This window comes from Mesoplodon densirostris, chromosome 6 (genome assembly GCF_025265405.1).
Source record: "Mesoplodon densirostris isolate mMesDen1 chromosome 6, mMesDen1 primary haplotype, whole genome shotgun sequence".
NCBI classification, from domain to species: Eukaryota; Metazoa; Chordata; class Mammalia; order Artiodactyla; family Ziphiidae; genus Mesoplodon; species Mesoplodon densirostris.
This window is the reverse complement of record NC_082666.1, coordinates 36573063-36717241: the sequence shown is the minus strand read 5'-3', so window position 1 is coordinate 36717241 and position 144179 is coordinate 36573063. Positions and strand designations below refer to the sequence as shown.

The 144179-nt window shown below is 37.6% G+C and overlaps 3 protein-coding genes across 3 annotated transcripts in view; 1 reads left to right on the top strand and 2 right to left on the bottom strand.

The window, feature by feature from the left end:
* The first annotated feature begins 32715 nt into the window (after positions 1–32715).
* Positions 32716–108920, top strand: SHOC1 (shortage in chiasmata 1). Its single transcript, XM_060101787.1, has 27 exons — positions 32716–32760; positions 35492–35615; positions 39552–39639; positions 47231–47415; positions 54479–54644; positions 54848–54959; positions 56109–56259; positions 57221–57322; positions 58402–58510; positions 60484–60578; positions 61314–61556; positions 62592–63005; positions 66394–66513; positions 67492–67668; positions 72646–72750; positions 76307–76485; positions 86222–86294; positions 86617–86683; positions 88350–88528; positions 90185–90302; positions 91716–91827; positions 93098–93219; positions 97327–97420; positions 101356–101487; positions 103976–104125; positions 104786–105749; positions 108820–108920. Exons 1-27 carry the CDS (start codon positions 32716–32718, stop codon positions 108918–108920), a joined length of 4527 nt encoding a protein of 1508 aa, XP_059957770.1.
* A 5684-nt stretch (positions 108921–114604) lies between these two features.
* GNG10 (G protein subunit gamma 10) lies at positions 114605–121502 on the bottom strand. Its single transcript, XM_060101297.1, has 3 exons — positions 121361–121502; positions 116594–116725; positions 114605–115565 (listed from the first exon to the last, which is right to left on the bottom strand). The coding sequence occupies exons 1-2, from the start codon at positions 121439–121441 to the stop codon at positions 116600–116602; spliced, it is 207 nt and encodes a 68-aa protein (XP_059957280.1). The 5' UTR covers positions 121442–121502; the 3' UTR covers positions 114605–115565; positions 116594–116599.
* Positions 121503–130170: 8668 nt separating this feature from the next.
* The window catches only part of DNAJC25 (DnaJ heat shock protein family (Hsp40) member C25), a 17221-nt gene continuing 3212 nt past the window's right edge, over positions 130171–144179 (bottom strand). The window contains exons 2-4 of the mRNA XM_060101296.1: positions 134171–134323; positions 131908–132378; positions 130171–130535 (exon numbers count right to left, since the gene is read on the bottom strand). Coding sequence (XP_059957279.1) covers positions 130413–130535; positions 131908–132378; positions 134171–134323 — 747 coding nt within the window. The 3' untranslated portion in view covers positions 130171–130412. The remainder of the gene's footprint in view (positions 130536–131907; positions 132379–134170; positions 134324–144179) is intronic.

The following is a 144179-nucleotide window of genomic DNA, read 5'->3' as shown; positions in this document are numbered from 1 at the left end:
CACTGAGCCTGCGCGTCCAGAGCCTGTGCTCCGCAATGGGAGAGGCCACAACAGTGAGAGGCCCACATACTGCAAAAAAAAAAAAAAAAAAAGAGTCATGTACCACAGTGTTCATTGCAGCTCTATTTACAATAGCCAGGACATGGAAGCAACCTAAGTGTCCATCGACAGATGAATGGATAAAGAAGATGTGGCACATATATACAATGGAATATTACTCAGCCATAAAAAGAAACGAAACTGAGTTATTTGTAGTGGATGGACGTAGAGACTGTCATACAGAGTGAAGTAAGTCAGAAAGAAAAAAGTACTATAGGCTATCACATATATATGGAATCTAAAAAAAAAAAAAGAAGACGCGGACATAGAGAATGGACTTGAGGACACGGGGAGTGGGAAGGGTAAGCTGGGACGAAGTGAGAGAGTGGCATGGACATATATACACTACCAAATGTAAAACAGATAGCTAGTGGGAAGCAGCCACATAGCACAGGGAGATCAGCTCGGTGTTTTGTGACCACCTAAAGGGGTGGGATAGGGAGAGTGGGAGGGAGACACAAGAGGGAGGAGATATGGTGATACATGTATATGTATAGCTGATTCACTTTGTTATACAGCAGAAACTAACACACCATTGTAAAGCAATTATACTCCAATAAAGATGTTAAAAATGTTTAAATATATATATATATATATATATATGTAAAAATATTTATTTATTTCATTTATTTGGCTGTGTCAGGTCTTAGTTGCTCACACAGGATCTCCATTGCAGCATGCGGGATCTTCTTGTTGTGATGTATGTGCTTCTCTAGTTGCAGCGTGTGGGCTTCTCTCTAGTTGTGGCGCATGGGCTCAGTAGTTGCGGCACGTGGGCTCTCTAGTTGTGGTGCTCGGGCTCTAGAGTACACAGGCTTAGTAGTTGTGACGCGCAGGCTTAGTTGCCCCGTGGCATGTGGGATCTTAGTTCCCCAACCAGGGATCAAACCTACGTCCCCTGCCTCAGAGGGCAGATTCTCAACCACTGGACCACCAGGGAAGTCCCTGCTTATTTATATTTTGAAATAATTGATTTGGATCTTTTCCTTTTGTGGATGTACATATGAAATTTTACCAGCCAAAATACTATTTCAAAGATAAACAAATCTCAGTTCCTTATAAGCAGAAGCTAAAAAGAAAGTCATCTTGAGAGTGTCTGAAGGTCATTCTGAAGCATATAAACTTTTTAAAGGGCTATCAGATATAGTTATGCTCAAGGTGGTCTAGTATTAATGTCATTAATATTAATCCTCCATAGACAGTAAAAACTAATTGTGATTTTTAATAGGAGCTCCAACTCAGTCGTACTAAAAAATCTTTATGCTGGTTCAATGTCAGCTTTGTGATCACTTTTGAGCCCTGAAATGGAAAAGTCTAAAGAAATGTGCTGCTCCAGTTGGAGCTTATTACCAAGTCCCTAGAGCTGCTGATATTTTTATCATTCAAGCAGTTTTCAGTGTTATAATGGTAATTACAACCTTTGGGTCCCACACAGTGTATTTCCAAGGAGTGCAGTAAAGCGGAACCAGTATTTATCTCTAGGATATCACTGATTCTCTGTTACTAGCTCCTTTGTTTCTGAAGTCCCCAGCAAACTTGTTTCATTCTGACAGGGTGTGAATAACAAAGGCTGTTCCAAAATTATAAGTGACGATTTGAAATTAAGTTGCTTCTCACTGGAACAAGTCTATCTAGTATGTTCTGTGGCAGGCTATGCTCTGGAGAGGAGAAATGAAAGAGAGAACATCCTGAAGGGTAAAAGGATGTGCTCCCCTGAAAGGGGAACTGAATGACACAGTGACCATCCAGGCCACACACATTAAACCTGGTTAGGTATATGCGTATGCCACCTGGTTTTCACTTACAATAAAAAAAAAAAAAGAAGACATATAGAGTATATTGCTTGCTTAAACATTGACTAAATTAACGAAGACCAAAACTTATTATACTCCCCAACCAAAGAAGGAATATTTGTATACTCATGAGGGGTTTACTTTCGATATGAGGAAAGAATTGCATCATGTGATCATACATAGAATACATGACCTTTAAGCCTGTGAAATTATTTTTATCATTATAGCAGCAGCATGACTCATAAAGTTACATGTTTCTCTTTTTGCTTCTTTTTTTACTGTTTAGGTCTCAGCTTAAATATTACCTCTTCAGTGAGGCCTGCTTAGACCATCAAGTCTAAAGTCACTTGGTTTTAATTTTCTGCCAAGTACTTATTATATCTGATTTTTTAAACTTATCACTTTACCTCTATACTTTTGGTCTCCCCCACTTTAGAATGAAAGCACTATTTCGTGAATGCAGGAACCCTGTCTGTCTACTGCTACAGCCTCAACACCTAAAATTAAGCTCGACATGCCATAAATATTTATTGACTAGAAGAATGAATTAATGGATATGCATGGCTGAGTTGCTTTGCTGTGTACCTGAACCTATCACAACATTGTTAATAGGCTATACTCCAATATAAAATAAAAAGTTAATAAAAACAAACAATAAATAAAAGTAATCAGTTAACCTTAAAAAACAAAAGAAAGAATTAATAAATGAGCATTGAAAAATTAGCAAACTTCCCATTTTACTATGTAAACCTAACACAATCCTCACACCAAAACCAGAATTAGCACATATAGAAATACTGGCCAGAACAAATTTATTAATGAAAATAGGTGTGAAAATTCTAAATAAAACACTAGAATAACAAAACTGCAAATTAACAGAATTTAATACCACCATGACCAAGTTGGGTTTCTCTCAAGGTTTTGGTACTTTTTTTACTTTAAAAAAGTATTATCAAAGTAAACAAAGATGTGATTTAATTCTTCATAATAGGATAGAAGCACAGAAAATTAAAAGTGAATGTCTTTTGTAAATTCTTACTACCAAATCTCATCCCACTTTCTATGTTTGCTCCATTACCCCTACCCCTCGACTTCCCAACTTCGTCCAGATACACTGATATTGCCAAGGTTAATAACATTTTATCCCTTTCATTTATCATAAATAATACTTCTATGCTCTGTGGCAAAAGGGAAGATTGGTTCAACACAAAATCAGAGTGCTAGACAGTGGTCAGATCATTCAGGGCATAAATAACTTTTAGTCTAAATTTTAATATAGATCTGAAAGTTCTAGTCAATGTTGCAAGATGAAAAATAGATATAAAAGGTATAACTCTGAAAAAGGATCAGAGAAATTTAAAATCATTTGTTAAAACTACATGTGAAGGTACAAATCACATACTTAGTAGTTCAATCATATTTATGTTATCAAAATCTTCTAACCTTATTTATTTTCTGTCTACTTAATGTTACCAACTGGTAGTGTTGCGTGAAAATTCCTGATACACTTTTTGTTTCTTTCCATTTCATTTTGTATTTCTAATAGTCTTTATTTACGCATTTTGTACAGTTACATAGAACATGAAGTTCTAATGATCCCATTTGAATACAAAAATGTCTTGCATTTATTATTTAACAATGGAGATATTTTTGTCTCATTTACTTCAATTTTTAATCTACTACATAGTGTTCTAGTATATGCGTGACTCATACTTTATTTTAACCAGTCACCCATCAATCAAGGGCATATATTGGACCTTTGCCCTTGCTGTTCTGTTTGCCTGAAATGTTCTACTCTCAGTTATCTGTGTGATTGACTCACTTCCTTCAGACTTCTGGTCAAATGCCATTTTACTAAGGATGCATTTTCTGGCTGCTGCCCACTTAGATAGTGTGCATGTGCACACATATGTGAGCACACACATACACACACACTGTTATTCTTTAGTTCCTTTTTCAAACATACATATACACACAGTAGAAACACTTTTATCCAATGAAGTCAAGACTATCAGTGGTGGTTTAATCAAAAAAGTAATAAAATAGGAAATAATAAAAACTTATATATTTTTGAACATATTTTAACAATTTAATTTTAACTTAAAATCTTTTCTCTGGGTATGAGTTTATTTATTAGCGTTTTATGTTGCTTTTCTTTTTTTTTTTTTTTTTTTTTTTTTTTTGCGGTATGCGGGCCTCTCACTGTTGTGGCCTCCCCCATTGCGGAGCACAGGCTCCGGACGCGCAGGCTCCGGACGCGCAGGCTCAGCGGCCATGGCTCACGGGCCCAGCCGCTCCGCGGCACATGGGATCCTCCCAGACCGGGGCACGAACCCGTATCCCCTGCATCGGCAGGCGGACTCTCAACCACTTGCGCCACCAGGGAGGCCCTATGTTGCTTTTCTTGAATAAACTACATACAAAGTGCATTTTCCATGCTTTTCATTTAAAGCAAGCCTGTAATTTTTAAAACGTTATTTATGCCTCAGTAAATGAAGTGAAGACTTAAATAATTTTGAAGCAATCTCATCACAAAATCCTTCTTGATATTTCAGTTTCCCCCCAATGATTTTTAGTTGTTTCTCCCACAGCTAATTTGATAGCTTTTTTTTTTAAAGAAGTCAACTTTATCAAGTCTTTCCAAAGCATTCACATAAGTGATGTCTTCTTTTGCACTCAGTTTTTAATTAGTTTATATAACATTTAATTTAATTACTTAAATATATTAATACCCACAATTGGCATAAAAAGGCTTAAAATAAATACAACTGACTTTTGGTAAGCATGAAACTCATCTGGTAGAAGCCGTCATGTGGATGCCATAGGTATTCATTGTGTGTTTTACAAGAAGAGTGAAGAGTGTTGGTTAATCTTATGAGTCAGTTAAGTGGCTATTTGGTTAAGAAAGCATCTATTTTGAGTGGAGGTATGTGTTTATGTGTGTATATGTTAGTATACGCAGAGAAACTTTCTGGTTGAAAATTCAAGAAATTGCTAACAATAGTTGCCTCTGAGGAGGATGACTGGAGTAAGATTTGGGAGAGGGAATGACATCTCATTGTACTGTTTGAATTTTTTGCCACATGCATATATGACTTTTCCCATTAAAAATACTTCGAGAAATTATCTGTGTTTGTCACATTTCAGACTACTGTTTTTGCTTGTTAGGCATTCCTTCTACCTCTTCTGGCGAAAGATCCTGAATCTCTTGCCTCTGGCCCAGGTGAGGCAAATCAGAGTACCATCCCCTGTGGACAGTGATTGGTAGAGGGAAGAGCACATGACCAAGGCCAATAATGACTAGGCTAATCAGGTTCTTCCTGGTGTTTTTTTCTTAACCGAAGCATCTTTCTGGTGAAGAAGCTGTAAGAAGAGAGTTCTGTTCCCACTTAGGAGGTAGAAAGCCTCAAAAGACCATTACTCCCGTTCTAACTACACAAAAAAGCCAGATAATAGACAAAATCTTAATTTTTCTGAGTCTATCACAGAGCTCAAGTCATAAGGCAATGAAGTAAACTGAATTCCAAAGAGTGACAAGCTACTCCAAAGAGAGATGGAACTCACAAACTCTCTCACCTGTGGAAGATCATGGGAGAAAAAGGTTACCAAAATAAAAACAGGTAAGAAGAAACTGGCTAAAATGTTAACAAATTCTTGAGGGCCAAGTGTGATCTAGTATCATTTTGAAATGACTAGAATCCCCAGACACAAGAAAAGTTTGCACTCACTAGCAAACTCTATTCCTCGGCCTCCACTGGGTACTCACAAGAAAGACTGGGGGCAGGATAGGAAAGTTGTGAGAGGCTCCCCACAGGAGGTACAGGCATGAAGAAAGTGATCAGCTGCTACTGGGGGTCAGGCACAAAATCCCACCCAATTTCCCAGACCCTTCTCTCAAAGGAAACAAAAGCCTTAAGCCACTGGGCAGGGACAGCAAAATTTTACTCCCAGAGCCAGGCAAAATTCTGTGGCCTGTGGGATAGGAGTAGAAGCAAAACCAATCTAGCACCAAGTAACAAGTAATATCCATCTACTATTGGTAGCAGGGGGCAAGAGTGTGGCGAGAGACCCCATCTGTGGCGCAAGTATACAGGAATTGCTGACTCGCACAGAAACGAAGACCCAACACAGCCAAAAATAAATAAATAAATAAAAATTAAAACAAACAAACAAACAACTTTTAGAAGCCAATTTAGATATTCTTGTTTTAAAGAGTCTTTTTGGTGGCCCTCCCCATTTCCTGATTCAGGGGACTCCTCCTCTCCTGGCCGTTCTGCTCACGCAGAACCCAGTCTCCTATCTTCCCCCACATTCCCTCTTTTTCCTCTCCCATTACAATCAACTGTTCTCTCATGTCCTACTGCCACTCCATCTTCTCCAGATAAACAAATTCCTCTCTTTGACTGAGGTAACAAGGCTGGTCCTGTTAGCCTGGCCTTCAACTGACACACATGCTTTTTGGGTCCCATCTTCTACTCTAAGCAGTTTTGAGGCATTTTTCCCTCCTTAAGTTTCCTCTCTTAGAAATTTGGGTGCCAGTTGTTAGTTGAATATTTTCCCCACCTTATTACAAACTTTCCCCAGGGTTAGAGGTGGGCTTGGAACAAACAGGATAGACTTGCTTTCCTCATCCATGCCAGCTCAGCTACCAGACTGATTCTTCCCCTCTGTGCTTGCTCTACTGTGAACTATGGAGAAGAGGGAGGAAAGGGAAGGAATAGTTGCGGTAGGGCTGTTAAGAAAGGCACTCAGGGGAAGTCAGTGATTGTGACTTGAGAAAGAAAAAACTAAAACTACAAAAAAGAACAGAAAGTACGGTGCTCCCCCTGCTGCATGCGACCCCCTTTCTTTCCCTCTCACTTCTTTCTCATGCAGGATTTGTGGTCCTGAAATCTGGAATCTGGTGCCCTTGGGTTCGGGTGGGTTCTAGTCTGATCCTTACTTTCATTAAAATGTTGATATTTTGTTCATCATGACTTTTTTCATATTAATTTTTTAAATAACAACTTTATTAAAACATAATTCACATACCATAAAATTCATCCTTTTAAAGTGTACAATTCAGGGCCTCCCTGGTGGCGCAGTGGTTAAGAGTCCGCCTGCCGATGCAGGGGATACGGGTTCGTGCCCCGGTCTGGGAGGATCCCATATGCCGCGGAGCGGCTGGGCCCGTGAGCCATGGCCGCTGGGCCTGCGCATCCGGAGCCTGTGCTCCGCAACGGGAGAGGCCACAACAGTGAGAGGCCCGCATACCGCAAAAAGAAAAAAAAAAAAAAAAAAAAAAAAAAAAAAGTGTACAATTCAGTGGTTTTTCAGTATATTTACATTTGTGTAACCATCATCACTATCTAATTTTAGAACATGTTCACCACCCAAAGCATTCATTTTAATTTTTAAAATATTACTTCGAATATTATTTATCTTGATTACTGAGTTTTTTGACCCCCTCCATAAATTCTGCCCAAGATGACCAAGGAAAGCACTTCATTCATCTGACCCTAGTCTTGGCCCTGCTAGGCTCCACTGATAGATGAAATTTGGGGCGTCTCTTATCTTTAGTGACTCTACTGGACAAAGGTACTCGTCAGCGTAGCAGGCAAAGGTAAAAGCATCTGTTGAGGAAGGAAATGGGAATCATGTTCACTGATTGCTTGCTCTGGGCCATGCGTTTAGTATATGCATGCTACTTAATTTTTATAACTATGCACAGTAGTCATTACTGTACTATTTTACAGATGGGGAAGCTGAGACTCAGAGAGTTTGAGAAACTTGCCCAGGGTCACACAGTTAAAGATGGAGCCAAGATTTTCAGAGAGATCTATTTGATTCTAGATTATGAGTTCTCTCCCGTTGTTCTTCTTTTTAATCAGTAAGCAGAATAAACATGAGATCAAAGAAGGCAGAAAGGAAATAAGAGATAAATTCAAGGGGTTCAGAAAATTATTTTCTGTAAGGTCTGTTTTGGGAAGGCAAAAAGGGTGGGTTAGTTCCTATTTCTTCTAAGAAATAGGTTTCCTAAGCACAGAGCTTCATAATTTGGGAAGACCAATGTTTGTCTTCTTAGGACAAAGGTTGATGCAGAAAAATGCTTTCTACATCACCTGATATTTTTAGTCCATTATCCATTATGAATGTGTATTTCACAAGTCTTATAAAGGTCATGATTGTTTATCTTCCTGTTTTCATTGAAACTCATGTAGCATGTTTATTATTTCCCCAAGTCCCACATTATGTTGTAGTAGATCTTCATCTTTTTCTAATTAATTTCATAAAGAATGCTTATTTAGTTCAGATGCTATGTTCATGGTTGTACAGATGGAGCTAAATAAAGATAGACCCACCTACAAAAGGTTAAAGTCTTAAATGGGTGGTTCAGAGAACCTCAAGCTGGCAAAAAATACGATCATAATGCCGTTTCACATTGAGCAGGATTCTAACCCTTTCTGGGTCTTAGATTCCTCTTCTCTAAAATAAGAGAGGACTGGACCAGAGGAGTATTTCTCAATTAGAGGAAAAAACAGTAACGTCCAAGTTATCTAAGGAGCACTGAACCACTCTCTCATCCCCACACTCTCAATCAAGGTCTAATATTCTGTTAGCTATTACCCCTTCCCCCATTATCCTAAATGAGAACCACTAGCTAGCGTATCTCTGATCTAAACATTCTTCGGGTCTACAAATTTCTAGGACAGAGGTGAATAAAATATTAATACTGTATATAAACAAAGAGGCTGGTATGTAGCCTCAGAGATGTGGCTCAGACTCAGGGATGCTAAGAGGGTGAACACACAAAACCTCAGGGTGGGAAACTCCCTTGGTGGTCCAGTGGTTAAGAATCCGCCTTCCAATGCAGGGGATGCGGGTCTGATCCCTGGTCAGGGAACTAAGATCCCACATGCAATGGGGCAACTAAGCCCGCGTGCCGCAACTACTGAGCCCACAAGCCACAACTAGAGAGAAGCCCATGTGCTGCAAATAAGAGCCTGCGCACCGCAACGAAAGATCCCGCGTGCTGCAACTAAGACCCGACGCAACCAAATAAATAAATAAATAAATAAATATTAAAAGAAAAACCCTCAAGGTGAACATTCTTGGGTATACCCTTTTCACCTGAGTTCCAAGAGAGCACGTTGAAGGCCATGCCCAGGGCATAACTGTGTTGGAATCTCACTGCCCACTTGTGTCTTAGGCGTGACTAACCCAAAGGGCGGGGACTGAAGGTCTTCTTTTATTCATATTCAACCTGCTCTGAGCCAGCACTCAGTGTATCTTCCCGGTACCTGGCGACAATGGAAACAGGATAAGCAGATCAGACAGAAAAACTGCATAATGGTGACTTGGTGTTCCTTCTTGTAGGGTCTTACTGTTACATAGGACCTACAGCACACACATACTAACCATACATACACACGTGTCATAAACATGTGTACACTGGTCTATATGCCAACACAGTAGAGCTCCATCCAGTACATATATTCTGTCCTGATACACACACACACACACACACACACACACACACACACTACATCCAATCCCACACCTCTAAATATCCTGTCACGTACATCCAACATACTTTGTCCCTACCACTTTACCCTATACCGTACACTTGGCTACCACCAACCATTTTCCTGTACACACACAAACATGCTCACAATCAGTCCATTCACACTTTTTCCTCTTTTATGTTACACAATTAGGGGCCCACACCATACTCACCTCCACCCACATATAGACCTTAACCACATATACATCTACAACCTTTGCTCTACCATCCTATCCACATCACATACTTGGTTTCCACCAATCATCCTTATTTTTGCGTGCACACACACACACACACACAGCCTCTACTCAGCCTTCACATCTGACACACACGTCCCAAGCCATCCCATACTCCCTATCCTGGCCCCAGGGACATCACATGGCTTGCCCCCGCTCTCCTTTAACTCTTTCTCTCCCTCCTCCTGACCCCCGTGCCCGCCAGCACCAGAGGCACTGCTCAGATATGCACAGTAACTCTACCCCAAATATCCTGTCCTTTCCCTCACACATTACAACATTAAAAGAATTGGGAGATAAATAAGGATTCCAGGGTTATTGGGGGGAATGGTTATGCTTACTACACCTACAGATACTTTTTTCTTCCATGTTGAGGGACTAGCTTGGGATTCCATTAGTGACTGTAATTTTGGGTAACACATAACATTTCCCCCATGGACATATAGTCAGTTACCACACATTTTCAATTATTACACTGTGGTCTTTTTGAAAAAGGCCAAGGAAAGCCTGGCCACATTATAGACACAGAAACACATAAATTAAAGATAAACTGAAAAATTAAGGGCTTTTTACTTTCTATTGACAGGAACTACTTCCTTATCTTTATGCCCTACAAGATCTGAAACCAAAAGTAGTTGGCACATCATTAATATGTGCATGCAACTGTTATACCTGCTAGGTCTCAGAAGAGGATTCAGTAACATAGGCAACTTTCAAGCTTGAAAAAAAAAGTGTGTGTGGAGAGAGTGCATTAGCATCCTTGAATCTTAGGGTTAGAAGTAGTCTAATAATTAATTCTCACTGCAGTCCAGAAATTCTGTCTGTGGCAGCAGCTCCTTACCAGGTGAGAACTCGGCTTCCTCCTGAACAGCTGAGCAGCTCTTGACTTCTCAACACTACTACTTTGACCTCTGATAGTAGGGAACTTTGGGCCGTGTTGAAGTAAAAACAATTTTCCTAAATGTTAACGCTGTTGGCCATAGTCCTCCCCTCTGGAATAAAAGAGAACGCTCTGTTCCATCTAATCTAGCAAACAGTCTGCAGGGAATTTATTCTTTAACTCATTCAACAAATATTTATTGAACTCCACTGGGTGCCATGCACTATAGTAGCATGGGGAACTATGCTGGGGAAATAATGGTGAGAAAATGAGTCACCATCTCTGTTGTAAAATCTAATAAGCGTGACTTCTCTGGGAGTACTTGGCAATGAAATTGCGAAAGAGAACCTGAATAAATATAAAGAATTAGTAATGTGACTTGGGAAAGATAGGTGATTGTTCAATTAAACAGGATTCTCCACAAGAGGCTTGTTCTGGAGTGACACAGAGACAATAATACCATTCCTCTAGGTATGCTTCTGTCAAGCAAGGGAGGAAGTATGTGAGGAATCTTAAGAGGAGGTAATTTGACATTCCTTGAGAAGTGAGCAGTCTGAAGAGTTATTTGAAATATTTTCTAAGGGAAAGTGTTAGAAACCCAAGTATCACCAGCAGAAAAATTTAGATGCGCAAAGAGATAGCTGTAGGCATAAGACAAATTAAGACGGGAAAAACATAGGGAGACAAAAGAAAAAGAGATTGGGCAAAAAGGAAGGATGAGGATCAAAAGGAAGGATGCAGAGAGATCAAGAGGGAAAGATGGAGAGAGACCTCAGTGATATCAGTTTTAAAAGTCATGTGACCTTGTTTTAAGATTTATCACTTCCTGCCTCTGAATGCAAAATGAAGCTAATAGCCAGTCCTTAAATAACCTCACCTCTCTGGTGAGTATAATAATTGGACTTATGGGCCACATCAGATAAAAATCAGGATTTCCTGCAGCTAATCCAAACTGACGTGGAACTGTTTGAGGTTTGGATTCTACTTGATACAAGTGGTGATATTCCTCTCTTATGAAAAATGGAATTAACAACTTTCTGATTTGAATGAAATACTGCCAGGAAAATCATCTGAGAATAACTGAGAAATTATTCCCGTGACTACTCCTATTAATAACCATTGCCCTCAGTGAAAGTTAAAGGGATAAAAAATTTCCTTTGACTTTCCTCTCCTGTATTTAGTAGTAAGGCACTTCTGATTAAATTATAAAGAATCATATTTTATTCTTGTCAGTTTTTTAAGGATTCTGCCAAGAAGAGGATTAAAATTAAGAGCTAATTTTATTTTTACTGCAACGCCATCATCAGAATAGGTGAGCAGGACTCCCCTTTATCCACATTCACACATGCTCAGCCATGCCAACCATTTCCAACTTCATGTGCTCTCACTCTTCCATGGTGTGGCCCATGATGTCCTTCTGTTTGGAATGCCTTTTCTCCTTTGCCTGCTTGGCTAATTGCTTCTCATCTTTTAAAGGATGAGTTCAAGCATCACCTCCCTAGAAATATTTCCTAATCACTCAGTTGAATTAAGGAATATAGATGTCCTACTTGGGCTCCTGGATGTAGTAACAAAGTCTCTCTTTCCTCTACTAGACAGAGTATTAAGGCAGGAACTGATTATTGTTCATCACTAAATCCTCAATAATTAATATAGGACGTGGAACATTGTGGGTGCTCAGTAAATGTTTATATAAAAGGAGGAGAGGGAAGAAGAGAAGAGAGGAAGAAGAAAGGGAAGGAGATAGGAATAGATTATAAAATCTCATCCTATGGAATGGCTTTTATAGTATAGTACCTGAAAAGAGTAGGTGACCTTTAAAAGACTCTTGTAGTCTTAGCATTCTAGCCCGTCTTTTCATTGACAGGTTTTCACCTATCTGAATTCTGTGCGATGACCTATGATTCAAAGAGAAGACAGATGACCATTTGGCAGAGCTGCCCTGAAGATAGTCAAGTACACTGATGAACGTCATCCTGTGAGTTCAAGGAAATCTTCAAGTTTCTGATGAATGTTCAAGTGCACTTTGTGATGATATTGATAACCAGTGTGTTATAATGAAAAAAGAATTTGTTGATTAGTTTCAAGCAATAGAAGATAAATTTTAAATACGTAATGAAGTAGTTGAGGCTGAGAGAACAATTATCCATCAGAGGAATAAAGCACAACTTTATCTGAGTGAATCTGGAATATAATAAACTTCTGAGGAGTAGTTTCAACCAGAGGCCAAAGACATGCTACCTAAGAGCTCATCAGCATTTCTCAGCCTCTGCTTCTTTTTAGCACATACTATGTTAGCAGATGTACTCTAAAGGGGAGGTTGACACATCTGTACATTAGTGCATATTAGTGCATTTTGACTCCCAGAGAAATAGTAAAGTTATTTTTTACCAAGAGTTTTGGGAGCCTTTCTTCTAATAAATATGGCTGCACACTGTCCCTAAGTGATTCCTTAATTATAGAAAAATATAAAATTCCCAACAAGGACCCAGAGTCACACTGTCATTTCCTGCTCTGTCATAAGACTAGGTAATTTTTTTCTGGATTCCATTTCTGGAGATTGAGATGAAATTCAGAGTTGTAACGTGGGTTTTCAATACCACTGAAATATCTTTAAAATCAATGCATTAATATGCCAAAAACTTAAAAGCCCTTTGGAGGAGAAAACACTATGAAAAGAAATACTCAGGGACCACCCCCTCCATCCAAGTTCATGCACAGTTACATGCCTTTGATGTATCAGAGTAAGGAAGAAATGTGAATGTCTCGGACTGACCTCTCTCCTAAACATACTACATGTTTGCATCTCCAAACTTCCTACTTTACATTTATACTGGAATAGCCCATCAAACTGTGAATTTAAAAAACTAAAATCTCACTTCCTAATTCCTGTTCCTAAAAATATTTCCCCTTTTCTGACTTACTTCTATCAATGGTGTCCCTGAAGAAATGCTCAAAGAGGATGTTTCCCAGGTGAAGCAAAGGCCTAGTGAACAAGGACCTACCTGGTCTAGAAGCTTCTGAGATGCAAGTAGAGAGGGAGACAATAATGAAACTGAGAGTTAACTGATGGAGTAAGGCCCATGAGGAGGTGGAGAGGGATAAAATTCACAGCACAGGTAGCTTCGGCTTTAGATTAGCTTTTGTTCAGAGGATTAGCTTTGGACCAGGGGAAGGAGGAAAGGATGTGAACAGATGAAGGTAATTTTGCATACTGGAGATGAGGAACAGAACCTTAAGTAATTACTCTTTAATACTTTCTATTTTCTCTGTAAGGTATCAAATGAGGTCATCTTGTAAGAGTGAAGAAATAGGGTGGGACACAGAAGCAGTAGAGGTTTGAAAAGAATAGAGAAGTCTGAAATAACTGGTATGGGGAAACAGAAAAGAGAGCTGACCAGTGACGTGTCAAGGAAGTCCCAGCTGTTTTTCCATGTAGGTTAGGTAAAAGGTTAAGGGGACAAAAGAAAAGACACTTCTGTCAACACAATAATTGATCTGAAGGGCTAAGAATTTACATTGGATAGGAAAGAGACAAATAGACTGGAAGAAAATGGAAGAATCAAGTACTAGGAGGTCTTGTTAGGACCAAAGAGGTCTAGAAGGAGCAAGGCGTGAGAGAAATGGAAGATTGAAGCCACAGAGTAAGATACTAGAGTTTTAAGATTCTGGAGGTAGAGTAGTTTGGGGCAACTGACGAGATCCAAGATTTGTTTGTGAATGGGGGTGACTAAAGTTACATGGAGGTAATGGGGTTGAGAAGGTCAAGAAGCTGTTGGATAGGTCATCCATATGGACATTGTGGTCACCCATGGTGATTGTGGGACTGGAGGTGGATCAGGGGTCAGAGGTAAATGTGGGGAAGGGACACAAGAAAGATGGTAGTTTGAGTCACGGAAGGGAGCTGTGATATAGGGAGCCTGAAATTCAACAGAGGAAAATTACTTACTTGAGGTTATAGGAGTAATGGTCTGTAAATGACATTGGGATGTAAGAATGCTGCTCTTTCTTCTGGGTCTTGCGGTAGATGGAGTATGGAAAGGGCAGTAGGGGAAATAGTGTCCTTAGGGGAGAACCTATGTCATTTACAATAGGAGGAAAATGTCAAAGATGTAGAGGACCTTAGTTATTATGGTCCAGGGGTGGGAGTGAGGGGAAAGTGGGAAGCTGATCTTGGAAGTGGGAGTACAGTATGAAAGACCACATCCTCCAGCGAACTTTTCCCCTCATTCCCCTTATCCCTCATTCTCTGCACTTCTAAAAATGAATGTCTTCAAGTACAGAAACTGAATGGCATTCCTCAGCATTCAGATTGTCTGAGTCATTGTAGAATGCTGCCTTCCAAGTATCCTCCTAGATTCTGATGAGGTTACATACTGCCCTGAGTTCAGACTTCCTGAATATCCAAGCTTTCCTCAGCTGGCCCAGCAAGTTGAGAATGATGAAGGGTAGGTAGTCAGTGCATGCTCTGACTGAAAGAAGCCTTAGTAATCCCAACACGTCCTGATTCCTGCTTTTTTTTTTTTTTTTTTTTTTTTTATGGCAGGGTAAATGCCAGAGGAACACTTACCAGCAGATTCTCTGCTGTATCCTTTCTAAGGACTCAGGCCTTCAGCACCAAAAGCAAGCACACTCTTAGGATTTAGGCATGAGCTCATAGCCAGGGGTAGCTCTTTTGCCTTTTCTTCTGCAAAATCCTCTCCATCAGGTACTCCAAGTCCAGGTGAAGCCATTTGGTCACTGACACAAGTTGCATATACTGTTCACAGCAGCAGACTGAAGTAAAGGCCATGGGCTAGAAATTCCAGAAGATGGTTGGGCCATGAACATCAAACTAACAGTGCCAAGATGGCTGGTGATCAGGAATTCACAGACATTCTGACATTAGTGGACTTAGATGTCCCAGCTGGCAGAGAGGGGAACTTGAGCTCTCTTATATGATCAGGCAGGAGATCTATAGGCAGAAAAATGCCTTTCACGTTGAATATCTTCTATCTGCTTTTATGGTCCTTCCTCCCAGTTACAATGGTCTGTCTCAAGATAAGGTTTCTTACCTTGAGGACCTGAGGCTGGGTATATCTCGGAACCAGATGGTGCAAGTTCTAGGTACTGGCTCCTCTCCACCTACCCTGTTCTACTGCAGTTAACTGGGCCATTCTCAACTTTGTTCTAGGATATGACAACTTATCATGTGGAGAAATCATTATTAATAATAATAGACATTTATGAGAACTTATTATGTATCAGACACTTTAAGTATATAAATAGACTCATTTAATCACCTCAATAACCTAATCAGGTTGGCCTTATTGGCCCCAGTTTTTAGATAAGGAAACAGAATTTAACTATACCCAAGATCACAAAGCTAGTAAGTAAGCAGTTGACTCATTCTTCAAAATCAAACAGTCTGAATATGGAGGCCTTGCTCTTAACCAGTACGTTATACCAACTTGCTTATTTTATAGAGAAAACATACAGATGACCAACAGACTCCTGAAAAGATGCTCAACATCCCTAATCATTAGAGAAATGCAAACCAAAACCACAATGAGATATCATCTCACACCTGTCAGAATGGCCATCATCAAAAATACCACAAATAACAAATGTTGGAGAGGGTGTGGAGGAAAGAGAACCCTTGTGCACTGTTGGTGGGAATGTAAATTGGTGCAGCCACTGTGGAAAACAGTATGGAGGTTCCTCAAACAACTAAAAAAGAACTGTCATATGATCCAACAATTCCACTCCTGGGTATATATCTGAAGAAAATAAAAACACTAATTCGAAAAGATACATGCACCCCAGTGTTCATAGCAACATTATTTACAATAGCCAAGACATGGAAGCAACCTAAGTGTCCATCAACAGATGAATGGATAAAGAAGATGTGGAATACATACATATATATATATAATGGATACTGCTCAGCCATAAAAAGGATGAAATTTTGCCATTTTTATCAACATGGACAAACTTGGAGGGGATTATGCTTAGTGAAATAAGTCAGTCAGAGAAAGACTAATACTGAATGTTATCGCTTATATGTGGAATCTAAAAAATAAAACAAACTAGTGAGTATAACAAAAAAGAAACAGACTCACACATATAGAAAACAAACTAGTGGTTACTGGTGGGGAGAGGGAAGTGGAGAGGGGCAAGACAGGGGTAGGGGATTAAGAGGTACAAAATACTATGTGTAAAATAAAGGATAGGCCTTCCCTGGTGGCCCAATGGTTAAGACTCCGCTCTTCCAATGCAGGGGGCACAGGTTCAATCCCTGGTCGGGGAACTAAGATCCCACATGCTATGCGGCGTGGCCAAATAAAAGGGTATATTGTACAGCACAGAGAGTATAGCCAATGCCAATGTTTTATAACTATAAATGGAGTACAGTCTTTTAAAAATTGTGAATCACTATGTTGTGCACCTGAAATTTATATAATATTGTAAATCAACTATACCTCAAAAAAGAGAGGTAGGGACAGTGTGTGGTTGCTGCAGATTGTACATTTCACTAAAAGAGAACTCTCCACAGATGGAATGGGTGCCTAAGTGAGGGGGTAAAATTCCTCAAGCTCGGTATCAGGGACACCACAATGGGGCTTCAAATCATGGATGGATGGTAGGAGACAGTCAATTTAACAGAGAGTGCTGAGGTTGAAACTTAGGTGAACCTTCCAATGCCATTTGAGTGGACCCATTGGATGCTAAGCTCTTCCATACACACACATGTAGGATTATCACATCCAACAAAACTGGGGACACCCATCACTTCAGAGTGAACAATATGTTCTTTCATTCTAATGAGACATCTCTTCCGATGAAACACATACTGAAAAAATCGCAGGGGTGAGATTTCAAGCCACAAATAACCAAGTGCATACCTGTTTCATGCCTGCATTTGTGTCATTAGCCAGTCAACCCAGGGTGCAAAATTGTTCATTGTCTTTACTGACAAGTGCACCCTGGTGGGGGGCAGGGAGGATAGAGGGGAAGGAGAGGAAAGGAAGTGATCATGTATCAGCCAGGTCCAGTGCTACCTGCTTTTTAGACAAAATTTCATTGAATCCTCACAGAAACTCCATTACATAAACATTATTATCTCCACCTTACAGATTAGGACACTGGGAATCAGTCACATAACTAATAACGGGTGGAACCGGGACTTCAAAGCTGCTGGGTTTTTACTGTAGCATTCTGCATACTCATGTACAGGTGGGAGGGATGGCAACTTCCACAAGGGCTTAATGAACAAAAGGAGAAGCTGAAGCAGAAGTCAGTAAGTAATGTTTGGTATGCCGAGAGCTATTATATCCTTGATTCACTTGGCCTGAACTGAATACGGAGAGAAGCCAGGGCTCTCCACCTTTCAACCATATCTTCCCTCTTGTCCTAGATGCAGCCTCCGCAGGGCTTGCTGCCAGTTCACCTTTCTGCTTCCAATCTCTGGAAGCCAAACTGGGTATAACCGCAGCCTGACAAAACTAAATAAAGACCCAATCCTCTTATTGTACAGACCAAGAGACTGAAGCCCAGAGAGGGGTAAGGACTTATTCAAGAGCAGGCAAGAGTTAGCATCAAAGCCACGACTGGAACCTGGACCTTTTTTCCGGACAGGTTTTTTTAGGTAACAACAAGGCTGGCCCTGGAAAATTAGCGATTCTATGCCACATCTCCTTAAATCCTGTGTTCAAGTCTAATTGTATCTTTCTGGGGATTTACCATATGAAAATGTCAGTGAGGATGAAGAGGATACATTGTATTTACGTTCAGGAGACATATTTATTTGGGAGATAAACATCAATAGGACTAATATGAAGAGTGACTGGGTAGAAACCAAGGGATCCATTATGAAGTCCAAACCCCAAGTAAGAAATGTATCAGGACCTTCAGAAAAACCCTGGCCCTCGGTTGTTTCAAAGAAGGGGACCTGGTGTAGATGGACAGTGATATTCACTCTGTACCTTGCTCTGTAGAGCCTGTGCTTTTCCACACAGTCTGTGTTCCCATTCTGGTTTATAACTCCCTGACCTTCCCATCACAGGATTACAATCAGAGAACGTGGATCTGCTTCTTTGGGGAGAATGAGAAAAATGTGCCCATCTTCTGGGTCCCTAGCCTCGTGTCTCAGTGAGCAGAACATGGGCTAGATTTCTGCCCTGACTTACCTCCTCCAGGCACTCCTCTACATAGCCCAAGTTGCACAATCATACTGGGCAGTGGCTCTTTCTGTCCCTCCTCCAAAGAGCCCATCCGTGTACTTACAATTGCCCACAGAACCTTACCAACCAAGTGTGGGTGTAGGACAGGGTGTTACTCAGGCAGATGCAACTCTGATGGGAATTACTCAGTTTTAACTGAACTTTGTTCTACTTATTGATGAGTTAAGAGTCTGACAAAAACCCACTTCAGCTCCTGATGTTGGGATTTTTTAGATTTTCCTAAATTGGAAGTTGGCATATGATTCTTAGCACCTTCTTACTGAAGTAGTATCTGGCACACATAGCTCATATGATGTCTGGTGAGTGAAGGAAAGAAAATGGGAAGGAGGAAAAGAGGGAGGGAGGGAAGAGCAGGGATGGAGAATCTTCTGTGACAAAGATCATGTCTATGTGATGAAGAATATAGAATTCCCGGATCAACCTTGGGCCATGCTGTATCCAGATGGCTGATGTATGATTAATTGGGTTGAATGGTATGTCTAGGTGACAATGACCTGCATATGTCTCTCTCCCTACCCCTAGTCTGCAGGTCTGCAATTGCCAGACAAAGCTTGAGTGGATGTGTTCACCTGAGAGATAGGAGCACATCACTTAATAATATGCTTTCTGTGCATGATACTTTGCTTGACTAGTGAGCACTTACGGCTTCCTGAAAAGTGGGTTCCTCCCAAACACCATGGGTTGCTCTAAACCACAGCCATCAACTACTGAATGGAGAGAATTTCTAGAGTCAGGGTTACCAGAGCTAATGATGAGATACCTGGAAAACCCCTTTTGGGGGCAGAATGATATGCTGAGAGAGTACAGAGGAGAGACTCTTTATAGCAGGGAGAAGCCATGCCAAGGGGATCAGCCCTGAGGGAAATGGGCAGTGGCATTGTTGACATGCCATTCTGGGGAAATCAGGGTGTTCACTCTTCACAAAGAAAGCTCCAGTGCTTTGCCTTATGGGATGATGAAATGAGTTCTTGCTCATCTCATTATTGGCACTATAATAAACATTATTTGCAGTAACAACACCAACGTCAGCAAGTAGTTATTGGGTGCCTACTCTGTAAAACTGTCAGCAGGATCTCTGGGCTTAGCTTCTGAAAGCCTTGCTCTTCTTAAAAACCCTTATACAGAGAGCCTTAATATTAGTAATATTGTCAATTTAAGATTAGTAATATTGTCAATTTAAGATTTAGAGATTAGGGCTTCCCTAGTGGTGCAGTGGTTGAGAGTCTGCCTGCCGAAGCAGGGGACACGGGTTCATGCCCCGGTCCGCGAAGATCTCACATGCCGTGGAGCGGCTGGGCCCGTGAGCCATGGCCGCTAAGCCTGCGCGTCCGGAGCCTGTGCTCCGCAACGGGAGAGGCCACAACACTGAGAGGCCCGCGTACCGCAAAAAAAAAAAAAAAAAAAAAAAAAAATCATCAACATATATCATCTATACTCTTTATTGGTGACTGTATGGGTAGAGATGTAAATGTCACATTTCAGAAGTTGGTTTTTTTTGTTTGTTTGTTTTAATTTATTTGGCTGTGCCGTGTCTTAGTTGCAGCACGCGGGATCTTCGTTTTGGCATGCAGGATCTTTTTTTTTTTTTTAGTTGCGGCATGCAGAATCTTTAGTTGTGGCATACAGGATCTGGTTCCCTGACCACAGATTGAACCCAGGCCCCCGGCATTGAGAGCGTGGAGTCTTAGCCACTGGACCACCAGGAAAGTCTCGCATTTCAGAAGTTTTTGACAAAAGGAAACCATGTAAGGGTCAGTCTCTTTCAACAAGTGCCAGTTCACAAGAAATAAATGTTTCTGATGTTGTACAGACATTTAGATATCTCTCCATGAATGTCCTTCTAGTTAAATAAAATCTTAACTAGATTTTAACTCAGGATGCTGAAAGGAAATGCAAATTAACTTCATCATCTTCATAATAAATATTAGGTCTTTGCCATTCTTATAATGTCTCCTTTGGCTTCGGTGAATCCTACCAGGCTCTTTGCTTCCAAACTTCTCCATGCTTATAGAACACAGGTCATAAAAACGGGGACTATTTTTCCACAGAAAGAAGGACACAATCTTCTTAAAGTTAAGGGGCACCCATGTGACTGTCCCGTATCATGTGATATCAGAACGGCTAATTACTCACTGGCCTTCAGACAATGTTCTCCTAGCACTAATTTGTGTCATCTGAAGGCTCACAGGGTATCCAACACAGGAGGAACACTATGTGCCAGCACCCTGCTGGTGCTTGTGCACCCCTGATCTCACCTATTTCCACAACAACCCTAAGAGTATTTTACACTTGAAGAAACTTAATATTAGAGTTTAAGAACCTTCCTTCTATGACCACATAGCTATAAAGTGACAGAACCAGGACTCAGACTCAGACCTCTATGACACCAAGCCCAGGATTTTCCTGAGATGATATATGAAAAGTATTCAGAACAGTCTCTGATTCACAGCAAGTTTCATTTAATATTGGCAATTCTTTAAGTCATTATGAGACATTCCAGTGTTTCTCAAAAGAGCACTCCTTCTTTCTTCTGAAAATGATGCCCATATGCCAATCATGGGGAAATGGTTGAAGATGACTTTCTTCCCAGATCTCATTCATACCAGGAACTTGAGAACAGATACTGTCCAATTTATAAGTAAGGACAGCCTATTTCCCACTTTAAAAGCCAGTTTTTAGAAGTCGTTTGAGATTATATCTTCCTCCTATATTTTGCCCTCCCTCTGACCTTTCCGTCAGATGTGAAGTTGCTGACATTTTCTTGAAGTCCCCAGGGGACACTGGGCAGGCTGTCATAGGTTGACCTCTTTCTTTAACCTTATGAAGACATGATCACATCTTGTGACTTGCGTGGTGTGTGCCTCTAAAGCATTTAGCACAGATACACAAATTTATGAATAAGGCAGACTTGTTCGCTCTTTGCTTGGGGGAGATACGAAAAGCCATGTGAGCGGCACATAAAAAAGACTCGAGTGCTTTCACCACAAAAAAGACACGATAATTATGGGGCATGATAGATGTGTTAGCTACCGCCCCAGTGATAATCACATTGCGTCATATAAGTGTATCAAATCAACATGATGTATACCTTAAACGTACAAAATGTTAGACGTCAGTTGTACCTCAATTAAAAGAAGAATCAAGAGGACTTTATTGATCTATAAGCTACTCTGCATAAAACTTCAATTTCTAATTAACATTCTAACACTGCTGATTTTTTACACACCAGAAAGGGGGCATAGAGTTCCTCCTCTAAAGGAAAATATGAAATACGGACTTATCTTTTACATAAATGATGTACCTCTCCAGCAGCCATATGGATAGCCACTCTGGAGTTCCCCCAAAACTACACCTGTTTTGCTGCTAAGTGTAGCTAGCCATTGAAGTTCAAGTACGTGTGAAACTAGTTTAATTTTTACGTTGAATTCAGCTCATATTCTAATGGATACGAATGAAAAAAAGTAGCTGGGGTTATAGGAGGAGCCATTAGGAATCTCTAAGGAAATGAGGGCGGAAAATGAGAAAGTAGATGCAGGGAGAGAAACTCTCCAGATCTCCATTTTCCTCCACTTGGAAAATCCTGAGTATGTTTACACAAAATGTAGTTTATAATTAGGGTGACAATACTCCCTGGTTTGCCTGGGATAGCCTCCATTTGTTCTTGCTGCCCTGGCATGATTATTAGTTTTCTTCTTTAATTCTTAGAAGTATCAGGTTTAGAGAATAAATTATATGGTCACTTTATTTATAATCTAATCTCCAAAGTTCTGGTTTCATGCCTATATAGTATTTTTCAACTATCAAGGATTAGATTTCAGCAAGTCAAAATTTTTATTTATGTTTAACCTTCCTTACACACAAGTGAGTATAGAAATGTTGGCACCATTCAAAGAAGGTTTGACAAACATTCCAGAATTAGTTGAATTAACAGAAGTTAAATAGCTTTAGCAGAACTTTTGAGATCATGTACTGTCTTTTAATACAAAATGGTTTGTTTTCTTAGATTGTCATATGAAATCCAAAGTCAGACTCTGTACAGGGTTATTTAGAACTGTCTTTTTTTTTTTTTTTTTGGTCATGCCTTCTGCCTTCACACCTGATTGGTTGAGGTAGGATAGTATAAGAGTGGGGAATAGTCCTATTCTGTAAAATAGATATGTCTGCTGGGATAGAGCGGTATTGAATCGAAGCCCAGCCAGACACCGTAGCTCAGAAACAAAAAAAAAGTAAGTAGTAGTAGACAGACCACTTCAACATCCTTATTGGACCAGACCTACCTGCCTGGCATCAGCTCGTTATTGTTAGGTAGTCCTCACAAGACAGTTAGTTAAATCTTTCAGCATTCACACTTTAAGCTAAAGTACTTTTACCAAACAGCCAGATCAAATTACTTTGGACTAAGAGGAACCTCTGCACATATCAAAACTCATGGGGTGGGCTTCCCTGGTGGCGCATTGGTTGAGAGTCCGCCTGCCGATGCAGGGGACACAGGTTCGTGCCCCGGTCCGGGAGGATCCCACATGCTGCAGAGTGGTAGGCCCGTGGGCCATGGCTGCTGAGCCTGTGCGTCCGGAGCCTGTGCTCCACAATGGGAGAGGCCACAACAGTGAGAGGCCCGCATACCACCAGAAAAAAAAAAAAAAAAAAATTTAAGAAAAAGAGGAATAAGAGACAAAAACATAGGGGGGAAAAGATGCAAGAAGAGAAGATAGGCAATAAAAGCCTCAATAAAATTTAAGGGTTTAAGAAAGTTGCTCTTAGGACTTCCCTGGTGGTACAGTAGTTAAGAATCTGCCTGCCGGGCTTCCCTGGTGGCGCAGTGGTTGAGGGTCCGTCTGCCGATGCAGGGGACACAGGTTTGTGCCCCGGTCGGGAGGATCCCACATGCCGCGGAGCGGCTGGGCCCGTGAGCCATGGCCACTGAGCCTGCGCGTCCGGAGCCTGTGCTCCACAACGGGAGAGGCCCACGTACCACAAAAGTAAATAAATAAATAAATAAATAAAAATAAAAACAATTGATGGATAAATCAGTGACTGATCAATTACACCTCACTGGTTGAAGTCAGAAGACTCGTGTTCTAGACCTACCTATGTAATTTTGGGCAAATCGCTTAACCTCACTGGACCATGAAGTATTGTAACTGAGCAGGACCTTATGGGGCCTTCCTTCCCAGGACAGACTTCTCCCCCTTATCCTCTGCTTTAACTCCTCTCTGAAGTACCTACATAACAGGATCTGATGCATATTTCCTGAGTTGTTTTACAGATGGTAAAACCACCACCAAATGGAAGAAATTAACTACTTGATGATGATAAGCACGTAGCCCCCAGACCTACTGGCACCTAAGGATTGATAATGTTGGCCCCTGTCACATGCCCTGTTACCTCACTATCAACCAGTCAGAGAATTGTGCACGAGCTGATCACATACCCTGGGATGTCCCTCCCTCACCTTGCCTTTTAAAATGCCTTGCTGAAACCCATTGGGGGAGTTCTGGCTTTTTGGAGCACTAGCTGTCTTGAACTCCTTCCTTGGTGCCCTGCAGTAAATGCTGCACCTTCCTTTACCACAACCTGGTGTCAGTAGATTGGCTTTACTGCATAAGGGTGAGTGGACCCAAGTTTGGTTCGGTAACAATATGAAAGGTGTTAGGGTAAATGTTACCCAGGGAAATGTTAAAGTGTAGAGTTGGCTTTTTCATTTTTCCTAAGGAAATGGACACTCAAGCATAACGGTTTATTCCAGCCTGTGTTTTCTTTGGTGGGTACAGAGTCAAATATAAGCATGGATAAAGTTTTCATCCTGGCCAGAAACTTCACTTATGTGAATTTTCAATGTGTGTGAAAGATCTGATAAACATGTGAGGTATGAGATGGCTCATAATTAGAAAAATGTTAAGGGGTTGGACATGTGGAACAGAGAAAAGTGATAGTGTTTATAGAGACAAATGTTGCAAAAATAAGCTACAATAACACTTGGCTTTTTTATGTGAAAAAAAAAAAGTAAACTCCGTGACTATGAAATGTTAGGTTTCTCTTCTATACTTGAGAAAATTTCTTTACATGCTGATGCTACAACAGCTCTTTTCTAGCACTATTATCTAGGTTAATTAGATTAAATATGTTGTGCTAAAATGTTTGCTCTCAATCTATTTATGTGAAATAGTCCCTTACTGATCAAAAGATAGTATGTGAGGCTACACCCATAAATTAGCAAATAAGACAATAAGCTACTTATGCAACACATTTGCGCAATATTATTTCATTTTATATATCCAGATTTTCTCCATTATCAGTTTCAGACTAATCTGCAATTCTGTTTCAAGATGATTATCTGCCATATTCATGCCCTGCTCCCTTTGGCTGATCTGTGTGTGTGTGTGTAAAATATTTCATACACATTAGTGCTCTTGCAAAAACATCAAAAACCTAAAAATACCAAAAAAAAATTTTTTGATAGCTATTATTTCAAAATGACCTAGTGCCAGATTTTAAGTAAATTAAATATTCATTTCAGAGCTTATTCTAGATAAAGCGTTGTGCTAGTTACAAAGTATATAATTAAGACATGGTCCATGGTCTACCATCTCAGGAAGACTGCAGTCTAGTGGAGGAAGCAGACACAAACAAAACAATTATAATGCAAAGCATGAAAATTTCCCAAAATGGGATGTTGACAAAAACTCTAAGAGTGCTGAAAACAACTAATTCTAAAAGTATCAGTGGGAGGAGGAAACATTTGAACTGAACCTTATAGAATAAATAGAGTTTCAACATGTGATCAGAAAACAAAATAAAACAGCAGGAACAAAGACTTGGAAGTGGGAGGATCTGGGAGATGTTCAGAAAATGGCCAGTAGTTCAGGGTTCCAAAGTAAATGGGGTTGAGTGAGTAGTTGTTCCTTGGTAAGGATTTCAGATTTTATCCTGTATGTGAGAGAAAGATGAAAGAATGTGCAGCAGAATGATATTCTCAGTTAGTTGTTTTAGAAATATCATCCTGGCAGCAGTGTATAGAATTGTCTGAAGAGATGAAAAACAACCTCAGATAAGGATTTGTGAGCTTCTTAAAAGTAAAGATTTGTTTTCCTTATTTTTGCATCGTCAGTGCTTCATATTGTGCCTGGCACAAAGTATGTTCTCAAAAACATTGAACATTATTACTATGGCCTCGACAGCACAGCATGTAAATATAACAATGAAGCTTAACATCATCACGGGAGATTTCCCCAAATGTGTGGAATTAATCTGGACAGAAAGGGAGCTTTCCCCCCTTCTTTTATGGCTCCTCAACTTAGTTATATTCAAGTGTATCTAAACATTTATTTCCAACTAGATTCAAAATAATAATGGTGCAAATAATGGTGAATTAAAACTTATGGGGAAAAGTAATTGTCCTAAGATTCTCTTTAAATGCATAATTTTAGAAATTATGCAGAAACATTACTGAGAAAAAATACAGATGATTTAGATATGATAAAATTCACTGTAGATATATAAAGAAACTTTTAGAAATTTCCAAAGATAAGCAAGGAGAAAATATTCGCAAAACATATAGCAGACCAAGAACAAATATTCCTTTTTTTTTTTTTTTTTTTTTTGTGGTACGCGGGCCTCTCACTGTTGTGGCCTCTCCCGTTGTGGAGCACAGGCTCTGGACGCGGAGACCCAGCGGCCATGGCTCACGGGCCCAGCCGCTCCGCGGCATGTGGGATCTTCCTGGGCCGGGGCACGAACCCGTGTCCCCTGCATCGACAGGCGGACTCTCAACCACTGCGCCACCAGGGAAGCCCGATATTCCTTTTAAAGAGTGTATGGCCTAGCTAAAAGCATGGGTTCTGAACCAGACTGTCTGGGTTTGCAATTCTGTCTCATACTTTCTAGCTTAACACTACTTAAATTAGATACTTAAGTTCTCAATGTCCCAGTTTTCTTATCTGTAAACTGGGGTTTGTAATATGGTATCTAGTTTACAAAGAGTGGCAAAGTGTTTATAATAGTGTTTGTCACATAGTAAATGCTCAATAAAAGTTAGCTGTTTTTAAATTATTATTCTTAATGTGGCAGAGACTTACTATGTATGTCCCCCAGATCTGTTCTCTCCTTCCTATTTTGGTAATAGAATCTCCAAGTTGTAACTATGCACGTGACTGTCCAGAATAAAACCTGAATCTTCTAACCTTTTTTACAGAGAGGACTGACCATGTGACTAGGGCTTGGCCAATGAGAGGTAAGCAGAAGTGTCATGTGGAAGCTTACAGGAACCTTCCTTAAGAGACAGCTAGATACTTACCAGATTCTCAAAATTAAATAGAATGAAATTGATCAGGGTCAGTGAGAATGCAGAGCAACAGGAACTCTCAAACGTTGCTGGTGGGAATGTAAACTGGTATAATCATTTTGGAAAACAATTTGGCATTCTTGAATTAAATGTAAAAATATGCACATTTCTCAATAATCAAGAAATTCATTCCAAAATTTATATTCTAGAGAATGGTATATGTGTACTAAGATACATGTACAAGGATATTGACAGCAGCATTATTTGTAATTGCCCAAAACTAATAATCCAAAGATCCATCAATAACAGAATGGATAAACAAGTTGACCCATATTTATATGAAGGGAGAAATTCAACACTGAAATTGAATTAACATATATACATACAACAACATCCACTGAATGGAAGAAGCAAGAACCAAACTAACACAAACAGTAGGATTCAAAAACAGGCAAAACTATATCATTTAGAAATGCATACTTGGGTGAAACTTTAAAGAAAAGCAAGGCAATGATTATCATAAAGTCAGGATTACAGTAATCTCTAGATCTAGGAGGAGACTTCCTCTAGGGAGAGTTATGATTAGAAAAGGAAACGGAGAGCTCCTGAAATTCTTGTAATGCTGTTTCTGAGTAGATTTGCATGGATGTTTCTTTAAAATAATTTTTAAACTATACATTATCTTATGGACTTTTCTACATGAACATTGTATTTCACAATTTTAATTACAGATTATATAAAGGAACATTGTGCTCTTGGTCTCTCCTCTTTTTCATTCCTTCCTCCATCCTGATGCTGTCACCTGACACCATGAAAACAAGGATCACAACCTAGGAATATCAGAGTAATGAGCTGGAAGGTAAGTCCCTGAGGACTTTGTGAGGACAGCTGCCATATCAGTTTTTTTTTTTTTTTTTTTGCGGTATGCGGGCCTCTCACTGTTGTGGCCTCCCCCGTTGCGGAGCACAGGCTCCAGACGCGCAGGCTCCGGACGCGCAGGCTCAGCGGCCATGGCTCACGGGCCCAGCCACTCCGCGGCATATGGGACCCTCCCAGACCGGGGCACGAACCCGTATCCCCTGCATCGGCAGGCGGACTCTCAACCACTTGCGCCACCAGGGAGGCCCCCATATCAGTTTTGAACCTTTTACCTCTATGCTTCATTTACATGAAAGAAAAATAAATTTTATATTATTTTGGAATTTTCTGTTTTTTACACAGCCAAACTTGATATTAACTAATATACCTATATTCAAGATCTTCAAAAAGACAACCTACTCAATAGAAAAATTGCCTGATCTCATACACACACACAAACACAATCCCTGGGCAATTAGTTCCTGGAAGAAGAAATCCAAAGGGCTCATAAACTTCTAAAAAGTGCTTAATCTCAGCAGCAATCAGAGAAATGCAAATTAAAACAAGATAGTATTTTTCACGTATCAGATCAGCAAAAATATTTAAAGAGCAATATATTCATTTCTGTTGAGTATTCAGGAAAATGGCTCCTCTCAGGCACTGTTAACATAAAATGCATAAATTTGGGGGAGGTAAATTGGCAGTATCTATTAAATCTGAAATGCTCTCACTTATGTGAGTCAGCAAAACAACACAAATATATACCATAGAAATAACAGCAATAATATTCAAGGTCATATGTCCAAGAATTCTTACTGCAGTATTATTTTCAAGGTAAAAAACTGGAAACAATCTGTTAAAATCCATCAGTAGTAGAAAGTTTGGATAAATTATGGCACATCCTTACTATGAAATATGTGGCTGTTTAAAAATGAGTTAAATCTGTATGTCTTGATCTGGAAGGTTGCTCAGGATGTATTGTTTAGTGAGGGAAAAAAGTGACCCATTTTTATATAATTGGCCAAACTATTTTGTGCATGCATACCTGTATAAAGTTGTATGAACATGCAGGAAAGTGTGAAAAGATACACCCCAGATTGTTAACATCATCTACCTGGGAGTTGGGGTGGTAACAGAGATTGCTTTTTCTGTATCCATCTTGGGATGGTTTTACTGGTTAGGATGAGTATAACTACTTCGTGTTACTTTTGTAATTTTTGCAAAATTAAATTAAAATTGGTTTAATAAAAGGTATACATCCAAGAACCCAGAATAATTAATGTACCTCAATGCCAGATGAACACCTTTACAACTGATTCTTGCTAAACATAAAATCCGTTATCGCTGTAGCAAACTGCACAAACCTCTACAACGTAGAATGAAGTAGGTAACTTACTGTGGCTTAACCACTGAGTTTCAAAATTAGAATTTCGTTAATAATTAACTTGAAAGAAATCCATGTGTTAGTAAAATAAATAAGTCTAGGTTACTTCTTGCAATCCTCTGGGAAGGAATCAAAGGCCAAGCTATGTCAGGAAGGCAGGAGTTAGGAAATGGAAAGAAAGGGACAAGTCTCCTTCCTTCTCGGGTGGATCTAGGGACTCCTAAATGAGTCTGTCGGTGAAAGGGCGGCTATGATCAAGGTATACAATTTGCATTTCCCCAGTCTAACTCGTCCTTTTCCTGCCCCTCCTCGAAGGTTCTTCTGCCAAGGCACGACCATCACCTAGCCAGACCTGTCTGGATTCACGTTTGCCTCCTCCCTTTTGTTTTCCTTTGCCCCTGAATCTGGCTGCTAAATCCTCTCATCTGCCCTCTGGCACGCCTCTGCCCTTGTCCTCATCTGGTCCCTCCGCGTTCGGCGCAGCCACACCAAAGAATTTCAGACTCCTGTGGCCGTCGCGACTTTTCACACCAGCTCCTCCGAGCTTCCCGCCACCATCCCCACGGTAACCGTCCACCCTGTGCCGCGAAGGTTTGCTCACCCGTGAGAACCTCGGCGCTGACCACATCACGTGCTCGGGCCGTCTCCTGCCTGGGCGTCCCAGGATGTGGGCTACCGCAGACGGAAGTGCCCTCATACCGAGGGGCGGGGCAAGAGGGCGGGGCGGGGTGACGCCTGCCCGGCTGGCCAATGAAAGCACTGAGCTCAAGGTCAGAGGTCACGTGTCCAGTGGGCGGGAATTTTCTCCTGGGAAGAGCGAGAGGACGCGATTTCACCTCTGGTAAAAACACTGAGAGGCTGGAGAGAGGAGGGAGGTAAGGTGTTCTTGAGCTGAGGGGAAGAAAAGGTCGGGCTGGGGCTAGAGTATGGCGGCTCCGAAATCTCTAGAAAACAGATTAGTGAGGCCCGGCTGATGTGGTTCTGTGGGGACAAGACCCCAGAACCAGAGCCCACCTAACCTAATTGGGCAAGAATAGAGGGTGTGAAGGGAACAGAAAGGCCAATAGGATTTCTAGCCACTAATTAGGTTGCATAGATTAAACAATCTGAGAATATCCGTGAACCTTACCTCCTCTGCGATTTGACAATGGTGAAAGTGTGGTTTTTGTGAAAGGAAGTGAGGAAGGGAAGAAATCTCCCGATGCCTGAGGCTGGTGGAAGGAGATGGGAAGTCTGCAATCCACACTCACCTCTGTGTGATCTTAAGTAACCTTGGGAATAATATTCCATTTTATATTTGTATGCTGTAAATAGATACAATTTTTATTGTATCTATTCTGCCTCAATAAAGCTGGGTGGAAAAAAATCTTGGGAAACCTAACTTCTCTAGCATTGTGCATAAGAGCCTGACCTAATGATTTGTATGCATTTCTATTCTGACCCAACAGAGTCCTGTCAGGAGGTAGCACAGGAGCAATAAAATTTTTAGGAATATGTAAGGAAAACTATTTCAGGAATTGCTGCAATTCAGAAGTTGATTATTTTAAGATACCTTCTCTCTAACCATGACTTTGCTTGTTTTCCCCCTTGTCTTGGATTTTAGAAGTAAGGCCAGTTTCTCTCTCTTCCTGTCCACCCACCACTATAAGATGGATTCAAATATCTGTAATGCAATGAAATACAGTTGACAGATGAAAGAAATTTTATGAATGTATATGATGTCCGGTATCTTATTTAAGTACTATACATTTAGCATGAATTTAAATGATTAACTTCAATACAACAGTAATTATTGTTTAAGGTAGTTGATGAGAGTGATGAATCCAAAGCTGATAGAATATTAGGCTTCACAAGAAAGGAAAATTTAAGATAAACGCTGACAATAAACTGAATGGATATACTAGGTAGAGTTGGTTGATTTTTAACTTTTTCTACTATCGGGCACATTCAGATACTTTTTCCTGAAAGTGCAATATCAAGAAGTAGAAATTCTAGAATCAATATTTGCTTCAAAGATCAGTGATACTCTGTATGGAAAAGGTATGGAAGTACAATGATTGGAAATATTTCCAGAGAAGTAATCACCAGTTAGAAGATGCTTATGCTGGCATTAAGTAAGCGTGAAAGAGGGCACCAACACTATGTGTTCCCCACATTTGTTGATATCACAGAATCTAACAGCATTAAAAAGTTTTCATATAACTTATTGGGTTTGTTTTCATTGGAATGCTTATTATAATATCCAAAATGTCTCCTGATTCATTAGTGAAATAAAATAATTGTGCTCTATATTAAGAAGTTTGCACTTAGATTTTTAACCCAGTAATTGAGTAGTTAAGAATGTTCACTTGATGATAACTGAAAATAGGAATAGATTCATAGCCAATTAATGTAAATGAGATCTTCAGTTCTTCTGGAGAGCAATTTTACTATTTGGAAATAGGTAAACCTCAAACAGATTTTAAATGATAATGAAACTAAGGCAAGACCATTTGGATTAAAATGTATATTTCATTCACTGAAAGCTTACTGACAAACTACTACTGTATGAAAACTTCTAGTTTATATCTGAATTCCCAAAAACATTTTAAATGATTGATCAAAATGCTAAGAACTTTCTGATAAACTGGACTGTGTCCTAGAGTAAATATTCTAATCTGTAATTCCTCTGATTCTCACGTAAATGAGAACCATTTTGGACTCATTCAGCATTCAAAATTTATTGAGACAATCTGGGACAAGCAGATGCAAACTATTATATATAGGATGGATAAACACCAAGGTCCTATTGTATAGCACAGGGAGCTATATTCAGTATCCTATGATAAACCATAATGGAAAAGAAAAAAAAATTTACTTTGTTAGGTGAATTTGTTGATTTACTGATAATGACCCAATGACCTAAAAATAATATACCATAGTTGCTTTATTCCAAATGAGCTAGTAGGGAATTCTAACTCAGGCTTTTTATTTTCTAAGAGAGTGGAATTTTCCAAATCCTACTCCACTGCTTCAGCACAGTTTTGCCCTTGGTTATTCGATTTCGAGACCACTTAGGAAATAGTTATCCTGAGAAAATCACTCTATCAGTCTTGTGAACCCCAGCCTCTTTTGCAACAAAATGATCACATTAAATATATTGCAATCCACCAACTAGGAGTTGTATGGATAAAATAGTGTGAAAAATATATGAACAATTTTATACCAATATATATTATTTTCATATTAGATTTAAATCACAGTAATGTTATTTTCATAGTTAAATTTTTATCATTCAGAGTCTTTTTTAAAATGAATGAACCAATGTTTTGTGATTAAGGATGGTTTTCTGCTCCTGGCTTTGCTGTTTTACCAACATTTACTTTTAATTTTTATATTTCCAGACGTTGAAATTTGTACTGCTTCCAAAGAAAGAAGACATGTTTCCAGCATTCAAATATTGTGCCATAGACTATTCATATGAGGTAGAGTGTTACTGGATCACTACCTGTTTACTAAAAATTATGATATAAAAGTGTTATCTACATTCACTATATGATTATGATTATTTTTCTGTAGTCCTTAGAGTAATCCTTAGTCTAATTACTTTGAAATTCATTTAAAATTACTTTCCACTTTTAATATACCTTAAAAATGCTACTTTGGGAAGGAAATTATTGACAATTTAACATGAATTTGAAGCTGTCAGCAGGAAAAAATATAGAAACTCTTGACAGGTTTGGACTGCTTTTATGAATGATCTTCAGTGATCTTGAGAGGAGTGGGGAAAAAGCAATCCCAGTTATCTTTATGATAAAATGACAATAACAGTATGTATTGGCCACTTACTATGGGCCAGATACTTCGCTCTTTTGATGGATTATATCATTTGATCACTTGCTCTTTTGATGGATTATGTCATTTTGATGATCATAACTACTCCATGAGGAAGATACTATTATCTTATCAGGTTTTACAGTTTTACAGGTTAGAAAAATGGTGTCTAGAGAAATTAAATAGCTTGTACATAGCTGAAATTCAAACCAGGCACATTGTTAAGAAACTAATTAAGGACTTCCCTGGCAGTCTAGTGGTTAAGACTCTGTGCTCCCAATACAGGGGACATGGGTTCGATCCTGGTGGGGGAACTAAGATATCGCATGTCGTGCAGCAAAAAAAAAAAAAAAAAAAAAGGAAAGAAAAAAGAAACTAATTAGAATAGTCGTCACACAACAGTTCATAGTTCTTATGATCTTAATTAACAAGTTAAATTTTGGTTTTCTTTATAACCTTGACCCCCATCTATCAGGAAAAAAATTGCTCCACTATAACTAAAACTGTGTTATATTTTATAGGAAATAAAAAAGGTATATAAGTATCTTCAGGTTTTCTTATTCCCTCATAACCGAGGAAGGCAAATGTATCATTATAACACATATATGATAGGGAATCAGAGGTCATTGTTACACAAATATTTATGAATGTATTATCCACTTGCAAAATTAGTCTATACTCAAACATCCTCAAACTTTTGAGGATATTTGAATCCTCACTGCTGGTATCTTAGTTTCTTGCCATGATACAATACAAATATACTAATCAATGGCAAATCTTGCAAAAGATACTGGGTTTTGTAAAGTTCATGAAAACAGTGTTGAAGAACCACTCAAATAACAGGTAAAGCTATTATCAGACGAAGATTTTACAGAATTAGACCAGATTACAGACAAGAGAAAGAGAATGGTTTGAATATCAAAGGAGTCAGAGATGCCTTGGGAAAATTTGATTAAATCCTCAAATATTTTCTAGAAATATTTATGATCAAAGGTGAAGTAATGACTAGTATCATGCATATCATCATATAATACAGTTTAGAGGGAAATAATGACAAAAAATCAGTTATAAATATAAGCTAACTATGAACAAAATTTCATTAAATATAAATTTTAATTTTTATAACTTTATTTCATTTTTTAGACAAAGTTCTAATCAAGCTTTTCTTTCCTTTTTACTATGAATCTTTGGTCCTTATTTTATATAAATTACTTTAACTGAGCTTTTCTTTGTACCATTTATTCTTAGATAATGAAGACCTCTTATTTAATATGTTATTATACCTTCAGCAAACATAAAACTCTTGGGAAGTAATGCAAGAAACTATCATTTGTCCAAATACATAGAATAATGAATTCTGTGGGAAGTTGAGAGTCACTGAGGGACGGCTTCATAGAGGAAATATTGCTTAAGATGAGCCTTGAAAGATGAATAGAATTTTGATAGCTAGAGAAGAGTATCAGGGCATTTTTCAGAGGCACAGTGTAGACCACAGTGTTGATGAGGAAGTGACCACTAAATGTTAACGGGGTAGTAATTGATCTATTTAAAGACGACAGTTAGTATTAAAGAGTAATGGGGGCTTCCCTCGTGGCGCAGTGGTTGAGAGCCCGCCTGCAGATGCAGGGGACACGGGTTCGTGCCCCAAACCGGGAAGATCCCACATGCGGTGGAGCGGCTGGGCCCGTGAGCCATGGCCGCTGAGCCTGCGCGTCCGGAGCCCGGGCCTCGCAACGGGAGAGGCCACAGCGGTGAGAGGCCCGCGTACTGCAAAAATATATATATATATAAAGAAATAAAAAGGGGAATACTTTATAGCCATTAAAAATTAAAAAAAAAGAGTAATGGGAAATAAAGCAGGAAACTAAAAGCAGACCCAAGTATAGAGAATTTTGATTTATAAGCTTACTTAACTGATTTAACATCCTTTTAAGGTTTAATTATTAGATTTTTTTAAAAATTAGTAACATATTTGCTGGATGTCACAAGTGAAACTGTGCAAAGATGCAGAAAACAAAAGTTAAGATAGCCATATTATACTGTTAAGTGAAAAACAGCACATTGCTAAATGGTATATAAATGATGTGATCCCATTTTTTTTTTGTCACACGCACACACACACACACACACACATTTTAGCCTAATCTAGAAAAGAAAGTATCTAGGAAAATACACCAAACTATTACTGATATGACTAGGAACCTTGACTTTCTCAGTTATGTGGTTCTGTGTTAGATATTTTATAGTAAGCATGTATTACCTTTAAATAAAAATAATATAAATTTGAAAGAATAGAAAATTTTAATATTCTGAATATTGACAGATAAGTATTTTAAATCCACTATATATTAAAAGATTTTATAATCTTACTTTCTTACATAGAATGTAGTTAGAAAGAAGTTTTGCAGAGATGCTTTATTGCTTCGAATCCCTTCATGTTTATATCAAGATGAAAATGATCCTGCAAGAGTTACTGATAATAAATATAGGAGGCCATGGACAAGAGGTATGTTTTAATTTTATTTTTTAAAAATCTATTTTTAAAAGTATTTCAGAGTTTAGCATAATATATTATTAAGAAAATGCAGTGATTTTCTCATTATATAAAAGTGTATTCATGTCACAATTCCAAGAAGTTTACAAATTAATATTTTTATGACAGAATTTAGGTGACAAAGTAAGGAATTGGAAAGCTTATACTAGATATGAATAGAACAAATAAAAGATATGTAGGTGATGAAGTTTTAAAATATTCTAACATTGTAACGTTTGTTGTACTATAATAGGATCTTGTTCAACTGTAGGAAGGCTACTTTAAGTTGTAATAATACACTGAATATAAAACTATTTTTAAATGTATATGTACAAATACCATCTTTTGCTTTTATCATGTCATAGACTTAAGAAAGACTAGCCTCCCTGGAGGATACAAGTCAGTTAACAACATTTATTTACTCTGTATTCTGTATAGGCACCATTACAGGTGCTAAGAACACAGTTACTAATAAGACATAGAAATAGTCCCTGCCTTCAGTGGGTTTTCAGACAGGTAAGGAGGATGCAACATAAAACCATTAAATATGTAAACTAATATTTGGTATTGATAAATATATAGAGAAGATACATAGTGTAATGTTATATGAAATTTCAGGAGTAGGGAATGCTATTTCCTAAGATGGTTAGGGTAGGACTACAATGAAGAGGTGGACATTTGAGTTGAGATGTGAGTAATAAGACGGCAGCAGCCATAAAAAGATATAGGGGAGAAGCCTTTCAAGCAAATGCAAAGTTCCTGACTCAGGAATAAACTTGATGTATGTAAGGACCAGAAAATTAGGCCATCGTGACTACTTAATGAAAAAGGGGAGATCTGACAAGTAGGCAGGTTCTGAAAGATATGAGGCTTTGAAGGCCATAAGATGGAGTTTGTTTGTTTGTTTGTTTATATTATGGCTGATATGGTAAGTCATTGGACAGTTTTAAGAAAATGTGGCATAACCTGATTTTTGCATTAGAAAAACCATTCTGGTTGTTTGGAGGTTGGAAGGGGTAAGGATTGGGAGGCAAGGGTAGAGGCGAGAAAATCAATCAGGAAGCTACTGTATGGTTCAGAATCTAGACTACTAGGTGAATCTATACTTTACATAAAAGATGGTACCTTAGACTAGGCTTATAGTAATAAAGATGTGAGAAGTGGTTGAGATTGGGATTATTTTAGAGGTCCAGCCAACAGTGAGAGGGTTAAAAAAAAAATAGAAGAATAAAGAGTTTCTTCTAGGTTTTTGACCTGAGCAACTGGGTGGATGGCAGTGCTATTTCCTAAGATGGGGAAAGGCTTGTGGGGAAGCCAATTCATGGCTGGAGTCAATAGCTCTGCTTTGGCCAGGTTAAAATGCCTATTAGGCATCTAAGTGGAGACATCAAGAGGCAATTGGTTGTATTCATCTTGAGTACAGCTGGAGTTTCAAATTGGGGTCATTGATATGTAGACTGCACATTAATTTGTAGAATTGTATGAAGTCACTGAGGGCATGAGTATAGATAGAGCAGAGAACCTAGGACAAAGCGGTAGAACACCCCAACCATTAAAAGGCTGATATAGAAGGTGAAACCAGCTAAGAGGACAAGTGAGGTAGAAAAACCAGAAGAGTGTGGTGTTGTAGAAGTCTAATGAAGAAAGTGTTTCAAGAAGTAAGAAGTGGTCAAAAGCATTGGTCCCTGTTAAAGTGTCAAGTAAGATGAGAATAGTGTGTTGACCATTAGCTTAACTAAATGTAGATCATTGATGACCTTGGTAAGAGCGGTTCCACTGGAATATTGTGTATGAAAGCCTGATCAGAGTATGTTGACAAGAGAATGTGAAGTGGGATGTGAGATGGTAGTTGTAAACAACTCTTTTGAAGAATTTTGCTATGACGGTAAATAGAAAAATAGAGGTGCGTTAGCTGAAGGGAGAAATGGGGTAAAGCTTTTATTTTTTTAGATGTGCGAATTAAAAAAATATATGTGTGATAAGGAAAGAGACTATAAAATGTTTGTCTGCCAATGGAAATAATCTTGGTAAAAAGAAAGAAAATGATGATGCAGGAAATAAAAAGGATAACTTAGTAAAAGAGGATAGTATCAAGAGCACAATGGGAGGAGTTGGTATTAGAAGCCAGGATGGTTCTTCCACTATGATAGGGTAGGAAGGCAGGGTTTGTAGGTATTTATGGTAGTGAGATGTTAGAATTGGTGGTAGAAGATGAGGTCGTTCTTTTCTATTTATACTAATTTTTTGTGTGGAGGCAAGGACATAGAGAGTGGGTAGGGGGATGAGTATCAAAAATTTGAGGGGGGGTAGTGTCAAATAGTTTTCCTGAAGAATGAGAAAGTCAATTTTATTAAGAAGGATATTAAGATGAATTACCATTATCATCTGTCAGTGTTGGATGCCCATTTAAAAGTTATGGTCAAAATCTCAAGTGAACTTATTCAGAATGGCTGGGTTTTTTTTTTCCCAAATAATTTTCAGCTGTTCTAGTGTACATATACAAAGTGAAGAGTAGGGGGTTTCCTAAGTTGGTATAAGGGAAAGAGAGGCAAGGGAATTAAGAGTCTTTGTAAGGAAGTGATTATGAGACTGGCCGTGGAACCTAAGCTGTATGAGAAAGGAAGTGAGGACATGAGGGAGGATGAATATATTGTAAAAAATGGAAGGGTCAGTGGATTGAAGGTCTCAGTCAGGTTATAGAAATAAGGTAAAGAGTAGCTTTCATCAAATGCTTCTCTAAAACTATAGAAGGAAAAAAATGAGTTATCCTATTTCTTTTCCTTTTCTTCTTTTTAAAAATAATAATAACAATAACACCAAAATTTATTAGGCATTTACACCATGTCAGGCACCATTCTAAGCAATTTACATGTCTTATCACATTTAATCTTTACAACACTATGAAAAGGCCATTATTGTTCCTAATTTGTAGATAAGGAAACTGAGGTAGAAAGAGGTTAAGAGATTTACCCAAGATCATACAGTTAATAAGTAGCAGTATAAGTATCTAGGCAGGGTGATTCCAGAACCTGTATTCTTTTTTTTTTTTTTTTTTTGCGGTATGCAGGCCTCTCACTGCTGTGGCCTCTCCCGTTGTGGAGCACAGGCTCCGGACGCACAGGCTCAGCGGCCATGGCTCACGGGCCCAGCCGCTCCGCGGCATGTGGGATCTTCCCGGACTGGGGCATGAACCCGTGTCCCCTGCATCGGCAGGCGGACTCTCAACCGCTGCGCCACCAGTGAAGCCCCAGAACCTGTACTCTTAACCACTAAACTTTTATATTTTCAGTGAGGCACAGACTCAGATGTTCAGTTACTTGTTCAAGGTAACAAGAATAGTAAGAGCTAACACTTAGGTAGAATACAGGTCCTTTGCCTCTTCACTCATAGCTGCTTCTGACACTAGCATATGACGTGGTCCCTCTCCTTAAGGAACGGAGGGTCTAATTTGGGAGACAAGCTATAGATACACATAAAATTTTAAACTATGACTGTATATGATTAAGTACTGAAGTGAGTGCCACTGACAATATTATGGCCCTTCAAGGGGAATGTATCAGAGTGAGCTGGAATGGTAAATAAAGGCTTTATGAGAAGTTACATGAGCTGTTGAACAGGATTATCTGGGATGGTAGTGCTGTATAAGCAAAAGAGAGGCTGTAAAAATGAGGATGCTCTGTTCAGGTGATATTGTTCTGACTGTGGTAGAAAGGGTTTTTTTTTTTTTTAAGTGGGGGTTGTAATAATGAGAATGATTATTTAAGTATTTGGAATCTGGTATAACTTGAAAAAATTACATTTGTGAACAAATAAAGATAACACCATAATGTAAAAGGTGAATGTTTGGCTTCCTTGTATTAAGTTTAAAAGAAAATTCCAGAAGCTAACATTTACCATTCTCCTTTCTAGTTTCAGCTGTTTCAGTTAGGGAAATGACAGAAATCTCAGTCTTGGATCATTGGAAATCAAGTCTCTTTGTGGAGGAGTTCCCTGAGAAGTATGTATCCTTAATCCCAAATTTCCCCTTTACATCTAGAAGACGAATAGTAAATTCTCCAGACACCTAAGAGAGAAGATCCTTTCCTTTATATCCTCACAGGTTTTCTTCTTTTATCCAAAAAACAAGCCCTAGTCTGAACCACAAAGGAGGGGTTAATCGAAATGATTTACAGCCTCTTTTTTATCTTTCCCTCATTTATCACATATTAACAGTTTTTTTATGCATTTGTATTGCAAAAGACAGAAATAAAGCCAAGACGCTATTATGCTTTTAACAATAAGTAAACTTTTGGTGGAAAGTGTCTGTAAAAAATCCTTTATATTAAAATCAGTCTTTTTATCCCTGTAGTAGAAATGCAGATTAAGGCTATTTTCTAACATACTTTGTCAAAACGTTATTTATTATTAGTTCAGTCATTCATCAGATATTTATTGGATACCATTCTGTATGCTGGATACAGGATAAAAAATGAATAAGATACAGTCTCTACTCTCAAAGAACACAAGAAAATAGGGAATAGAGATTTATAAATAAATAATTACAATAGAATGTGGGAAGTACAATGCCAGAGATAGGAACACAGAGCATAATATGAGGAAGAACATCTAACCCATTCTATGATGTTCAGGTAGACATAAAGTAGAGATTTTAGAGCAAATGTAAATAATTTACTCTGCTGCTTCACTTCATGCAAAGAGTACTGATCAGACCCAGGAAGGATTTAGTTATTGTTCAGATTTCCAGTTTTAGTAATTTAAGTTTTCCTTAGTTACTCTTGAAAGAAACAAATAACCAACTTAAATGTGTCCGGCCTCTAAATACAGAGAAGCCCAATTTACTATTTCTGTCATCTAGGAATTTAAAAATCAGGTTAGGAAGATAATATATGAGCAGAAAAAATTAATAATGTTAAGAATTAAATGATAATATAAAATGACCATCAAAAGGTCTATCACAAGGTATAAGGTCAATGCAAAGTATCTATCACATGACTAAACTCTAGAGCAGGGAGGAAGCAGAAAAGTGTAGTAAAAAGAGCTCTGCACTATGAAATAAAAGATGTGGACTTGATTTGAAAAGTCAAGTACTGACTCCTCAACAACTCATTTTCTCTCTCTGATCCTCACTTTCTGTATCAGTATAATGATGATGAGTCAGTGTTTCTCAAACTTTAATGTACATATGAATCACCGAGGATCTTATTAAAAATGGAGATTCTGATTCAGTCAGTCTGTGTTGGGACCTGAGATTCTGCACTTCTAATATGCTCTGAAGTGTGCTGAAGCTGCTGGTCCAGGAGCCTACTTTGAGTTACAAGATACAAGATGCTCTCTAAAATTTCTTTTCACCCTAAGAGTTAGATTGGTAGGGCTGTGCCTTTATAAGCAGAAGAGATCAGCTTCACAAAGAAGTAGGAACTGAGCTTGAGCTGGACAAAGGAGAAACTAACTTGAGAGAAAACATTTCAGGCAAAGGAAACAGCCCGTCTGAATAGAGGCAAAAATGTGCAATAATTACTCAACAAAGGCAATGATCAGGCTCAAACAAAAGATTTCTGTATGAGTGAAATGCGAGGCCCTGAAGGAATGGGCACCCCATCATATCTGACCCTCCATTTTGCAGTACCAAGATCATGTTCATGGCAAAGAAGGTGGAATCTGTGGCACCACCTAGAATAAAATTTATGTTTCTCTGCCTCCCTGTAGCCACGTGACTGAGCTCTTCCCAAAGCATATAATCAAAAGACGCTTATGCAATTTCTGAGGAATGTCCTTAAAAGGGAGTGGTGTGTCTTTCTCCTCACTTTTCTCCTTCCTGATGTTATTGATAGAATACAGATGTAACAATTGGTTCCAGCAACCACCTTGGAGTATCCAGGATAAGAACTAAATCTACCAATGGCAGAGTGGAACAAAAGAAGCCTCAGTCCCTGATGAATTGTGAAACTGTCTCACTAGCCATGACCTTCTAGCCTCGAGACTTTTTGTTTGTGTTTTAGCCATCATTAATTTCAAGTTTGTCTCATGAAGTGAAATTTAATTTTTAATAGCCTTTACTTTTTAGATCAGTTTTTGGTTCACAGAAAAATTGAGCAGAAGGTTTAGAGATTTCCCACATCAAAATTTAATTTTAAATTCGGGAGCTTTGTTACCTAATGGAAATTAAGAATAAACATTCTGATCATTAGCACTACGTAGATTTCCTAAACCTTGCTTTTCCTCTCTTTCTCACCTCTGTTTCTTCTTCCTGTTTTGTTACTTAATATTGATTCTAAGACCTCAGTTTTTTTACTTTTATTAATTGGCTGGTATACTGTTTTAACATATAGGCATTTTCTGCCACGTGTCCTGAAAAACCTTATGTTCTTCAAAACTGCACACTAAAAATAACAGGGCATACAGTAAAATTAGCTTCTGTAGTCACAGCTATGCAACTTGCAATAGAGCACTAATAAAAATAATAACTATTCTAATTTGTTTTTAAAAAAGACCACCAGCATACTTGAAAAGACATGCTAAATTCCTAACAAATAAATACATATTAGGGTAAATATAGAAATTTGAAAAAAATGAAGATATCTTAATGGACAGGCTAAAGGAGGAGTTGAGGCTACTGAATTATGGAGACAAGGGCAAAATGCAAAAAGATCATGGAGAGCCATGCAGTAAGCTTCCTAGCTTCCAGGACAGAGCTCATGGCCAACTAGAGCAGGAGGAAGAACATATAACAACATTCTCTATTCCTCTGTGGCTTGCTGCATTCAGATGAATGCAGTTGAATACAGGACATTGCACATATATTTAGTTCATGTACACCTCATAATAACTATGTGAGATGGGTATTACAATCCCAACATTACATGTAAGAAACTAAGACTCAGATTAAGTCAATTGCCCACAGACATGTAGCTAGTCAATAGTTGGAGTGAGGATTCAAACCCTCAAACCCTAGTCTGTATGAGTTCACACCCTATACTCTGGTTTGGTTTATATAACATCTTTATTGAGATAATTCATATCCATATAACTCCCATTTAAAATGTCCAACTCTGGGACTTCCCTAGTGGTCCAGTGGTTAAGACTTTGCCCTCCAACGCAGGGGGTGCAGGTTTGATCCCTGGTTGGGCAGCTAAGATCCCACATGCCTTGCAGCCAAAAAAACAAAACATAAAAGAGAAGCAATATTGTAACAAATTCAATAAAGACTTAAAAAATGGTCCACATCAAAAAATCTTTAAAATTTTTTTTTAAAATTTATAAAATAAAGTGTCCAGCTCAACAGTTTTTATTATATTCACAGGGTTGTACAACCATCACTACAATCAATTTTAGAGCATTTTCATCAACACAAAAGAAATTCTGTACCTATTAGCAATCACTCCCTATTCTTTCCCCCTTACCCTGGACGGACAACCACTAGTCTTCTTTCTGCCTCTCCAGATTTGCCTATTCTGTACATTTCTTTTAAATGGAATCTAACTAAAATCATATACCAATCCCAGCAGGGGTGGTGGTGGTGGTGATTTCCCCACACCATGAAGCAATGCTCTAACACCAGCTGGGTGTCTTACAATTCAACTCAATTCTGACACTATCAACCTGGAGATAGCATCAGATGCCACAGGTTAAGGGTTTAGTTCTATAAGACTGCCCTCGCACCGCACACTTTAGATGCCGTTTGCAAGGTTATCACCTGTGCTTCTGACTGACCATCTATAGATTGGGGGTTCCAACAACCCCCTCTTTGGGTTCAATCAACTTGCTAGATAGACTCATAGAATTACAGAAACATTTTACTTACTGGATTACCAGTTTACTACAAAAGGGAACAGTCAGATAGAAGAGATACATAGGGCAAGGCATGGGGAAAGGGCATGGAGCTTCCATACTCTCTCCCATCACCCCACTTTCCCAGCACCTCCATGTGTTCACCAACCTGGAAACTCTCTTAACCCTGTCCTTTTGGGTCTTTAGGAAGGCTTCATTACATAGGCATGATTGATTACATCACTGGTCATTGGCAGTTGATTCAACCTCCAGCATCTCCCCTCCCTGGAGGTCAGAGGGGTGAAACTGAAAGTTCCAGTCTTCTAGTCACATGATTATTTCTTGTGGCAACCAGTCCCCATCCTTAGGTGCTTTCCAAAAGTCACCTTATTCACATAACCAAAGATAACTTTATCGCTCTCATCACTTAGGAAATTCCAATGGCTTCAGGAGATCTGTGCCAGAAACGGATATGAAGACCAAATATATATCTCATGTTATAAATCACAGTATCACACATACAATATGTGATCTTTTGTGACTGGCTTCTTTCACTTAGCATAATGTTTTTAAGTTTCATCTATTTGGTAGTATGTATCAACCCTTTTTTTTTTTGGCCACATGGCATGAGGGATCTTAGTTCCCTGACCAGGGATCAAACCCTTGCCCCCTGCAGTGGAAGCATGGAGTCCTAACTACTGGACTGCCAGGGAATTCCCAGCACTTCATTTTTTATGACCAAATAATATTCCATTTTATGGATATACCACATTTTATTTATCCATTCATCAGTTGATGAATATTTTTCCCCCTTCTGGCTATTATGAGTAATGATGCTATAAACATTTGTGGACAAGTTTTTGTGCAGACATATGATTTTATTTCTCTAATGGTGGAATTGCTGGATCATATGGTAACTTTGTGTTTAACTGTTTGAGGAATTGCCAGACTGTTTTCCAAACAGCTGTATCATTTTACATTCCCACCAGCAGTATATGAAGTTACAATTTATTTATATCTTGTCAATACTTGTTATCATCTGTCTTTTTGATTATAGACATCCTGGTGGGTGGCTCATTGCATGTCATTGTAGTTTTGATTTGCATTTCCCTGATGGCTAATGATGTTGAGCATCTTTTCATGTAATTATTGGCTTTTAGTATATCTTCCTTGCAGAAATGTCTATTCAAGTCCTTTGCCATTTTTAAATTGTGTTATGTGCCTTTTTATTATTGAGTTCTAAGAGTTCTTTATGTATTCTAGATACAAGTCCCTTATTAGATATGTGATTTGCAAATATTTTCTCCTGTGGATTGTCTTTTCACTTCCTTGGTGGTATCCTTTGAAGCACAGAATTTTTAGATTTTGATGCAGTTCGATTTATCTACTTTTTCTTTTGTTATTTGTGCTTTTGGTGTCATATCTAAGAAGCCTTTACCTAAACCAAAATCACAAGGATTTACTCCTATATTTTCTTCTAAGAGTTTGCCTGTGATTTTTTTTTAAGACATAAATCAGATCATGAAATGTCTCAGTTATTGGTGGTTTATCCATTTCATCAGTGGTACTCAATTCCAGTCACCCTGACCTTTCTGCTTTTCTTAGAGACTATGCCAACCTTGCTCCCCTATTTTAAGCCTCTGTATGGCTTACTCCCTACCATTATTCAGGTAGCTGTAGCTCCTCAGAAGGCCATTTACTAACTACACTCTCTAAAATATACCTTTTGTCAACCCTCTGGCTGTTAATTGATGTTCTAATATCTCTTTTTATTTCATTCATAACAGTTTTTCACCACCTGACATTATGTTATTTACTTATTTATATGTTTGTCTATTGTCCCATTAGCAGGTAAACTTCATGAGGGCAAGAACTTTGTTTTGTTCACCATTCCACTCCCAGTGCCTAAAGAGGTGTTAGCACATTGTAGACACTCAATAAATATTTCATTTAAGTTAAGGAATTAGTGAACTGCAGTGGATGAATTTACTCAAAAAGAATAATATGGAAAGAAAGCAAAGACAATATAGACTGGAAGCCTGGGAAACATCAGCACTACAAGTTAGGCAGAGGGAGTGGCACCAATGAACAAAGAACAGATAATATTGGACAAGGAGGAGATCCAGGAAATACTGCTCTTTACAGTTCACTTATATCTAGGGAAAGAGAATTGATGGGTTTTTCTCAAAACTATAGTACCAAGGATTTTTATAAAGTACTGACTCTGTCAGTAATATTTATTTTTTTAAAAAGCAGTTATATAGGGCTTCCCTGGTGGCGCAGTGGTTGGGAGTCCGCCTGCCGATGCAGGGGACATGGGTTCGTGCCCTGGTCCGGGAAGATCCCACATGCCGCGGAGCAGCTGGGCCCGTGAGCCATGGCCGCTGAGCCTGCGCGTCCGGAGCCTGTGCTCCGCAACGGGAGAGGCCACAACAGTGAGAGGCCTGTGTACCGAAAAAAAAAAAAAAAAAAAACAGCAGTTATCTAAGCACTAAATTTAGAAGTCTATAAAGATCCACATAGGAATCACTGTTCTTTTGAGTAATATGGACCTGGGTGAGTTGAAATATTTTTTCTTGTACCTTGTATTTTCTTAAAGAGTAAAGCAGAAACTTTAGAGATTTTTCTATATATGATTTGGGTATGACATGTTCATTATTTTTCTCTAATTACATTGGGGAATTATATTGATTTTGGTTCTTGCAGTCTGTACAGAGAATTATTAAGGCTAACATATTTTAGGATATCATAAAAAATGTATATCAGAATGTGTAGCTAAATTGCCAATAATGTATTTATCTGTTGCAAAAATCCATGGAAAGATCTCTTGTAAGTCCAAATACCCCAATGATTAGACAATGGCAGATATACCTGGATCAATCAGGAAACAGGCAAGGTACAGGCAGGGTCAAGGGAGTAAAAAAAAAAGTTCCCAGGACTAACAACTGCTGGAAGTTGTTACCACCCTAAGCTTGAAGGAGCAGTAACCAAAACAGTAAGAACTGCAACTATGGGAGAGAGGCTGTCTGATAAAAGATGTAACTGTTGGTAGAAGAATGCAGCCACTTCTCCAAACTGTGGCCCAGGAGGGAAAGATTTGGAAAGAAGAATATTTCAACCTGTTTGTTTTCCCACCTTTGATCTCCTGCCAATGCTTCCACTGGTTGAGCACAACCAGAAGACAGAGCAAGGGAGCCTAGTTGGTTCACAGAGATCAGTCTCCAAGGTTGTAGAACAGAATGTAAAACGTTGGATAATGACATGGAAAAGCAGACATTCAATATCCAGCACAAGGGCATTTTGGCAATGCATGGCAAAGTCTAAAAATCTATGTATCTTTAACCTCATCATTTCCATTTTTAGGAACTGCATTTTGAGAAAACGATTAGACAGCTGCACAAAGATATTCCTTGCATTGTTGCTCATAATAGCAAACAATTACAAGTTTAAATTTCCAAAACTAGGGAACTGGTTGAATAAATTATTATTTACCAATACAATGGGGTTCTTGTTCATCCACTCAAAAATGAAGTCAATGTACATTGATTGACATATAAATGTGCTCATGCTTCATTGTTTAGCAGAAGAAGAACAGGTTACAGAATATTATGTACTTGAATCCACTTTTATTTTAAAATATTCCAAAATAATTGAGAAAATACAAAATTTTAAAATTCATCTCTTGAGTGGTGGAGCTATGGGTAATTTTTCTCTGGATCTGTTGGAAATTGATAATTTTCTACAGTGAACATATACTACTTGTTAATAAAGATGTTTTAAAATAGGACATACACAAAATCAGTAATTTTCTAATGTCACAGGAAAACAGTTACAGGAATGGTGACCGAGCTTAGCTGTGAATCTGAGGAAATTGTTCCAAGTTCAAACCCAGACTCCCAAACTGAAGTAGAAGAAGCCAGCTTATATACCCATAAGGACTACAATGAAGTCTTTACACTTGTCAACTGCTTAGAAAAATATCCATTACGTCAAGAACAGAAGCAAGGTAAAACATTTGTTATTTCCATTGTTATAAAACATTTCTTACTAATATACAAATTTTCATTTCGGTGATTTTTTTTTCTTTTATTGGATTTAAAAATTTTTTATTTTGCTAAGGGTATTCACTCACAAAATTGTAATTCTAAGTTTCACATTAGTGAAATATTTTCCTTCATATTAATCCCCTTTTTGTAAATGTAGTTGTTTTTGGAGTTTAAGTGTGCTGAGCTTCAGAATAGCCTCAGAGGTTTGATCATATGTTGCTCACAACATATTGCTATGATATTAGCATCTATGTACAGATCTGATGACACAGCAGTCTGGTGTAACATTAAATTAGCAGATTATTAAGTGATAGTTATATTTTATTTTCCCAAATATGCTAAAGATTTTCAATCTTATCTAATTTATATGAAACCATAATTCAAAGTGGAGATAGAAGAGTTGCAGTATTAGGTCAAGAAATTCACTCCGTTTTTACAAATTTACAGTAAGTAATGATTAAAGATACATTTTATCCAAACTATATTCCAAATCTCTCATCTTACTAGAGGGTGATAAATTTTTCCAACTGTGTAAAAACTTGCTGAGAACTACCTTTCTTGTATGTATAACAACCTATTCCCTTTTTATATTGAAAAACTTATGTCTCCATTATATAATTGCTACTATCATTTAAGGTATGCTTTAGCTTGAACATGAAAAATAATTTGGTTTTTTTAGTGCTGTTTTTATGTAGATACATAAATGGTGTATAAAATTTTTAGTGTTGGCAGATATGTGTGTGATATAGAGAGAGTTAAATCCCTCTTATAGTTTGAGAAGATAGAGATTGCATTAAAGACTAAACTTGAGAGTATGCTATAATAGGAAGAGCCTGAATTTGGAGTCAGAAGATTTGATCATAGTCTAAATCTACTCTTAAAAAGTGGTACAATTTTGACAGTTATTAAAAAGTTTGTGCTTTTCAGTTTTCTTCTATAATTTCTTTCTTTTAATTCATTCTTTTAATTTCTTATAAACAATTTTGTAGGGATCAAATTATATATACATACATGTAAAGATATGATTTGTAAAAAATAACAGGCTACCCAACCACAGCTGTTACTATATTAATGTGGCAAGCTAGAAGCATCTATTGGCAAATTTCATAGTATCTGTCATCAGCTAGAACCAGAAGCTTCTTTAACTATTATACACCGAATGAAAATATGCTTGAGTTTCCCAAATACATATGAATTGTCCATATCCTATATCTCCTTAAGGGTCCTGTGTCATTTGACGTCACTTTATAAATTTAAATTTGCAATTCCATTTATTTTCCTTGCAGTTATATTGATTGCTACCAGATTTATAGATACTTTGGTCTCACTGTCTAAATTGAAAGGAATGTATTATACTTTGAGATTCAATTGATACTGTAAATTTGCTCTGTCTTATAAGAAATATAGTTATTACTAAATTATAAGTTAATTCCAAACATATTTCTTTAAGACATAAAAACAGTGGGTATTTTTTTAAATTGTTTGTTGGTTTGTTGATATGTACTAATTTTTCTATAATATTCACATATTATTTGTCAATAAATGTAACCATTTTTATGAATATCCTTTTAGACATCCCAGGAATATATAAACAAATACAAATTTTTAATTTTTAAAAATTGTACATGTACATAGTTTAGAGAGTCAAATAGTTATTCAATGTTTATAATAAAAAGCAGCAGCCCCCTATCTTCATCAAGCACCCACATGTATTTTAGCTTTACAGAGGTATAACTGACAAATAAAATTGTAATGTATTTAAAGTGTACAATGTAATGATTTGATATGCGTATACATTATGAGAGGATTCCCACCATCAAGTTAATTAACACATCCATCACCTCACATATTTACCTTATTTTTTCTTCTTTTTTTTTTTGGTGGGAACACTTAAGTTCTACTCTCTTAGCAAATTTAAACGCTACAGTATTATCACCTATAATCACCATGTTATATATTATATTCTCAGACCTTATTTACTTATAACTGCAAGTTTGTACCCTTTACCAACCTCTCTCTATTTCCCCCACACCCCAGTTCCAGCCCCTGGCAACCACCATTCTACTCTCTGTTTCCATGAGTTTGACTTTTTATTTTTTAATTAAAAAATTTTTTTAGATTCTGTATATAAGTGATACCATGTGGTAGTTTTGGTTGTTCTCTAACTTATTTCACTTAGCATAATGCCCTCCAGTTTCATTCATGTTGCAAATGGAAGGATTTCCTTTTTCAAGGCTGAACAATATTCCCTGTGTGTGTGTGTGTGTGTGTGTGTGTGTGTGTGTGTGTATCACATTTTCTTTACCCATTCATCTCTCAACAGACACTTAGGTTGTTGGCTATTGTGAATAATGCTGCAGTGAACGTGGGAAGACTGTCTTCGAGATAGTGATTTCATTAGACATCTGTTTCTCCCTTTACAACATTTATATCTTTTTTGGTACTACTGTGCTGGCTAGGATCTCCAGTACATTGTTCAACAGAAGCAGTAATAGTTGCCATCCTTGTCTTGTTTTGATAGTAAAGGAAATACTTTGTTTCACCATTAAAAATGATGTAAATATTATTTCAATATTTACATCACTTTCAACGGCGAAACGTTAGAAAAACTTACATACTTTATTGGGTTGAGGAAGCTTCTTCTATTCTGAGTTTGCTAAGAGCTTTTGATCATGAATGAGGACTGAATTTTATCAGTCCTCATTCATTTAAAATTTTATTAACGAATTTTATATTTTCCTACATCTTATGTACATAGAATGTCCCTTTACTAAAAACTTATAATCCTATAATCTAAACAAAATTGTTTTACTATTGTGATCTTATTGCCTTATAGTATTTTTAAATGTTAACAGTATTTTGGGAACATTTCACCATATATTTATGTTTTCTTCCAAATCATGGCTTTTAATGACTGCAGCTTTCAATCTTATTCATGTATTATAGATTTCCCAATTAATGTTGTTTTTAACTTAAAGTACGTTCCTAAATGTATTGTTGACCTGAAATAAATAGATTGCCAGAGATTTCTCCTGCAAAGATGGGTTTATTTGGGATCAGCAGAGAATTGCAATTCCAGGTCTGCAACCATGGTGAGCCACATGTAAGTCCTTGCCCAGCAACGGGGGAACTCTTTTATAGAGGGGAAAAGGAAGTTGGGAGGGCTGTAGTAAACAAAGAGTCTATGGCTTTTCATTGGCTGAGTCCTTGCCAGGAAAGAAGAGGCGTCTTCCTTCTGTTGGGCTCTGCTATCATAGCAGAGCATGAGAGCTTCCCCTGATCATCTCCGAACTCTATTTAATGAGGTTTCTGTTTCTTAATTTTTTGCATTATGTTTCCACTTCCAATTATTTCCTTAGAGTGAATTTCTGGAAATGAAATTATTGATGTAAGCATTTTTTGGCTATATGTCCACTAGCATGGTATGAGAATACCCTATTCATGCCAGCCTTATCATCATTACTATTGATGTTGTAATACATTTATCTAATGTGATGGGCAAAAAATTATATTTTTACTTGCATTTTTTAAATTACTGGTGTTTAGTGTTCATTTGCATATTTTTATGTTGTGAGATTATTCTCTTCTTTGTCTCTTTTTCTATTCTTATATTTTATCTTTATGTATCAAAGATATCAATAACCCCAAATATATTTAATTTGAACCTAACCAGTCCTGTCAATGTTTCCTTTATGATTTCTTTCATTGTTTTTAATACTGAGAAAATTCTTCCTTGGATTAAATAAATATTTATTCATATTTTGTTTGAGGTTTTCTTCAAGATTTTAGCATATGTTTAAAAGTAAAAATAAAAAATTTTTTTCCTAAATGTTTTGGCAGTTGTCCCAATATTTTTATGAAATACTCTTTCCTTTCCCCACTGATTAGAAATGCCACTTACATCATATGCCAAATCCTCATCCACATTACTGTTTGTTTCTGGATTTTCTATTATGTTCTATTGATTTACCTATTATTGTGTCAGTATCATACAGTTTTAACTACTTAATACACTAGTGTAACATGTATTAATAGTCTCCTCATTTTTTTCCTACTCTCACGTCTATATTCTTCCAGACTTACTTTGTAATCAGTTTTCCAAGTTCCAAGATAGACCACTTGAGATATCGAAATGTTATTGGTACCTTTTAGAATTTTTACCATAGATAGTCTTTTTAGCCAGGAAAACGGTTTATCTTGCCTTGTCTTCAAGTTTATTGATTGATTGGTTGATTGATTGATAATGCTCCTCAGTAACATTTTATGGTTTCCTCCATATACTTTCTGCACATTTTTGTTATGTTTATTCCTCAATATTTGCATATTTGTGGCCATGATGAATGAGTTTTTTCATTAATTTTTTACTAGGTTTATATACATATATTTGATAACCATTGATTTTATAATTTTTATCAGACACTTTAGTGAACTCAGTTGTTTTCATTTCGTTATCTTGGGTTTTCTAAGTAGACAAAAGTATCTTCTGCAAAGAACAACCCTATTTTCTTTCCTGTCAGTAGACCTCTTTCCTTCTGCTTTTTTTCATAGTTAACTAGCCAAAATTTTGTTTCCTCGTGACAATTTAACACTCCTCTACAATAGAGGAAAACAGTCTCCTCATATCTGTGTTGGTACATATAATAGTGGTAATAAGGTAAGAAATCCAGGGTATGATGGATTTCTTAGAATATAAGGAAATAACACCCCTGGTAAAACCTTTGATAGTTATAAAGAACATTAGTTGTGGTGTGATGCTGCCCTCAAGTGGCTCCAACAGAAAAAGGTGGTTACAGTGTTCATTGCAGCACTATTTACAATAGCCAGGACATGGAAGCAACCTAAGTGTCCATCGACAGATGAATGGATAAAGATGTGGCGTATATATACAGTAGAATATTGCTCAGCCATAAAGAGAAATTGAGTTATTTGTAGTGAGGTGGATGGACCTAGAGTCTGTCATACAGAGTGAAGTAAGTCAGAAAGAGAAAAACAAATACTGTATGCTAACACATATATATGGAACCTAAAAAGAAAAAAAATGGTTCTGAAGAACCTAGGAGCTGGACAGGAATAAAGATGCAGACGTAGAGAACGGACTTGAGGACATGGGGAGGGGGAAGGGTAAGCTGGGACGAAGTGAGAGAGTGGCATGGACATATATACACTACCAAATGTAAAATAGATAGCTAGTGGGAAGCAGCCACATAGCACAGGGAGATCAGCTCGGTGCTTTGTGATCACCTAGAACGGTGGGATAGGGAGGGTGGGAGGGAGACACAAGAGGGAGGGGATATGGGGATATATGTATACGTATAGCTGATTCACTTTGTGATACAGCAGAAACTAACACAATTGTAAAGCAATTATACTCCAATAAAGATGTTAAAAAAAAAAAGGTGGTTAGAAAACAAGACCTCATAACTGATATGAAACATCCTCATGGACTCCCAGAAATACCAGGATGAGCCTGTAGGAAGGAAAGACGGCTAGAGGAGCTGTGTTTGAAAGTAGAAGGTGGAGATGGGGATATAAATGAATGCTGTTTGGGTTTTTACTGTTAACATGACTTCATTAGTACTTACAGAATGGATTTACGAACAAACCATCTTTAAATCGTCTCAGCTAAACCCTGCTTAGACATGGAACTGATTCTGGCTAGCTTTCTGCGGTGTGTCATGCATGGGAAGCTCTTGGCCACAGGATTGTCAAGAACTTAACAGGTTCCAATAAACAGATAAATAATCTCTTAGGAGGCTAGTTTACACAACAAGTTCTCTTTTGGTATTTTAAGTTAGCACTAGGCAAAGAGATGGTCCCTGCCTCTCTACTCTACACCACATATTTATTAAGCACATGTATACCAGTGATGTAGCTGGTCATGGGAGACATCACTTCATGCTATCCTCTCATACAATTCTAAAATTACTTAACTGAAAGGCCACTGCCCAAAACAAGAGACCATTGCTTCCCCTTCAAGGTGGCTTTTGCTTTGGGGAGCTTGGTTTTCTGAGTAATTCCTCATCTGAGCTTATATTTTCCTCTTTCTTTTTCCACTCAGAGATTATTGAGGAATGGGAGTAGGTTTTATGTTCCCTCCTGGGCCTAGAAACTGCTAAAGCACTGATAGTGTTAGCTAAGATTCTAAAGTGACCCAAACACGATAGGGTGGGGATAGAGAGGAGAAACCTATTCCAACAATTAACTGTTAGCAGTCATGTTTCCTAATATGTAAGCTGTGTCACACTTCTCTAGTAGATACTTCACTACACAGCTTCCATTGTAATTAATTTTGTAACAAACATGTTTGAACAACCTTAGCGTGCTAGAATCAGAGTTGGTCTCATTTATAGGCTTTTTAGACCATCTCCATTCCCTACATGTCAGTCTCTGGGGATGAATTGGAGACCTTAAGAGATAAAATCTTACAGAGAAGAAAACACTAGCGTCAGCAAAAGTCAAATGCTTTTATTTCTTTACAGTCTTGCTGAGGCTAACCCTGGCTATTTTGAGGCATAAGACCACAAGATATTTTCCTCCATTGATTACATTAATTTTGTTGGAAAAAAATATGAGCCTTTACAACTCTTTCAGGACATTTGGTTACTACTCAGTGTACTAAACAATGTTAAATTTTATTGAGCTTCTGCCTACGTACCAGTACTATGCTACATGATTTATTTGCACAGTACAATGAAGAACTAAAGAATTTAAAATGTGTTTGACTATTATGTATAAAATAAGCTATAACAATATATTGTACAACACAGGGAATATAGCCAATACTTTATAATAACTATAAATAGAGGATAACCTTTAAAAATTATGAATCACTATATTGTACACCTGTAACTTATATAATATTGTACATCATCTATACTTTAAATCAATCAATCAATCAATCAATCAATTTTTAAAATGCGTTTGAAAACCCCGACTGTATCAATGGCTGACTACAGTAACTATCTAGATCCTTTTGTATAACTTTTAGATTCTTCTTCCTTTATATTTCTTATTTATTTTCAGATTTGTCTATTGATGATGAAGAAATAATTTTTGTAAATTATTTGATGACCTATAGAAATCAGCTACCAACTTCGCATACTTTGTTGAGTCGGCTAAAACTATTTTTGGTAAAGGATCCCCTGTTAGATTTCAAAGGACAGATCTTCACAGAAGCTGATTTTTTCAGGTACTTAATTGCCCAGTGTTGTGAATATTTTTAAGAGAAGAAAATATTCTTTGTATGCTCACAAGTCTAGATGTTATCAATCATAGTATTTTATCATTGTTTACCTCAACTCTAATTTTAATCACTATGTATTTTGATTAACTGCATTTGGTATGTACCTTGCTTTTAATAAACACTAATTTAATGTTTTATTTTTTGTTAAGGGAGTGTTCCTCTTTTCAAGGAGATATGAAAGGTTTTGTGGAGGATTTTTACATGGATAAAGAGAACTTTTGTCAGGAGACGCTAGAAGATACAGTAGGTTTAAATGAAGCTGTAATATTTGCTTTCAGTAATTTTTAAATAAAAGTTAGTAAATCACACTTTTACAAGATATAGTAATATACATTGGCCATCTACTATTGTCAAGTTAAAAAGACTTAATAACAGGTTGAACGTGTATCAATTAAGGAGTCAAATTTACTTCAGAGACAGCGGTCTAAACCTTGGCTACACATTGGAAGTACTTGATAAATTTTAATAAAATTCTGAAGCCTGGATCCTACTCAGATATATTCTGATTTAATTGGTCTGGTGTACAGCCCAGGTACAGGGAATTTTTAAATAATTTTCATCAATATACCTGGTATAGGACATTAAGTGGTCATATATATATTGGTCTTAAGGCGTTTAAAGGTTTTTTTTTTTTACTAAAAACTTTAACACACATGGTAAAAATATTAATTCACCTATTAGCCCCTTTTCTCCAGTCTCCCTCTTCCTCCCCTGTTAATTCTGAGAGTTATGCACATACAGTCTCACTTGTTGAAGAATCCAGTTCTGTAGGAATGAAAGAGAAATAAATTCTGTGGAATGCAGTAAAGATCCATTCCATTGCATCTGCTCTTTTTACTTCTCCATTCACCAGCTCTCATTTGCTGCAATGATTGTTTCTAATTTAGAATTTTGAAAATTTGTTATTAACATAAAAGAAGATACTTCTGCATCTAGGGATATTGTATGTCACTAATGTAATCAGTGGCCATGAAGGATATTACTCAGAGAGAACATTGCTTGTAGTATAATTTTTTGGCTGCTACACTTACTTTTTTTTTTTTTTTTTTTTGCGGTATGTGGGCCTCGCGCTGTTGTGGCCTCTCCCGTTGCGGAGCACAGGCTCTGGACGCGCAGGCTCAACGGCCATGGCTCAGGGGCCCAGCCGCTCCGCGGCATGTGGGATCTTCCCGGACCGGGGCACGAACCCATGTCCCCTGCATCGGCAGGCGGGCTCTCAACCACTGCGCCACCAGGGAAGCCCCTACACTTACTTTTTAAATAAAATGTATACTGAGCATTAAAGTTTTTGAGTGTGGGTTTAGTTTAAAGTTTGGTACACCAATTAAGCAAATGTATCTATTTATGAACTCAGAAATATTTATTTGGAAAACCTCACTAAAAACTAGTTTTACCTATATGTTATTTCAGGCATCAATTTTGCCTGAGTGTGAATTCTTAATATCTACAAGCCTCGAACAAGAAGTTGATATTCCATCACTCTCAGAACTGAAGGAGTCATTAAATTTAATGCCAGAAATAATAAATTATGTAGATGAAAATGAAAAGCTTTTCAAAAGAGGTGAGAGTTAAATTTAAAATCTATTACTTGTTAGAACTACTTAATAATACTTGTTATAAAAATTCTTGTTCATTAAACTTTTTTCTGAACCTTCAGATTTTTAAAGTGTCCTGTAAGTTTACACAACGAAATCTCAAAATTATTATTGATAAGACACTTTTCTCATTGTCTCCTCTTTATACACTTGCAAGCTTAAAATGTCTCTGAAATTAATTTAATCATTTCAAGATAATTATAAAAATAGAGCTAAAACACATATGACTGTATTAATTTTTTTGAGTTATTTTCTTACACATAGTGACAAAGCACTAACAACTTCTATGCTGACTTTAGAAGCTCAGAGTAAGGTTATGATTCATGGAATCAGATGACTGGTAGAGTCATAACCTAAAATTTAGATGGTTTCTTCCCAGTTAGACTAGTAAATATTGTTGAAGTCTTTTAATATAATTTGAGCCCAAATATTTACCTGTTCTCTCATACATTCCAGTTGAAATAATCGAAGATAAATAATATTAGGGAGGAGTGAAGGGGGATTTGTGATATCCGTTGAGAATAGGGATGCTTGCCATCAACAGACTTGTTGCAGACAAGGAATTCTTGCAGACAAGACTAAATCAAGGGGATTACTGATGAGCCTACAAGTCAAGCAAGGTAATGAAAAGCCAACCGAAGTAAATAGATCAAACTTATACCAGAACTTGAAAATCTAGCAGAGCTCAAAACTGCAGGTGGCCCATGGGCTTGTTAGAAGGACACAAATCTATGCATGGTAATGGAAAAGGACAGGTGAATGTACTGAATGACTGTGGTGCTACACTCCCAGCCTTCACTTGGCCCTGATGGTGTACTAAATGGTGTACTCAGAATCATTGCCACTGAAGAATGAACAAGATTACAGAAAAACTAATATCATAGTACTTTTGCTGGTAGTAGGCTTTTTCCTTTTTTTTTTTCCCAGATCTTACTATCAAGCATGGAATTGACATTGAGGATATAAAATGCAGCTCCACAGAAACTCTGGCCATTCAAAGTCAGTGTGAACCAGAGTACAAGGAACCAGGTAGAAATTTTGAATAAATCATGGAGCTTATCAGGGGATACCTATATATGATGTAAAAGTACAATACATTCCATATAAAGTCTACTATGAGACAGTTTTCATGTTTAAAATTTGATTATTGCAAGCCAAGTTGTTCTTTTATCTATCCCTTTACATTTGTTACTATCATTAACATCCTTCTAGCATCAAAAGAGGAGAGTTACAAAGATTGAGGAAGAGGAATGGAGGAAATAGCATTAATATTAAAAATAGAAATCTTGTAATTTTATAGCTCAGTTAAAAAGAACTTTATATTTTACCTCAGTATTAGCAGTCTTGCTGACCCTTGTTATACTTTCGTAAATTTAACTTTTTAATCCCCAAAGCAATCCCATCATTATTGTTACTATCACTATCCTACCAAATTTGGAATCTCAGAATCATCTCTTGTTCCAGTGTAATGCCAGATTGTATTGCTCCCTAACTATGTTGATGATGCTGTTATTTAGTTACATTTATATCTGATCATATTAATCATCTATTTGGAAGTATACTGCTTTATTTATGAAAGTGACAGAAACACACTGACAACTTATGATAAATGAGGATTAGTTTTTCAAGCCCACCTTATAAAAGATATAACTCTGTACTAGGCCACCTAGACTCCATACTTTTTAAGGTGAAAAATTACTGTCTATTAATACTATTTGTTTAACATCACCAGTATTTAGTATGGAGGTAAAAATAGTACTACCTCTTAAGTACTGAAAACATAAGTTGTCAGAATTGAAAACATTATTACACATAAAGTCTTAGAATTTATCTTATATAGTAAACAATAAAGCTTAGTTGCCAATGTATTTTTTAAAAATCACTAGTGTCATAGTTGAGACACCATGTGGTATATGTGTAATCCTTTATATGGATGGAAATTTGAAACTGTTATTTTGTGTTTCAAATAACCCAAATTTCTTTTGATTGAAAATTTCTGTTGTAACACAATGATCAAACATAATAGTTGCTTACAAAAAGTTATGAATTATACATAATTTTATTCAATGTTTATGTAACATGATTTTTAAAATTTTTATATATTCTAGTAGAGTTAGAAATGCCATTAACTCATCTACACCTAACAAACCAACATTCTTCAGTGAATTCATTATGTGCAGAACTTCAGAAATTTCCATCTTCTTCTGCTTGTAAAATGTAAGTAAAGATTAAATCTAGAACTCAAATTGCAATTCAGAAGAAGCAGTCTTGGGGCTTTGGTGGCGCAGTGGTTGAGAGTCCGCCTGCCGATGCAGTGGACACGGGTTCGTGCCCCGGTCTGGGAAGATCCCACATGCCGCGGAGCGGCTAGGCCCGTGAGCCATGGCTGCTGAGCCTGCACGTCCAGAGCCTGTGCTCCTCAACGGGAGAAGCCACAACAGTGAGAGGCCCGCGTACCACAAAAAAAAAAAAAAAAGAAGAAGAAGAAGAAGCAATCTTTAATTAAATTTCCCCATATAAAGTCAATTTCCCAGAGAGCTCTGTGAAAAAAATGTAAGAGGTTAAATTGGTGTTCATAGTAAGCAACTGAAGGGAATATATGAATATATATGTACATAGTTGTTTTTATATGCATAGAATATCTCTAGAAGGGCACACAAAAATCAGGTACTGTTGGTTGAGCCCAGAAGGGAACTGGGTAACCTGACAATATAGGAGCTAGTAAGTGATCAAGCTAGGCTCTTTTATACTTTTAGTATTTTGAATGTGAATATATTACCATTAAATATAAACAACTTGAAAATTTTAATTTTAAATTTAAAATTTAAACAATCTGCTTAGAACATTGCCAGTGGATGCTTACCAGTGACACTGCCTCTATTGTCACTCACTACCATGAAATACAGTGTAGCAGTATATTGGTTTGTTAGGGCTGCCATAACAAATACCATAGACTGGCTGGCTTAAACAACAGAAATTTATTTCTTCACAGTCTAGACGCTGGAAGTCCAAGATCAAGATATCAGCAGGATTGGATTCTTTCTGAGGCCTCTCTCCTTGGCTTGTAGATAGCTGTCTTCTCCCTTTGTCTTTTTTTTTTAAACTTGCTTATTTATTTATTTATTTATTTATTTATTTATTTATTTATGGCTGTGTTGGGTCTTCGTTTCTGTGCGAGGGCTTTCTCTAGTTGCGGCAAGCAGGGGCCACTCTTTTTTTTTTTTTCTTTTTTTTTTTGCGGTACGCGGGCCTCTCACCGTTGTGGCCTCTCCCCGTTGTGGCCTCTCCCGCTGCGGAGCACAGGCTCCAGACGCGCAGGCTCAGCGGCCATGGCTCATGGGCCCAGCCGCGGCGCGGCATGTGGGATCTTCCCGGACCGGGGCACGAACCCGCATCCCCTGCATCGGCAGACGGACTCGCAACCACTGCGCCACCAGGGAAGCCCAGGGGCCACTCTTCATTGAGGTGCGCGGGCCTCTCACTATCGCGGCTTCTCTCGTTGTGGAGCATGGGTTGTAGGCGCACAGGCTTCACTAGTTGTGGCACACGGGCTTAGTTGCTCCGTGGCATGTGGGATCTGCCCGGACCAGTGCTCGAACCCGTGTCCCCTGTATTGGCAGGCAGATTCTCAACCACTGTGCCACCAGGGAAGCCCCTCCCTTTGTCTTCATGTGGTCTTTCCTCCATGCACGTCTATGTCCTAATCCCCTCTTCTTAAAAGGATACCAGTTATTTGGATTAGAGCCTACCCTAATCACCCCATTTTAACTTAATTACCTCTTTAAAGGCCCTAGCTCCAAATACAGTCATTCTAAGGTACAGGGAGTTAGGGCTTCAACATATGAATTTTGGGGAGGACAAATTCAGCCCATAATAAGTAGTTAAGAGCCCTGAACTAGAGCCAGATTGCCTGGCTGTGTCATTTACTAGCTTTGTGATCTTAATTGCCCTGTGCCTCAGTTTCCTTATCTGTAATACTGGGATAATAATTTGTACATACCTCATAGGGTTGTTTTGGGGTCTTCCCATGTTCCTTGCATCAGCAGGCGGACTCTCAACCACTGCGCCACCAGGGAAGCCCTGACGTGCTTTTGAGTGTAGAAAATACTTAGAAAAATACTTTTCTTGAAACTTTATTATGCAAAAAGACAATATAATTAATATATTAAACTTTAACTCTGCTTTTTCAGTAGTTTGCTTACTGCTGAAGAATCAGCTAACAAATACTGTATGGTGTGGCAATCAGAAAGCTGCAGAAGCTGTTTGAATCCATTTTTGTTTAGAGGTAAAGGTTAATTGATTTTGAATGCTAAATAGAAAGTATAGATAAAAGGTACAATCAGTAGAAATGTATTGTCAGTATTATTATTATTATTATTGAAAATACTGTCATTATAAAAAGCACCATTCCAAAATTAGGATTTCAAAATTTATAATCCTAATTTTGGGTTGAGGCTTGTAATGCAGTTAATAATATTAAGTAGTTGTGCTACTTCAGTTCCTCCATACAATATTCTGTGTCCCTACTTAGGCTAAAAAGTAATGAAGCGGAAAGTTCTGTGTCAAAATATTTAAAATGATAGTCATCATAAAAACCTGATAAAATATATCATCTTGTTTAAGCTCATTATAATGAATTGGAATTTCTGATTTAATAAATCTTACATTAACTCTTCAAAATATTGTCGAATGTATTAATTTAGTAATTACTAAAATGGTCAAACAAAATAATAGTTCCATCTCCTACTAAATAGTAGAATAGTTTTAACTTCATGATATTTCTGTAAGTTGAAATAAACCTTTAGGTGACTTCTATTGCTATAATATTTTGGACTTTTACAAATATTGGCATCTTGAAGATGAAATACTAGACTAACTTTATTTTACTTTTTTTCTAATTTGTAAAAATCTATTTTGTAAGAAATTTCCAGTGTGGTTCTGTTTATTGTGTTTTTTTATCTTTTTTGCCCTGTGGACTGTTTCTCACTATTTGTTTTTTGGTTTGTTGTGGTTTTTTAAGTGCCAAGAACTGAAGAGCCCAACAGTCTATATCCAGTTGTAGATTTTAAAAAGATATTTTCTATTGAAGAAGGAAGCCTTGTGGTTAATCCTGAAAATGCAGAGTGGTGGAAACAAGCAGGACTAAATCTGATAATGACAGAAACTTTGGAACATCTAAGTACATATCTGTATCATAATAATCTCTCTTCTGATGCTAGTAAACTGGAGATATTTTTGCCTACTAATGTGCTTCAATTAGAATGTAAGTATGTAATAGTAAATATCACTTGTGTAAACATTTTCAGAATGAGATGTTAGATACTGGCTTTCCACTAGGTTATTGGGAAAATAAAACTAAATTCCAACATTCAATATAGCTCTGGCTCCGCCAGAATATATAACTGACCTTCGCTAAGCCTCATTTTCTTGCTTGAAAAAATGAGGAAGTTTGACTAGCTAATCATTAAATCTCTTTCTGTCCTAAAATTCTATAGTCTCAGCTTTAAATGTCTAGCCATTTTCAATTAGTGTCTTTGTTTTCTTTTATAAATGATTAATTTCTAGCCCATTTTCTGTTTACATCAGCCTAGATACAAACCAGCACTGTTATTTTTCAACCTGACAGCTGAGCTTTAAGTGTTCAATCATATCTAGTAATCTCTCTTCAACAATAGAAAATCTTCCTTTGTTACCAAAAAGTTTACTCATTAAGGGTTTTTTACTAGTATAATTTAAGAAGACAAAAATGTCTTTTTTTTTTTTTTTTTTTTTTTTTTTTTGCGGTACGTGGGCCTCTCACTGTTGTGGCCTCTCCCGTTGCGGAGCACAGGCTCCGGACATGCAGGCTCAGTGGCCATGGCTCACGGGCCCAGCCGCTCCACGGCATGTGGGATCTTCCCGGACAGGGACACGAACCCATGTCCCCTGCATCGGCAGGCGGACTCTCAACCACTGCGCCACCAGGGAAGCCCTGTATGTAAGTTTTTGACCCTTAGAATAACTGTAGGTATGATAGCTCGAAGGCTATGACTTGTTGTTAGACTATTGACAATAGTCTGGAATTCTTTCTTTGCTCAGTAACCTGAGCTCCAGTAGTAGGAAAAAGAGGTGCTGAATTTTTATCCTTTAAAAAATTACTTTATTCAGACCAAAAATTGATTTTAAAAGCAGTAAACAAAGTACTCAAAAGGATCAAATTATATTAATAAGAACCCAGAACTAAAGGTTATCTTAATACCCTAGTAGAACATTCATTTAGGCATGAAAGTCATTGGATATTTTCATTTTCTGTTTTCAGCATGGCTAGAACATAAAAGATGTTCCTCACCTATTAAACTTATTGAGATATCTACAAATGATCATTTATCACCTTCACAAAAGACTCCACCTCTGGCAAAAGAAGTAACAGACTCGTATTTTTCTGATGAATATGTCGCTGTTGAAAGACCACGAAAAGAAGAAAAACCAAAGAATGACCTAGAACTAGGTCGTAGAATAATCCGAACTAAAGAGAATAAAGATTACTTGGAACTTGACAGCACAGTACCATCTACTGAATCATCTTCCTCTTCCAAAATTGAAGAAGCATCTTTTAAACATGATAAAAAACAGGAGAATAATTTGGACCTTTTGAATGACTTTATTATGCTGCGAAATAAGTATAAGACTTGTACCTCAAAGACTGAAGTCACAGACAATGATGGAAAAGATGGTGAGTAATTTAATATTTTGGTGTAGGTATGATAGCTTCAAGGACTAAATGTATAATTTATTATAGAAGGTAAAGAAATAAAGCTCTTCAGATAAAACACATTATTCTTCAAAGTCAAAGTCATTGATTCATGACACATTATATACGGAGATAGATATGGGATATACAGATATAGATGTAGATATGTATTTTCCAAAAAATTTAAAAGTGCATTTGAATTTTTAAGAAAAGCCGCTATTTGTAAAAACTCACTTTCTACAACTTGGTCATACAGATTCATAACATTTCTAACTTTTGCTGATCATTCTGCCATTCTTTTTTCTCTTTCAGCTCACAGTTATACCTCCATATTTTAACTTGTATTTTAATGTGTACTTAAGAACCTTTTGCCTGTTTGATTGCCTATTACTCTTTTTAACTTTATCAAAGAGTTTCTGTTTGAGTTGTAACTGTTTTACATTCATCGCTTATAAACATATCAAAGTAGTATAATGCATCATATCATTTCACTTCTGGTAAAAAAAAAATTCTAGTATTCTAGAATGTGTTTGACACAGATTACCCAAATGAAATAAGTTCAAAAATATTTATCTGTGGGGCTTCCCTGGTGGCGCAGTGGTTGAGAGTCCGCCTGCCGATGCAGGGGACACAAGTTCGTGCCCTGGTCCGGGAAGATCCCACATGCCACGGAGCGGCTGGGCCCGTGAGCCATGGCTGCTGAGCCTGTGTGTCCGGAGCCTGTGCTCCGCAACGGGAGAAGCCACAACAGTGAGAGGCCCGCATACCACACACACACAAAAAATATATATATATATTTGTGAGAGTTAGAGTATACTTAGGTCTTACTGTCCTATGTATTGATACTGTTAATGTACACAAGGTCTTGCCCCTGAATAAACTGTAAAACAAGACAAGAAGTAAAATATATACCAAAAATTAGTTTGAGGGCCTCCCTGGTGGCGCAAGTGGTTGAGAGTCCGCCTGCCGATGCAGGGGATACGGGTTCGTGCCCCGGTCTGGGAGGATCCCATATGCCGCGGAGCGGCTGGGCCCAGTGAGCCATGGCCGCTGAGCCTGCGCGTCCGGAGCCTGCGCGTCCGGAGCCTGTGCTCCGCAACGGGGGAGGCCACAACAGTGAGAGGCCCGCATACCGAAAAAAAAAAAAAAAAAAAAAAATTAGTTTGAGAGTCCGATGAGCTTGCTAACTAAACACCAGAATTGGGCAGAGTACCTACCCAGACCCAGACTATGCTGGACTGGGCCAGGATTCCCCATGGTTGGGGAGCTGCTTGGGAAAAAGTCATGACATAGAAAAGCAGAAAAGATTGCTTGTTCTTTGTGTGCAGCATGATATGACAGCCTTTTATAGTTCTATATAAAGTTATATTACTTTGTCCATCAGTGCATTTTCACAATGAAAAATTCAACAAAAATTCAGAAAAGTATTTAAAGATCTCAGAATTTTGTGACCCTTTATGTTTATATATATTAGTCATAAAGTTTCTTTTTATGTAATTGTTTGACCACATTATAACTTACCTTGTTAGGTGACAATTCTATATGTAACAGATCTTTCTAACCAATTTGCACCATAATTCAGAGCATAATTTCTACATGAAAGAATGAGCAAAATATAAAGATTTATCTTATGAATGTGATGCATAAATAGGAATTTTTAAAAGATTTGTTGTTTTCAGGTTTGTGAATGTTTTCAGATTCTATTCATATTTGAGGCCAAAAAAACAACAAAAAAAAAGGAAACCAATCCAAAATTAGCACTGACATCCTTTTCTGGTTGTCATACTTGTGATGATGTCTTGTAACAAGGTATATTGGCAACAGAAAATGAGAGAAAGCAACAAGAAAGGAGAAAAAGATAAAAATAATATTTTCTTATTTTAAAAGTTAGCCATTAATTAAACAATTAAAGGAATACTGATGTTAGGTGGGAAAGCTCTGTACTCCTGATGTTTCCTCAATCATATGTTCCTGGCCTCTTTGCCCTTTAATGTGTTTCCCCCAGAGAAACTGGAATTAATTATCTGTATTGTAAATTTGAAAAAGAATAAATTGGGCATAAGCTTGCAGGAATGAGCTGCCTCACAAGTAACAGGCATTCTCCTCTGCTTCTCTATGTTATGAATCTTTCCCAAGCAGTTCCCCAATAGTGCAGAATCCTGGCCCAGTCCAGTATAGTCTGGGGCAGGGTAGGGAACTCTAATTCTGTTGTTTAATTAACAAGCTCTTTTGACTCTCAAACTAAGCTCCTTTCTCCAATTTAGTTTTCATTAGTAACAGAGGTAATATTTTGATATATATTTTACTTCTTGTTGATACAGGGGTGAGAAAGAATGCTACAACTTATTAGGTCCCCTCAAAAACTCCAATAATTTGTAGTATTTAATCATAGCTATTTAAATTACTTATAGTTAATAAAAAGTATACTTGAAAATAATAAAAAGCTAGTTTAAGATATTTTACTCTGTTTTTTTTTCACTGTGTATTTAAAGCTCATATATTCAAATGTTTCAAGATGGCAATGTTTTTCTAAAATTATCTTGTAATCATATTATTAATGGATAACATTGCAATCTAGTTAATATAACTCTAATCATAAATAAATTATATATATATATTTTTTTAATCCTCTACAATACTTACAAACGAAGGAAGAAAACTACAGTTATTGAACATTGTGTGCCAGGCACTAAATCACATATCAGAGATTAACATGATAACGTTGCTGACCTTGAGAAGCTTACAGTGTAATAGAGTGGACCAGACATGCAGATAATTTCCATACAACATTGTCAGTGCCAGGAGACTATGCTGAGTGCTGAGGAAACAAAAAGGAGAGGCACTTTGCTGGCCTGGAAGTAGAGTGGGCAGTTTTATAAGGCTTCCTGTAGAAAATGCCTGAGAGCTAAAGGGTAAGTAGTAAGAAATGACCTTGTTAAGAAAGGATGGAGACAGGTAGGGTTTGGGGCATAGGAGAGAATTAGTAACAGAGGAAGGGTCTGTGGACAGTCACAGAGAAATGAAGTAGAACAGTATGTGCCTTTTAGGTGTCAGGAATCATCCTTGGTGTCTATAACACCTTATAACAATATTCCAAGTAGGTATATTAATCAATATTTTGCATATGAGGAAACTGAGGCTAGTGTCAGAACTGGGATTGAAACACTGATCTGATGCCAAAGTTCCTTCCTTTATTACCATTCAGCTTCCTACCCAGCACAATAAGTCCATTGACCTGAATAGTTGCTCAATTTAATACTGATGCATTTCAAAGAATTTTAACAATTATGATCATATTACAAGAGAGCATTTTAATCAACATTAAGTTTCCCTGAACAATGCAAATTAATATTTTTATTAGAACTTCAAGACAAAGAAGAATGTTCTTTAACTCTTCAAGAAGAAAATCCTATTGTTTGTACTAATAAAACACTAGAGAAAGCAAATCAGGAAAGGAGAGCAGATACTGTCATTGAAATTCAAGCATCAGGTATGCATTATGCTTTTTAAATACATTCAAATTAAGTAAATTTGAAAGCCCTTTCCTGGGTATCTAGGACACACCTTATTTTCCATGTAATTTTCTTCACTTGTTTCAGATATTTCTTCATTCCAGTCCTACTTTCAGGTTATTTCCAAACCTGGAGTGCCTTATTCACTGCCTCTGCCCCTCCCTCCCCATCGCCCTATTCCAGTCCACTAAGTGTTATTTCTTCCTTCATTTAAACTGCTGCTTCCCTACATGCATCAGAGAACAGCAAACTGCAACTCCTCACTCAGACTTTTCTTCCCAGTCTGGAAAAATGAACTGTTGATGGTTGCTCTCTCTGTTCTCTTACCCTCCATCAAGGTGTTGTAAATAAGTTATTATTGATTCCTATACCAATTAAAATTATTTGTTCTGCTGTAAAGAAAAATATTCTTTACATTGACCCCTAAAGAACAGCCTGCTTAAGAACATCATGCTCACTATTAAAATCGATAAGGAAATATGACACTAGTTCTTGAATATCACTTCATTCTTTTGGCTAAATTTCATTTATGACCTTTAGATGACAATGCAGATCTTTAAATATTGATATTCTAGTGAAAACTAAAAACAATTTGTCATTGTTATAAATGTGTTCATCTTAAGCTTGTAAGCTAATAGTGGAGGGAAAATTAAAAAATTATGTGATTCTCTTCCGCATACTTTCCCTGCCAAATTAGTCACTGAATAAATCCTTTCAAATAAACAAAATAACCATAAAATTATATTAATTCTACAGAGGGTTTTTTTGTTTTGTTTTTACTAGTTTATTTAGAATAAATATCCTAAAATAAGCCTCTATAGAATCTAATGATTTTTAACTCAGAAAAGAATTTGGATAGAGTTCAGGTTTCCATGAAGTAACATGTATGATTGATTTGTCAAAAAGAACATACCATCCTTATAAAAACACTGCCTTTAATGCTTTTATTTTTGCAGATAGCCAGTGCCAAGCATACTGTCTCCTAGAAGCAGCAGCTTCTCCTATCTTAAAAAAACTTGTATGCCTCTGTACTCTTCCTGCTGCTAACTGGAAATTTGACACTGTCGTTTTTGACCAAACAAGGTTCCTCTTAAAAGAACAAGAAAAAGTGATAAGTGATGCTATTCACCAAGGTGAGTACAAATAAAAGTCACATTATTTTAAAGGATATAAATTTATGGATTATTAGAAAATGCAGAAATTAGTCATAGATGGAGGCATAACTGTAATTCAGCATATGGCACCCATAGACCAATGCTGGAATATCAGCTAAGCAAGGATAAAAAGGTAAGAAATACAAGTGTTGTCTGCTTTTCATGTTTGCTTTATGTCACTTTGATTTTATGAAGACCTACATTAATATCTGTTTTCACTAACTGAAAGAAATCTAAGAGGATTTTCGTTTTTATGAAAAAAGGTATTTGCTTCTTTACTCCATTTCAGCTTACAAAAGGTTTCATAGGAACTCTCTATTTTCAGATAGTGGGGGAAACCTGTATCATCTGGCATTGCTCCTCAGTAAAGCTCCTTGTTGACATATATATTACTTGACAGATTCCTATTGGAGAAACCAAATTAACCCTATTATTGTTAGTATCTGAACCACTTAGGTCCCTCCCAAAAAGGTGGGGGGAGGTCAAAAAGTAAATTGATTAAAGTCAATCCTGGACTTTTGCTTCTGGTCAAAATGGAGTAACAGGGATTGAATTTACCCTCCTTCCAGAAATAACAACAACAAACAAACAAAAAGACAAAGACAAAATAGATGAAACCAGTTTTTAAGATCCTAGACTTCAGGCAACGAAGCACAATGATTCCTGAGAGATGGGAAACAAGTGAGGTGAGCCCTACCATTGCCCTAGCTTACTGCCTTGAAAGAAATGCCAGGCCATGGCACAGAGAGAGGTACCAGAGGCAGAGCTCAGTGGACAATCTGAGTTGAAGAAGCAGAGCTAAGAGTCCAGGGAGACCAAGGCAGCTAAAGTTCAAAGGATAGAAGGTTAGGGGCTTCCCTGGTGGCACAGTGGTTAAGAATGTGCCTGCCAATGCAGGGGACATGGGTTTGAGCCCTGGTCTGGGAAGATCCCACATGCCGCGGAACAACTAAACCCGTGTGCCACAACTACTGAGACTGAGCTCTAGAGCCTGCAAGCCACAACTACTGAGCTACATTAGCTACAACTAATGAAGCCTGTGCACCTAGAGCCCGTGCTCTGCAACAAGGGAAGCCACTGCGATGAGAAGCCTGCACACCGCAGTGAAGAGTAGCCCCTGCTCGCCACAACTAGAGAAAGCCCATGCACAGAAATGAAGACCCAATGCAGCCTAAAATAAATAAATTTTTAAAAAAGGATAGAAGGTTAGAGAGCAGAGAGCTTCACAAGGAGAGTCCTAGAAATTTGCAGAGAGTCTTCCTGAAGTATTCAGCAGAGTACTGATCAAAGAGTATATGTGAGGACAATAGCCAAAACATAGAAACAACCTAAATGTCCACTGACAGATGAATGGATAAAGAAGATGTGGTACATATATACAATCGAATACTACTCAGCCATAAAAGAGAATGAAATAACGCCATTTGCAGCAACATGGATGGACCTAGAGATTATCATACTAAGTAAAGTAAGTCAGACAGAGAAAGACAAACACCATATGATATCACTTATATGTGGAATCTAAAATATAACACAAATGAACTTATCTATGAAACAGAAACAGACTCACAGACATAGAGAACAGACTTGTGCCTGCCAAGGGGGTGGGGTGGGGGAAGGATGGATTAGGAATTTGGGATTAGCAGATGCAAACTATAATATAGAGAATGGGTAAACAACAAGGCCCTAATGTATAGCACAGGAAACTATATTCAATATCCTGTGATAAACCATAATGGAAAAGAATATGGAAAAAAAAAAGAACAGCCATCTCAAAAGAAAATAAATGTATATGTGAGGAACTAACCTACCAGAGGTTGGGAAACAAACCATCTGAAAGGATTAGAGGGAATAGTACTCTGAATTCACACGGGGCAGGAAATAATGTCTGTTCCCACTAGCCAGACTAGAAAAACTCATAATTCATGGAGTATTGATCACCATACTTAGAGAAGTCTTGTCTCCGTAGTGGGGAATAGTTATCCCTAGATTTAGCACTGCTCTGGACCTGCCTAAAAAAATCATAAAAGCAAGACTCAAAGTTATCAAACTATTTCCAAGGAACTTAACTGCATCCCAGAACAAAGCTTAAGACTATTTATATGAATACAAAAATATTTAGCACTAACAAGGTAAAATTCACAATGTTAGACATCTGATCAAAGATTGTCAAGCATAACAAGAGACAGGAAAACACAGCCCATAAGGAGAATAATCAATCAAAACAAACTCAGAGCTGACAAAGATGTTAGTATTATCAGAGAGGACACTGACACTTATAACTGTATTCCATACCTTCAATAAGCTAGAGACATAAAAGAGATGCAAATCGTAGTTTTAGAGAATAAACTACAATGCATGAGATGAAAAATACACTGGATGGAGTTAATGGCAGATTAAATATTGCAGAAGAAAAGGCTAGCTAACTTGTAAGCATAGCAACAGAAACTATCTAAAATAAAACCCAGGTGGATAAAAGAATAAAAAAGAAGGAAAGAAAAGAGCATAGTGGGCTGTGAGACAACTTCAAATAGCCTTATATACTAGCATTAGAGTTCTCAAAAGGGGGTAAACAGATAAAATATTTGAAGAGATAATGACTGAAATCTTACCAAACTCAGTGAAAACTACAAACCCACAGATCCAAGAAACTCAATGAACTCTAAGCACAAGAAGCATAATAAAGCTACACCAAGGCATATGATAATCAAGTTGCTCAAAACCAGTGATAAAGAGAAAATTGTGGGAGCAGCCAGAAGGAAAAAAATATATGCTGCAAAAGAGAAACAATGACAAGGTTGATGTCAAATTTCTTGTCAGAAATAGTGCAAGTGATGTTGAGCATTCTTTCATGTGTTAGAAGAAATGCAAATCAAAACTACAATGAGATATCATCTCACACCGGTCAGAATGGCCATCATCAAAAAATCTAGAAACAATAAATGCTGGAGAGGGTGTGGAGAAAAGGGAACACTCTTGCACTGCTGGTGGGAATGTGAATTGGTACAGCCACTATGGAGAACAGTATGGAGGTTCCTTAAAAAACTACAAATAGAACTACCATATGACCCAGCAATCCCACTACTGAGCATATACCCTGAGAAAACCATAATTCAAAAAGAGTCATGTACCAAAATGTTCATTGCAGCTCTATGTACAATAGCCAGGAGATAGAAGCAATCTAAGTGTCCATCAACAGATGAATGGATAAAGTTGGAATTTTAATGGAATATTACTCAGCCATAAAAAGAAACAAAACTGAGTTATTTGTAGTGAGGTGGATGGACCTAGAGTCTGTCATACAGAGTGAAGTGAGTCAGAAAGAGAAAGACAAATACCATATGCTAACACATATATATGGAATCTAAGAAAAAAAATATCATGAAGAACCTAGGGGTAAGACGGGAATAAAGACACAGACCTACTAGAGAATGGACTTGAGGATATGGGGAGGGGGAAGGGTAAGCTGTGACAAAGTGAGAGAGTGGCATGGACATATATACACTACCAAACGTAAAATAGATAGCTAGTGGGAAGCAGCTGCATAGCACAGGGAGATGAGCTCAGTGCTTTGTGACCACCTAGAGGGGTGGGATAGGGAGGGTGGGAGGGAGGGAGACGCAAGAGGGAAGAGATATGGGAACATATGTATATGTATAACTGATTCACTTTGTTATAAGGCATAAACTAACACACCATTGTAAAGCAATTATACTCCAATAAAGATGTTAAAAAAATAAAAATTAAAAAATAAAAAAAAATAAAGAAATAGTGCAAGTGAAAAGACAGTGGAATAACATCTTTAAAATACCTGAAAGAAAAAACCACCAACCTATTCTGTACTAGGCAAAAATACATTACAAAAACAAAGGGGAAATAGAGACGTTTTCAGACATACAAAAGCTGAAAGAATTCATCAGCTGCGGATCTGCACTGTAAGAAATGTTCTCCTAAAGACAGAGGAAAATGATACCAAATTTGGTTTCTCTGCTCTCTTCTCTTCCCTTCCTGGTCATGATTGACTTGTTTACACAAGTCCTTCCAGGGGCTGGAGATACTACCCATAACTGGTTTTTCTGTTGCTCCTTGATTCCCAGTGACCACTGATTATTTGCTTTGATCTTCATTGCTTAAATCAATAGTTTTCATACTTTTTTTAACATCTTTATTGGAGTATAATTGCTTTACAATGGTGTGTTAGTTTCTGCTTTATAACAAAGTGTATCAGCTATACATATACTTTTTAGCAGAACTCTTTGTTCAATAAATATTACATGGCATCCCACTATATAAAACAGAGAAGTAGAGCTTCTCTGGTTATATTAGGCCTGGAATCCGGTCTTCTTGGCCCCACTTTTGCATGCAGTAAAATCCCATCTATCATCTTCAATAAGCTCTGGAACTACATGGAACGTATTAATTAGATAATTGTCTTGTCCCTATAAGTACCTCTTTTGTTTGAGTCATATCTTTGGACAAATATTCCCAGGTGTCTACCTCCATTTCAATGTATTGCTTTACGTTATGATCCTCCGCCTTTATCTAAACCAGTTGGAAAGTTATGAGTTTAATTTTCTTCTTGTTTCATAACTGGGAATCATTGTCCTTCTTCCCACCAAGGGTAGAAATAATTGAACATTCTTTGGAAGTAGCAAAGTATGAAATCTAAGGTTAGCTGTAGGGGTTGGAATGCCATCTCCATCATTTATGCACAAATTGACCTTGGGCAGTTACCTAACCTCGTTAAGACTGTTTTCTCATCCATAAAATCAAGATCATAGTAAACTTGTTTGATAGGGTTATTGTTACAGATTCAATAAAATAAACAGATTATATACAGCTTGGCACATAGTAAGCACTCAATAATAAATGTTATCTCTTATTGTTAAGCATTCTGATATATATTCTAAAACTCTAATGTATATTCTGTCTTTAAATATGTTTTTGCTTACCTAGGTAAAAATGTTGAAAGAGAAATGACATTCAAGTATGCTGCCCTCTTACACCTTTTGGTAACAATTAGAGATGTCCTTTTAACATGTAGCTTGGACACAGCATTGGGTTGGTGTGAAAATTTTTTACTTCCCCTTTTCTTCCTATTGAAATATTTTGTCTGAAATAATGTTTACTTTTCTAAAAAAGATGTACTTTGTAAGAAATTATGTAGTTTTTTTCCTGCATTAAACATTATATATATATTGACATAATTATAATGGAATATGTATTTTATTCTCCTTATATTCATTAAAAGAAATTTTCTGTAACAACAATCATCACCTAGAAAAATAGGTGTAGGATTCTCTATTCCAGGCCTGAATTACAGACTCCTAATGGCCTTAAGGGATTTGACTGTGTAATCATTATTATGCACTGCATTTTTTTAAAACATCTTTATTGGAGTATAATTGCTTTACAATGGTGTGTTAGTTTCTGCTGTATAACAAAGTGAATCAGCTATACATATACATATATCCCCATATCTCCTCCCTCTTGTGTCTCCCTCCCACCCTCCCTATCCCACCGTTCTAGGTGATCACAAAGCACCGAGCTGATCTCCCTGTGCTATGTGGCTGCTTCCCACTAGCTATCTATTTTACATTTGGTGGTATATATATGTCCATGCCACTCTCTCAGTTTGTCCCAGCTTACCCTTCCCCCTCCCCGTGTCCTCAAGTCCATTCTCTACATCTGCATCTTTATTCCTGTCCTGCCCCTAGGTTCATCAGAAACATTTTTTTTTTTAGATTCCATATATATATGTTAGCATACAGTATTTGTTTTTCTCTTTCTGACTTACTTCACTCTGTGTGACAGTCTCTAGGTCCATCTACCTCGCTACAAATAACTCAATTATGCACTGCTTTTTAATGTAAGATGACACTTTGACATATACATTTTAGGTCCTCATTGAATATCTGTGTCTTCGAATCTTTGCTAGATGCAATATAGCTATATAGCAAGATCTTCTGCAATTTCTTTTTTAGTTGTGCATGTAAGTTAGGATATGAATTACTTGAGTATTAAAAATCAAACTATTTTGAATGTATTGAAAATTTTTAAGATTTTGGAAATTTTTTCTAAACTATTAAAATCCTTAAAGTATCTATCTTACTGCATTACTGTTTTAGGCCCCTTATTGCAGGTTGTTTACACTTGTTTAGTAATGGTATATTTTTAGGATTATGTTTTATAATTTAAAGTTTCTAGAACCCCTTATATACAAAGTGAAAATAATTTTTCTCTGATCTGTGACCCAGACATTTTCTCTTATCTGTGACTCAGACAAATATTATTTCTCTAATCCAAGGTTTCGATAAGTACTGGGCAGCAGCGAGTTACAACTGTACTCCCTTTACATCCCTGGGAGTTGTAATATTTGGCCAAGTATTATAGCAGTATTATCTGGCCAGGTATTGTAACTAAGTTACAGCTACCTTTAGAAAGCCCAACATGGTGCTTTTCCTTTCTTCTCCAATTAAAGCATTTGAGTGCTGATGCTGGATCAAGTTGTCTTGTCTCCATTCCCAGACAACTAGAGTCCTAGTTTACAGTATCTGTCGCTAGTATAATGGTGTAGTGTCACATGCTTCTGTGTAGTCACCTGTCTTCATTATAATTTTCAGCTGCCATAGAAGATTGTCAGTCCTACCAACAACTAAGCTAACTATAAAAGCTTAATAGTAAGGCAGAATATCAGAATCTAGAATATTTGGACTCCCAGGCAGAGTACAGTTGTGACTCACTCATGCTCAATACTTATCAAAATCTTGAATTAGAGAACTAATATTTATGGAGGATTGCTTAAAGTATATTCACCTTTAAGTACTCTATATTTTACCCTAGGATTAAGTGAGACCACTGAGAGCTATATACTTGAACTGAATTGTTTCTGTTCCTCAAAGAAATGCCTTTACTAAATCAAACTTTGGCATTACTATTTGGCTACCTTGAGGAATACTTATAAAAGTAAAATCCTTGTTGGAAAACATAACTTCTTAAACCCTAGGTACCAAGCCATAATGAGTAACCTTGCTACCTTGGACATTTTTAGTAGAAGGCTTTCTCACTCCTCTAAACCTCTCAAAATCAAAGAGCAAGTTAGGTTGTCCTCCTTTCTTTCTCTGTGAATAGTGACAGAGGAAGAAAGGTCCATGTGGGTCTGGCTGCCTACCCTGGACCCAGAATTTTGTATTTTCTCCCAGCTTCCAATTTGCTTCTTCTCCCAAACTAGCAAGATAATTAGTTTCAAGGTTAAAAGTATAGAGTTTCACTTCTGGGCTTTAACCCAGAAATAAATTCAGTATTGTGTAATGGGTACTGTAGTAGAGATACATAGTCATGGCACAAAGGATGGTGACTGTTACCCTTTCAAGCTGAATTTTTTAAAAATAAGTAGGAGTTTGCCAAGTACATAAAGTATGAAAGGGTATTGTAGGCAGAATTAAGAGCCCAGAAGAATGACTTAGTGGGTGTATGGCAAACAGTTCCATGTGGCTAAATTGAAGAGTACAAGGTGGAAAGCAAAGAGAGCTAAGCCTGAAGAAGTAAGAAAGAGCCAAATCATGAAAAGCCTTTTAAGCTACACAAAAGAGTTCAGTCACTACTCTGTAAATGATAGGGAACCATTGAAACAGGGAAGCTACTGGATTAGGTTTGTCTTTCAGAAGGTTACGTCTAATGGCAGTATGGAGAAATCAGTGGGAAGTTTGGAGATTAGTAAGCAGAAAGAACGTAAGTCAGTCTCTAAATTGCCCATCACTCTAGCTGTATTAATATAAAATTAGAATTAATATGTACATAGTATAAAAATATGAACATGAACATTAAATTTTTGATTTATTATTGTATTTATTATTCATTGAATATTGATATTCAATGTCAAGACATTCAATATCAATATTCAGGATATTCACTGAATACCTGATCTACATAAGTTACTCTGCCAGGTGCTCTACTTCAGTAATTCACAAAATTCACTGTGCAGTAGAATCACTGGGAGAAGTTTTACACATGGGAATCCCTGGGACTCAATCTAGGTTTCTTGAATTTGAACCTTCAAGGATAGGTCTCAGGATTCTATGTTTAAAATTGCTCTTAGTGAGTCTGAATTTAGGCACTGCTGTTTTAGCAGCTACATAAATTAATTATGCGTAAATATCATGGATTATGAGAGCTTATAGACTAGTGAGGTTGTTAAATCATATACATAAATAACCAGAAATCAGGTGCAAAGCTGTATCGATAGCATACCAAGAAAATCTCAGTGAAATGCATTTCCACAGGACTTGCATGTAAGTGTAGATTCTAGGGTTTAGGAAGAAGGCAATAGCATTTAACAAGCCAGAAGGCAGGAAAGGATGAGAAATATTCAGAGAATATGTAGAGTATATCCAGTTATATTGGTATTATGTAGCTTAAAAGTAGACATTTGCTACATATTTCTCAGCTTCACTTAAATTTAAGGTTTTCATTAGTTGCTATCTTTGATCAAAATCAGAAAAGTAGTAAAGGGAAATTTAACTGTCTCTGCTATGACCCTTATTTCCTTTTAGGTTTTTACCATGCAGTTTCTAAAAGAACAAAAAGACATGCTTTTTTCCCCACTTTTTTTTAACAGGATATTTGTCAAATGCAAAAGATATCTACAAAAGCATTTTAGGCTCCTATTTGGATGACATTTGGCGACAGCTGAAGATTGTACAGTTTATTAGGGAAAAAAAGCCTGAAACCAACTACAAGTTACAAGAATTGCAATGTCAGATACTAAATTGGATGCAAAGTGGACAGCAAATTAAGGTAAGTACTGAAATAAAGCAGATAACAGCAATCAGCTTATATAAGAATTGGATGTAAGATAAATTTTTGCATTTAATTTGGAATTATGAAATAGTATAGTATATACTATTTGGTCCCTTGACAGTTTTCTCCTTAAGTAAGTTAACAGGACAGAATCAGACCCAGAGAAAGGATCATTGCCATCATTATTTATATGTCTTGAATTTTTTTAATACTTTACTTTTTTTTTTTTTTTTTTTTTTTTGCGGTATGTGGGCCTCTCACTGCTGTGGCCTCTCCCGTTGCGGAGCACAGGCTCCAGACGCGCAGCCTCAGCGACCATGGCTCACGGGCCTAGCCGCTCCATGGCATGTGGGATCTTCCCGGACCGGGGCACGAACCCATGTTCCCTGCATAAGCAGGCGGACTCTCAACCACTGCACCACCAGGGAAGCCCTTTAATTTGTATTATACATAGTTTTCTGTGGATTAATCCTTTAAATCTCAAAAATTTTGTTTTCTACTTGTAAGTTCATGAACACATACCCAACAATAGAACTACAATAATTAATTTTTAGATATTGAGCCAGAATCTCATCTTACATAATTCTAAAAAAAAAAAAAGCACTTGTTTATTCCTTGGATTATGTTGGAAATTTTTTGCCCACTCTACCTCAAGCATTGAACAAAGTTTGCATAAGTAAAGATTTAAGAGAAAATACTTTAAAAAATATTTTCAAGCAGAAAAGCATCTCAAAATCTTTACACTAAATCTGGAAACAAATTTGGCCTTTTTCTTCGTTTTCCTCTCTGTCCCTGCTGGGGATATTTTTATCCCCAACTCTATGGTTACTTGGGTAACTTGCCTAAGTCATTAAAACAAATTAAATCAATCAGTAAGAAATTTAAAATTGGGGAGTGACGTCAGCATCATGGCAGGAAGAGATGCTCTCTCGGCTCTCCCCTTCAATCTGCAACGAGGAAAACATCCACAACTCAACAAAGGGGCCTTTGCCTAACACCAGGACACTGGAGAGTTCCACCCATCTGTACATGTAAAGATAGGTGGAATGGAACCCATAGAAGAGGCAGAACTGGAGGATCAGCATAGGCAGTGCCTGCAATTTTGGCCCCTGGGCTGCAGCAGCTGAACCCCAGTCCAAAGAACCCAGTAGCAGCGAGGGTGGCATCCCACATGACCCCGGCCTCCCACTTGCACTGGTACCCACAGCCACAGATAGCTGAGCAGCCGTGGCACGAGGCCTGCGACCCTGTCCCTCCAGCTCAGAGCCACCCACAGCTCTGGCGCCCCCCCTCCATCAGCAGTGGGTGAGCTCAGAAACCCAAGAGCACCAGAAAAGGAATGGCACAAATGACCCCAGTTCCTCCTCCCGGCCTTCCTGCTCCTCCTGCAATGGCAGAGCCTATGACTCAAGGATCCCAAATGAGGCCACCATCCTAGTACTCAGGCAGTGACATCAGTAACACCAGAAACAGCAAGGCACCAACAACCCCAGAGGCACAAGCAGTGACAACAAATGCTTTGGGTGACCCCTCTGACATAGACACAGAGGGTAGAAAGTGCCAATACTCAAAACACAACCAGAGGCAACGCAGGTAAGAGAAAACAATGTGCTATAGTGCCACCTACTGGAAAATAAGAGAAAGGCTTCTATTTACAATGGAGAAAAGACAGCCTCTTCAGTAAGCGGTGCTGGGAAAACTGGACAGCTACATGCTAAAGAATGAAACTAGGACATTTCCTAACACCATACACAAAAATAAATTCAAAATAGATTAAAGACCTAAATGTAAGGCCGGACACTGTAAAATTCTTAGAGCAAAACATAGGCAGGACACCCTTTGACATAAATCTTAGCAAGATCTTTTTTGATCCACCTCCTAGACTAAGGAAAATAAAAACAAAAATAAACAAATGGGATCTAATTAAACTTAAAAGCTTTTACACGGCAAAGGAAACCATAAACAAAACAAAAAGACAACCCTTAAAATGGGAGAAAATATTTGCAAATGAAGCAGCCGACAAGAGATTAATCTCCAAAATATACAAATAGCTCATGCAACTCAATATCAAAAAAACAAACAATCCAAACAAAAAATGAGCAGAAGATATAAATAGACATTTCTCCAAAGAAGACATACAGATGGCCAAAAAGCACATGAAAAGATGTTCAACATCACTAATTAGGGACTTCCCTGGTAGTCCAGTGGTAAAGAATCCACCTTACAATGCAGGGGACACAGGTTCAAAGCCTCGTCAGGGAACTAAGATCCCACATGCCACGGGGCAGCTAAGCCCGCGTGCCACAACTACTGAGCTCACACGACTCAACTAGAGAGCCTGCAGGCCCCATATTACAGACCGCACGCACTCTGGAACCCGTGTGCCACAACTAGAGAAGAGAAAACTAGCGAGAAACCCATGCACTGCAACGAAGAGCCCGAAGTACCACAACTAAGACCCAATGCAGCCAAAAATAAATTAAATAAATAAATAAATAATAAATAAGTCTTTTAAGAAATCACTAATTATTAGAGAAATGCAAATCAAAACTACAATGAGGTATCACCTCACACGGGTCAGAATGGCCATGATCAAAAGATCTACAAACAGTAAATGCTGGAGAGGGTGTGGAGAAAAGGGGACCCTCCTACACTGTTGGTGGGAATATAAAGGAGTACAGCCACTATGGAGAACAGTATGGAGGTTCCTTAAAAAACTAAAAACAGAACTACCATACGACCCAGCAATTCCACTCCTGGGCATATACCCAGAGAAAACCATAATTCGAAAAGATACATGCATCCCAGTGTTCATTGCAATGCTATTTACAGTAGCCAGGACATGGAAGCAATCTAAATGTCCATCAACAGAGGAATGGATAAAAAAGATGTGGCACATATATACAATGGAATATTACTTAGCCATAAAAAAGAACAAAATAATGCCATTTGCAGCAACATGGATGGACCTAGAGATTGTCATTCTGAGTGAAGTAAGTCAGACACAGAAAGACAAATATATGATACCACTTATATGTGGAATCTAAAAAAAGGGTATAAATGAACTTAGTTAAAAAACAGAAATAGAGTCACAGATGTAGAAAACAAACATGGTTAACAGGGGATAAGGGAGGAGGGATAAATTGGAAGATTGGGATTGACATATACTCACTACTATATATAAAATAGGCAACTAATAATAACCTACTGTATAGCACAGGGAACTCTACTCAATATGCTGTAATGGCCTATATGGGAAAAGAATCTAAAAAAAGAATGGATATATGTATATGTATAACTGATTCACTTTGCTGTATAACTGAAGCTAATACAACATTGTAAATCAACTATACCTCAATGAAAATTTAAAAAAGAAAGAAAGAAAGAAAGAAAGAAAGAAAGGAATAGAAAAGATGGTGTGGAATTTGGAGCATGGCCAGGCCAGGAGTGCAATTTCTCTGGAATCCTCTGCCCCAGTCCCAGAGGATGCATTAGGTTTAATGCAGAAAAATGACTGACAAATTACTAGGTCACTGAGTGTGAAATTTATATTTTTTGCTCCTTGCTTTCACCCAGCCAATAATTGTATCAACCTAAACAGTAAAGATATTGCTATTGTCTTCTTTATTGCAGCACCTCTGAAAAGGGAACTGCTGTGTCTCAGTAGATTTTTTTTGCTGGATAAATCTTTTCCTTGTGTTAAATAAATCCCCTAAGAGGGTCTTATGTTTTTTTTAAAAAAGAGAAAGGCTTCTAATTTATAACTTGTTGGTTCATTAAAATCAAGTAGAAAAAATTATTTTTACCTGAAGAAGAAAGGTGTTCACTACTTCAGATGTGTCAGCTGAGGAACAACTTATCCAGCACCATGAAGAACCACAGCAACACTGTATCACAAAAACAAAATGACAATTCAGTGGAAATCAAACTTAAAGTCATGAAATATTGCAATCTAACTGATAGAGAATTCAAAATAGCTGTCATGAAGAAACAACAAGCTACAAGAAAACTCAGAAAGGCAGTTCGATGAGCTCAGGAATAAAATTAATGAACAGAAGGAATACTTTACCAAAGAGACTGAAACTAAAAAAGAACCAAACAGAAATTCTGAAGCTGAAGAGCTCAATAAATGAGATTGAGAATTCATTAGAAAGCACTGGAAATAGAGAAGACCATATGGAAGAAAGAATTATTGAGCTCAAATTTAGAAATCTAGAGATGGTACAGGTAGAAGAGGAAAAAGAATTAAGATATGAAAAAGGGGGAAATTTTATGAGCATTATCTGACTCTTTTAGGAAGGGCAACATTAGGGTAATGGTTATCCCAGAAGAAGAATAAACAGAGAAGGTAGCAGAGAGTTTAGTTAAAGAAATAACAGCTGAGGGCTTCCCAAACCTGGGGAAGGAACTGGATATACAAGTCTATGAAGCTAAGAGAACACCTAATCACCTCAATGCAAAAAGATCTTCTCCAAGACACTGTCAAAAGTCAACGAAAGGGCTTCCCTGGTGGCACAGTGGTTGAGAGTCCGCCTGCCGATGCAGGGGACGCGGGTTCATGCCCTGGTCTGGGAAAATCCCACATGCCGCAGAGCAGCTAGGCCCTTGAGCCATGGCCACTGAGCCTGCACGTCCGGAGCCTGTGCTCCACAACGGGAGAGGCCACAACAGTGAGAGGCCTGCATACCGCAAAAAAAAAAAAAAAAAAGTCAATGAAAAAGAATTTTAAATGCAGTCAGTGAAAAAAGGATGCAACCTACAAAGGAATCCCTATTAGCAGATCAGCAGATTTCTCAGCAGAAACTCAACAGGCCAGGAGGGAGTGGAATGACATTTTCAAAATACTGAAAGATAAAAACTGTCATCCAAGAATACTCTGTCCAACAAAGTTATCATTCAGATATGAAGGAGAAATAAGGGCTTTCCCAGACAAACAAAAGCTGAGGGATTTTTATCAACACTAGACCTGCCTTATAAGAAATGTTGAAAGGAGCTCTGCTGCCAGAAAAAAAAGGCAAAAGTACACAAAACTTTAAGGTGATAAATAGATAAACCGAATCAGAAAATTGCAACTCTGTATCAGAATAGGTTTTTAAATATTTTATTACAACATAAAGGTTAAAGGGAGAAATATCAGGAAAAAAACAATAGCCACTTCAATTTGGTAACAAATGCAATATAAAAAGGGATAATTTGAGACAATAAAAACATAAAAGGGGAAGAGGAAAAGAAGGGAACCCATATAGGCAAATGAAGATAAGATGCTATCAGCAGAAAAAGGACTACTTTATCTATGATACATTTCACACAAACCTCTTGGTAACCACCAAGCATAAATCTAGAACAGACACAAAACAAAAAAAAGAGGAAACAGAAAAACATCATAGAAAACTACCAAACCAAAATGGCAGACCGAAACACAGGAAAAAGAAACAATGGAGATATAGAACAACCAGAAAACAAAAGATAGAATGGCAGTACTCAATACTCATCTATCAATAATCACCCTAAGTGTAAATGGATTGGATTCACCAATCAAAGGACACAAAGTGGCTGGATGGATTAAAAGAACAAGAGCCAACTATATGCTGCCTCTGGGAGACTCACTTCAGCTCTAAAGACAAACTTCAAAGTGAAGTGATAGAAGATGATACTCCAAGCAAACAACAGCCAAAAGAAAGCAGTTGTAGCCATAGTCATATCAGACAAAATACATGTTAAGCCAAAAAAAGGTAACAAGAGACAAGGAAGGACATTATATTCTGATAAAGGGGATAACTCATCAAAAAGACATAATAGCAAAACAAACAACAAAAAAAAGACATAATAGTTAGTAATATCTATGCCCCTAACATAGGAGCACCAAAATATATAAAGCAATTACTAACAGACCTAAAGGGAGAAATTGGTGCAGCACAATAATAGGAGGGGACTTTAACACCCCACTTACATTAATAAATAGATCATCAAGACAGAAAGTCAACAAGGAAACAGTGGTCTTAAATGAAACATTAAACCGGATGGATTTGATAGATTGGTACAGGACATTCCATCCAAATGCATCAAAATACACATTCTTCTCAAGCACACATGGAACTTTCTCAGGGATAAACCGTATGTTGGGACACAAAACAAGTCTCAATAAATTTAAGAAGATTGAAACCATATCAAGCATCTTTTCCAACCACAACACTATGAGACTATAAGAAGATAGCTGAAAACATCACAGATATGTGGAGACTGAACAACATGCTACTGAGCAACTATTGGGCCAATGAAGAAGTCAAAGGAGAATTTTTTAAATACCTTAAGACAAATGAAAATGAAAATACAATATACCAAAATCTATGGGATGCAGCAAAAGCAGTACTAAGAGGGAAGTTTATATCAATACAAGCCTATCTCAAGAAACAAGAAAAGTCTTAAATAAATCATCTAACCTTACACCTAAAGGAACTAGAAAAAAAAAACAAATGAAGCCCAAAGTCAGTAGAAGGAAGGAAATAATAAAGATCAGAGCAAAAGTAAATAAAATACAGACTAAAAAGACAATAGAAGAGATCAGCGAAACTAAGAGTTGGTTCTTTGAAAAGGTAAACAAAAATGACAAACCTTTAACCAGACTCACTAAGAAAAAGAGAAGGCTCTGATATATAAAATTAGAAAATAAAGGAGAAAAATAACAATGGATACCACAAAAATACAAAGATTGTAAGAGAATATTCTGAATAGTTAGTAACCAACAAAGTAGACAACCTAGAAGAAATGAAGAAATTCTTAGAATCATGCAACCTTCCAAGACTGAATTATGAAGAAATGGAAAAATTGAATAGACAGATTTCTAGTAAAGAGATTAAAACAGTAATGAAAAAAAACCTCCTAAAAAACAAAAGCCCAGAATCAGATGGCTTCACAAGTGAATTCTGAACATTCAAAGAAGAATTAATATCCATCCTTCTCAAACTCTTCCAAAATATTGAAGAGGAGGGAACACTTTCTAACTCATTTTACAAGGCCAGCATTATCCTGATACCAAGTCCAGACAAAAACAATACAAAAAATATACATTACTGACCAATATCTCTGATGAATACAGATGCAGAAATCCTGAACAAAATATTAGCAAACCAAATACAATACATTAAAAGGTTCATATAGCATTATCAAGTAGGATTTATTCCAGGGATGCAAAGATGGTTCAATATTCTCAAACCAATCAGTGTGATACACCTTAGCAAAATGAAAGATAAAAAACATATGATCATCTCAATAGATGCAGAAAAAGCATTTGACTAGATGCAACACCTATTTATGATTAAAAAAACTCTCAGTGAAATGGGTGTAGAAGGAGTGTATCTCAGAATGATAGAGGCCATATATGACAAACCCACAGCTAACATCATACTCAATGGTGAAAAGCTGAAAACTGTCCCTCTAAAATCAGGAACAAGACAAGGATGCCCACTCTCACCACTCTTATTCAATATAGTATTAGAAATTATAGCCAGAGCAATTAGGTAGAAAAAGTAATAAAATGCATCCAGATTGGAAAGGAAAAAGTAAAACTGTCACTGTTGCAGGTGACATGATTTTATGTGTAGAAAACCCTAAAGACTCCACCAAAAAACTATGAGAAATAACAAATACAGTAAAGTTGCAGGGTAAAAAATCAACATATAAAAATCTATTGCATTTCTATATTCTAAAAATGAGCTAGCAGGGCTTCCCTGGTGGCACAGTGGTTGAGAGTCCACCTGCCGATGCAGGGGACACGGGTTCGTGCCCTGGTCCGGGAGGATCCCACATGCCGCGGAGTGGCTGGGCCCGTTAGCCACAGCCGCTGGGCCTGCGCGTCCGGAGCCTGTGCTCCGCAACAGGAGAGGCCACAACAGTGAGAGGCCCACGTACTGCAAAAAATAATAATAATAATAAAAATAAAAATGAGCTAGCAGAAAGAGAAATTAAGAAAACAATCCCATTTACAATCACAACAAAAAGAACAAAAAATACCTAGGAATAAATTTAACCAAGGAGGTGAAAGACCTGTACACTGAAAACTATAAGATATTGTTGGAGGAAATTAAAGATGCAAATAAATGGAAAGATGTTCCATGCTCATGGATTGGAAGAATTAACATTGTTGAAATGTCCATATTACCTAAAACATTCTACATATTCAGTGCAATCCCTACCAAAATCCCAAGGACATTTTTCCACAGAAATAGAACAAAAAATCCTAAAATTTCTATGGAACCACAAGAGACCATAACTAGCCAAAGCAATCCTCAGAAAAAAGAACAAAGCTGGAGGCACCACAATTCCTGATTTCAAACTACATTACAAAGCTATAGTAATCAAAAGAGCATGGTATTGGCAGAAAAACAGATGTATAGATTAGTGGAACAGAACTGAGAGCCCAGAAATAAACCCACACATATATGGACAATTAATTTACAACAAAGGAACAAAGAAGAAACAATAGAGAAAGGATAGTCTCTTCAATAAATGGTGTTGGGACAACTGGACAGCCACATACCAAAAAAAAAAAAAAAGTAGACCACTGTCTCACACCGTACACAAAAATCAACTCAAAATGGATTAAGGATTGGAATGTAAGACCTGAAATGATAAAACATAGGCAGTACACTCTGACATCATTCTGAGCAATATCTTTCTGGCTATGTCTCCTCAGGCAAGGGAAACAAAAGCAAAAATAAACAAATGGGACTACATCAAACTAAAAAGCTTCTGCACAGCAAAGAAAATCATCATCAAAATGAAAAGACAACTTATTGAATAGGAGAATATATTTGTAAATTATTATATTCAATATGGTGTTAATATCCAAAATATATAAAGAACTCATACTACTCAACAACAACTACAAAAAATTTAAAAATGGGCAGAAGAGCTTCATAGACATTTTCCCAAAAAAGGCATACAGATGGCCAATAGGCACATGAAGAGATGTTCAACATCACTAATTGTTAGGGAAATGCAAATCAAAACCACAATGAGATATCACATCACACCTATCATAATGGCTATTATCAAAAAGGCAAGAAATAATAAATATTGGTGAGGATTTGGAGAAAAGGGAACCCTCAAACACTGTTGGTGGGAAGGTAAGTTGGTGCAGCCACTATGGAAAACAGTATAGAGATGCCTTAAAAAATTAAGAATGGAACTCCCATATGAACCATCTACCCCACTTCCAGGTATTTGACCAAAGAATACAAAAACACTAGTTTGAAAAGATACACCCTTATGTTCATTGCAGCATTATTTACAATAGCCAAGATACAGAAACAACCTATGGTTGATTTGTTATCTCCACCCTGCACACCCCCAAAACTGTAATGGTAAGTAGGAAAGTATAGCAGCAAATCATTGGTTTTCTCCAGCAATTCAAACCTGCCTGGGTTAAATTTAACACTTACAGTACAGGCAGAGACAACTTATATATAGTCACCTATATTGGAATTCTTGAGGAATACTAAGAATGCCCTACTCCAAAAAATACTTTCCTCATTAATATTTGATCTTACCAGAATTTATTCCTTTGCGTTCAAGCACTGATATCTTTTGCAACACAAATATTTACTTTGCCACCTTATTGTCATTAGTTTCATGTAACCAATTAAGTTTGTTATTTTTGTCACTGTAGCAAAAGAATATGAAAAAGAATAATCATTCAGATATACATGTATATGAAATTCTTATTTTTGAACAGGTGCTGATTATAATAAGAATGGACTCAAATGGTGAAAAACATTTACTCATTAAAATCCTTAACAAAATAGAAGGTAGGGAGTTTTAAATTATGCTTCATTTGATAACAAATGCTTGAACATTGTTCAATGTTAATGCTTTAACATCAAGTTTTTGATCCATTTTATTATTTTACATAATAAATTCAGAATTTCCAGACTTATATACACACAACATACATACACACCAGAAACAGTGCCCATGGCTCAAACTTTCTGATTCCCTGGACTTAGAAAAATAATCCTTGTTCACAGATCTTTAATTCATTTTTATGGTAGTGAAATATATGACACACCTAAAAATATATATGAACAAAATATTGAAAAAAACTTTTTATATTACTCTTTTTTCCAACAGGTTTGACCCTGACTGTCTTACATTCAAACAAAAAAGATTTTCTGGAATCCAAAGGTGTTTTAAATGGGTAAAATCTTATTTGTTCATCTATGGGGAGGAGACATACCAGTTCCACAGGAAAAGTGCAGTTTCTCCTAGAACTTAACTTTTTAAACAGTTTTTTTTAACCAATTTGAAAAAATTTATTTATTTACTTATTTGGCTACCTCAGGTCTTAGTTGCGGCACATGGGATCTTCGTTGCGACATGCAGGTCTTTTTGTTGAGGCACGTGGACTTCTCTAGTTGCAGTATGTGGGCACCAGAGCGCACCAGCTCAGTAGTTGCAGTGCGCGGCCTTAGTTGCCCTGCGGCATGTGGAATCCTAGTTCCCCGACCAGGGATTGAACTGATGTCCCCTGCATTGGAAGGCAGATTCTTAACCACTGGACCACCAGGGAAGCCCCAAAAAAGGTTTAATAAAACCTGAAATTAATGTCTCCACCCTCTTCCTGAAAAATGCTTTAACTAAGTTTATTGCCTTGTGTATTATGTATTATTGTCATCCAGAATTTTAGTTCAATCTTTCTTTAATATCTCCAAATTATCATTGTTATTGTTAGTGTCAGTACAAATAGTACCTATTTAGAATTACACTTGTTTCTTTTTTACCAGTGTTTTTGCTCAGCATTGCTTCTTATATTTTCTTCATTCCTTTTGAGTTTCCTTCTTCTTGTAGTACATCACTTAGAAATTCTTTCAGTGAGAGCCTACTAATAATAAATTTAGTGTTGACTTGTCTAAAAATGTTTTCATTTTGCCTTATTTTATGTAGAAGTTATTTCTAGATAGAAAGCAGTAGAGAATTTTAATTATAGTAAATTCTATGTTATATGAAATTCGAAGCTGGGAAAGATAAACTTATGATATTTAAGTACCCACCTTTTTGTTGTTAAATCACTTATGAAGCCCATTGAGGAAAAAAAAAAGCCATTTCAAAGTCGTCAGGTAGGGACTTCCCTGGTGGCACAGTGGTTAAGAATCTGCCTGCCAATGCAGGGGGCACGGGTTCAAGCCCTGGTCTGGGAAGATCCCACATGCTGTGGAGCAACTAAGCCTGTGCCCCACAACTACTGAGCCTGCACTGTAGAGCCCGCGAGCCACAACTACTGAGCCTGTGTGCCACACCTACTGAAGCCTGTGCACCTAGAGCCCATGCACCACAACAAGAGGAGCCACCGCAATGAGAAGCCTGCGCACTGCAATGAAGAGTAGCCTCCGCTCGCCACAACTAGAGAAAGCCTGTATGCAGCAATGAAGACCCAATACAGCCTAAATAAATAAATAAATAAATAAATAACAAAGTAATCAGGTAATATTCTACTATATAGATTCTCAAAGATTAAAATCTCACATTTATAAGAAAATGAGGTTGATTTCTCATGGTGATTTGTGTATTACTGATAAGACTCAGGTAATAAAATAGGGTCCCTTGCATATGAGGATGTGAAATAGTCCACAGTTTTTTTATATCCTGGTTTGTTTGTTTTTTTAAAGTATGACCATCAAAAAGAAAGATAAAAAGAGGTTAGCACAATTGGAAAACAAGTCAACAGAAAATATGCCAGTGTCCTTCCAAGATAAGTAGGCATAGATTAGAGAAGAATAAAATAGCCAAAACAGTCATCTTTTAGCATTCCAAGTGTATAATGACACAAGACTAATTCTATTTTCTTGGCTTTCTTTTGTATTCAGTACAAGTTTCTGTGCAGTTGTACACAATCAATATATTGGAGCAGATTTCCCCTGGAGTAATTTCTCATTTGTGGTGGAATACAATTTTGTAGAAAACTCTTATTGGGCTGAACATTGCGAAAAATTGAATATTCCTTACTTGGCCTTTAAAGTGATTCTTCCAGACACAGTTTTAAAGAGTAAGGATATAAACTAAAATTCCTTTTTTGTTCCATTAGAGTGAAAATTTTCTGCTTTCTATTTCTGATCTATGGAAAGAATAACCTATAGCATTAGAAGACTTGAGTTCAAGCACTAACCTCACCACCAACTGTGTGACCTTGAGCAAGGCCTTTAACTATCTCTTGCCTCATATTCCTCTTTTGTAAAATAGCCTTTACTGATTCTATTTGTCTTCATCCCTTTAGTTTCTAAATTTTACTTATAATAGCACAATTAAATTATAATTATATCTAATCTTAATCTGACTTTTATGCAACAATATTTTTATTGAATTTTAGGGAAAAATATGTCATAGTATGTTGACTGACACAGAGAACTTTTAATACACAACAAAAAATTATGCACAAATGCTTGGCAAAGAGTCTAAACCACTTTGCATAGCAATTGGTTTCTTTGTATTTCTCAGTAACACTTCACATGACTAAGGTTGTGAATTCTCAGATCCATTAAATTAAAAAGGCTGTATATTTTTAGTCCCAGTGCATCTCTCATTCAAAACTTGCCATAAGTCACCTTCCATCCACCTCAAGTATGAGTAGGAAGTTTGAATTCTGAGGCATTCCAACTCAATTCTAAAAATACAGTAACCATAATTATTACTTTGGAATCTTTGATACAGAGATTTAAGCATTAACTTCATTAAATAATTAAAACATGGGTTCAAGAAAGGATAAAAGGTGAACATTCATCTTTAAACTGAATTTATTCAACCAATTCCTTATTTGGGTCATTTATAATGCTTCAATTTTCTACTATTATACCACAAGATTTATACTAGTTTATATATCTTTATGTACTTGTTCTAAGAAGTAAAAATTCCAGGGTAAAATGAACTGCTGGTTCAAAGGTATACACACATTTATATATTGCCAATAGCTTTCCAGAAATTCTATCCCAATTTATGCGGAAAGTGTGAGAGAATCCTTTCCCTCATATTTTTACTATGAGTAGGTATTATTAATCTTTTAAATTTTTGAAAGGATTAGAGGCAAATAATATTTTATAGTTGTGTTAATTTGCATTTCTTTGATTATCCATATCATTTCATAAGTGAATTGATCTTGTGTAGCCATTCTTTTATAAATTGCCTGTTTATGTCCTTTGTCCACTTATTTGTTGAGGTATATGATCTTTTTCCTATTGATCTGTAGCATTCCCTATGGATTATTGTGCATAATTTTAAATTTTGATGTAAATCAGTATATATATTTACACAGGAAATGTCCAATATGTACTAATTGAATAAAGCAGATATTGACATTCAGGTAGAGTATGATCCTGTTTTTTCTTTTCCTTATTTTTTCAAGTGAATGTACATGTGTAAGTATAGACAACCAAACATATAGAAAACAGTGTGGAAGTATGTGTTAAACTCTGTTTTTAGTATATAGTAGTTTTAATAAATTCTATTAACTATTATTTCTAGGAGTAGAATAACATGATTTTTATTTTATTCTTCAGACCTTTATTCTGAATTCATATTTTTACAATGAATATGTTTTATTTTTATACTACTCCTTGAGCATACACCTGTTATTCTCATGTTTAGTAAAAAGAGAAAGAACCGAGGGATGAGAAAAAAGAGAAATATTTATAAATTTTTTCATATTTAGGAAGCACCTTGCTGGATAGTTTTGGTGGTTTTCTTTTGGAAATTCAGATTCCATATGTGTTTTTTGCATCTGAAGGACTTCTTAATACTCCAGAAATACTTCAGTTGTTAGAAACCAAGTAAGTTATTGATTTCATAACTTAGGAAAGATATATATACCCTAATTGGCTAAATATTATGCTATATATGTGGCACTATTTCTTTCTGATTCAAGCCTGGAATTATATCACATAGGAATAGTTTTCCATAGAGTTTATGTCAACTTATACTTCTCTCCCTATAGTACACCATCATAATTATTGAATATTGTCTTTTTTTGGTTATATATCAATTTTGTGGAGAAAAATAGTTACTTATTATTTCAATTCATTTTTAATTGCATTTCTTTTGTTACCAGCAAATATGAGGATTTTATGTGGGGGGGGGTTCTGTGAATTACATGGTCATGTCTTTGGGTCATTGATAGTATTGAGAATGAGTATTCTTTTTTTTTTTTTTTTTTTTTTTTGCGGTACGCGGGCCTCTCATTGCTGTGGCCTCTCCCATTGCGGAGCACAGGCTCCGGACACGCAGGCTCAGCAGCCATGGCTCACGGGCCCAGCCGCTCCGCAGCATGTGGGATCTTCCCAGACCGGGGCACGAACTTGTGTCCCCTGCATCGGCAGGCGGACTCTCAACCACTGCGCCACCAGGGAAGCCCAAGAATGAGTATTCTTATTTAGAGGACTTTAAATACTGACTAGGAAACAAGATTATGAAGTTCTAAATGAATTCTCAAGTTTTTAGACCTTTAGTTCTAACATCATACCAACACGGAGCATTTTTAAATGATCTAAAACACTATCATAGCATACAAGTTGTCACAGGAGGGTTAGACATTGGGCTATATATCAAGGAAGGATAATTATGCTGTGACCTTCGTTAAAATGCAGAACTATTTTCCACACTTTTGTTTTTATATCTTAAGGCTGTGGGGCATTCACAGAAAACTGTGAGCTTATAAAAGATAGTTTAAATCTAGACAACTTTTCAGGAGAAAAAAGAAAATTCTGATAAATGCAGAATGTTTTAGTCTCATAACACAATGTTTTAATTTCATGAATTATTACTTACGGAGCCAGAATAAGTTGGTCAAGACATTTATAATAGGGGAATTCCCTGGCAGTCCAGTGGTTAGGACTCCACACTCTCACTGCCGGGGGCCCAGGTTCAGTGCCTGGTGGGGGAACTAAAATCCCACAAGCCACGTGAGTGTGGGCAAAAAAAAAAAAACCCCAAAAAACAAACAAAAGACATTTATAATAGTATCATGTACAGTGATATTTAGCAAAATACCTAAGGCAACACATCTCAACTAATTTGTCTTAAACTGAATAATTCATAATTTCATTCCTCAAATTTATTAAGTAGAATAAATTGAGGTATGAAACTTGAACAGTAGTTCAAACAATTTAATATGCAGGAGGACAATACAGTTTTTCTTAAAGAATTTTTCTTAGCCATCTGTCACCCCAAAATATTATATTTTACAGGTATAATATCACATTGGTGGAGAGATGCTGCAGTGAGTCATTGAAACTCTTTGGAGGTACAGAGCATTATGTAGTGGTGACAATTGATGAGGACACCACCATAATTTTGCAGGTGAAACTACACAATAAAAAATATAAATCAAATATATTAAAATACATGTGTAACCATGTAATCTATTAGCTTTAGAGAGCTCAACTATAATCTACTCATGATTTCTTCCAAAACTTTGCAAATGAACCATAAGTGCTAAAATCATCACCGTGGAAAATGGCTATTACCAAGCTTTTTCAATGCCTTGTAATTTTTAACATACTTTAAGATAGAGCAAATATAGTATCTTTAATATTATGTATTGACCTTTTTTTAAATACATTTATAGAATAATTATAGTGTTGAAAGCTTAAAAAATCAAATTCTAGCCACTGTGTTTCTTAAAAGGAGGTAACATATTAATCTGTAATTGGTAATAAGGGATTTCCTCTAAAGTAAGTGGGGATTGCCTATAAATTAGTCAGTTTTTAAAAAGAGAGAAAATCTCTTCAAAAATCCATATATTTTAGAATTTAAGATGTATGAATCTCCCTGATATGTTTGCTTGATTGGAGTACAATTTACAAAGAAATTAATTTAATAGTGTGGGAGTGGAGAGCAGAAAGCAGTTTGATGGTATGGAGTATAAATTAATGGCATGTATTATGGTAAGGTAGAAGTCTGATTTGATAAGCAAATGTTAATACTATAAGAATTGTATGATGGAAACAAAAAAGCTCTGTTAGAAAGATTCTTATGGAATATTGTGTCTTGCATATTTAAGGTTATTAAATAACAGTTATTTGTGGGAGGGAAATCCTGTTTGGGAAAACTGTTTTAATCCATGCTTACATAACTTACTGTTAGAATAAAATTCTTCTTGAATTATTCACTCTATCAAAAATTAATATTGTTAAAGGAAAAAGGGGATTCTAGATCATTAGAAAGACATTCCTATAAGTCCATTAACTGCTGGTTTTTCATCTTCCTTAAGTAAGCATTAAGTGCAGATTATCCCATGGGTTTTTGTCCTTAAGAGTAGCCAGATCCCTGTCTGCAAAGAACTTTGCCCAGATAGGAGCACTCTGTAGACTGCTTGCTTCATGTCTAGGACTTTGGGAGATTCATGAACCCCCCTTGCTGAGGCTATCATTAACCGTTTTACAACTACTGTAGCTTTCCCCCTACTACTTCCAGTGTGACTTTAATTTTTCCATAAAATGGGAACCCATACCCATGCTTCTTCTCAAGTTATAATTTATATATCATAGATTCTAGAAATATGGCAACAATAATTTTGTAACAACTGGTCAACCTAGTGAATCTTTTTATTTTATCTATTTTCTGGTAGGACCTAGAAGAATTAAACTGTGAGAAGGCATCAGACAATATCATTATGAGACTGATGGCATTATCATTCCAGTACAGCTATTGTTGGATAATTTTATATGCCAAAAAACCATTAAAGTCAGAGTAAGTAAACACGTCTCCATCCAAAGTCACATATATATCTTTTAAGTTATTCCATCTTCTTCTTCGAATAAAAGTAGCTATGTAAATTTTCCTCTTGCTCATCTAGTTTGCTTTAAGTAAGGGATTCTCAAGGTGAAGGCATGCCCATAGGAAAACAAGTTGGAATTTTGGAGATGATATATTTCCCCTGGACAGTCATTGCAAATCATGCTCCCCCCTCTATATCTCACTAAGAATTGCTGCTGTGAGTGTTTCATTTTTTATTAATTTTTAATTCTGGACTCGTCTGTTAAAAAATGTCATTCTTAAATCACTTCTCTCTAAAATTTTATTAGATATACCAACTAACTAGCATCTTACTATACTTTCTTTCACTGATGTGCATAACTGAAAAATTGCCCCCCAAATCCACGCCAAGACACTGGCTCAAATTATCATTATATGTCTCTCCTTTCCCTCATTCTAAATTTTATGAACGTACTGCCTTCACTTTCTCCTTTTATTCTTTGCAATCTGGCTTTTCTCTCTATCTCTATACTGATCTCTATCTCTCAGATGTCACTCATAATTTGTGACTTTCTTATGATCATATCCAAAAATATTTTTATCTTTCACTGCTTTGAAGTATTGTCAGTGCTTTCTGCCTTGAAACTCTTCAGTTCCATGGCACTTCAATGTTTTTGATCTTCTACCTCTCTACTTCTTCTCTGTCTTTACCTCTTCTTCTTCCTTGTCTCAGTCTCCAGATAGATATGAAATCTCTTTTTTCTTCTATTTTGTCCATTAAAAATATCATCCTCTCCCATAGCTTCAGTTATCATCTTTCTGCATATAATTATTATATTTCTATCTGCAGCTGCAGTCTCTCTTTGAATTTCCTGACATAATATCTCTAATTTTCTATATAATATTTCCACTCTGATATTCCACAGGCTCTCAAAGTTAACATAGTATGAGTTCATTTTATTCTCTATTCCCTCCAAAACTGTATCTCCTCTTTTCTGCCCTTTAGCTATTTATGACCATTGCCTTTCTTTTAGTCATCAAGACTGGAAAACAAATCCTATAGATTCAACCACTGGACTTTCATCTCTCCCCTCGCTCCATTTATATTACCAACATCTTAGTTCAGTTTCTCATTATTTTATGTGGACTATTATAACAAATGGTTTTCCAACCTCCAGATGACTCTCAACATTACTCTCCATAATCTGTCATACACTCAATTAATATTCCTAAAACCAGGCTCTTATTATTTCACTCTGATAAAACACCTTCACTGACTTCCCCATTATTTACTGAATATATACAGACTACTCCCCCTAATATTCAAAGTCTTCGGCATATAATCCTAACCTATATTTTCAGGCTTACTTTTCACTGCTTTCCATTTCAATCAAAAGTTCTGCTCATTGGCTTACAAACATCCTCCTTGCTTTCCTACTTCTACTTTTGCTCATACAGTTCTCTCTTCCTATGATATTCCTTCCTTCCTCCAGCTATTCCATCTGGTGAAATTTTGCTTATTTTTCAGGACCTATCTACTTTTTCTATTCAACCTTTCTTCAGTATCCCCCACTCATGCATATAAACAGATATTTAGTTGTAACCTTTCCAACCCTCGAACTCCTTAGCTCCCTGTTTTTTCTTCATCTTTGATATTATCGTATTTTGTTTTGTATTATCATTTTGGGGCACTTGCCCTACAGCAATGACCACATTGCTTTCATATGATAGATGCTTGGTAAATACTCCTTGGCTGAATGAATGAATCTTCCCAACTAAATTGCACACTAGTCTTATTCACTTTTTTAATCTCTACAATACTACTACACATACCACATCATAGTAGAAGTTTCAAAAATATTCTTTAGTTATTAGATAAGGTACCGGTATCTTATCTTATTTAACATTACATTATCTGTGTGATTTTTTTCCTTTATTGACTTTCTTGTTTGACTCCATTTTTGTTTATCTTACTGTACCAAGCTCTTTGTATAAAATTATTATTATCATGTGAGGATAAGTGTAAGTTAGAATGTAAGAATACAAACAACTTGGTTCTTATTCCTTCCTCTATTAACAATAACCTCTAGTAGTCACTTAACATAGTTTTTCCTTTCTACCAGAACTGAAAAATTAAAATAATTATACAGTTCTAACAGGGGGATGGGAAAGCTGGGACAAAGTGAGAGAGTAGTATTGACATATATACACTACCAAATGTAAAATTGATGACTAGTGGGAAGCTGCTGCATAGCACAGGGAGATCAGCTCGGTGCTTTGTGACCACCTAGAGGGATGGGATAGGGAGGGTGGGAGGGAGGCTCAAGAGGGAGGGGATATGGGGATATATGTATACTTATAGCTGATTCACTTTGTTGTACAACAGAAACTAACACAACATTGTAAAGCAATTATACTCCAATAAAGACATTTTTAAAAATTATTCAGGTCTAAAATCTTCATTTTGAAGATTAATAAAGGCTGTAAAGCATTTTAAGCTTTATCAAGAACTTGGAAGTATTCTGGATAAATAATTGATGTGAAATTTTTTAAAGTTGTTTTTAGATTGGTATCCACCTAGAGGTGCAATTGAAGTACAAGAGATAATAAGAGGAGATTTACACTTATTTTTATCCAGATGTTCATGAAAAAAATTAATTATGTAACACTCTGAGATTGTTTTGTGTTCAGGATAGAATTATCATTTATTCACAATAATATATTATAAAATGTAATTCTTTTCGGACTTCTAGGTATCTCGGTTTCATATTTTTAGATCATTGGAACATTTTTAACGTATCTTAATCAACTGACCAAATGAGGAGAATTGAAAATACAAAATAAAAATTTTTAATTACTTTAGTTGTTCATGCCATTAGTTCCTGTTTGAGGAAATGTGTCAGGAGTGCCCAAGACAACCCCCAAGTTGATGATTTGTTAGGAGTATTCACAGCGCTGAAAATATTCTTGTACTCAAAGCAAATTCAGCAAAGGGAGAAAGGGCATGGATCAAAGTCCAGAGGAAACTAGGAGGAAGCTTCCAAGAGTCCTCTACTAGGAGAGTCACACAGAACATGCTTGACTTCCCCAGCAACGAGTTGTGATAATGTTTGTAAAATGTTGTCTACCAGGGAAACTTGTCAGACACTTAGTGCCCAGGGCTTTTATTAAGAGCTAGTTACGAATCAAAACTCTAGATTCCAAAAAGAAAGCAGGTGTTCAATAGAAACCACATTGTTTGAACAAACAGTTTAGGCACAGCGTGTCTCTCTTATCAGCCACTCTTTTGAAAAGAGCTTACCTGAGAAAGAAGCCAACAGAGGAAAGAAGAGCAAAGAGATTAAGAGAGCCATTGTCTCAGTGACATTGTTTGAGTCCCTGGGTCCAAAAGTGTCTTCTCCTGGACCCCTTAGTGATATAAGCCAATAAATTTCTTTTTCGTTGCTTGGAGTACTTAAAGTGGATAAAGATAGTAGAAATATCCACCCACAGCTGGAGTCACATCTGATGTGCTTAATAACTATAGACAGGAAAATAGCGGTGTTTTTTAAAATTACTGAGATATAACTGAAATATAAGATTGTGTACCTTCAAGGAGTACACTCTGTTGATTTGATACATTTATATACTGTAATATAATTACCACCTTAGTATTAGTTAACACCTCTATCACATCATATAATGATCATTTAAAAGAGTGTTTTTTCTAACAGTTCAGGGAAAAGACCCAGGGAGGATTCTAGTTATCCTGGCTCTGGTCATATGTTCATATCTGAACCTGATACCTTGGCCAGGTACTTGGCTAGGCTTCAGTCACATAGCCATCCCTGGGGCTAGTAAGGGGATGAGTTAAACTTTTCTACACACACACACACACACGCACACTCAGCATCTCCTAGATTTAACGGTACTATTGAAGAATGGAGGTGGAACTGTTGTTACAAAAGAGTGCTGAGTGGACAAAAAAAACGAGTCTGCCACACAAGCATTGTTTTAGCTAGGTTATTCTAAAAACTTTATAAAACGTGAAAAATAAAATGAATTTTAGTAAGTATAGTCAGACATCAAATGAGTAGAATATAATAATATATTTTTTTTTAGGTACTATCTTACAGAAAAGACACTTCATCACCTAGCTTTGATTTATGCAGCTTTGGTTTCATCTGGGCTAAAATCAGAAGAACTGGATGTAAAGGTATTCTTTTTCTATATGTTTGTTTGTATTTTTCATAAACCAAAATTTATGAAATCTGAAACTCAACTGCCCAGTGAGAAGAAACATTAAATCGGTAAACTAAAAAACACTTAAAAGCCATATAAAGAACAGTTTCAAATTAACAAATATTCTTTCCACTTAAATTTCTGCTCTAAAAGCCTTTAATGAATTTAAATTCATATTTTATCTCTTCATTACTACTTAGATTTTTTGAAACAGGTCAGGATATGAATAAAAATAAATATCCCTTGATCAAAAATGTTCACTTATGAGAGACATACTGTTTTTATCTGCTGTAAAATGGAAATCTTATGACATATGAATAGAGCAATATCTTGGTGATCTCTAATCAGTCTCCTTTCTTGCCTTTTTTTCAATGTCCCTCTCTGAAGTTTATATATTTCCCCAAAATTCAGGGCTCAGTCCTCTACTATTATCACTTTATATTCTTTCCTTGATAAACTCAGACATTCCCACAAATTTAGCTTTCATTTTTAGGAAAATCCTTAAAATTTTTCTAACTTTTCTTAAGGTCTGCACCTATATTCTAGAATTCTACTGGAAATCCCCACATGAATATCCCACAGGTACCTCAAATTCTGCATATCCAAAACACAACTTCTCATCCTCCCCCAAACTTGATGTTGACCTAAAACAAGTAGACTGCCAGTTATTTCTGCAGCAAAAATGGGTTTATACGGGATCAACAAACAATTGCAACTCAGGGCCTGCAACCATGGCAAGCCATATGCAAGTCCGAGCACAACAAGGTGAGGTGAAATCTTTTAAAGAGGGGAAAAGGAAGTTGGGAGGGGTATAGTAAATAAAGAGTCCATTGGAGGAGTTGAGAGTTCGAAGTATAGTAGCTTTTTATTGGCTGAGTTGTGACAGCCTCTTATTGGCTGAGCTCTTGCTAGGAAAGAAGAGGAAGTCTTTCTTCCTATTGAATTGTACTATCATGGTAGGGCATGAGAGCTCCTCCTGCTGGTCTCCCAACTCTATTTTAATTAAGGTTTCTGTTAGTATTTTACACCTAGTTTATGGCATCACTATTCTAATCTAATCAGTAGCTAAATCTTCCTTTTAACTCTGCAGTGTCTCTAGAGTGTGCCTCTCCTTTCTACTCCCATTTCTATTTCCCTAAATTCAGGCCTTCACCTCTCACTTGGCGTTCTAAAGTAACTTCCTAATTAATCTCTTTATTTCTACTCTTTTCCCACTCCCTTGCTTCATGTATATTGACACCAATTACATTTCTGAAATACAGCTGTGAATATTTCACTCCCTAGACTGTAAGCATAAAAGAAAGGGAACGTGCTTTTCATTTTTGTCTTCCTAGCACCAAGCACAGAGCCTACATAGTAGGCTCTTTATAAATATTTGTTGTTGAATTTTTGTGCTCAAAAGACCTTCTGTAGGTTCCTACTTCATCAAAATAGAGTTAACCTCAGGTGGATTCAAACTCCTCCATGATTTGACCCCTAGTAATCCTTCCTTTAACATCATTTTACTCACCTTTTCCTGAATATGCCCCTACCTCTCAGCCATCTGATTCTGTCCTGTCTTCCCCCAGAAATACTATTCCCCATCCCCTTACTGCCAGTCTTCATAGTTCTGACTTTTTCTACCCATCTCAAATACCACCTCCTTTAAAAAATTTGCACCAGTTATACTCTCTCAAGATGAATCTCTCCTCCCATCCTCCTAATAATGCTTTATACCTTTATTATAATATGAGGTCTTTGTTCATATATCCTTCACCCTGGATGGTGAGAACTAGGCCCTTTTCTTCGTAAAACCTATAGCATCTAGCACAGTGTTTTGTACATAGTAAAAATATTCAACAAACATCTACTAAATAGAATTCAGTGAAAGCAGAACCTGTTAAGAAAATCAACAAATGATCTATTTGAAATAGAATCCAGATAATTTTGATCCTGTGATGCATGTTAAACATAGAAGGAAAATTCTTAGAAAAGTTATCTAAATAAATATAAATTTGTCTCATTTATTCATTCAAGTGAGGTTTTACCACTTAATCAGCCTCTTTTCTCTTCAGCTAATAGAAAGCAGTCATATACAAAATATGCTTTAGAAAATCATTTTAAAAATCTATACATGGTGTATCTGATACCAGAAAGTGACCCTATTCAGGTACAGTGACATGATCCACAGAGGACATGTTCCAAGGAGGGCATTTGGAGATGAAATAGGAGGTACTGCTCAGGCACAGTCTATTCCAAATGAAAGTCTGTTCCCACCTGGATCAAACTACTCCAAAAGCTTTTCAAGTTTATGTAATAATCTTAAAAGTATGTCCATTTTTCCATGGAATTTGAGAAACAAGATGACTAATTTGCTCTAATTCTTGTATCAATGTATCACCAATACTCAAGCCTCCCATTCTCCTAACTTGATGACCTTATGACATTAAAGGGGGTTCCCTAGACTCGTATTATTTTAGAATACATTTAGTAATATGGCTTTTGGCCTCTTAGGCCAAAAAAATCCATCAGGTTGGATTATTTTTTTATTTCCAAGCATCTGGAGAGCCTAGCCATAAAGGGAATATTAAGAAATTTAAGTACATTTTCTTAAACTAAAAGAAAATACAGCTAGTAGTGTCATGCCATATTTTACTCTAGTATAAAAAAATTCTATAAATTTCTTATGAATTCTCTTTGCAGAAAAATGCATAGATACACACATATGCAAATTTTTGAAAACAATGTTAGCAGGGGTTCTTGAATCTCCCAAAGTCTAGCCATGAGCTCCAGAATCCTTACCCTTAAATTAAGGTAATATTCATTACCATTATAAAATTATGCCCTTTAAAATAAAATTTATATTTAAATAAAAGTCTCAAAACATCCAAAACTTTTAATAAAATAAATTTGGAATCAAACAGTGTGTTTCTGTGTACTCTATATATTTAATATAAAAAGAAAATCCTTCTTTAGCATACATATACCCCCAGGTATATGCTAGCAGTTTTGTATTTGTTATTCTTGTGGAAGAAAAAAAATGTCATAATTATTTTGTGAGGTTTGTACAGTCTTTGTTTCTTAAATTTCCACTACAGGACAGAATATTCATATTTTTAAGATGTGATTGTTTAGGGCAGTGTTCTCTATCCACATTAAACTGCTAACCCATGAACTATCTTTCCTTCAACCAAAGCCAAAAGACAAAGAAGAAGATAAAAATAGAAATGAAAGGGGAAGGAAAAAGCTGGCATTTCAGAAGAGAGAAGGGCATGGAGGAAAACACAAGAGACAGGAAGTAGGGGATATTAAGAAATTCTTTTTAGAGTTAAGTTTAACACACACACACATCACACATTTTTGGCAGCGGTATCTTACCATCAAGTAAGCCAAAACTGGATGAACAATTCCAAGAATACTCTAAATCAGAACATATTCTTCTTTTTGAATACAGCATCAAATTAATCTGTAAATATCCTTATTTTTCAACGTTGTTTTTGAAAAATCTTGCACTATTGTTTAATTCTTATTTTTATTTGAGAACTATTAAGTTTAACCTAGAAAAAGCAAAATATTAATTATTGCTAGTGACATCCAAATTGCTTTTTTTCTAATACAGATGAAATAAAACACCAAATATGTTTAAAAGGTTTTATTAATAAATGCCAAATGGAAGTGAAGAATAACAATTTAGTTCCAAAAATTAGAAACTACAAGAATATCATATTTAAAGAAGGAAAGTAAATTGTTCATCCTCACAAATAAAACATCCTGGATTTCACATAGATAAATTAGTAAATTATATCTAAAATAGTGTACAAAGATTAGAATCTTCTGGGGTTTTTTTTCCTCCTAATTGCAAACAATTTTTGAGTGATATATTTTGTTTCCTAGTATTTCCTATAATCTAACATAAAAAATATATTTTAGCTTAAAATTGCCCCAGGAGTGGAAGAGACTGCACTGCTAATTCGACAAATTGCTGACCACAATTTAATGACCTCGAAGAGGGATCCTCATGAATGGTTGGATAAATCCTGGCTTGAAGTTTCACCATCTAAGGTTTATTTCCTAATATATAAATTAGATATTTGCAAAGCAAATATAAATACATGTACTTGAATTCTTTTTCTGGTACCATTTTCTTGTTCTATCATGCTTGCATGAGCATATGTAACAATAGCCATAATGCACAGCACTTATTTAGACAGTTTTCCAGAATTATGAGTATCTTTCAATCTCATAGAACTGTTTTTTTAATAAATTTATTTACTTTTGGCTGTGTTGGGTCTTCGTCGCTGCACGTGGGCTTTCTCTAGTTGCAGCGAGCGGGGGCTACTTTTCGTTGTGGCACACAGGCTTCTCATTGCAATGGCTTCTCTTTGTGGCGGAGCATGGGCTCTAGGCACGCGGGCTTCAGTAGTTGTCGCTCGCAGGCTTAGTTGCTCCGTGGCATGTGGGATCTTCCCAGACCAGGGCTCGAACCCCTGTCCCCTGCATTGGCAGGCGGATTCTTCCAAGAACCTTTATTTGGTCACACTGAAATCTGATTTCAATATAATTTTCAAATGTCACAAAATAGTCTTTCCCCCCCCCCAACCATTTAAAAATGTAAAAACCATCCTTAGCTCTTGGCCTGTTAAAAGGTAAACAGTTACATTAAAATCCTGAAGTTGATTTGAGGGCAGGCGGATTCTTAACCACTGCACTACCAGGGAAGTCCCTCACAGAACTATTTTAATGGGATCTTTTATAATGAACTTTCAAATCTAACTTATTATAAGGTGATCTAATGGCTTCAATGTCTAATATTTTAAAAATATAATAATTTTTCTAATTCCTACATTTCAGCATTCAAAAATAGTAGGTATAGGGGCTTCTCTGGTGGCGCAGTGGTTGAGAGTCCGCCTGCCAATGCAGGGGACACGGGTTCGTGCCCCCGCCTGGGAAGATCCCACATGCCGCGGAGTGGCTGGGTCCGTGGGCCATGGCCGCTGGGCCTGCGCGTCCGGAGCCTGTGCTCCGCAACGGGAGAGGCCACGACAGTGAGAGGCCCGCGTACCGCAAAAAAAAAAAAAAAAAAAAAAATAGTAGGCATATTATGAGAATAGCAAAATTCTATCATTCTGTGATTTGTCAGTAACTCAATTATATAATTGAAAGTAGAGTTATGAAATAGTTATAAGATTAAATAGTTAATTTTTAGAAATTCCTTTTGTTTAAGCATAAATATTTCCAGGCTTTCATACCAACCTAGTGTTTCTGTTACCTTTATTTTTAATGTATTCAAATCCTGAAGCCATGAGAAAAGAATGATGAAGATCATTATGTACTAACTTGGAATGACCTTCAAAATATATTAAGTGAAATATGAAAGTTGCAGTGCAGAGCATGCAGCACACTACCATTGTGTAAAACAAGGGGAAATTAATATTTATATGTATTTGTTTGTAAATGAATAAAATATCTCTGGAAGGATACCAAGAAATTATAACATTGATTATCTCTAGAGAGAACTGAGGTAATGGAGTAGGAATGAGACTTTTCACCGTATACCTTTTAGTGCCTTTTGAATTTTACCTACGGAAAAAATAAAATTTTAAAACAAATAAATAAAATAGTCATATATATTAAATCATAGAACTTTTACATGCCTAACAGAACATAGCACTATCAACAAGTATGGGTATAATTAATTATGACATATATGTATGTATGTGCAATTTCCTTCCTACAAAGGCACGTCCAATCTACTCACATGTCTGTCATTTGATAAACTAAAAGAGGGTGCAAAAAGCCAGTGTAACCCAGAAAAAAAAAAAAAAGAAATTTGGCAATAAAGGTGGCTGCTACATTTCTAGACATTTATGAGATCTCTCTGAAAATGTATATTTTTAGACTGTTAGGGTCAGTTCTGGTTGATAGTAATTCTTCCTGTACTTTTCACAATAAGCCTTTCCTGAAATTATAACATCTGTTAGATATCATAAACATAGCTCATTTAACCAAACCATGATAGTATATGGTCTACAAAGGGAGAGCTAAAGAAATCTTGAGCTATATAACTAAGTCCCCTAAAACAGCGGTCCCCAACCTTTTTGGCACCAGGGGCCGGTTTCGTGGAAGACAGTTTTTCCACGGACTTGGGTGGGGCGGGATGGTTCAGGCAGTAATGCGAGCAATGGGGAGCGGCAGATGAAGCTTCGCTCGCTGGCCCTCTGCCACCTCCTGCTGTGCGGGCGGGGGGCTGGGGAACCCTGCCCTGAAAGGTAGAAGAGCTGTCATTAGATAAAACGATCGCCATTTGAAGGAAATGGACTGTAACGAGTCTCTTTGGATGAGTGATTAGACTGAATGAACTTTAAGATCCTTCCCAATTCTGGGTGTATGAATCTTAACTGACAAACAAGTTTCCTTCCTCCTAGCCATACTTTTTCCCCCCAAGCATCTCAAATTGAGTGGTAGGTGCAACAACAAAAATTTTAATCTGCTGGAGTGAGTAGAGTAAGAAAAAAACCACTGGCTGATTATTCCTTACACTTTTTTCTAGGAAGAAATGTACTTACTTGATTTTCCAAGTGTTAATCCATTGGTGGCTCAGCTCATGTTAAATAAAGGACGTTCACTGAACTGGATACTATTAGCAACTCTTTGTCAACTTCGGGAACTCCTACCTGAAGTTCCAGAAAAAGTGTTAAAGGTAGCTATTTGAGATCCATATTCTTCTATGAGTTTATTTCCTTTGCATTTGAGTATCTATTTTTACCATAAGGGTTTTCAAAATGAAGTTATCCAAGTTTGTTTTGGACTTCACAGAGCAAAGAAATGATTTACTTAAACTAAATTTCATACAGAATTCTCATTGGTCGTCAATCACATTATATATTTTAAAGCTATCTTATATAGATAATTCTGTACAGATCATTTATCACACTTCAAATCATTTTGAAGTGTTATACTGCCCACAGATATTCAATTACACACTCTATTCATATGTGTTTACATTATCTCTTCCAAATAATCCTGAAGCCCTTCTTTATAGTAGTAGCTAAAGAGAACTTTAGCCTTATCAGTAAGTTTCTTTAATTTTTATGAAGGAAATGGTATTCATGTAAATTGTGTAACTAAAACTTTTATTTTAAATGATTAGAAAATAGATGCAAATTACAATAAGTTTTTCTTTTAATGGAGCCTAATTAAGTTATGTTCTCACTACATGGATCAATATAATACCTTTGGATGGACTCCTTATTTATATTTTTCCTTATTTCCATTTAGATAAGTGTCATCACTTATATTTACTTGACTGATGTTTATGTTGTATTTTTATTATATTAATTAATTTTTAAATTTTTTTTAGCATTTTTGTGACATCACTTCCTTATTCAAGATTAGTCCTTCTGTAACAAAATCACCTCAAATTTCATCACCTCAGGAAAATAGGAATCAAACTAGTGCCTTTACTTCTCAGACTTCAGCTTCTGGCTCTTCAGATTCTGTCATTCAAGAACATAATGAATATTACCAATATTCAGACTTAGGAGAGACAGTGCATGAAGACACAAACACCGCTTCAAATTATAACTCTTCCCTTATGAAACTAGAAGAAATGCCATGCATTTTACCACCTGTGACTTCTTACAATCAGACCAGCTACTGGAAAGAGTCCAGTTGTAACCCTAACATAGTGCAGAATAATTCTTTCCTGACTAATATAGAAGCAAGGAATGTGTCTGGTAGTTCCTTTCTGAACCAGAATGATTCAGAGTCAGATGTCTTTTCTTTGGGTCTAACAGCAATGAATTGTGAAACCATGATATCACCAATTGACACTCAGAAGAGAGTTACCCCTAACTTTATAAATTATCAGAAAAAGGGAACACATGAAGCAAAAGGACCTACAAATAAAGAATTGTCTGCCCCTGTCTTTTCACTAGAGGGTTCTCAATCTCCTCTTCATTGGAACTTTAAGAGAAATGTATGGCAACAACAGAATCACTCATTCAACTTACAATATGGTGCAGAGCAGAATACATGTGACAAATGGTACTCTCAGAAAGGTAATTTATTCACTAATCAGCAAAAATGTCTGTCGGATGAGTTAGAAGGCTTCATATGTGAAAGTTCAAATGCTGAGACTAAAAAGACTTTCTGGAAAGAATCACCATCCGTCCCCAGTTTGGATTTATTTTGTGCTTCTGATTCTAATGTAAGTCAAAACGAATTCAACAGTCTTTATTTCTACCAAAGAGCTGGAAAATGTATAGGACAGAAAAGGCACTCTGTATCTTCATCTAACCCAGGAGACAAGAAATCATTAACAGGTAATACTGTCTATAGTTGATAAAACTACTCTCTAATGTAATTTTAAAAGATAGACTCATCTCCAAGTTAAAAAATTTTTGGTTTAATTACTACACTTAAGAATCTTCAATAACTTTGGCATCAAAGAAAATCAGAATTCTAATTATAGACTTTTAAGAAAATAAAGGCAAAGAAAATAGGTCAAATTCTCGTAACTTTAGATGAACTAAGCATTTAACTTAAGAAGTTACAAGTAAAAACATGGAACAAATCTAAGTCAAGAAGAAGACTAAGATTAACAAAGATTAAATAAAGAAATTAGTGAATTAGAAAAGTAGCCTCTCTGTCAAGCAGGGATATTTAATGAGCTAACATTTATTAAGAACTTACTATATTTTCTTTATGTGGATTTTTTAATTTTGACAATCCTATTAAATAGATACTACTATTGGCTCTCTATTTTACAGTTGATGTTTCTGAACATTTAGTCATATCAATTTTTTAAAAGAACAATTTTATTTTCTCACTTCTGGTAATTATACCTTTTATTTCTGTGTTATTTCTTATTGCCTTGGCCTAAGCATTTATAACAAAATATTAAGTTCTGATGCTCATACAAAGGTGGCCTTACTATGATGGGGAAAAAACAAAAAGAAAGGAGAAGCTGGAAGCTTCAAAACTCCTCTTTTGCCCAGGCCATTTTGTGAGGCCAAAAGGGGCCCAGAAAATCTTATATTCTTTGTTTTATTAAAAGAGAAACACTCGGGGCTTCCCTGGTGGCGCAGTGGTTGAGAGTCCGCCTGCCGATGCAGGGGACACGGGTTCGTGCCCGGTCCGGGAAGATCCCACGTGCCGCAGAGTGGCTGGGCCCGTGAGCCATGGCCGCTGAGCCTGCGCGTCCGGAGCCTGTGCTCCGCAACGGGAGAGGCCACAACAGTGAGAGGCCCGCGTACCGCAAAAAAAAAAAAAAAAAAAAAAAGAGGAACACTCAAACTATATAAGTCCCAGACTCACAAAACTTGGATTTGGTCCCACTTAATAGTAATAATTTGTTTTGTTCCTGATTTTAAGGGAAAATATTCTATCCCTAGTTTTGTAAAACTTTTGTGAGGAGTAGATGCTGAATTTTATTCAAACTCTTTTTGGTCCCTATTGGGGAAAATCAAACATGTTCTCTCTGTTGACATTAATGTAAATGTTTACACGTTTACTAATAATCATTTTTGTCATTTCTGTGATAAACCTAATTGGCTTTTTTTTAATATCTTTATTGGAGTATAATTGCTTTATAATGTTATGTTACAGTTTCTGCTGTACAACAAAGTGAATCAGCTGTATGTATACATATATCCCCATATCCCCCTAATTGGCTTTTAAGGAATGATTTTTTACAATATGCTATTAAATATGGTTGCTAATATTTATTTGATTTTCATATCTACATTCATAATGAAATTAATTTATTGTGCTCTATTTGTACTCCGTAACAGTCTGACATGAAGGTGATTCTGGCTTCATAAATGAACTGGATGAAAATATCATCTTTTTTCCACCCTGGAACAAATTAAGCATGTGAATTACTGTATATTTTTTTAACATAGGGCATCCATATGTATGAGATAACCCATTTTTTCAATGAGAAGATCTCAGAAATTATTTTTTAATAAATTTTAGTATTTAAGGTTTTAGGGATATAGATGGAATAGTCAATGTCTACCTATATTTTAATTCATTAATTTAGTTATAAATATATTTTAAAATCATATATAAATAATGTTGATTTAAAAATATTGCTTTTTTCCACTTTGCAATTATTTTTATAAAATAACTTAATTCAAACAGAACAAGAATAAATTTTTTTTTTTTTTGTGGTACACGGGCCTCTCACTATTGTGGCCTCTCCTGTTGCGGAGCACAGGCTCCGGACGTGCAGGCTCAGCAGCCATGGCTCATGGGCCTAGCTGCTCCGCGGCATGTGGGATCTTTCCGGACCGGGGCACGAACCCATGTTCCCTGCATCGGCAGGCGGACTCTCAACCACTGCACCACCAGGGAAGCCCTAACAAGAATCTTTGATGCTAGTATCTTCATTATCACTACGGCAACTTTTGACTTTTTTACTGTGGTTTTCCATAGCACATCATTACCTCCAAATATGCTGTTTAAGATGTAACACTTTTTGAATTCATATTGATGCAACCCTAGAAAATTTGTCCAGAGCCATTGGTATAACCTCAAGATAATTTTCCGTTTGTTCTGAATGTATATTTGTGGTCTCTATGATAAAATTATTGATTTCATTTCCTTTTTTTTTTTTTTTTGCGGTACGCGGGCCTCTCACTGTTATGGCCTCTCCCGTTGCGGAGCACAGGCTCCGGACGCGCAGGCTCAGTGGCCATGGGTCACGGGCCTAGCCGCTCCGCGACATGTGGGATCTTTGCGGACCGGGGCACGAACCCACGTCCCCTGCATCAGCAGGTGGACTGTCAACCACTGCGCCACCAGGGAAACCCTGCATTGCCTTTTGAATTTGCTTATAATGGCACCCAACTTTGGCCATTGAGATTATATGGCCAGGAATAATTACTACTGTTTAAAATATTTCAGCCTCCCTTTTTATTGATTTAATGAATCACTCTCTATAAATATCCAAATCTAGAATAGTTCAGGCTAATGTGTCATATATAATACAATCATAAAAGATGAGTCTATACATGATCACTACCTATCATATATCAGAGCTCAGGATAAATTTCACAACATTACAGATATGCATTAAGAAACAGGCTTAATGAAGGAAAACTTAAAAACAAGAGTCTTAAATCCAGGGAGATTTAATTGTTTGTACAAGGCATGAGCATACAAATACAAATACATGTATCTAACACTAATCAGTATTGGGCCTTTAAGAACAAGCACATATATGCTAAAAAAATGTAATTTTTAATAATTATTTTATCTCAGTTTGGAAATTTTAACACTTTGTAAATACATGATGAAGAGACAGGATCCACTTGAACAGCTGGAAAAAAATACCTACACGTATTATTATCAGAAATAAAATGGTTTTCCTTTTCCTCCTTTTAACAGATTTCACGTGCTCACAGCTACCACCATTCAAAAAACAACGTCTAGTATATGAAAAAGTCCCTGGTAGACGTGATGGACAAACTCGTCTGAGGTTTTTTTGAAAGAAAAGATAGTGCTGCATGCCACATTTCATTCTTTTTTATGATAAACCAGTAATAAAATGATTTAGGTTTGCTCATATATCAACAAAAATGCAATTGTTCTTTGATGTTCTCGGTGTTTCTACATTAAATTTTCATAATATATATCTTGCCTTATATCTTTGTAAGTAAAGTATTCTAATTAACATAATATAATATAACATAATATAACATAATATTGTTATAATCCAAATAGCTTCACTTAAACATGAAAAGCCTTTTTTTTTTTAAGAGAAATAGAAAACCTTGCCAGATGTATATCAAAGGGTTGTTTGTTGTCTCCTGAAGGGCCTGCTGCCTCCACCTTTCCTCCAGCAAAAGCCTTTGAAATGAGCCTCCATCTCAGTCTGACCCTCTGAGTCCAGGAGTGAAGATCACCACAGTCAACACTCCACTACCAAGAAAGTTAAAACCTAGGGCAAAATTGAAGTTAGAGAACTTCCAATTTAAATGCTGTCTTCATAAACAAAAATTTCAAACAAACCACTAAGAGAAAATATTTGCGACCCACATGACAGAAAAAGGGCACACATTCCTAATATACAAAGAATTCCTACAAATTGATAGGAAAAAAGACAACCTAATAGAAAAATGGGAAAATATATGAATAGATATTTCACAGAAGAAACAAGAATAGCCAATAAACATTTGAAACAATATGCATCTTCATTATTTATTAGGCAAATGCAAATTAAAACAATAAATTACTGCTTTTTCACGTATCAGATCAGCAAAATTTTTGAGAATTCCAGTGTCAGCATATGGGAGAAAGAACGCTTTCCTGTATTGTTGGTACATTTGGGGAGGATAGTTGGTATATTTTTACATGATGATTGTAGGTTTCTAATTACTATAGTATTTGTATTCCATTGAATACATTTAAAAGAAAGATGTAATAATTTTATTTTAAAATGTCAATATTTCTAGTAAAATTTTATTCTTTGCAACTATTCAAAGTTCTGATGAAACTTTTACATGTCAACTCTAAAATGGATGTATGTGGATTTGGGACGTCCTTTTTGCAAAAATGTTTGAAGACCACAAGCATTCTCTCTCTCTCTTTCCTGGCTTCTGAAATTATCACCCTGTTACTACCAAAATTGACCTCTACCTTTTTAGACCCAAAGGACATTCAGACATCACCTCACTTGATTTCTCTTCAGTGTTTTGATACTGTTAATCACATCCTCCTTTTTGAAACTGGCTTAACTTGACTTTAAACCAACTCTCTTACTCTTTTATTACACTTTTATTTATAGGATGTTTGGTTTTGCTTGGGTGTGTGGAGGGTGGAGACTTCAAAAAGAAACTATTTCTGGAAATTTTATTGGAATTTCTGTTGTGCTTTCTTAAAGTTTTGGCAGGATTTCTCCTAAACTAAGGTAAGGCTGTCTTACCAGTTTGCGGATCTCCTTGATCCCATCTTTTTTTTTTTTAACTTTTTAAATTTATTTACTTATTTATTTATTTTATTTTTGGCTGCATGGGGTCTTCATTGCTGCACGTGGGCTTTCTCTAGTTGTGGCGAGCAGGGGCTATTCTTTGTTGCGATGCGCAGGCTTCTCATTGCAGTGTCTTCTTTTGTTGTGGAGCATGGGCTCTAGGTATGCAAGCTTCAGTAGTTGTGGCACTCAGGCTCAGTAGTTGTGGCACACAGGCTTAGTTGCTCCACAGCATGTGGGATCTTCCTGGACCAGGGGTGGAACCCGTGTCCCCTGCATTGGCAGGCAGATTCTTAACCACTGCGCCACCAGGGAAGTCCCTTGATCCCATCTTTAATCAGCTTGCAGAGGAGAGGAGTTTCTTTACAGGCCCTAGACTGGGGCAAGCTTAGGCCAAGCTATCAACACCCACTCCCCTGCTTCCTCACCAAATAGAGTGAAAGCGTCTTGAGTCCTCCTGCCTGTATTTCTCAATGATGCTCGGTGTTTAAGGACACATTAATTCTGCCTGGGTCTGGAGCAGCCTCTAGTGCTGTTGCCCATCAGAGGTATTACTGGGGGGCAAGTCTTGTGTTGGTAGCCTGGGAACAGAGGATAAAGTAAATGAGTTCTGCTTCAGCAGAGCACTCCTAGGGAGCGATTGTCACATGACCGATTGGGTTGGTCCATAGGAGAAGCCTGAAGGGTTTGGATAGGTCCTTGTTAGGGGGTCAGAATTGTCAGTCCAGCCTCCAAGATCCTCTCCCAAACACCATATCACATGGAATTATTTAGAATAGGCCCAACTTCCCAGGTTGGCTCTTGCCATGGAAACTTTGATTCTCTGAGAGCGTTTCCCCGTGAGGTTTTTCATGTTCTAAGGGGAGTTACTTGCCCTTAGATCTATGACTGGTAGTTGTGATGCTCACCTTTGAGGGCTTTTGAGTGGCCTTACCCCCAAGTTCCTAGGCCCAGCCCAAACTCTGTAGGACTCATCAGAACATCAGCTGTCCCTTCCAGTTGTGGGTGGACATAAGATACTCCTTCCCTCGTCAGTGAGACTCAGCATACAACTGGGGATCAACACCAGGGTGTCCCACGCCTTGCCTCTCACAGTAAGAGCCCGGTTATTCTCCCCAAATAACAAGCCTGCCCTAAAGCAAAGTATCCAACAATCTTAATAAATGGAGTAGCCTAGGTTGGAGGGGATGGGGGGTGCAAACTGTAGCAATCCAAAATGAAAGCTGAAAAAAATACGTTTTCTGTCTTTTGCTTTTTTATTTCGTTTATCATTTTTACCATACAAGAATTTTAAATTCCATACTTAATTAAATTATTTATTTATATTGCTTATTTATTTAAATTTAATTTGATCATCAAGTATACACATCTTCTCTTTTTTGATTTCTGGGTTTCCTGCCTTGCTTATGAAGCCCTTTTTTACCCTGAAGTTACACAACTATTCTCCTAACTTTTCTTCTAATGCTTTTTTATCACCTTTCTTTAACCTATGTGGAATTTTTTTTGCATAGTATAATACAGGCCCAATTTTATTTCCTTCCAAATGCATAGCCAATAATGCCAGCACTATCTGTTAAATTAACTATACTTTCCACTGGATAGAAAAAAAAAGTCAGGTCTATTTCTGAACTATTACGATCCATCCAATCATCTATTTTTCTAGTCCTATACTACAATAATATTATTTTGAATTTTTTGTTTTGAATATTTTGGTTTTTTAAGTCATATTGTTCTGATTCAGCAGCTTCAAAGTAAGTTAGTATCTGGTAAGGCAAGTTTCACCCTCCCATGTTTCATACACACACACGCACGATTTTGTTTTGTTTTAATTTACTTATTTATTTTTTATTTTTGGCTGTATTGGGTCTTCGTTGCTGCATGCGGACTTTCTCTAGCTGCAGCAAGTGGGGGCTACTCTTCGCTGTGGTGCACGTGCTTCTCATTGCGGTGGCTTCTCTTGTTGCAGAGCACGGGCTCTAGGCCCGCTGGCTTCAGTAGTTGTGGTGCATGGGCTCAGTAGTTGTGGCTCACGGGTTCCAGAGCACAGGCTCAGTAGTTGTGGCGCATGGGCCTAGTTGCTCTGTGGCATGTGGGATCTTCCTGGACCAGGGCTCGAACCTGTGTCCCCTGCATTGACAGGCGGATTCTTAACCACTGCACCACCAGGGAAGCCCACATGCACAGTTCTAAAAGCTATCCTTGGACACTTGATTTTCCATATAAACTTTTAGATATTTTAACCAGTTTCCCTTAAAAAATAAAATAGGAATTCCACTAAATTTATATAAATTTCAGTAAGACTGCATTTTAATGAAATTGTCCTAATATCCTGAAATTTATTTGGACCCTGTTCTATAAACATCAGTAAAATCTTTTATGATTCTTGCACTTTTGTTAAATGTATTTTCAAGTATTTTTTATAGTTTTGTCATTAAAGTGGAAATGGGATAGTTTCCATTTCTATTTTTTTAAATTATAGTTGATTTACAAAGTTGTGCCCATTTCCATTTTTAACTAGCTATTGTCAGTGTAGAAAATGCTTTTTATTTTTCTATATAAACTTTGTATCCAGCCAGCCTCCCAAATTGTAATATTACAAATTCAAGTATTTCTTCTACTAAACTGAGTTTTCAAAGTGTAAAATTATATAATCCATAAATACAGATATTATTCCTTCTTAAATGTTTATGCCAGCAAGTCATTTGATGAAATCCAATAGCTGTTCTGAATAAAAACTAAGTGAATTAGTGAAATAAGAGAAGGAAATTAAAGATGATAAAGACAGTTTACTAAAATCAACAGCAACTTTCATATTACATGGTGAAATGTGGAAGCATTCAGCATATTAGGAACAAACAAAACACTTTTTATCACCACTATTATTCAGCACTACTTTGGAAGTCTTAGCTAATGCAGTAAGATGAAAAAATGAAATGATGTAAACATTCTCTTCTTTAAACCCTTCATGTAATGAATGACATTGATAGATTTGCTTATGTTGAATTAGCTTTGTAAGGTTGTATCTTCTCTTGATAAACTACAGAACCTGACTTGCTTATATTTAAGACGTTATCTATACTCATAAGTGAGATGTCTATAGTTTTCTTGTACTATCTTACCAAGTTTTTGCCAAAGGGAAAGTGAAATCAAGAGATTTTTTTTGACACATAAAAAGCTCTACATAATTAACGTATACAACTTAATGAATTTGGAGATACGTATACACCTATGAAACCACTAATACAATCTATGCCATAAACTTACCCATCACCTCCAAAAGTTTCCTCCTGCCTTATTATTTTTTGTGATAAGAACAATTAACATAAAATCTACCCTCTTACCAAATTTTAAAGTATCCAGTACAGCAGTGTTAACTACAGGCACTGTGCTGAACAGTAGACTTCTAAGATATACTCATCTTTTATGGCTGAAATTTTGTTTTTTGTTTTTGTTTTTCGTTTTATTTGTCTGTGCTGGGTCTCAGTTGCGGCACGCGGGATCTTTTAGCTGCGGCATGCAGGAATCTTTTAGTTGCGGCATGCAGGAATCTTTTAGTTGCAGCATGCAGGCTCTTAGTTGCAGCATGTGGGATCCCTGACCAGGGATTGAACCCGGGCCCCCTACACTGGGAACATGGAGTCTTAACCACTGGACCACCAGGGAAGTCCCGAAAATTTATTTTTTAATGGAGATTTTTTTTTAATGCTTTTTGTTGTTAAGATGGAGAATGGAACATGTTTAGATGCTGATAAAAGGATGCAGTAGAGAAGCTGAAGATAAAGGAGAAAAAGGCTAACTGATAGTGTGACATTTCAGAGGTGAAACGGATCCACAGAATAAGAGGGTTAGAAAAAGGACACCTGAATTTTGATCGAATGGAAGGGATTCAGATCACTTAGATTTGGAAGTTTAGTGGCTGGAAGTTAAAGAAGTTCCATCTTATGACTTCTACATTCTCTACTGTAACACTACTTATGTTCAAATATATTCTCATTTATTTATTTATGGATTTATACATAGCTATTTCAAAGAGCAAATGTTGCCAGTAATTGAGATATTTCTGCATGTTATACATATATCTGTTTTTCACAAAATTCTATGAGGGCTTGTAAACAAAAATTTCACCTCCCACTTCCAGCACTCAATCTCACAAGCAAACAAAATCTATGAAGCCTTAACACAAAATCAGACACAAAATGTTGCTGTCATTGGCAGAAATTAAGCAGAAATTTTATTTCCAAGCTCTTCAAAGATTATAACAAACACATATAAAGTATTCTTTTAAGTGTCCCAAATTAAATCAGAGGCACATCATCAAAGTAAAACACTTGTGACATCGAGAGTTCATTTAGGTTGTAATATTTTCACATCACTTTTTTTTTAATCATTTGCAATATTCTGTAGATCACATTTAAACATTGTTTTAAAGACATGAAATAATTTAGTATTTTTTTAAGTAAAACCACCATTATAAAATAGAGGAACTTAAGAAGACAAAGATCAAATCTGCTTCATATACAGGATGGGGCAATCTAATAAACAACACAACATTAATCCTTTCAAACAAGTTTGCTAAGAAACAGCTCCCATATTTAGTGTTAAAAATAAAACAATCTTCTCATTTAGAAAAATCAAGACATCATTTGATTAATAAAGCCCATTCTTCCCCCAATTTTATACTTGCTTATCTTCATTTAGAAATTATAAATTCATGAGAAAAGAACAAATTTTGTTATGGTATAAAAATCTTAGTCGGGAACAACAAATTACAAATATTTAATTTTTTTAACAAACAATACTGTTTTCCTTCCCAAAATGTAAACATCTAGTAAATAAAACATATGTAACATTCCAGGTATAGAAACACTAGAAATTCACTTAATGAAAGAGGTGTATTTTGGTATATTTGGTGGTAAGGTTTTTGTTTAAGTATAAAGCACTTCAACAAAGAACCAGGCCATTATTATTTAAAATCTACTCCTTCACCCAGTTTCCTTGAGTAGAAACTCATAAATTTCCATAGAATTTTGGCTAAAGGACCAGGCCACAGGAAAGGTCCTGTGAAATATCTAAAAGTCATTTGGCTGGAGAAGTGTGTTCTTGAGATTTGGAGGCAGTCATTCATCACTTGGTGCTTGAAAGCATTCCTCAGCGGACTTCCTCCCTATTGGAAAGAGAATTTGGTAGGCTTTCACTAAGTAAGATTTATATGTAAAATTAACTAGTCATCGTTTCATAGGTCACTTTAGGGTTCTCAAAGAAGAAAATAACATGTTCATACCAGAAAATCCAAACTACACCATTGAATGTGTAGGACCCACGAAAGTGCTCTGTAAACAGAAAAATGCTGTGCCAGCATAAGACTATTATTTTAATACCATAAATGTGGACAGTTTCCATTAAAAGGTACAAGAGTACCTGATAGTATGATTACTTCCTTCTTGTAAATGTGAATAATTTCCTTTTCAAGTATATGAAAAAAGACCTAAGATGATTACTTCCTGTATAAACACCCCTTAGAACATGTAATTTGAAATATATTGGCCCCAAAAGACTCTAATAATTTATGCCCTGCCCTGCTCCCCCACCTCCAAAAAAAACAGTGAAAATGTGCATGAGACCCCATACAACACACTAGAACCCAGGAAATTTATTATAGGCCACCAAAGAGGTGTTTTCATTTCAAGAATACATTTTTAAGGTTCTTTTAACCCTACTCACACTTTCCCCAGTTACTCCATCTCTTCCTCCATTAAAACACAGAAATACATTCTGAAAGCTTCTAGGAAAGAAATCACAGCTGGTGATAGGACCAAGTCTCCTCTGGGGAGTCCTTAGTCCCAAGAGTAACAAGTCAGTTGATAGCACCAAGCAACAAATCACAACTGCAGGATGGTGTAAGGACAGAGAAGATGGTATTGAGGTCAAGAAATTATTATCGGCCAGCTCAGTTCAAAAGCTCAAGTACATAAGGATATTAGCATCTCATGAGTTAGTGCAAAGAGCATTGAGACTCTTCTACTTAGATGTATTCCACAAGCAGGAAGGTTAGAGTCACCCTTCAGGGAAAGTTGTGCGTTTTGCTGGGTTTATCCAAGAACAGTAGGTATTTAAAACTCAGTTGCCCAAGTCCTTTGGGAAGCCCCATGATAATGCCATGGCCCCAAGACGGCCTGGTGTATCATTACTCACCAGTCTTCAGAGTAAAGCACAGGATCTGGGCTCCCGAAAGGGGTTGCTTCCGGCTGGAACACCTACCAGCAGGGCGTCCTTGCAGGCATTCTGCATGCAGTACTGTTGAAGCTCTGCCGCCGCCTGAGAGACCTGAAACAAAGGGACAAGAGCTTGACAAGCTGCTCACAGCCAGATCCATCCAGCAGTCACTTGAGACTCTGAAAAATGACCATACAACCTGACAAAGGTCATACTTTGTACAACCTCCAAGAGTCTTTTTTGCTGAAAGTTCTAATAATTGCACTCCAAAGAGGAAAGGTTACTATTTCTATAACCTTGATTTAGGGTATTTTTGGTTTAGTGGCTTACTCAACAAAGGAAAGATAAAGCCGTATCTTTCATCCATTTAGAATTCTAGTTTTGAGACTGAATTTGTAAAGAAATAGCTTATCCTAGTGTGCCCTTTACAAATTTTCACTTATAAAGCATGCATTGATATATCCAGGTCTGCCATGTGAACAGACTATTTTAATGTTTACAAGGCTGGATGGAGCCTTATCTGGTCTGCTCAAAACAAGTGACGAGGTCCCTCCATCATGGTTTTTTGTTGTTGTTGTTGTTGTTTTGCGGTACGCGGGCCTCTCACTGTTGTTGCCTCTCCCGTTGCGGAGCACAGGCTCTGGACGCGCAGGCTCAGCGGCCATGGCTCATGGGCCCAGCCGCTCCGCAGCACGTGGGATCCTCCCGGACTGGAACACGAACCCGCGTCCCCTGCATCGGCAGGCGGACTCTCAAACACTGCATCACCAGGGAAGCCCTCCATCATGTTTTTGAAGCAGAACAGCTTATTGGTTAAGAGTGCAGTCTCTGGACAAGTTACTTAACTTCTCAGTACCTGTTTTCTCATCTGTGAAATGCATTTAGTAACAGTGCCTACCTCCCTGAGTTGATGTAATAATTAAATGAGTTGATGAATGTAAAGCACTTAGAACAGTGTTGAAACTAGTTAGCAATCATTTGTGGCAGACTGCAGAAACAGTCACAATATTTTGCAGCTCCTACCACCAAGAAGTAAAGTCTTTATCCACCCCTTGAATCTGGGCTGGCCTTGAAACTTACTTTGACCAGGACAATGGCAGAAATAATGGGCAAGTTCCAAGCTTAGGCCTCAAAAGCCTTTGCAGCTACTTCTCTTGCTATAGTTGCAACTTAAGACCACCATCAAATGAGCCCAAGCGAGCCTACTGGAGGTCTTGTGGAGGAGAACCAGTCAGCCAAACCCCAGCCACCTGCCTACTAACCTCCAGACATATGAGTGAGGCCATCCTAGATCATCCAGCCATCAGCCAACCCTCCATTTGATGGCAGATGCACAGAGAGCCCAGCAAAGACCAACAGAACTATACAGCTGAGCACAGCTTAAACTGTTGATCCAAGACTTGCGAGTTTATAAAGGTTGTTTTAAACCACTAAGTTTTGAAGAAGTGTATTAGGCGGCACTGACACAATATTATTCTGCCTTTCTTCTTAGCCTTCCTTTGATGCATGGTTGTACTTGGAGGCTTTCCTTGCTTTCCATTTTTCTTGTACTGAAAAAGTGTTTTGTATAAAATCTCACCCATATTGTACAAAAATGTTCCAATTGCTGTCCAAGTATTACTACTAATTTGTGTTAATTTTCCAAGCTTCCAAATAACTGAAAAAAATCAATTCCTTAGGTGTCAGTTACTATCTAGTTTCTAGAATACTTTAGGAATTTTAGTTTCATTAATGTAATAACAGTTTACTTTATATCATATAAACATGTAATATAATATTGCCAAACTAATGTTTAACCTTGCCTTTCCCTCAACAGAAGTTCTGACATTTTCATGTTAATTATAATTGGAATTACTGATTATATATATATGTTATTAATTCAAAAGAAAGTTGGAACCAATTATGCTCATGCTTATTATCTCAGCTTCAGAGGGAACGAGTGAACTCCACACATGATGGGTGGAAAGAGACTGTCTCCCAGGACTCCCAGAGAAATGGGATTAACTGCACCCTAGCCTAAAGAACATGGTCAAAAAGTTAAGGTAAGGGAGAGGCAAAGCAAATGAGAGAAGAGTAAAGTGGTCAGCATTTCTCTAGCACTTTCAAGGGAAAGAAACTCTGGCCTGGGAGAATACAAGCCCAAACCCTTAGAAGTTGTATCCTCCCAATGGAGGTGGGATAATCCCTACCCAAATCATATGACTTTCCTTGGTTTGAGCCCAGGCTGACCCATCAACTTCTGAGAGACTTCTCCAAAGCAAAGAAGGGGTCCTTGGAAGGATACTGAGCATTGAAGCACTGGGAAGGGGTGCCCTCCATAGTATCCTAAGAAACTGGTATTCTGGTTTATTTACCAGTTAGTAAGTCTGTGAAAGAGAAGACGTCTCTGGGTGTGCTGAGAACATCCATCCATCACTGAGCCCTGAAATGAGTCAAAACAGACCCTGGAAGGTTGTGACTCCCTAAGGTGCTGCCTGAGAAAAGCCCTGCCAAGCACCCCAAACCATACTCCCACGAGGACACCATGCAAATAAGCTTATTATCTGTGTGACTTTGAGCTATTCACTTGACTTCTCTGTGTCTCAGTTTCATCACCTGTAACTACTTTTTAAATGTAGATAAGAATACCTTCCCCAGCTACTGCACAGGGTAGGCAGGCATCTGGCTCACAGTTTTTCTTTCCACTTCAGGTCCCCACATCATCTTAAACATTTCCAACAACCCTAGTTTCATTTCCCTGAGCTCCTCTCTTCAAACAACCTTCTCCTCAACAGCAGTAGTTACAGCCAACACCTGTAACTGCTCCACATCTGTAATTTCACACTCCAACATCCTGCCTTCCGATCACAATCTCTCCTGCCCATCCAGGGTGCTGCTTCCTTTCTCCTCACTACACCTGCTCTTTGACCTCAGGGGGAACATCTCTTCCTTTTTTGTCTGGCCCATCACAGGGAGGCTGGCTCTGTTCCTTCTCCATTCAGCCTGGGTTCAGCCTCTTTCCGGCAAGACCCTCAAATTCCTTGCTCTCCACTCCCATTTCTGTCTTTCTGGCAAAACTCGCCTGCTAACCCACTACTTGGATCAACTACCATTCACCTTGGGCACTCAGATTCCTGGGCAGCCAAATACTGCTGGAGACAAAAAAATAAATAAATAAAGTAGGACAATCAATCTCACAGTAGCTGGGTCTTCAGAATCACAAGGTGTCTATGATTGTGCCTGCTAGGGGGTCCTCTCCCATTCCCAACAGCACTCTCTCCCTCATCCTCAGCGCTTGTGACACCGTAAGTTCCCTTTTTTCTGCCTTAAAAGAAAACTTGGCCTCCTATTCCACAAAGAAAATTGTCATCATACAAGGTATTAAGCCCTTCTCTGGAAACATCTATGTTAACACATATCCTTCCCCCTGTCTTCCTGCCTCAGAAGGTGCCCCTCCAACCCCAGACCCCCTTAGACTCTACCTCCAGTTCCCCTTCTCCATTTGTTTCTCCCCTTCGACCTAAAAATACAGTGTGTTCCTTCCTCTCAACCTCAAAATACAGCTTTTCATTTCCTAAATTAAAAAAAAAAAGTTTCCTCTTTAAAACCAGATGTTTTTTTCAAAAAAGTCTTTCTATCCTATTACAATCTAGATTCGGCATCTACTACTACATATGTCACTGAAACCTCTTCTGCATTCCACAGCTTTCTCTCTACCTTGTTTTAGAATCAATTACATCAATTATTCTCTGAAATTATTTTATTTACTGGTTAGTGTGTTTATTGTTTATCTTTCCCACTAGAATGACGTATTCTCAGTACCTAGAGTAGGGCCTGGTACAAAGAAAAGGCACTATTGAGGTCCACAGACTATCGCAGCAGTGTCCATTCATTCACACACACATTCTACAAATAATGCTATATACTAGTTGGTAAACACAATTACACATCAGATGTTTTTTAATCAACTGACTAAACATTGGACACGTTGACTAAGCCCCAGAATTGTGAAAACCTCTCCTTCCTCGCTTCAGTACCCTTACTTTCCCTAGCTTCCCTTCTCGCGGCCGTCTCTTTCGGCGGGTCCCTGGGTTCCACGCTCTGGTCACTTCCTAAGTTTCACTCCCATACGTTCTTTCAGCCTCGTTCTCTGAGCTTCGGCCCAGGGAGCCAAACACCTCCCGGGCATCCCCTCAAAGTCCACGTATCCGAAAATTAACGCATCATCTCTCCTCCCTACCGTAGCGAATGGCAACGCCATCCATCCTGTCACCAGGCCAGAAACCCGAGCAGCGCCCTCCTCCCGCCTCATCCTATCAACCCATTACCGAGGCCCATCCATTCAGTCTCCTCCGCAGCTCTGGACCCCATCCTCCCGCACCAGCCAAGTCCGGGGGGTGGGGGGCCACCAGCACGTCGCCCGCATTCCTGGTGTCCTCGCGTCCGTCGGGCACCCCGAGTCATTGTCCCCATCACTGAAACGTGACCGCGCCGGGGCTCTCGGTCCCGGACCGCCCTCGCGGGGACAGGTGAGTTTCTCGCGAGCGCCAGGGTCCGGGCCCGGCCCTGCGCAGACTCCCACCGCCGGAGGCCGAGCCGCGAGCCTGGTCGGGCGCCGTCCTCAAGGCCGCCCACCGCGTCCGGCCACCCGGCTCGCTCTCGGGCCGGCCCCGCAGCTGTCCGCCCGGTCGCGGCCTCCTCCTCCCAGGCCCGCTGACGGTCGGGCGGTCTCCGCACCCCGAGGCCAGGCGCCGGCGCGGGCCTCACCTTGATCCTCTCTACGCCGGCCTCCAGCTTGAGCTGCTCCACCAGGCGCTGCAGGGCGCTTACGCTGGCCCCGGAAGACATGGCGGCGGCCTGGGCTCCGAGCGAGGGAGCGAGCCGGTGGGCGGGCGGAGACGCGAGGCCCCGAGGCCCGGCGCCGCCCCGGGGCGGAGAAGCCGCTGCGCCTGCCCCGCCGCCCGCCGGCCGCTCCCGGCCTCGCCCGGCAGCCGCTCCCCTCAGTGGCAGACGCAACTGGTAAGCGACGCCTTGGGGTCCCGAGCTGACTGACACCTAACTCTGCGTTCTAAGCAGGGAGGGCGCCTGCGTCTACCCCTGGCCCCCGACCCGCGTCGCGGGGCCCACACAGGGCGCCCACCTACGAAGCTTCTAGGAGGAGCAGGAGTGGGTGTGGGGGATGGAAAAGGCGAAGACGCTCTCCTGGAGACTCGGAACTGTGACTGCGTGTGGATGGAGCAAGGTGTGGAGAGAGTGGCAGAAATAAGGGGCCACGTGTGAAGGCTTCGAAGCCCTGCGAGGGAGTTATCCTCGGGTAGGTGAGGACGGTCGATGGGGTTTCCATGCAACAGAAACAGGTTTCTGCGTTAGCCTGTGACTGTGTGACGGGAATCCTAGCGGTTGACCCGGCAGGGTCAGTAAAGTAAGCAGGGTAGAATCGCAGACCCTGACATCTTTGCAGAACATACAGAAGAAAATTAAATTCAGCCCCCCTTACTGCCGTCTCGCCGTTCAACTGTAACCATTGTTTCTGTTGTGCTGCATTTTTTTTATAGTGGACATTAGTTTGTTTCACAAAACTGGCATCATTACTATATGTAAAACGTGTGGTTTTTGTGTTTTTTTAAATTTATTTATTTTATTTTATTATTTATATTTGGCTGCGTTGGGCCTTCGTTGCTGCACGAGGGCTTTCCCTAGTTGCAGAGAGTGATTGCTACTCTTCATTGCGGTGCGCGGGCTTCTCATTGCTTTGGCTTGCCTTTGTTGCAGAGCACAGGCTCTAGACATGTGGGCTTCAGTAGTTGTGGCATGTGGGCCCAGTAGTTGCGGCTCACCAACTCTAGAGCACAGGTTCAGTAGTTGTGGCATGTGGGATCTTCCCGGAGCTGGGCTCGAACCCGTGTCACCTGCATTGGCAGGCGGATTCTTAACCACTGAGCCACCAGGGAAGACCCAAATGTGTGGTTTTTGTTGATTTTGTTTTTCGCTTAATGTATTATGAATATTTCCTTATTATTCTTGTGCGCCATTGTATTTGTTAGAACCCGCTTAAACTGAGTAATGCAAAAAGGTAATACACTGGCTTGTGTAACCGAAAAGCCCAAGGACTTTAAAGTAATGGGTTTAATTGCCCAAATAATAGCTGTAGGGCTCTCATTCTCCATCTCTTGGCTCTGCTTTTTCTGAGTGTTGGCCTTGTTTTTTTCGATGGTAAATAGACTCCCTCTAGTGCTGGGAAGGAAAGTTTCATGCTTTTATTGCCCCAGCCTAGGAACCCCAGGAGCAGTAGCACCTCTTTTCTGTCTTTATAATTGCTGCAGCAAAAATCACCAGAATGGACCTCACTGACCTTATTGAGTCATGTGTCCACCCATGAACCAGTCTATTTGAAGGCAAGGGTTTGTATGTTGTTGGAATGCCCGGATTAGCTGCCCCTGGCCGAGAGCAGGATGTGGGCTGGGGTCAGCCCCACCTCTGGTGGGCCCTGTGGTGTGCCACCCAACTTCCCATTTAGGACCAAGGCATTCATTGCCCCACCTGCCGGGAGTAGCAGCAGCTGATGCCTCTCAGCTGAGTCCTTCTGGAAACTGCCCTTAGCCCGAGAACCACCCCTCCCAGGGTCATCTCTCATCCAAGGACGGATGTGTGGGATGCACAAGATCTGCACCCCAACCCCCTTGCCTCAAGCTGGCACAACAGTGAAGGATGATGGAAGCTCAGAGCTCCCCCTGGGGTCATCTGAGGCCTTTATGGCAGCTGCCTCACAGTTCAGTGCCTCCCTCTGCCTGATCCCCAGTTCCTGGACTGCCCTACAGGTGTTGATCTTGACACTCCCCAACAGACTTTCTGCATGAAAATCTCCATCTCAGAGTCTGTTTCTCTGGGGAACCCAAACTAAGACACCCACCCAAACCATATGGACTGAAAGGGGAAGATCAGTTCCCTAAAGGAAAACCAGGATGCTGATACTAGAAGGGGGCCAGGGGGAGTCAAAAAAAAGATCTGCTCCTCCACTATTATTTTTAATGACTGCATGATATTCCATTGTACAACTGGGTCATAATTTATTTACCTATTGCCCTATTATTTAACACTGTGGTGGCCACCTTAAACATACAGCTTTGTGTATGGTTTTTATTTCCTTATGATGCATTCCTAGAAGTGGAATTGGTGGATCAAAGAATATAAAACAGTTTTTAAAACTTTTCCCTTCTTTATCCTCCAGAAGGTGGTAGCAATTGCTATTCCCACCAGAAGGCTGCCTGTTTCTCTGCACCCTCACAGTTCTGTATTGTGGTTCTTTATCTCTAAAAACCTAATAGATGAAAAATGGTGTCTTAAGTCTTTTAGATGTCTTAACTGTTGAGGCTGAACATTTCTTCTATTCCTTTTGTGAGCTATGTGTTCAGTCTTGGAGGTGTTAAAGAGTTTTTCTTATCTCATGACAAGAGCAGATTTGCACATTTTAAAGCCCTCTCCCGTGGGCTCCCTCACCACAAAGAACGTATATTCTTGTCAAAACATGAAAGTACACGTTAGAAACGTGACTAAATTGGTGACAGAATAGAAAAGTTGTGTGTTAGAAAGATGAGGCAAAGAACTCAGAGCAAAGATATAGACTGGAAGGATCAGGAAGAGCTCATCTTAGATGGTGAGACCTAGACCTTGGAAACATGTGTCCTGCAGATGGCAGAAAGGGAGGGGGAAAGCAGGGAGAACAGGAGGCCGTGCACACGTGGAATGAAGTAGTTAATGAATAAAAGAAGGCTCTAGTGAGTAACAGGAAAGTCACAGAAAACCTCATAAGAAACAGGAGTTTGCGGCAAACAGCAGGGTAGCCACATGGTAAGACATTTTAGGACTATTAATCTGGGATGAGGATAGAAAATGAACTGAAGCTGGGGAGGCAAGATGACTTCAATAGTAGTTTTGTCTTTTTGGTGGAGTGGCTGGATCAAGGCCCTAGAGAGGACTGTGAAGGTGGGATGGAGAACAAATTCAAGAGACTAAATCAGTAGGACTTCATTGTAGTTATGAAACGCAAAGGAAAGTGGGCAGAGGCTTCTGAAGCAGAGAATAGGTGAGACCTGATGCCTGTAACAGAAATTAGGAAACAGGACTGGGTTTGAAGGTAGGAGTGAAGAGTAAGGATGAGTTTGGCTTAGGAGAAAGTAAGTCTTCAACTGTACTGCTTCGTGCCTCTAGGCTGCTGAAAATGTTTAGTGGCAGATGTTGATGTGGGAGACATCTGCACAACCTAATGGTAGCTGAAGAAATGAAATGATCTCTAGTTAGAAAAGGGGGCTTTGGGGTTGCCCACGGTGAGGGAACACCCAAGGTGATACTTGTGTGTCAGCCATGAGGTAGCAGAAAAGGTCTAGGAGTGTGCCCCATCTCCCTCCTTCATGCCCGAGCACACCCACCACCCTGCTTGCTGCTGTATGATTGATTGTGCTCTTCTTGGAGAGAAGTGGTCTGGCTTTGAAAGAAACTGCCAGGTTTTAGCATCCAGCCTCCTGCAGTGATCCATGGACAGGCAGGCTAGGTGCCACTTGTTAACGGAGGGCTGAACATCTGTGCTTTGCTTTATACGTCACCAAAATGTCTTCTCATCCATTATTTTTGCATCGTGGAACTTCAGAGTGGAAAGAGACCTTCAGATAAGGTAGTCCATTCCCCAGTTTTAGAGACGAGGAAACTAAGGCCCACTAAGAAAAGTGACTTGCCTAGTATCACACAAAGTGGGAGGAAAAGAACTTCCATTTTAGCTTTCAAGAGAAGTCACTGCTCACCTGGAGGACTAGCGTCTGTCCCCACAGATGCAGTTATTTCCAGAGCTCTGAAAGGTGAGGCATGGGGACGGAGTATCCTTTCCTCCTCAGCCCAGCTAAAATGCACAGATCACCAGTATGTTATTTTAGAGAATTTGTTACCCATTTTTTTCTTGGTTAAGATAAAAACTTATAAATTTCCACTGTTTCTAAGAGTCTCAGTACTTTTGAGAAATGTCAGTGTCCTTGTAAAGACAAACATTTCATTTGTTTCCCTGTTGTGATCTATAATTCTTCACTCCTGACATGTATTTTGTCACCCTTTTACTAACAGTAGGTTATTTTTCCAGAAAAGCAGCCTTAAATCACTCTTCTCCATAAAAAAATAATGATAAAATGGGAAGGGGTTTCTGCCACCTTCAGTTTTCTAAAAAAGAAACAGGGAAACACATTAACAACTATATTTAATGTGACACAGTATAATGTACCAAAAAAAATCATTACACTTCCTTCTACCCATTGCATTATTTTTAGAACTTAATGACTCAGAAGTGAAAGATTCACCAACAGGTGTGTGGATTCAGCTTCTCTGGAGAGATTTTTACAGGCTGCTTGAGACTTTGAGAGGCAGTGTGACTTAGGGCTACTTGATGTTCTTTTGAGCAGCCATTCCAGGCATGCCTCTGTATCTCACTGGAAGTGTCCCTTCTGTAAATGTAGGCCTTGAACTAGTGAGTAGCGGATTATTCTATTCGCTCTGAAAGTTCTTTCTTTCCTGAGTTGTCATCTCAGCTGCTTCACCTTGTACCCCAGGGTACAACAAGGGGCAGGCGGCTGCTTTTAAGACACACAATTCCAGTCCTAAGGAGCCTCACTTTTTCACTCTAGCACAGTACTCTGCACAAAGTAAGGGGTTCAAATACCTATTTAAATAATAAAGAAACAATGGGTTTGTAATCATCACTAAACACTCTATTACCATGGATTTTAACAAACGAGACTCTTTCCTGTTCCCTCTGAAGCATTAATATATGCCAGCCATTTTACCCCATCTTATTTAATTCTCATGATAATCCTGTAAAGTAGTCAGTATCCCTACTAGCTATTAGAGACGAGAAATGGGGTTCAGAGGTTAACCTGCCCAAAGTCAAACTATTCGTTGCAGAGCCAGGAACCAAACTTTGGTCTATCCGGCTGCAAAGCCTGAGCCATTCCCCTGCATCCTGCTCACTCTTCTTGAGGTTATAAAAGGAGACACTGTCAAATGGGAGGAAGTTTCTTCATCCCCTAATGAAACTGGGGAGGAGTCTGTAGGAAATCCCATATGTCACTGCTCTAAGACTGTGTGATCCACTCCATACATAATTGTCAAGGGTACTCTGAATCCGTTAAGAAACTGATTAAAGTTTATGACAAATCATATAGGCTTTTTACTTAAATACGGATAACATTTCTCAGTTGCAGGCAATCTAATCTCCTTCAGACCCTAAACCTATGTAAGTTTGCAGGCTTATAGATTTTTAAGTCCTAATTATCTAAAAAGATCCCCTCATTTCACAGATGAGGAAACCAGAAAGGTTAAATTTGTTTAGCAAATTTTATTTAGTTATCAGGGACTAGATTTGGCCTTAGCCCGTATTTAAATGTGAAGAGTATCACACTTTGTGTATAAAATTAATTATAACTCATCCGGGGCCTTCCCTGGTGGTCCAGTGGATAAGACTCCATGCCCCCAATGCAGGGGGTCTGGGTTCAATCCCTGGCTGGGGAACTAGATCCCACATGCATGCTGCAACTAAGAGTTCACATGTCACAACAAGAAGTCCGCATGCCGCAGCTAAAAAAGAAAAAGAAATTCATCCGTACACAACTATTTTGTATCAATACCAACATTTATCTGCCTCAATTGCACAATTATAACTCAACAGAGACCATGTCTGATTTAAAGTCTTTAAGTAGCTAGACCTGTTCAAACTAATGTCTAATAAAAGCTATTTCTCTTTAATTTCCACAGAACTTTCAGTATGGGGGTGGCACACTGGTCCATAATACTAGCTGCATGTTAGCTTAGCAGTTGGCTTCTACTCAAGGAGATATTTCCAATGTGTGGGTGTTAAAAGTTTCCTGCCATTTCAGTCCAAAAAAAAAAAAAAAATCTCAAAGGAACTAAAACTACTGTTTTTCTAAACATAATTTCAGTAGTACTAAAATAGTTAATTCTATAAACTGAATTATATTTTCATGTAACATTTTAAATTTCTGTATACCACTTGTAGTGTTTAAAATTCTACGCATGGCCCCTACTTGATAGATGTGTTATGAAACTGCAACCCGGGATTTGTAGAACTTGGAGAATTCATAAAGAAATAAGACCAGTGAGGGAAGGGTCAGTTTTAGAAACTGCTGTGAGGATATTTGACATGAATGTAAGTAACCCTAAGGGTAATTTTAGCACAGACCTCAATTATAGGAAGTGATAATAGAAAGCAATAAGCAGCTATGCCCTATAAACCCCTGAATTCCAAGCAAGGAGGAAATGGTGACAGCCCTAAGATGAAGCACAAGAGAAATTTTCTAACTATAGTGGGGTTCTGGGATCCCCTACCCAGGATTCTTCTCCAAGTGTTTCTGAAATGGAGAAGCTTTTGGTTCTTTGGTGGGGGGACTGGCAGAGTATGGAGATAGTAAAGATACCCAAAATATGCGAGTGACACTTGTGATACAACTAAGTGCCCTTCCTGTCCTCCAGGCTTTTGAAGCATAAAAGCCATTTTGTTGAGGGAAGGGGAGAAAAGAATCATCGTCCTTCCGTTAAGGAGCGTCCATTCATCTCACCCATACAATGACCGAGATTCCAAAAGACCAAACAAACCTCTACCAAGTGAGCAGGCTGCCAGGAACAATTCCAGAAATGAGACTTCTATATAAAGACAGAAAGAAGGGCTTCCCTGGTGGCGCAGTGGTTGAGGGTCCGCCTGCCGATGCAGGGGACACGGGTTCGTGCCCCGGTCTGGGAAGATCCCACATGCCGTGGAGCGGCTGGGCCCGTGAGCCGTGGCCGCTGAGCCTGCGTGTCCGGAGCCTGTGCTCCGCAACGGGAGAGACCACAGCAGTGAGAGGCCCGCGTACCGCAAAAAAAAAAAAAAAAAAAAAAAAAGACAGAAAGAAATACAGCAATCTAGCATATATGCAAAATAATATCCAAAGATACATGGCTTTTATCAGCCAACCTTTATGAATTCTAACATATTCAGTCCTTCTATTTTTCCTTATCACTAGGTTCTTTTGAAATACACTTAATCATAAATTTATTTGAAATTTTAACACAAGGGCAAGAGCCTCCATTTCTTTCTGGTCTGCAATAACATATGGTACCCACGTCTAATCTTAGGTGATAACGCTGTTGTGTGGCACGTGTGTGGTAACATCTTCACTGGGACAGGGGTTACTGACTGCAACCACAGCACTTTGCAAAGGCATTATTTACCTATGGTTTAGAGTTGGGCATTTGGGGTTTGAAGCACAGCTTCCTACAATTTAGCACTGTAATTTCTCCACCCTCCCAAAAAAGAATGGATGCGTAAAACACTTTCATCTGAAGTTTACAAAAATATAAATATTATATAATTTCAGAATTTTAGAGCTGCAAAAGGCCTTAGTGATAATCTGGTCAAACTCCTCCCCTAATTTTCTAATGAGGAATTGAGGCCTTCACTCACAGGCTAAATAACCCACCTCAGGCCTTTTGCTATATTAGCAAGGATGGAACTCTTCCCTCCTGCATCTTTGTATGTGTCACATATTTGGGCTGAGCTCTTGAAAGGACTAGTTTACTTTGAGTAGAAACAGACTCTGCATAGCTACTATGCTACACTTTTATGCTATGTCTTTTATATAATACAAAAGCAATATGTTAACCTTTGACTTAAAATGTCATACCAACAAACTTGTGATATATTGCAACCGTTTTATTAATATGATGGACTGGGATATGTCTTTTAACAGGAGTATTGATTCACTACCATGAATGTGTTTCGATACTTTGCTGCAGTATCATACTTGATTCAGTCAAATTACGTGTGAATTACTTTCACTTTCACACGTATAAAACAGTTACATTTCATTGTTTGATAGAACAGCACACAGCCATGCACCTCTTCTTTCTGGTTTATATGCATGTAAATATGCTCACATAAAATGGATTTTTCACCAATCAAGGACTTCATAATATATGAACTTTTCATGACACTATTTCGGCTCTTTTTTTTTTTTTTTAATTGAAGGGGGGTAAAAAAGCAATACTGTGGTACAAAAGACCTTCTTACAAGGTTCTTTCTGGAGAAATGTTTGAGAATACAGTTATAGTCCTATAATGACTGTAATCAAGATCATCCTACAAGGACATGAAGGTAGAGTCACTCTCCTGGAGAGTTTCTGATCTTAGTAAGAATACTATGACCGGGAGGAGATATTATAAAGACAGTCCAGCAGAAGACTCTCCTAGAGAGACACTTTGAACATATTTCAAATCTATAATGACTGTCATAAAGATGACATGATAGTTGAATCATTTTGCTGAAGAAGTCTGTGTCTAGAAAGACACTCAAAAATGTAATTAAATGCTGTTATAATTTTTATGTTTTGTGAAACAGAGGCCACGAAAGCAGAAAAATGTAGCACTATAACAAAATAAGGAAACACTTTTGAAGAATAAACACTTAACACGTAAAATTTTTAAATGGTATCTAATAAATTTTCATGTCAAAATTTTTAACCAAACATATAAAATTTTTAAATGGCAACTAATAAATCTTCATGTCAAACCTTTTAACAAAATCCACAAATTGATTATAAAAATTGAACAGTCATAAATGTCTTATGTATAAAGTTTGAAGGGAAAGTTTAAATTTCTACATTATTCTGTTTAATCAAATACTTGAGGAATTTTAGTTACTGCTGAGGAACAGTCAGTACATTTCTAAAATAATTCAGTTATGAAAATAGTATCACAATTAAGGTTTGGCATAGTAGCATTCCAGCAATCTTCAGTCATCCACAAACGTTAACCGTCCGGGCCCTTCATTCTTCATCCACCTCCTATATCTCTTCCATCTAGGGTCATTTGCTAATCTTTTCTTTAGTTCCTCTTCTTGTTCCTGTTTGTAGACCTGTAAGTATAAATAACATAAACTGACTTGACAATCCAAAGAGAAACATTTGTCATTAGCTTTATGGCATGTTTATATTTTTTCAAATATAACTTTAGGTAAAAGTTTCCAGTGAATGTATTGGTTTGTCTTCTGAAAACCATGCATCTAAGATTACTAAGCAATTAAGCACTTTAATGTTCAATGTTAAATAAAAAAGAATAACTTGTGCAAGAACTAGTAATCTTTTTCACTGATTTCTGTAACCTGGAAATACATTCTTTTCCTCCTTGAAATCATATATAAGCTGAGTTTAAAGGGTTTAAACATTTCCTCTCTACGACTGATGTCCAATATTAAAGAAGCAACACTTTATTTTTCTAACATGGTACTCTGTAACTAACAGATGACTTTCAGTTTTGTTGATCCTAACCAAGGAACAAAGTGACCTTATAAATACATTTGTCTCCAAATTGAACTTACAACTACTTTTATCTTCAATGATAATTATTGGTTTTTCAAAATATTTTTAACTAAAGTTCCCAAAGAAGGTTAAATAAACCACAGAGGTTAAGAACAAAGAACATCTTTCATTCCTGTAACCTTTCGTGTGTATCAGTTGAAGCTAAATGGACAAGTTTTCATAACCAATTTCACAGCCATATCAAATTTCAGAAAGAAATTATTTTACTTCCAAATTTCAGGAAGTAACAACTAAGATGACCTCATGTAATACCGTGATAATTCAGCCCAGGATAGCACTCTATGACAGAGTTTACTATATAGTGGGCAGCTTCAATTACTTAAAAGTGAAAACTTATCAAATAATTTAGGAGCTACCATGTTACCTTCCATTTTTATGTTCTTTATAAGTAGGCTGAATATATCTACTTGCCAAATCATTCTGGCAATTCATAGTACAGTTTAACACAACAAATTAGACCATACTTTAAATTTTTAGCATTAGTAAATTAAAGTATTTGAAGTTCATCTTTTTTTTTTTTTTTTTTTTTTTTTTTTTTGTGGTACGCGGGCCTCTCACTGTTGTGGCCTCTCCCGTTGCGGAGCACAGGCTCAGCGGCCATGGCTCACGGGCCCAGCCGCTCCGCGGCATGTGGGATCCTCCGGGATCGGGGCACGAACCCGCGTCCCCTGCATCGGCAGGTGGACTCTCAACCACTATGCCACCGGGAAGCCCTGAAGTTCATCTTTTAAAAAGACAAATTATAGGTTAAAAACCCACTGTTCCACTACTAAATATAATCAGACAGTCAACAAAAGTAAGATCTTTCTATATTTAACTCTTCGATTTCAGAAATTTGAGCACACTTCTGTGATCCCTTGTCACACACCTAGTTTTAAGTTGGTAAGGGAGGTTACAGTAATTACTCACCTCATAATTCTCCTTTATCCAAAGCTCCCGTTTAAGAAAAGTTTCTTTCTGATGATCTTCTAGACTATCAAACTGAGACTTTGACATCTTCATAGATTTACGTATGATATATAGTCTTTCTTCTTCCCCATATTCTTTGCCTTTGATGTTAAAATTATAGATCCACCGGCAATACCAGACTATATATGAGCACAGGTGAAAGGGAGCTAAGAGAATTTGAAAAAGGAGAAGGTCACGGAACTGGGGTTTCTGATAGCCCCCCTTTATATCTATTTTACTTTTTATAATGTTCTTTATGATGTTCTCCTCCTCGTCACGAATTTCCTCTTTGGACTTTTTGTTTCTGCCCTTCTCTTTGGCTTTTCTCAGCAATCCCTGCTGCTTGGCAATCTCCATGGCTTGGATACGGTACTTGGGCACTGTGGCCAGGTAGCTGATTGCCTTGTTGTAGCTGTTCCACCAGCTGAAAAACTAGAATATTTAACAAAGAAAACTGGGTCATTTTTATTACCAAAATTCATCTTGGTGAACACAACGCCCCCCCCCAAAACCTATTCTGATTAAAAACAGGGACCTCAATATCTTACTCTGTAAGTTGAAGATACAGTTGAATAATGCCCATGTGGACACGGGATCTCCAGGCCTGATAAGTCAGATAAGCCCTGAGCTGAGCCAAAAAGCCACTGATTCTCCACAGGAGACACCCAGGATCAGAGGATGGATCGGTGGAATCACATCACACCTGTTGATTTCACATCTTTACCATTTGACTCTTCCCTAGATCACAACTAAGAAATCCCTCTTCTTCTATTTTTTTTAAAGGTTGCAGTCTACTTACTGGAGGAAGAATCAAATGGTAAAACTAGCTGGTGAGGAGTTTCTTTCAAAAAATCCCTGGGTATAGACTCGGGCAACTCTAAACCATCTGCACATACCACAGTAATGCTCATCACATTCTGAACTGAAAGATTCAAATATGTTTGAACTCTTTACTTATTTGGACAGGAAGACATTAAGTCACTTCATAAATATATTCAACCACAAAGGGTTTTATTATCAGAAAAAGTCCTTCTCCTCATATAGTAAGTACCTCCACACATTTCAGCTATTTTACTGAATAAATACAGCAGTTGTACCAATAATATCCTGAAATATTATAGTAGCAATCTATCAGGAATAGCAAAAAAAAAAAAAAAAAGGGACTAGGGTATTACGTTATCTAAAACAGAAAAGCAAAGTTGCCCTTCCTCTCCCTGTTGAAAAGGCAACACTACAAAAGCTGATACGTTTAAAATATACAGCTTTAGTTTTCAACAGGAATTCTTTTGTCATATCGATTGAATTTCATTTCTGGGAATTAAACTGGAGAAGTAATTCTGAAACTAGCAAATTGCTTCATTCTAGTCACTTGACTTTTTTCTTCTAGAGGAGGATATGGGGTGGTTAGTTGAGGAATAATAGTAGGGAAAACTCATTTCAGGCTAAACTTGTATTTCTGTGATATTTTAAAACAACATAAAAAGTTACTGTAGCACTTTTAGTCTATTTCAGTGGTTCTCATACTGAGCAGGAGTGCCCTTAGCCGTCATGTGGAAATGTGTGAGACATTTTTGTTTGTTACAATGATGGCAAGCTCTACACTCCTGGCATTTGGCGGGTAGGTGCCAGGACTTGTTAGGCCATATTAAGGAGTTTGGCATTTTCCCCCAAGTTTAATGGGAAATCTATGAAGGTAGTTTGGTCCTCGAACAATGCGGGGGGGCACCACCCTGTGCAAAGTCTGAGTGCAGCGTATGGTTGGCCGTTCGTATGCACGGCTCCTCCCTATCCTCCGATTCAGCCAACCTCAGAAGGTGCACTGCTGCGGGTCGGCACTGCAGTTAGTGAAAAGAACCCGTGTGTAAGTGGACCACTGCAGTTCCAACCCATGTTGTTCAAGGGTCACCTGTAAATGATATGGTCTAGTTGGCATTCACTCTGGCTGTTATATGGAAAATACTCTAGAGGGGGCAACGAGAAAAAGATCTGAGTTTTTTGTTTGTTTGTTTTTGACAGTTATATAATGACATTCATGATTTCTTAGATTGCCTGCCAACAAAGATTCCAATGTTATCAATTGGTTAAATAAATATTTTTCTAATACAAAAAATTAATCTCACCTGGAAGTAAAAGTCTACAAAAAGGTACTTCTAGTTCAGTTTTAACGACTAGCACTAGCCAGTGTGCACTCCTGCACATAGATACACACATCATCAATACACACCTGAAACACTGAAACAGCACACACACTGACCAAGATCACAACTCTCACATCCACTTGAGGGGCTAAGCGCCTGCTGTAGTAGTGGTAGTAATGGCTGTAGTACTCTTCTGGGTGATCCAGCATGTAATCATAATCTTTTCGAGTTTCTTCATCCTGTAAAATAACAAGATACCCAGTTTCATAGGACAGCTCATAAAATGGTCTTAGTTAATAATCTGTTAAAGTCAAATCTAGAGTTTTGTAATTATGTAATCAATCTGAATAAAAGAACAAACTGTTAAAATCAAAAAATTTCCCATAATTCCAAAAAGGGACACACAAATTTGTTTCCAGAACTTTAATACTAGGTATAAGGCATAATAAAAAAATTTCCTCAAATTCTTGAGGAGTATCAGTCCTCCTGGAAAAAATAAAAACACTTCAGTAGCAATGAACCATGCCTTTTTAGCCAGTGCTGCGGTGCTCATAAGGATGTCGCCGTGTTCTTATAATTTAAGAGCATATTGACACCTACTCTCAGTAACTGTTGATAGAAAAAAAAGAATGTTTATCTCTGTTGTAGATATTCACAATCATGTCCCAACCTTGTATAGAAGGTTTTCTTTTGAAAGCAACGATTAAAACAACAAAAAAGTAGACAAAACCAGTCTATGCCCTCAAAATTGAATTATGCTCATCCCAAGGAAACATTGAGACATCGATGCAGTATAATGGTCAAAGTCTAGCTTTGTGATATCAGGCAAAAATTTTAGCTTCTCTGAGCCTCACTCTTCTTCACTCGTAAATTAGAGATATTAATAGTTGCCCTACTAATTTTACAGGGTTATTTTGTATATCAGATGACATACAGTATACAAAAACAGGTTAAAAATATGTAGTATTTTGGGCCTCCCTGGTGGCGCAGTGGTTGAGAGTCCGCCTGCCGATGCAGGGGATACGGGTTCGTGCCCCGGTCTGGGAGGATCCCATATGCCGCGGAGCGGCTGGGCCCGTGAGCCGTGGCCGCTGAGCCTGCGCGTCCGGAGCCTGCGCGTCTGGAGCCTGTGCTCCGCAACGGGGGAGGCCACAACAGTGAGAGGCCCGCATACCGCAAAAAAAAAAAAAAAAAAAAAAAAAAAAATGTAGTATTTCACTATTATAACACATTTTCACAGCCCAGTTCATAAATAAGGTAATATATAGCTCTTTCTTAATCATGCAAACATGTTGAAAAAATTATAGCATTCTGAAATGCTGCTCAAATGGTCACAAATAAAGCATTTCTTAAAACCTTCTCTAATTTTAATCAGTTTCTAAAAGGTATAAACACCAGTCTTTTACTGAGCTACATAGGTTGAAAAGCTACCAAACTAGGTTATGATTTGCTTTTTTTTTTAATCCCACAGGAAACCTATTTTTCAGCTTGTCTTGTTTCCAAAAAATGTTAAAGACTAAAACTACAGCAAATTCTTTACTCTCTATAAGTGAATACAACATAAACCATTATGAAAAAAAATCTTTCTTTAACCTAGATGACTTCTTTCTATGATAAATTATTCAACATTCATAAAGTTGCAGATTATTAGCTAAACATTTCAAAATCTGCACTTAGTGCTTTGTTACCACAGAGGCGCTGGGGTCTGTCTGTTCAGGGCCTCCTCCCGAGTCCTCCAATATGCTGTTTCTTAGATTTAAAATAAGAAGTTTGCTAATGATAAATCCTTCCTGTACACATTAATATCATTATGTATTTTCTATTAAGAATTCTGAATTTGAATGAGCACATTCTCAGTAACAGTTCTTTTTTTAAAAAATAAATTTATTTATTTTAAATTTATTTTAATCTTATTTTTGGCTTCGTTGGGTCTTCGTTGCTGTGCACAGGCTTTCTCTAGTTATGGTGAGTGGGCTTTCTCTAGTTATGGTGAGTGGGCTTTCTCTAGTTATGGCGAGCGGGGGCTACTCTTCGTTGCAGTGCACAGGCTTCTCGTCGCGGTGGCTTCTCTTGTTGCAGAGCATGGGCTCTCGGTGCACAGGCTTCAGTAGTTGTGGCATGCAGGCTTCGGTAGTTGTGGCTCGCAGGCTCAGTAGTTGTGACGCACAGGCTTAGTTGCTCCGCAGCATGTGGGATATTCCCGGACCAGGGCTCAAACCCGTGTCCCCTGCATTGGCAAGCGGATTCTTAACCACTGCACCACAGGGAAGCCCTCAGTAACAGTTCTTACACTCATTACATTCAAAATATTTTTTACCTCTGACTAGAATTTGAAGCTAGATGAAGTAGTATCTAGTATAATTAGATGTAAATATATTTAAAGTCTATTCCATGGCACTGTATGGAGGGCCAATATGCGAATCATCTATTATATAAGGAAAGCTGAGCTCAGGCTGATATTATTTTCAAATTCACTCCTTGTATGTTCTCTTCCATTAGAAAAGATTTTCTCGGGAGTTCCCTGGTGGCCTACTGGTTAGGATTCCAGCCTTTCACTGCCATGGCCTGGGTTCAATCCCTGGTAGGGGAACTGAGATCCCGCAAGCTGCGTGCCACACGCCTCAACTGTCAGTCCATTATTCCTCCTATAAGCCATCATCATATTCTAGAGTTTCTAACCTTAAGAGGGTAAAACGTTACAGGTCATACAGATAGCTCTGAAGACTAAAGCCTGTGTTCCTTGATGTATTTCATTCTGAGTACTTCAAGACATCCTTTGAGAATTTTTCCATTCTCCCTCCATTTTTTTGCCCTTTTGGCTAATTTTATAGATATGCTCTGCTTTTGGCCTGAATTCGTTGCCTTTTAAACTCAGCCTCCCAATCTTGGCAGATGCTTTTTGAAATGTATTTCTTCAAACACGATTCTTCTCCTTGCTCCAACTAGATTACAAGTAGTTTTGAAACTAACTGCCCCCCTGAGGTGAGATTCCTACAGTCCTCCAGCATCACTATCTCTGCACAGTCCATTGCCCATTCTGACTGTCTGTACTCCTCCCGGTTGAAGTATACAGCAGGATCTGTGAGTGTCAATGAAATCTGCTCTGTGAATGTCATGCGTCTAGTGGCTGTTCTCTTGTTTGTTCTCTTATCTTAGTGAAGGTCACAGTCCATAGAATGCAGATATCCTTCTTCAAGCTTTTCACCCATATCTTCCCCCAGAGTCACCATCTTCTCACTGGTCCCTAGATTTGTGACTTCATCAAGTCCAGAGCTTCATTTAACAGGATGGTCAGCTAATGCTCCAGTACCAGCAACTCCAAAATTTATACCTTATGTCTAGCCTCTCTACTGTAACCAGAGCCTGTAGGGTCTACTCAGGGCCCTCTATAATGAGTCCTCAGACTACCTCATCCCTGTAAAAGGTTTCAGGGTCAAGTCTGACTTCTCTTAGAATGGTTTTCTTTTCCTTGGGGCCACCATAATTTCATGACCCTGTTTTGGTCATGATTAGAGACAAGAAGGTCTGCGATCTCCTTGTTACAGCATTTATTCAGCCACAATCTTCTTTCTTTAATGTGTTTAAAGCTTTCTCTCCAGAATGAAGAAAATGGATTTTAGGCTGAGGCATGCATAATACACTTTACAAGGTTGTTCAAGGTTGGCACAAATTGAAGAGTTAGGGATTCTCAACAATCTAAGTCAAAGTCCTACTCTTCAGTAGCCTACTAAGTTTAGAATCGACCTAATAAGAACACAGGATACCAGGAATATTAGCAAAAAAGAAAAGACAGACTGGGACCCAATTAGAGAGTTTCACGTACATTCTTACATATTTTTACCATATATTTATTTTTAATACCATATATTTATTTTTTCTCCTACCCATCTTGGGACTAAAGTAGCCTCACAGTTTTTTTGTTTGTTCTGTCCAATGCTTCCCAGTGTCTAGTAAGGTAAGTTCAATTTTCCTTGTCATGCAACAAGGCCTCCATAACTGACCCAAACTTACCTACTTAAGAAACATCTTATCACTCTCCCTTCTTTTGCCCATAGCAAACATTCGGATAGCAATTTCTGGAATTTGGTGTGTTATTCAAGTACAGCATGCTCTTCTATATCTATGACTGAACAGATAATTCACTTTAACTCAAATGCCCATGCCTTTCTTCCAACCTCATGGGCTCCTATTAATCCTTTAGAACATAAACATTAGTAGACAGATTTAGACCACTCTTATTACACTTATTACCTATTTATTATAGCACTTATCACATTGTAATCATCAGTTTTTTTTCTTTTCCTTGAATGAGAACTTCTAGAAGGCAGGTAGGGTGATTCCTTAATCTCTGTATATCCAAGGCCTAGCACAGTGCCTGGCATTCAATAAATATCATTTCAAAACTGAATGAAATTTTGTAAAGGCTCTCCCTCACTCTAGACATCTCTCCAGCCACACAGGTCTCCATGTCACCAGGAAGGCAAGATGGGTGATTATGCCACAAAAACTTGGGCTTGGCAGAAATGACTGCTTGATTTCATAGCTTATGAAGATATGCTAATGTGGCTAAAATAGCTTAAACCTTAAAACAGTGTAATATCTTACCTTTCAATAAGGTAGTACTTTTTCTTTCAGCAATTTTGTGCATCTTAAGGTCCCAGGGTCAGGAGATTCCAACTTCTTTCCAAAACCAAAACCTTTATACTTGTTTCTTCCTCCTCTCTGTCCTGAGCCTTGACAAGCAGGGCAATAAGCTCCTTGTTTCTAATCTCTACAGGAAAAAATGGTGCTTCTGCTGGTGTCCACTCCACTCCCAATCCTCTTGGGCATATGCAGGAGGACTGGAACATAACCACCAATATCTAGATCAAAAGTGAACAAGAGGAAACCCACAAGCAAAGAAAGCACTGAATCCTTCCTTCTCTTATGAAAATGATCATTCCCCCCCTCCCCAGAGGCAAAAATATATTATGTTCTTGTCCTTGAAAGAAATAATGAATTGTTTGATTTCAATAAACATAAATTGCAATAATTAGATATTGCAGCCAGGTTCACATTAAAAATCTTCGATTGTACAAATAACAGAAACCATTTAGGATGGCAAAGGCCAAGAATCAATAATATATGAAAATATAGTAATAGTTTGTTCATTCTTAAATATATATAGTAATCCTGTTTTTAAGAGAAATACACATACAAATGATCCTTTAAAAAAATAACATCTGTTCCCCTAAATTTTTTTCCAGGCCATTACACCCTACTAAAGAGGAAGAAAGTTAACTGCTCTGAGTTTTCATTTCTCTTCCTGTTCCCTACCCACCAGCCACTCGTGCAACTATCTTCTACATCTTCTCTTCTCAGTCTACATGTGGTCACAGCAACTTCCATCATTTGCAGTATCACCTATATATCATATACGAGTGACACTCAGATCTGCTTTCCCTGCTCCTACTATTTTCAGATACCTCCTGAACATTTCCTAGATGTAACATAAATATCTCAGATTCAACATGCTCAAAACCCACATCTGCTCCTGTGTCTCAGTTAACGGTATTACCATCTACTTGGTTACCTGAGCTTTAAAAAACCTTAGTTATTTTCAGTTCAGAAAATAGTTATGCAGGGCCTTAAGCCATGTGCTGAGCACAAAGGAGGATAAAAAAACAAATAAATTAAGGACCTGGCCTCAACAAATCTCCCATCTACAAGAAGAATCTAGCAAGCAAGAAGAGCACAATTCAATGTACTAAGGACTAACTGTGCCTGAGACCACTGGTAATGGGATTCACAGAAGGCATGAAATGAGTGCTAGATCCTGAAAAGGAAGTAAGATGTGGTAAAATTTGTTCCAGGCAAGGGGAACAGCAAGTGTTAAGGTACAGAAGCATCAGTGTATAGATAGAACAGATTCAGTGAAGCTTAAGCACTGGGGAAGTTTAGGGAAGAAAGGAGTAGTAACTGTGGCCAGGAAGATACGTTTGGATAAGAACCACAGGGGATCTTATATGCCATGCTAAAGTGTTAGGGTGTTACTGTCTGTGCTATTCAAACATAAAATGTTTCCAAGTATGAGAAAAATAAATAGCATTGAGTAGAAGTATATATTTTTGGACGATAACTCTGATAGAATTGTAAAGAAAGGAATGAGGGAGAAACAGATTTTAGAGACTAAGAAGTAGAACAAATAGGACTTAGTGATGAAAGGGGTACAGGAATCAATCATGTTGAGCATGATAGTGATGTTTCTAATTATAGTCACTGTGTGAACCATGTTATTCTAAGAATAAAGGAAGAGGACAGCAAGTGTGGAGAAGATTGTGGAAGATTTTGAAATGGGGAGGAAAGAAAATTACTGGATAGCTTTTCAGTGCCTGGAGCCGCCAAGGATTATCGATTCCTGTAGGAGGGGTGTGCCTTTATTTGTCTTTGAAAAGTCTATTTTAACTTTGTAGAGAAAGAAGTAACTTGTAGAAAACTGGAAGTAATGCAAATAATTCTTAGTCACAAAAAGACAAATTGTGGCCAGTGGAATTAAGGAAACTGATAACTGCCTTGTCATATTGACCAGTATTACAGGCATTTCAGCACTCCTTGTCTTGACTGTAAACTGTGTGGCACTTTTCCTCTTTTGAACTGGTTTTAATATCTTACTGGTTCCCTCATTAATTAATGAATTAAATAAAATCTTTGACACATGTTCATTTTGTATTTGTACAAGAGTCAACCTCTTTTAAAATTTATGCTTTAACAAAGAAAACAGGATTAGTTTCATGTATAATTTTGGGTACCTGTGCTACAAATGAGAGACAATTGAAAAATATGAACCTAGAGAATACACGGATTTCAGGGTTGTCAAGGATGTAGTTGAGTTTCATCAGGACAAGCTTAGAAAATAAAAAGAAAAGAGTACCCAAAGGACAGGACTCTAAGGAAATGGAATGTTTATGGTGAAGGCAGAGGAAAAGAAATACAGACTAAAAGAAATGGCTAGAAAGCTTGGAGAAAGGGGAGAGAATTACATGAAGGGAGTCAAGGGAGAACAGCTTAAAGAACTATGGGGTCAACATCAAATGCCACAAATAGTTCCAAAAGGAAGAGCAGCCCTCTGATCTGATGCTTAGAACATCACTATTCATCTTACAAAGAACAGCTCCAGAACGTGTGCTGATACACATGTCATTCTATGACTCTTTAAATGAAAGGGGGACGAGGAAGTAAGGATAGCCAACAATGAAGAAAGAAGAAAAATGTGACCATAGCTTTAAAAGAAGCAAAATTAAGGAATGAGAAATGAACCAAATAAGAGATTCTTACATTACCAAAGAGGAATGATGAGATTCCAGAAGACTAAGATGGAAATAAAATGAGTTCAGCCACGAATACCTTCTTGCCTTCCCCCAACCCATCTTCCATATTGTTCCCAGAACCTTCTTTGTGAAACAAACATCAGATTGTGTTACTTATGCACTTTAAAACCTCTGGTAACTCTTCAATACATAAGGTTCACATGCCTGAACACAGCTTGAAGGGTCGATCCCAAACTATTTCCAGTCTCCTGAAACATTCTCCCTACCATGCACCTGACAGGCTTCTAACCTAGAAACAGTAGATCCCCTACGGTCTCTAAAAATACAGTAAGGGTCTTTGTGCTGTGACTATCTCAAAATATTGTTTACCCATGATAAATTTGCACAAGCAAAATCAAAACGTCAAGTGCTTGGTTTCTGGCTAGAATTATATCAACTCAGTAGTCTTTGTGTTACTCAAAAAAGCTCTGATGGGTTGTTGATACCATCATGTGTCAGGTAGTCACAGCACTAGATTTAAACACATCTGGTGTATAATCAACCTTGGCCATAAGTAGGGAATAACAGGTGAAATTTTAAGGGATGAGTAAAAAATAAACAACACTTAAGGGTTCACAGCAGAAATAGCAAATGTGGCACATAAGGTACCACACCCTTCTTCTGGGCCCATGGGAGAACAGTTTAACATGTCATCTTTTCCACTAAACCCAGACAAGGCCCCCAGATTTACAAGTGCTACATGGAGTTGAGACCAATTACAGTTGGCATGTGAAATGAAAATTATCTGCCATCAAGCTTACTTAACTTGGCTGTTTATCAGCCTCACAACTGTAATAGAAATTTACATCATTTCTATTAGTTTTATGAATACCCAATTATTATGAATGACTGATTAAAATCTGGATCAATGCTGGAAAAGAAAAATAGTAATGCCAATAAATGCAGTTAATTTTTTTCCTCCAAAACGAAGAGTCCCTGGGAAAAGCATAATAAAAGTGATCCTACATCCCATTCCTGGAACTAGCCTTGCACACTCATGACTCCATGTTTTCGTGGATCAAGACCTTTCTCTACCAGAAATGTCCCTCCACAGTCAACCTTGGTGACTGTTCTAGATCCAAATCAAAGAATACATTCTTCTCCAATCCCCTGAGAAGAAATAATTGTGTTCTCTCAGTGCTGCAATATAATCTACACGTTTTTATTATATAACTTAGATAAATAATAACCAAACAATAAGTATCTGTATCCTTCTTATATTAAAAGCTTAAAGGCAGGAACTGTGCCTTTTTCATTGTTATGGTCTCCTCCCCCAGCACCTATGTCAGTACCAGTTAGAGAAAGGGTTAAGCATATATACAAAGGGAGTACAATAAACAGTAACCATAACAGGGCTGGAAGTTCATAATCCCCTTTTTGTCAAATCATTCTTAAGTGCTAAAGCCCTGCCACATCAACCAGACTGGCAAAAAGAAACTGACATGTTCCTGTGACTTCCCTGCCAAGACAAGGCTGGAGGAGCATAAAGCTCTCTCTACGTATCCCTTCAATTTATCAGATAACCTGCACGCCAGTAATACCTCCAAGACCTTTTCCATGTTCTTCTCTCATGATCTTGTAAAATGCTGTCAAACTCTACCATTTTCTACCAATTACAGTTTTTCTAAGTGCATCCTTACCACCTATTCCCTCATCTGCTTATTTCTATGCCATCCTTCTCATTTTATCTAATTCATCCAGTTTGTATCTATATCAAAAATAATTAATGTTCTCAAAAACCCTGAGAAAATAATTTCTCCTTAAAAACAGAAGTATAATTTTTCTCTCATGCAGGAATTTTTCGTTCATACCCATCCAATCTACTTTATCTGTACCACTCTTTAAAACTACAATTAATTTGGGATAAAATGCCAAAGTAGGCTTCACATAACAATGTCAAAACGCCAGAAATCCACTTTCGATTTCCATCCTATCTGAATCTATCTCCAGATAGGAGTTTTTATTTTACAAGCATTCATTATCTATGTGCCAGACACTGTGCTAGGTGCCATGGATATACATGCAAAAATGAAGTTTAGTGGAGAGGGGAGAAGGGCCACTCAGGATATACAGTGCAGTGTGATAAGTGCTATATCCACATGAAAAGATCCAATGTTGACACAGCGAGTGAGAGTCTGTTTACTTAACTTCCAAAGTCCATGTGTCCCTGAATCCCCAGTAGTCAAATACACTAAATAGTTATTTCATCGTCTTAACTCACATTATGAAACAAATATAAAGTAGTGTGTGAAATCATAATGGTTTCAAGTCCTGCTGAGACCTAGAGGTTTAAGTTATTTGAGAATATGAACTAAGCATGACTTGGTAAAAGCATCTGACAAGTCCCTTTGCCTTCCATTATTACCCATCCTTCTTTTTCTGGTTTTTCTCAATCTCTCTATTCACAGGTAGAATCTCTGTTGCTATGAAAACAATGACCAACTGTGATAGTATCTCCTTGTCTGACCAACTGCATTTAAATCATGTTAGTATCCTTATTTTTTAACAATTTGCATCTAAACTCTCTCTCAGAGGCATTTATTTAACCAAGACAACTTCAGAGTCATAAATCCACTATATCTTACACAAATATAATTCTCATTTTGGTCATTCAGAGATGCTTGGTTGTTATAAGTTTTGATGGAACACCACTGTAAGATTATAATAAGCATATAATATAGCTTTTTATATCATACATGTTAAAAATGCTAAGAGACTTGAACAGACCAAGAATAAGAAATTAAGAAGG

Bases quoted from the DNA above. Each gene is read 5' to 3' on its own strand.
- SHOC1 (XM_060101787.1), top strand. From the start codon at position 32,716: ATGTTTCCAGCATTCAAATATTGTGCCATAGACTATTCATATGAG. The intron at 76,486-86,221 runs GTAAGTACTGAA...ATTTTTGAACAG, and splicing joins AAAGTGGACAGCAAATTAAG to GTGCTGATTATAATAAGAAT. The intron at 86,295-86,616 runs GTAGGGAGTTTT...TTTTTCCAACAG, and splicing joins AATCCTTAACAAAATAGAAG to GTTTGACCCTGACTGTCTTA.
- GNG10 (XM_060101297.1), bottom strand. From the start codon at position 121,441: ATGTCTTCCGGGGCCAGCGTAAGCGCCCTGCAGCGCCTGGTGGAGCAG. The intron at 116,726-121,360 runs GTGAGGCCCGCG...CCTTTGTTTCAG, and splicing joins CCGGCGTAGAGAGGATCAAG to GTCTCTCAGGCGGCGGCAGA.